The sequence below is a fragment of the Phocoena sinus genome, chromosome 7 (genome assembly GCF_008692025.1).
Source record: "Phocoena sinus isolate mPhoSin1 chromosome 7, mPhoSin1.pri, whole genome shotgun sequence".
Classification (NCBI taxonomy): Eukaryota; Metazoa; Chordata; class Mammalia; order Artiodactyla; family Phocoenidae; genus Phocoena; species Phocoena sinus.
This window is the reverse complement of record NC_045769.1, coordinates 15,796,052-15,940,230: the sequence shown is the minus strand read 5'-3', so window position 1 is coordinate 15,940,230 and position 144,179 is coordinate 15,796,052. Positions and strand designations below refer to the sequence as shown.

Sequence of the window (144,179 nt, the reverse complement as noted above, 5' to 3'; positions counted from 1 at the left end):
ATGTGCCGCAGTTACTGAACCTGCCCTCTAGAGCCCGCGAGCCACAACTACTCAGCCTGTGTGCCACAACTGCTAAAGCTTGCCCGCCTAGAGCTCATGCTCCGCAACAAGAGAAGCCACCGCAGTAAGAAGCCCACGCACCGTAAGGAGGAGTAGCCCCTGCTCGCTGCAACTAGAGAAAGCCCGCGTGCAGCAATGGAAATCCAATGCAGCCAAAAATAAATAAATAAATTTATTTTAAAAACTGAGTAAATAAAAGGAAAGAATCACATATTTTTCTTGTCTTTTCTATACGAACTGTACCATTGGATAGAGGAGGGCAAGCAAGCATCTCTTCACAAAATTATGCTAGCTACTAAATGAAAACAAAATAATAAAATTAGAGTTACCATGATTTTTCAATCCTCAGTGAATTAATGCAACTAGGCATTGCATATCAATATCTCCTAAATCAAGAGAGAAAACTAAATACGATAGCCCTTTTTTGTAAATGAAACACCAACACTTATGCTGTTTTCAAAGGGAAGGAACCTGAGTCTAATCTAGCACCTGCATCCTGCTGCTAATTTTCTGAAAAGACAGAGGACTGATGAACATGTAATCAGCAAAATTCAGATGGAGGAAAAAGCCTACAGGTTAAATACCCTGGGTTCTTCAAAAGATAAATTACAAGCAAAAGAAAGAGTTTAAGGGATTACCTGTAAACAGACTCTGAGACAGAGACTTGCATGCAGAAGGGTTCATTGGGGAGTGAACTAAGGAACAATATCTGTAAGCAGGTGAGGGAAGCAGCATCTGGCAGAGGGGGAAGTTGAGCTACGGGTTAGTCATAACAGACACACAGCTGATGCCACAGCAGAGCACAGGAGCTAGGTGGCCCTTCACAGTTATTCAAATTGACAGAAGAGGACCAAACCAGGCAGGCAGAGTTTCTTTCCACATGAGCTTCCCCAGTAGGGTCACTTACTTCAGCAAACCGGAAAGGAGAATCTCTACAATGGATCTGCTAACAAAAGTCTTCTATGATGTAACAATCACAGAAGTGACACTCCGTCGCCGTTGCCATATTCTATTCATTCGAAGCAAGTCACAGGTGTCCACTGAAGGGGACAGAATTATACAAAGGCATGGACGCAAGGATCCACAGTGCCCCTGGCAGCTGGAGGTGTGAGTGCCTCAGTCCTGAGTAAGGAATGGAGGGGCCACCACAATATCTATTTTAAGGAGCAAACTGTAGATTGGAAGAGACTTCTAGATCTGAGAGGCTTCTACGTTTTTTGGTTTGGTTTGGTTTTGCTTTGTTTTAATGAGCAAGACTAAACCACAGGGTCTAGAATGCACAGTTTAGTAATAAAAGAAGAAAGAAGCTCAAGAAAGTGTTAAATGTAAAAGTCAGGATAGTTATTGGGATTGGACAAATGAAGGGGCTTCAGAGTTGGCTGACAAAGTTCTATTACATGATCTGGAGGGTAGTTATAAAGGTATTTGCCTGATTATAATTCATTAAGCTATGCATTTGCGTTCTTTTTTTTTTTGTATCTGTATTTTATTTTAAAACGTAAAGGTTAAGGGGGACTTCCCTGGTGGCGCAGTGGTTAAGAACTCGCCTGTCAATGCAGGGGACATGGGTTCGAGCCCTGGTCCAGGAAGATCCCACATGCTGCAGAGCAACTAAGCCTATGCGCCACAACTGCTGAGCCCACGTGCCACAACTACCGAAGCCTGCACACCTAGAGCCTGTGCTCCATACGAGAGAAGCCACCGCAATGAGAAGCCAGCTCACCGCAATGAAGAGTAGACCCCGCTCAACGCAATTAGAGAAAGCCTGCGCACAGCAACAAATACCCAATGCAGCCAAAAATTAATACATTCATTCACTAAAAAAAAAAAAAAAAACAAGACTGAAAGGTTAAGGGGAAAAAAATCCCAGGATATAAATATGATTAATCCAGTTGAGACAATTGTCCAGTCTCTTGAGTCAAGTGGTAGCTAAAGAATGTAACAAGATCCTTGAAAAACATGGCCACCCAAGCCCGCCCCTTTTAGCAGGGCTATAGCAAATGGCCAATTTCAATAAAGGATGAGTGAGCAGGAAAAAATGAGCAGGACCTCTTACAACTCCAAGCATTTTATTTTTGGTAGAGGCAAGATGAAAAAAGTGGTGTCCAATGGTATCACTTCCAACTTAGGAGCCCTGTTCATTTAGAGTAATTGAGGTCAAAAACGTGGATATTTCCTAGTATTACCCAAGCAGCCATGTGGATGATGGAATAAAGCTGTGTCAAAAATTTTCAGTACCATGGTAATAAGAGGTTATACCACTGAGAATGTTATTTGGCTATAAGCAACAGAACCAATCTCAAACTGGCTTAAACAAAAAAGAACTTTAATCCCACATAACAGAATGTCTGAAGCTGAATAAAGCTTCAGTGTTGGTTGATTCAGCAGACCGATGATATCAAGAGGAATCCAGGTCCTTTCCTCTCCTCTCTTCTGCCCATATCTGCTGCCTCCCAGAGCTGGATCAAAATGGACAAATTAGCACCAAACAAACATCACACCATGAAACAATGTCAGGAGGAAGAAGATGTGTCTGTCTCTTCCTTTGACTTTTCCTTGGGAGGCAAAACTTTCCTTGGAAGCCAGCTGATAGACTCCCTTTCGCTGAGTCACATGCTTAGTTTTAAATAAATCATCATCAAGGGGCATTAGATTCCCTCTAGACCAATCACACCCACCCTGGAGCTGGTAGGGGGAGGGATCAACATTTCCTGACCACACAGCTGTACGGGGTTGACTAAATACCCAAATGATATCACAGTTCTATTAGGAAGGAAGGAGGAAATGGATGCTGAGGAGGCCATTAACAGTGTAACTAACAAGCAACCAGCAAGTGCACCACATAAATAAATCCTCCATCTGTGAGCTTTGTTCCTTAAAAGGCTCAATTACTGGCCACAAAACCTTAGCAGACATGTAGGGAAAAAAAGTAAATGTTTTACTAACTCCCTATAAGGTCTCTGTCTTTAGAACCTTCCTTCATCCACAACTGGGTCAGCAGACCCCCCCCCCACCCCATCATTCCCATCTCTTCCCATATGTCCATCCCTGCCTCAGCCCCTGGAATCTCTTTCCAGTAATCAGGGAGAATTTAAGGACCATAACACAATGCCCAAGTTTAGTCAGCCCTGATATTCATCTGCCATTCTCTGAACCCTCACAAACTTCCTTTCTTCAGTAAGTCCTAATGAGCCGGGCATAAGGCCTTGCTACTAATGGTAAAAATTATGAGCTTTGGAGTCAAACAAATATGGGTTCAAAATATAGATGACCTTTACTTACCATCTGTGTAACATTGCACAAATTTCTCTTTTATTTTGCTGAATTATAATTACCATATTATATTAGTTTCAGCTGTATAACATAGTGATTCAGTACTCTTATACATTATGAAATGATCACCACGATAAGTCTAGTTGCCATCTGTCAACATACAAGGTTACTACAATATTATTGACTATATTCCCTATGTGTACATTACCAGCTGGTGACTTATTTATTTTATAACTGGAAGCTTGTACCTCTTAATTCATTTCACCTATTTCTCCCATCCTCCACGGCCACCAGTTTGGTCTCTGTATCTATGAGCCTGTTCCTCTTTTGTTTGTCCATTTGTTTTGTTTTTTAGATTCCACACATAAGTGAAATCATGCAGCATTTGTCTTTCTCTGTCTGACTTATTTCACTTAACATAATACCATTCAGGTCCATCCATGTTGTTGCAAATAGCAAGACTGCATTCTTTTTTATGGCTGAGTAATATTCCATTGTATATATAAACTACATCTTTTTATCCATTCGCCTGTTGATGGGCATTTAGGTTGCTTCTATATCTTCGGTATTGTAAATAATAGTGCAACAAGCACAGGGGTGCATATATCTTTTCAAATTAATGTTTTTGTTTCCTTCAGATAAATATCTAGAAGTGGAATTGCGGAACATATGTTAGTTCTATTTTTTAACTTTTTGAGAAAACTCCATGCTGTTTTTTGTAGTGGTTGCACCAATTTACAATTCTACAAACAGTGCACAGGGTTTTTTCTCCACATTCTTGCCAACATTTGTTATTTCTTGACTTTTTTTGTTTGTTTGTTTGTTTTTTGTGGCGGTACGCGGGCCTCTCACTGCTGTGGCCTCTCCCGTTGCGGAGCACAGGCTCCGGACGCGCGGGCTCAGCGGCCATGGCTCACGGACCCAGCCGCTCCGCGGCATGTGGGATCTTCCCGGACCGGGGCACGAACCCGCATCCCCTGCATCGGCAGGCGGACTCTCAACCACTGCGCCACCGGGGAAGCCCTATTTCTTGACTTTTTGATAATAACCATCCTGATAGGTGTGAGGTGATATCTCACTGTGGTTTTAATTTGAATTTCCTTGATGATTAGTGATGTTGAGTATCTTTTCTTGTGCCTGTTGATCATCTGTACATCTTCTTTGGAAAAATGTCTATTCAGGTCCTATGCCCATTTTTGAATTAGGTTTTTTTTTTTTTGATGTTGAGTTTTATGAGTTTTTTATATATTTTAGTTATCAACCCCCTATTGAACATATTGTTTGCAAACATCTCCCATTCAATTGGTTGCCTTTTCCATTTCGTCAATGGTTTCCTTTGTTGTGGAAAGGTTTATAAGTTTGATGTAGTCCCATTTGTTTCCCTTGACTGAAGAGACATATCCAAAAAAATATTGCTAAGACCAGTGTCAAAATGCTTACTACCTATGTAAGAGTTTTATGGTTTCAGGTCATACATTTAAGTCTTTAATCCATTTTGAGTTTGTTTTGGTATATGGTATAAGAAAGTGGTTCAATTTCACTATTTTGCATATAACTGCTCAGTTTTCCAAACACTATATATTGAAAAGAGTTTCTTTTCCCCATTTTATATTCTTGCCATTTTGGTCATAGATTAATTGATCATAAAAGCATGAGTTTATTTCTAGGCTCTCTATTCTGTTCCATTGATCTACGTGTCTGTTTTTGTGCCAGTACCATACTGTTTTGATTACTATAGCTTTGTAGTATAATTTGTATCAAGGTGTTTATACATCCTGCTTTGCTCTTCTTTATCAGGAATTGCTTTGGCTCTTTGCAGTCCTTTTTGGTTCCATACAAATTTTAGGGTTATTTGTTCTAGTTCAGTGAAAAACGCCATTGGTATTTGCATCTAATCAGCAGATTGCTTTAGGTAGTATGGACATTTTAACAAAATTAATTCTTCCAGGGGCTTCCCTGGTGCAGTGGTTGAGGGTCCACCTGCCGATGCAGTGGGACACGGGTTCGTGACCCGGTCCGGGAAGATCCCACATGCTGCGGAGTGGCTGGGCCCGTGAGCCATGGCCGCTGAGCCTGCGCGTCCAGAGCCTGCGCATCCAGAGCCCGTGCTCCGCGACGGGAGAGGCCACAACAGTGAAAGGCCCGTGTACTGTAAAAAAAAAAAAAAAAAAAAGTAATTCTTCCAATCCAAGAGCACTGTGTATCTTTCCTTTTATTTGTGTTATCTTCAATTTCTTTCATCAGCGTCATAGTTTTTGGTGTACAGGTCTTTCACCTCCTTGATTAAATTTATTTCTAGGTATTTTTTATGCAATTGTAAATGAGATTTTTTTTCATTTCTCTTTCTGATAGTTTGTTATTAGTGTAGAGAAATGCAATGGATTACTGTATACTAGTCGTGTACCCTGCAACTTTATTGAATTCATTTCTTAGTCCTAATAGTTTTTTGGTGGAGTCATTAGGGTATTTTATATATTGTATCAAGACACTGAACAAATTTCTTACAATTGGAGGTAATAGTATCTCCTCCTGGAATTGTTGTGATAATTAAATAAAATAAAGCAAGTGACATACTTACCAAAATTTCCATTTGATAAAAGTTAGTTTTCATTATCACTTTTTCCAGGAATTTGATTTGTGCTAATAAAATCATCATGTTGTAAATCACAGCAAGATCCTTTTTGACCCATCTCCTAGAGAAATAGAAATAAAAATAAACAAATGGGACCTAATGAAACTTCAAAGCTTTTGCACAGCAAAGGAAACCATAAACAAGACCAAAAGACATCCCTCAGAATGGAAGAAAATATTTGCAAATGAAGCAACTGACAAAGGATTAATCTCCAAAATTTATAAGCAGCTCATGCACCTCAATAACAAAAAAACAAACAACCCAATCCAAAAATGGGCAGAAGACCTGAACAGACATTTCTCCAAAGAAGATATACAGACTGCTAACAAATACATGAAAGGATGCTCAACATCACTAATATTAGAGAAATGCAAATCAAAACTACAATGAGATATCATCTCACACCGGTCAGAATGGCCATCATCAAAAAATCTAGAAACAATAAATGCTGGAGAGGGTGTGGAGAAAAGGGAACACTCTTGCACTGGTAGACATATATACACTACCAAACGTAAGGTAGATAGCTAGTGGGAAGCAGCCGCATAGCACAGGGAGATCAGCTCGGTGCTTTGTGACCACCTAGAGGGGTGGGATAAGGAAGGTGGGAGGGAGGGAGATGCAACAAGGAAGAGATACGGGAACATATGTATAACTGATTCACTTTGTTACAAAGCAGAAACTAACACACCACTGTAAAGCAATTATACTCCAATAAAGATTAAAAAAAAATCATCATGCTGCTATTTCAAAGTATAACCACCCCTGCACAGATCACTACCTGAACTTTAGGGGATTTTTTTTTTTACAGCACTAGCAATGATTTAATAAATGTATTGGGAATTTTTCTCCTAAATTTGTGTTTGTCTATTTATCCATCACTTCCGATCTTAGTTTTATCCATCTATTTTATTTCTTTCTCCCCTAAATCTGTTTATCCCGTCTGAAAAATGAATATTTAAATTATAAGATGCCGAAGATGCAATCCATTATAGCTTATTGTGCTAAAATAATAAATGATAATTTCATGATCTGAACTGATATTAATGTGGATTATTTCACATCTTAATTGTGTATGGCTGACGTTTGCACTAAGATTAAACAAAACTGAATTTTGAATCATGAACACGTGAACAGAACTGATCCACATGGAAATGCTGGAGTAGAGCTCTGTTTGATAATTCTAGCTTGTGCACAACCTGCACGGCTATATGGGCAGCCATGGGTCCAAGATACTTCATTTCTCTCCTGGACCATGTCAGCAGCCTCCTGCCTCCACTCTTGCCTCCCTCGAGTCTATTCACAGAACAGCCAGATAAATCTTTTAAAAACAGCAATTACAACCTCAGTGTCTTCCCTTCATGCTTAGAATAGAATTCAATATTCCTACTGGGACCAGCAAGGCCTCCCATGATCTGGATCCTTCCAATTCTCCCAGACACATGTCCCCTTCTCTCTCCTCTTTCACTTCTTCCCAGATGAGTTTATCCTCCAACACACCACCTCTTCCCCTTTACATTGCCTTCACACTTTCTGACCCTTTGTCTAGGATCTTCTTCTCCCAGCTCATCGCATAACTAATTCTTTCCTGTCATTCAAATCTCCTCAAATATCACCTGCCCAGACACACTGGGTCTAACCCCTACCTAAAACAGCACCCCCAACGCTAATGTCTTATCTTGCTTTATTTTTCTCCTTACTATTACAACCTGACCTCGCATTTATTTACTGTCTGTCTCCCCTCCTAGAATGTAATCTCCATGAAGGTAAGCATTTTGTTTTGCACCTCTCTACATCCCCAACTCCTAGACATGTGTCTGTCACATAGTAGACACTCAGTTAATGAATTTCTACCACAGTGGCGAAAGCTGGTCACAACACAATCACTGTGACGTTTTGTAGACAGTTGGGGACCATCTTTATTTACTTATGATGTTTGCAATATAATGTTTGTTATATAGATGATGTTGTTATTATTCTTAAAACCCTTTCAAAAGTGCCACTGAAATTTCTGGTGTTCAAAACAAACACAAAGCGTTTCTAAATCAATCTAAAATATCAAAGAAATTATTGAGCAAAAGAGTTAGACAACCTGATACATTGAAAATAAATACATGTTAGATATACTGTGCTTTTACATCAACTTAATCAGTATTAAAAATATACTTTATTTTTTACATTCACGGGAATAGCCTGTGGAAATAAATGACCATTAATGGCCACCAATGAAAGTCAGAGAAGCACTCGTAAGATTTATGAATGTTTTCAAGTCATGAAAAGGAAAAACGTCAGCTTTCAGCTCCTAGCTTTCCAGTGAAAGGATATAAAACAGCAGTGTAATTATGTTCCGCAGATGTTGTGCTAATAAGTTTCCCGTTGCACATTAACTCAACTGGGTGCTGGGGGCAGGGGGCAAGGAGGGAATTGATATATTCCCATATTCAGTGGTATTAGTTCATAAAGAAGGGTAAAACATGTTCTGCTATACTGCATGTACTCCCAGAGTTAATTCCCAATGAAAGCAGAAACCCATGGTCTTTATAACCAGAAATATAATAAGTGACAAATTCCTTCAAACTATTCACCATACCTGATTTGAACGTTTTTTCTTCTTTTTCTGTCCATAACTTAAAAGCACAACCCAAAACATTCCATTACAGATGCCCCAGGATGGATTAGTGACATGTTAATAGTGACTTATAAAAAGAGAGAAAGCCATTATAAGTTATGCTGCTTCTTGGACGTTCTTTTGCAAATAAATCAGCTTTTTAGAAAGTCGGTCTTTTTTCTGCGTTTAGGCAATAATTTGGCTTTTCAGGCTGGAATTAGCTGCATAAGGTGTCTACGTTCCCCCTGCAATAGGAGCCTTCTACAAGTATTTGGCACAGTATCCTTGTTTCAGTGTTCAAAGAAGACTTTCGTCTTCAAAGTAATACTTCTCCGCCATGGAAGGGTCACATTCTTGTTTCAATGCTCACTCTCATTGAACTCCTGGTAAAGATCTTTCTTTGAAATGGCTTTCTTGGAGCAACTATAACCCAAAAAGACAGTTAACGCCAGGAAAGAGTAAAACAACATGACAAAGAAAATGAAGAAATAGGCATTGTCATATGGTTTGGATTTTGGATTTTTTTCTCTTCTGTAGCATTTTTTACTTCGCTTTCCAGTTTTCTTTCCAGTAGTTGAAAAAACACTGAGAGATGCAAGAATCCAGTTCTCTTGATTCATGCTGTAGCTTTTCTCAAAGATGAAAAATGGTAACATCAACTTGAGATCAAACTAGTATCCTGTACGTTTACTCCTTGGAAGGTAGCAACTTCCCTACTTGCTGAACTCTGGCTGATTGACTGTGGATGACTTGCCCTAAAACCCTAAGTACACTGAAAAGAAATCTCAGTTTTAAAACTGAAACTAAAATGCACTTACAGACTGAATACAAATGTAAATATTCATTGCAACTTTAATTAAAACAAGTTTTACCGTTAGGGTAACGTGCAGACTTGACTTCCCTTTTTTTCTCAAGAAAAATAAATTGAAGTGGAAAAGGACACATCGGTTTTCTATATAGTTCTTTCAAACAAAAATCTGAGTCATACTTTTTGTTTCATACATTTGCCCTTGAAAAAAATAAGAGATAGAAAAAGCAAATTCTAAAATCTTCAGGATAGACTCAAAATTTAATATTTTCCCTTCAGTTCCTATACAAACAAGACCATGTTCTAACTTCACTCCCAAGAAAAGGAAATGCTTTCATAAATTTCTAAGAAAATGAAATCCTTAACTGTCCTGAGCAAGGCAACCGCACGGGGACGTTTCAGATGTCTTTTTGGTGTGGTTTGTCCTAGATCAAGTCCCCTTGCTTGATATTAGTGACCTGGGCTTCTGTGGACACTAACTTCCTATTGTGTTTCACCAGCACAGCCACCTAAAGTAAATTGTTGTTTTACAAAGTAGTGAAACCCAATCTCAGCTACAAACATGCTCAAACACACACAAACCTTCCATCTCTGGACAAACGACAATCCCAGCTGTTTCTGCCTGGGATCTAAATTCTCGTGGCCAAGCACGCCCCCTTTGAAGTGGAGAGCACCTCTGCCGACCTGCATTTTGCAAACTTTGCACTGTTTCTCTAAGCCTGACCCCTGAACTGATTGTCTGATGACTAATTCACATGCTAAGCTTGCGGTATATCAGTATCACTGGCCTGCCTGCGTTTGTCATTAAGGGTTTGTAGTGAAAAGAAAGATGAAAGAGAAAGGTGTAATATTAGACCAGCAGCCAAACATCTTATGAGTGTGTTTTGAAAATGTGACTTATAAGAGAAATAGGCAACTCATTTCAAATAAGTCTTTCAAGTTAGGTAGAAGGCCTGTATATTTTAATTTGTAACTTCCCAAACTTTCATTCCTTTCTTTCCAAACTATTGGCTACTGTTAAAAGTATACCTTATACATGAACAACTTCACTGCTCTGTGAGTTTCAAAATTGCGTAAGAAAGTAAAGATTAATTCAACAGTGCTTGCATCTGAAACTAAACTGCCTTTCTGCTACCATCGTTGTCACCAACGTAGTCTAACAGAAATTAAAAATGTATATGGATGCTGCTGACTGAAAAAGCTAAGTGGCTTGTTAAATCAACTACCAATTTTTCTGAGTTGTTAGGATAACCTTTTGTCTTACACGTATGTACAGAAGACGAAAAATCTAAAGCATTTAAATTTTTTGTCACAAAAAATAATTTCACTGAGCATCATTTTGTCCACAAGATGTATGTGCTATTAATATTGTGAAAGATAGTCTGTTGGGACAGCTTGGCAAGTGCTGCAATGAAATTCTTTAGAGAAATAGTAGGGCCTCTAACTGTGGATAATGGTTCTTTGAACACCCTTTAAAGACCCATTTCCATAGACTGGACCAATTCTTTGAAAGGAATACATAACGAGAAGTCAAATAAAAGGGGTGGGGCAAAATGAGAAGATTAAAAAGAGTAAAAGATTAAAAGAGAGAAAGAATATAAGGAAAATTCAAAAGGAAAAAAGATCAAAAAGAGGATTAACCATGTTACTTGTTGTTTTTCAGAAATTAAAAAAGTATGGAGGATAAGGAATTTGTTTCCTTTTGGCCCAAGAAAAATGCCAATTATGGTAGCTAAACTGCCCGGATCACATATCAGCATGCTTTGGAAATGTGAGAAATGGATGGGAAATATAAACACGGAGCAATAGCTTACAGTTATGTTATGAATTAAGCCAGAAAAATATCAAGATTTAGTCACTGAATAAGCTGCCAAGGTTAATTTTCCCTGATGAACTTGAGCCAGATCAGAATAGAAGCGATAGCGCTGTAGTTGCATGTTTTGTGCAACAGCCCCACTGCCTTCTAGATTCAAATTCTCCATTTTTTCATTTAAAAAAAACAAAAACCTCAGGCTAAGAGAACATAGTCAACAATAATGAAGTCATGAAATCCCTTTTCATTTCTTGATTTTTATTTGATCAGTGTCCTAGGCTCTGAGTTGAGATCTCTGATGTAGTGAAACCAGCTAGCCACCACTGCCATGCAGAATCATTTAATAATGGTCTTTGTATATGACGACCTTTTCGCTTTTTTATTACATCATTTTGATATCAGGAATTAATCCTTTAAATTCACTTTAAAATATAGAAAGTGTTTCAGGATGTATATATTAATCAACTCGATAAAATGAATTTGAACATCTTAAAATGCAGTATTTACTTTATCATTGAATATGTGTATGTGTCAGACTATTTAGTTTATTTTAGTCCTGATGAACTTATAGCGCTTTTTTCATTATGTTTTTTTCCGGTTCACATATTTCTTTTGGGTTTGCTTTTTTGGTTGTTGTTGTTGCCTTTACTTCAGTTAACCTAAAACTAAAGTTTTTTTTAACCACAAATTCTTTTAATTGCCAAATATTAATTGCTTGAAAAATACAAAAAAATAAATAACTTAGAAGCTCTAAAAGATAAAGCAGAGAACTAGGAAATCATGAAAAAGAAGCTAGGATGAAGAGAAAAAAATCAAAAACCTGTTCTATTACACTAATGACAAATGAATTCTAATAAAAATACAGATTTAGGGCTTCCCTGGTGGCGCAGTTGTTGAGAGTCCGCCTGCCGATGCAGGGGACACGGGTTCGTGCCCCGGTCCGGGAAGATCCCACGTGCCACGGAGCGGCTGGGCCCGTGAGCCATGGCCGCTGAGCCTGCGCGTCCGGAGCCTGTGCTCCGCAATGGGAGAGGCCCCAACAGTGAGAGGCCCGTGTACTGCAAAAAAAAAAAAAAAAAAAACAGATTTCAATTCTAAACCATGTGGTGAATTTATCTAAAAAACTGTCTATTGCATTAGGTACTCTAATGATACGGTTAATATAGTCTTTCTTAAACTCTCAGGGGTGTATATACCAGCAACACATTAAATGGGACTTTGAATAGCAGCATCATTATCCCCTCCTCTTTTATGAACTATATAAAATTTTTCCAAACTCCCCGATGTGTTTAGCTTCATTCAAAGTCCCCTTAAAGGCAGGTAGTACAGAATACAATCCAGAAAAGGGCATGAATTTTATATTAATTACTCCCTTTGTCAGTGGTCAAAAGGAGCAGACTGCCTGCTTCTGAGGTGGGGGTCACTATAAACAAACAACTTAGGTCAGGAGCCACAACAGCTACTTTACCTCCCGTGGTCGCCATCTTGTGTGCACTTTGGTGGGACGGTTGGGGGTGGGAGTCATGAGCGAGCTAAGGCAAGAAGGGCGCTAGGTTGCTGAAGGCCTGGGAAGTTGACTGAAAATGAAATAGCTTACCACAGCAGTCCCACTTCTGGAAATCCATCCTGTAGAAGCAAAAGTGCCAACATGGAAAGAGATACGAATAGAGAGGTAGAGACAGAGACAGGGACAGAGATAGAGATGTATAAATAAATTTACCCCAGCATATTTACTAGCAGGAAAAATCTGAATGTTGGTCCTTCCATCAGAAAATGGTGTAATGAATTAAGACAGATCCACCCTCTGCACCATTATGTAGCAACACAAAAAAATAAAACACAGTAAAGTGCAAAAATCAAAATAAAAACAACTCCATGTGTGCCAATATAGGTTTATATATTTGTATAAGCATAAAGAATAAATGGCGAGATACTGTTAATTTGGGGAGTTGGAGGGAGATACACAGATTCTTAACTTTTTATATATGTGCCTCATTCTAGTTTGGTTATAAAAAGTATAGAATTTTATATACATATACTAACAAAGGATCTTAAGGAGAAAAAATACATGGGTTTTGCCCCGCATCCGTTTTCTTTGGATCCTTTGCCCTAGAATCTGATTTTTTGAACCAACCTTTAGGCCTCTGAAAGTGACAAAGAAAATGGGGAGAGGGTGTCTAAGTAGGTAAAGCAAACTGAAGTTGTAGAATATCTGGATGATCAATGTTTCAGCACGAATAAATATAAAGCACAGAGGTCCTGAGGTAATGGGTGCTTGGAGTGCTAAGAAACAGCAAGGAAGCCAGTGTGGTTAGGGCTGAATAAACAAAAGGATTACAACAAAGGAAGCTGTAAAGGGATCCAGGAGCCAGATTATAAAATAGGTTTGCAATTTTTTTTTTGCTGCAACTCAAAGTAAGAAAAACACTTTTGCATCACAAACCAGCACATGGTTACATACATGTACACACACAGAGACAGACAGATCACAAACCACAATTGAAAAACATTGATTGAATTTTATTCTAGGTGTGAGAAAACATCACTAGAAGATTTGATCTACGTTTAAAATAATCACTGTGGCTGCTGCATGGAAAACAGACTTGGTGGGGCGGTAAGAGTGGAAACAAAGATCACATTTGGAGAGTACTGAGGTGGTGGTCTAGGTATTGAGAAAGAGCAATGACTACATTAAACTGTTAGCAACAGAAATATTAAGAGGTGATTGGATGTGAGATATATATATATATGTTGGGTTTTTTTTGTTGTTTTTTTTTTTTTTGCGGTACGCGGGCCTCTCACTGTTGTGGCCTCTCCCGTTGCGGAGCACAGGCTCCGGACGCGCAGGCTCAGCGGCCACGGCTCACAGGCCCAGCCGCTCCGCGGCATGTGGGATCTTCCCGGACCGGGGCACGAACCCGTGTCCCCTGTATCGGCAGGCGGACTCCCAACCGCTGCGCCACCAGGGAAGCCCGAGGTATATTTTTAAAGCTACTACAACGTGCTGATAATTTGGATGTGCAGCATGAAAGCAAAAGAAGAGTCAAAATGACTCCCAATTTGGGGGCATGATCACCTGGGTGAATAGTGATGCAACTTACTGAGATGAGGGGCAGCATGACTGAATCAGACTGTGACAGAAGGGGAATGAGGGGTTCTATTTGGGATACGTTAAGTCTGAAGTGAGAAGGACCATGTGGTTTGCTTTGGCTAATGGAATATGAGCAGAAGTGAAGTGCGTCACTCTGTTGAATATGTAAATTTGGGTGGCATCACAATCTAGATCTAGACGACTAGCTAGTAAACAAAACGAAACAAAAGGAGCATTTTGAGGGTAGGATTTTTCAAATTGTTAATCTTGGCCATGAAATTAATGTAGGGATCAAGATCAGAATTATTTTCATGAACTGGAATAAAATGAAATTAATAGAATAGGACAGGACAGGATAAAACAAGATAGAGCGTAGGATAGGATAGAATAGATCAAAGGACACCACGTGTACACTTGGCAAAAAACTGTAGCTATTGTGATGAGCTGTGTAAGAGAGACAGTTTGTAAGAAAAATGTAATGAATGCTTGTATCAGAAAACAGTTTTATCTTTTGCTCACCTGCATCTCATTTAACTTTCCAGTAGGTAATGATTTACCATAACGGGATAGTTAACATTGTACCTATTTTCAGTTAGGACATAGGAAGTCAGTAGAGAAAAATCCTGAGGTCATAACCTAATGCTAGACTTTCCCTCACTGACCCTTTTCTGCCTTGTTCTCTTTCTTTATAGCAGTTTATAAATTATATGAGATACATAATATTAAAAGGACTGAAGGGCCCAGTCACGACCACCCCTTCCATGGTTATTTCTGTGTGTACTCAAGGATCTTGATGATGGTGTCATTTTGCATGTTAGTGTCCAAACCTCTATTTGTACTTGTGTGTCTCGGAAATTTAAGATCTTAAAATTAATAAATTGCAGTTTCCTTTCTGTTCTTAAAAATTCAGGTTTTATACAACAGAATAGAGAAAAAATGAGAGAATCTCCATGGCATCTATACATTTGAGTGCTTACTAACTGTTACCTACTATTATAGTAAGATTCAGTATGAATAATCCCTTCAGTTCAAGCTCAGTGACTTGTAACACTCACCCACAAATTTTTATTGAAAGGCCATTAGGTTACAGGAAAATTACCCCATTTATTTCTCATGACAGTGCCATAAGGGATGTGTTAATATCTCCATTTCATAGCTGAGAAAACCAAGATTTACGAGGCTTGGATGAGTTGCCTATTCAGCTAATCGGTGGGATTTAGGATTACAAACCAGATCTTTCCAAAGCCAAGCCAGGTTGGTTCTTATTACACTATACCACAGCAGCTTCATCGAGGTGTGCTGTTAGCATTGCTGTCAAAGGAGGAGACTGGAAACACCCTACCATCAAAAAGGAAGTGGTTAAGTAAAGTATGGTACGTACAGCCATATGTATTAGTGGTACATAATGGCCACTAATGCAGGAGAGCTATATGATATATAGAGAAAGGTTTCTTTAAAATATATTATGTAGAAATAATCCAACAACCAAGAATAAAAGACAGAAGAGTGTTATTGAATATTCTTATTTGAGTACCAAAAAAGGGATGTATGCATACATCCATATACACACCACATATATTTTCATATGAAGAGAAAATTTTGAGCATGATATACCCGAGCCTGTTAGTAGTGGAGAGGCTGGAGAGAAGGATTGGAAATCTAGGTTAAGAAACAGAATTACTTTTCATCATTTACCAAGTGTGCTAATAACCCACATAGTCATCACAAGAGCTCTAGTTAGAATAATTCTAGATCTCTTTCTAAGCACAAGGTGGGAATGCTTATCCTCCACCTTTTTTGACGTTAGGCTGTGTGGCTTGCTTTGGTCAATAAAATGTGAACAGATATAAAATGTGTCGCGCCTGGGCAGAAGTTTTAAGAGCCAATGTTCAACTCATCTATTCCCTTCTCCTGTCCCAGCCTTGCTGAAAGCATGTGCAAAGATAAAACCTCCATCAGCCAGGGTTCCTGAGTGACCACGATGAGCAGAGCTCATTGGACATGTAGAGAAAGTTAGAAGTAAATCTTCATTGTCTTAAGCCACTAAGATTTGAGGCTGTCTGTTATGGCAGTGTTGTCCTGGCTGACACAATATCAAAAGAAATGCTGATGTAAAGAAAAACATAAACCTAGTAATTACAATAGAACTTTTTAGTATTTTTAGATGTTTAAGAGGGGAAAAAAAGATGTGTTTTAAAATATAAGTCAGTTCATTCATTAAATTAGGCAAATATTTATTGAGGACCAAATATATCCCAGGCCATTAGAGGCACAGGAGGAATACCATTAAGTAGGACAGACAAGATCCCTACTGTCACAATTAACACAAATAAGTGAACAAGAAAATATCAGGTAATGACGTGCCCTCTGATGAAAATAATCTGCATAACGTTATTGAGAGGGAACGGGTGACTAGTTTGAGAGGTCGGAGAGGCCTCTGGGAAGAAATCACGTCAGCTGATGCCTGCCATTGTGATGATAGTTCTAAAACCACAAGGAAGTTTTCTTTTAAACTTCTTTGTAGTCTCCACATTTTTTCTATATTTCATTTCAAATCAGAGTAACACCATAAAATAAATAGATAACAGTGAATAAAAGGATGGGGTGATAGAGCCCTCAGTTAGAAAACCCAGGAAGTCCAGCCTTCCTTGGGAAAGTGAAGGACCATATTCAGTTACACCTGCAGATGGAACTGATAGAGTCCTAAGTGGATGCAGAAGCCAATGTTGGCACCTCTCTAAGTGGAGGAGGCCACCAATTGAAAATTTATCCCATAAAACATCAATCAAGATAGCAGTAAAAGGGATGAAATGTGTATACACGTAAAAACAATTGAAAACATATTTGCCTAATTATATAGACAAAGATATCAAGATGAGTGCTGAAAGGGGATGAAAACCTAGGAGATGCAGAATCTCTGCTCCGATGGTACCCAACTCCAGGGCTAGTAACATGGCCTCAGGGACAAATGCCACCAATTACAAAAACATTAAAGAGTTAATAAAGCCTGTGAAGTGTTTCCAAAGAAAGGAGGATCTGAAAGAAGGAAGCCACAATTCTGCTTTTGTCAGCAATTACTCCTTCATATTTTTGTATCAAGCTAACTTTATTAAATCATTCTGCAAAGGTCAAGTGGGATGTGTCTTTCCTGAACTATTTTCATATTTCATGACACAGACTGAGTAACTGGATAATATACACTGTATTTCCAAAGACTGAAAGACATTTATGCCCAAGTGCTGATTTCCTGTGGCGTGAGATTGGTCACTTAGACAATGGGGATTTATCTGATGCTGTGTGTGTGTAGTAACTTAGCCAATTCCTTTTTTGTGCATGAAAATCTTCCAGTTACCAGCTGTCAGAAATATAATTTAATTGCTTATTATTAGAATAATGAATTAATTCCAATTCATCTCTTCAGCAATAGGGCATTATATCCTCAGGTTGCCATAGTCAACACGTTTTCTTAAATGTAATAAATTACTTACAAGGCATAAAATCCATTTAGCTGCTAGGACAATAATTTATGAGATACCAAAGTTACCTCCCTCAAGATGTCTTCTTTTCCCTAATATTGGGGAAATGCTTGAAGCCCTGAAACGCTGATCAGTCCAAAAGAGGACCCCAATATTTAAATCTTTTTTTAAATTTTTTTTTTGCGGTACGCAGGGCTCTCACTGTTGTGGCCTCTCCCGTTGCGGAGCACAGGCTCCGGACGCGCAGGCTCAGCGGCCATGGCTCACGGGCCCAGCCGCTCCGCAGCATGTGGGATCTTCCTGAACCGGGTCACAAACCCGTGTCCCCTGCATTGGCAGGCGAACTCTCGACCACTGCACCACCAGGGAAGCCCGATATTTAAATCTTTACAATCATCTTGAAAGTGACAATGAAACAACAGTGCACTATATTTATATAGTATCCTTTGTCCAAAATTTTTTAAACTTTTCACGAATAGCTCGTCTTTCTTTCAGCACCGCTACCAAGTAGACATTGTCTGCTGTGTTATCCTCGGTGCAAAGAGGCTAAGAAAACCAAACTATTAACCGTGGTTATGTTTGGGTTGTGTCTCTTTAGATGAGTTTTTGTTTGTTTGTTTTAATCTTTCTAGTTTTCTATGGTTTCTAATTTTTCTTTAATGGACCTTTAGTATTTTTACAATGAAAACAGAATTTTTAATATTGTGAAGTAAATACTAACAGACATCACTACCCTTATAATAGACCCCATAGGGCAAGGATTAACAGCTCTTCTCTGTCTTACTTTCACCAACCCATTGGCCTCTATGCAGCACACACGTCTTCATTAAGAAGTAGAGATCAGGGTTTCCCTGGTGGCGCAGTGGTTAAGAATCCACCTGCCAATGCAGGGGACACGGGTTCGAGCCCTGGTCCGGAAGATCCCACATGCCGCGCAGCAACTAACCCATTACATGCGCCACAGCTACTGAGCCTGCGCTCTAGAGCCCACAAGCCACAGCTACTGAGCCCGTGCACCACAACTACTGAAGCCCGCGCGCCTAGAGCCTGTGCTGCGCAACAAGAGAAGACACCGCAATGAGAAGCCCGCGCACCGCAACGAAGAGTGGACACCGCTCGCGGCAACTAGAAAAAGCCCGCATGCAACAATGAAGACCCAGCACAAACAAAAATAAATATATAATATTTTTTTAATTAAAAAAAAAAAAAAAACAAGGAGAGTATCAGGTCATTTATCTACTCCCAGTGGGGAGGGAAAGAAAAATGAATGTTTCTTGAAGTTCACAATATGCACTGTGTCTGTTAAGACACATAAAATTAACTCAGTTAATCTCACCACCCTATGAATTATTACTCACTTAATTTTGAAAATGGCAGCTCAGAGAAAGCACTGCCTGGAGAGCATAAGTAAATAATCATAGGAGATTGAATGAGGATCCACATCCACATCTGAGTGATTCCACAGCCATCCTCCCTCCAGGAGGACACACGCAGGTCAAGTCTCATCATGTTACTGCCCAGGATTTCCACTCCTGTCTCCCTCCAACACAACGTTCACGGAGGAAGGAAATTAGATAATGTCCCTCCTCTGCTTGAAAGTCCTCAGTCACTTCCCCTTGCATAGAGAATCAAATCCAAGCTCCTTACTGTGGCCTACAGGGGGCCGGGCATGACCCAGCCCAGGCCAGCCTCATCTTATGCCACAGTCCGCCTCTGCAAAACAGATGCAAGGATGTAATTTCAGTACCTCAAACAAGCAAAGCTCTTTCTCAGATCCAGGCCATCACACATTCTATTCCCTCTGCTTAGAAAACTTCTCTGTTCACTTCCCAAGACTCATTTTTTCTCATTCCTTGTCAGACCTTCCTTAAAGACTCAATCTAGGTAGGTCCCATGAATCTCTCTTTGCATCTCATTCTGTTCCTTTCCAACATTCAGCACTATTTCTAATTATACGTTTGCTTCTTTACTCATGTAGATCTATCTTCCCTACATGAGCTTCCAAAGTCAGGAACCAAGTCTATTTGTTGAACAAAACATCAAAGACACTAAAACAATTTCTGGCTAGCAGAAGATTCTCAAAAAGGTGTTTACCAAATAAATGAATAAAAGGGTTGGAACTCAGTTCTCAATGACTCCCAACTCACATTCTAATTGTTAGCATAATATGGAGTATCTGTCTCAGTCTCATCTTCAAGAGGGTGCTGGAACACAGTTCTTCCTTCCCTCCCCATCCACACCCTGGATTTCACTGGTTTCAACTGATCCGAGGACATGACTGCAAGAAAACTGAACGAAGTTGGGGCTCTTTCAGCAAAGAAGACATATAGGAATCACCATTTAGGTAGTCAAACACTAGACCACCTCCTGCCCTGGACCATGAGGTTAAAAGCCCCCGGACTTGTGCCTGCAAAAATCTACTCACACTTTCTCCCCCTACAAATACACATTCCTATAAAATCCAAACCAAAAGGAACTAGAAATGGTTCATACACTGTTAGGAATCAGTCTCGCAGTGAGACATTCCTCTGTGCGTCAGCACAGGGGGTGGGGTGTTGGAGACCACTGCCTCAGACTGACCCTTACTGTACTTCCTTTGCGTCTTAGAAACGTACCTGTTTCCATGACAAAAGTTGCCTTGATAAATAAGCCATCATCAGTAAGGATTCTTTGGAGCAGAGGTCAGGTTATTATTTTGTTTGTGACTTCAATCCCATTATTTTGGGAACTCTCCAGGGTAAGAGAGAATCATTTAAAAACTATGACTATGTATGGCAAAGAAAAAAAGAAACTATGAATATATCTGCTCAATAAATTATATTCACATAGAAGAGCTATTTTTTGACTTCTCCATTCATGGTCATTAAAAATAATTCCTCCATTATTTTAGTAACTGGGGTAGGTTAATATGCAAGTTTAAAAGCCCAGGAGTACATTTTACAGTCTGCATACTATGACCAATGTGATTAAATAATAATATTAATAGCTAAAACTTATTGATTGCCCACCTTTAGCCAGGCATATGCAAGATAACGTTTAACCCTCAATAGAGTCCAATAAGGAAACCATCACCATTTTTCTTTCTTTACAGTATTTCAAATTAGTTTAGAGAAATTAGATGACTTATCAGGTAGTACACATTTTTAAACTGCCCATGGAGAATTTAAAACCTAGGTCTAGAGTCCTTAAAATCTATAGCATTAGGCTACACTGTCTTCAGAAAATTACTTTCAGAGCAATACGTCATTCTTAAGGATGTGACGATGTAAAGTCATGGGAAGAGGGTTGTCTCAGAAGAATATCCCCTACACTTTGTAACCCTGTCAAGTCCAGGAGCTTGGGGTCCATTTTCAACGTCTCTCTTGAATCCCTAGGCAGAGATGATGTCATCTCTTCTCTGGTGTGCAGTGAATCCTACCTCGGTTCTTGTCCCCAGCACCAAACAGCAGCTCTCCAAAATGATCTTTCCAACAATGTACGTCAGGTTGTGTTTCTCCCTCCTTTAAAACCTTAGTCTAGCAGCCTCATAGGTACTTAGGAGGAAACTCTTACAATGGCCTTCAAGGTCCTGCAAGACTCAGCCCCTTCCATCCCCTCCAGTAGCCTTTCCACCACTCACACCTAGCTGGTGATGCTGCAAATCCCCCCAAAAGAATCAATCCAGTCTCCCAGTCCACTCAATCCCTTTGCGTGAGCCACGAAGCACAGCTACAAGAAGTCTTCCTGCCCTCTCCTGGGTGCTCAAGGCTGCTCCACAGCCTCTCCGTGTCCTAAGACAGATCCCTCACTGCTCCCCTGAGGCCATTTTAAATGCTTGTCCCCTTCCGTTGCGCTCAGCTCCAGAGAAAACAGAGGCAGCAGAGGTGGCCTCGTGCAACTTCATGGCCTCCTCACCCACCTGCCAATACGTATGTCTGTGTTCTTCCTTACTTCCCTTACTTATGTAGACAATGTTTTAAAAGCTGCTCATTTTCCTGGATAAAGCCAGTCCCTCCAAATACTTGCTTCGTCTTATTCCCTTCCAACTACAATTCACACACCCTTCAGGTTGAGTTCCTTCTTCAGAAGAGCACGTTAGGACAGTTTGAGTCACTCTTCACTCATTTACTTATTCAACAGGCAGGCACTGAGTACTCATTTTGGGTCACACATGGGACTAGATACTTGGGTTGCAATGGTCAGCAATACCAAAGAGTAGGTCTATGAAAAAGACAGAGCTAACGTATATCACTGGCATTTGGCAACAGCCCTAAATTGCGTCCTTTATTCCTATAGTCTCATGTATCATCTAACACTGATTCCAAATCCACGAATCCTTGTCCAGGGCTGAGGCTCGTCTCTGGATCTCTTTGCATAAATACTGCCACTTGTCACTTGTTCTCCTTCTTGATGTTTGACACCAGCTCTCCTAACCCATAAGTGATTAAACACCAAAACATCATTTACTCAGAAAGGTTGAGGTCCTACTCTTCACCCCCCAAATAGATTTCCTTCTATAGAGATCTCGGTTCTGGTTCCATGTGGCAATTATGTAGTTTGAGGAGGGATTCTTCCATGGCATGTCCACACAAACGGCATTAATTAATCCATCCCTCCCCCATTTAAGTCTCTTTCTAAACTCACAACCATAAGCCAGTGACCTGGTCCATTACACTGGTTCCATACACCAATGCTAATGAAGATCCCTCCTAACATGGAATGTTTCCCCAAGTATCCAAGTGTGTGTGAAAACGCATTTCCAAACTGAGCTCGTTAAAATCCTAAATCAATACGTTTGTTTCCATCACAGATGTAAAATATACCTATTTCTAGGAAAATTGCTGTCAAGGCACGACTCAGCAGCTGACATTCGTACATCCACTATTTAATAATTTTAAGCTCTAATTTTCAGTTTTTACGTTTAAAGTTTTCAAATTAAATTCTATAAGTACACGAACAAAAGGGAAGCCCTTCACACACGATCAGGTTTGAACACAGTTGAATGCCAAAGAGTTCAAAGCCCTGAGGGCTGCCTGTTCCAGGGGATTAGAGTACGGACCCCGACTAAGGTTAGGACTGAGGAAGTCAGATCCCCACTCCCCTGGAGATGGATTAGATACCCAAAAGAAAGTCAGGGGGAAAAAATGATCTACAGAGAGTTTCAACATAAGAAATGTGGGCAGAGCAACAGATCTCAGAGACAGGTAGAAATAAGAGAAGGGCATAAAGAAGTATATCAAAAAGAGGTATGAGCCACACATGGCAAGCTCTGAGATCAGGAGGGGAGGGAAAGTGATACGTAAGATCAGTTTCTGCTGAGTAATCCCACATCCTGGTAGCATTTCTCTTCTGTGTTGAGAGTGAATGACTTTTCTTTTAAATGCCTGCTTTCAACTTGAGTTTGGCGTGAGGACAGGTTGACATAATGAAGTGAGTACCACAAGGAGGATTTGCAGAGGTAAAGTAATGAGCTCCACCGTCAGGCTGAACAGAAGTCAAAGCCTGCTTCTGCTATTTCTGACAGGGTGTGACCTTGCCCAAACTAATGAACAACTCTGGACCTCAGTCTATTTATCTGTAAATTGGGGCTAATAATGTCCAGCTCACAGGATTTTGTGAAGATTAAGCAAGATAACAAGAGTAAAAACTCAGTAAGGATTACCTTCCTTTCCTCTTCTTATTTTTGGAATAGATAATTGTCAGAAAAGGGGCAACATATTTGACTAGAAGGATGAGTGTATTGCTAAAAAGACCTTAAGGCGCTGAAAGAATTTGGACATTTTTATCTACTGCACTCCGAGTCCTTGGAGTTTTTAAAAGATGAGCTTGGGGCTTCCCTGGCGGCACAGTGGTTGAGAGTCCGCCTGCCAATGCAGGGGACGCGGGTTCGTGCCCCGGTCCGGGAAGATACCACATGCCGCAAAGCGGCTGGACCCGTAAGCCGTGGCCGCTGAGCCTGCGCGTCCGGAGCCTGTGCTCCGCAACGGGAGAGGCTACAACAGTGAGAGGCCCGCGTACCGCAAAAAAAAAAAAAAAAAAAGAAGACGAGCTCAGGTGCTTTAGATCAGCGCTGAACAATAGAACTTTCCATGATGATGGGAATGTTCTCTATCACTGCCCAATATGGTAGCTTCTGGCCACATGTGACCCTTGCATACTGGGGATGTGGCTAGTGCAACTAGGATCTGACTTTTAAATTTTATTTACTTTCAATAACTTACTTAAGTAGCCATACATGACTAGTTGCTACAAATTAGATGGAACTCCTTTATTATAAGGTTCTCTCATACCAGTCTGGGAAAGCAGAGAGAGTTCAAGCTCACAGGTTCTGAAATTGGACCCCCTGGGTTCAAATCTCAGCTCTGCCGTTGGGTGACCTCTCGTAAAAGAAGTATGCTAATGACATCACCTGCCTCATATAAGATGTTGGGAGGAATAAACGAGGTAATACAAGAAAGACCTTCAAAGAGTATCATGACCATTTCCCCAGTCAAGTGTCCTCTTGCTTTACTGTAGCCATGTATTTGCTTCTCCGTCTTACCCACTACATTAGAATCACCACTGTAACACCAGGGCCTAGCACCATGCCTGGCACATTTAGACTCTCATTAAATAAGTGTTGAAGGAACAGAGGGAGGGAAAAGAAGAGGAAAGGGAGGAGAGAGGATGGGAGAAAAGGAGGAAGGGAGAGGCGGAAGAAGAACGAATAAAATAGGCTGTAATGCCTTTTCATGAAGCGTAAAGAAAGCTTCTAAAACAAAATAGATAACAAAATATGAGAGCTTCAGTAAAAACCTCAGTGGGTATGACTGTCGGCGCTGAAGATGGAAGTGAGTGCTCTGAGGGAAAACACGCTTCCCAGGGACAGTGAAGAGAGCTGACAGCTCTGAGACAACCAGGGAGAGAGGAAGGTGGGCTTGAGGGGCTTTTCTAGATTCCACATCTATGAAAACACAAGCTTCAATCCTTAAATGTACGTTCAACCGAGCTTCTTCATGAGAACACAAGTGTGGGTTGTGCAACCTTATTCATGCATGGGACAGTCTAATCTAAAAGGCCAATGAAAATTAATTTAAAAAATATGCATATATAGTTGTGAGGCAAATTTCGTTATATGAATATTACTGAGTTATGCAGAGGAACAAGGTGAACATGAGGTTGATTTGGTCATTGGAACATCCTGATAATGGGTGGATGAATTTTGAGATTGTCTTTCCTTCTTATTCCAGAATAACCTTTTGTGATAATGATAAAAGTATATACCAATATTTGATGGAGAATTATTTCTAGGTAAAGAAATAAATTTAATAGTTAAAAAAATAAGTTAAAAAAACAGGGCTTCCCTCGTGGTGCAGTGGTTGAGAGTCCGCCTGCCGATGCAGCGGATGCGGGTTCGTGCCCCGGTCCGGGAAGATCCCCCATGCCGCGGAGCGGCTGAGCCCGTGAGCCGTGGCCGCTGAGCCTGCGCGTCCGGAGCCTGTGCTCCGCAACGGGAGAGGCCGCAACAGTGAGAGGCCCGCATACCGCAAAAAATAAATTAATTAAAAATAAATAAATAAATAAAAGGCATTAGATTAGAAGTGAAGTGTATGCTTTGTTGGTTCCCCATTTCCAAGTTTTTATTAATACTGCGTTCACCAGTTCCCCCAAAAAAGCAGTGTTGGGCAAGTTTTCATAAACTGTTTATTCATTATAATAGTAAATATTTACTGCACTTTTTACAGGAAAGACATTTTTACAACACATTGTTGTTGGCTGAGGCTGCAACACGAAGATAACGCTTCTCTTGATCCACCACCCCCTAACACCAACGTAGGAACTAAACTCAGTACTATGTCTAGTCTCACTAACTCACTACGTCATAGTTCTTAACTCTAAAAGGAATGTAATTGTGCCTACCTCGTTCATGGTTCCAAGAATAGAAAGAAATAAATAAACACTGCATTCCACCTTCCTGTTCCTCTTAACATCTCAAAAAACAAATTTATGACATTCTAAAAGTCACCACACAAACGTATGTAAACCTCAGTTTCCTATCATCTTTCAATTTCCAGGTATTATTGTATAATTTAAAAGTACATGACAGCCACATGGACATTTCTGGTGTTGCCCTGCCTTTTCATAGAAAGAGAAGAATGTAAACGAAGTCATTTTAAAAGCATTATCTCAAACATGGTCTCTAATCAAAAGGAGCGAGCGGGTATTGGTTGTCCAGCAAATGGCAAACATCACTGCATTCTACCACAATGAATCCATGGGCTGCAAAATAAAAGCACCTGCAAAAATATAGTTCTGATCTGTTTTCCATGGCCCTGGCCAATGCCAAAGCACCCGTGAGGTACACAGTATTGCACACTGATAATGAAAAGCAGCTGTGGGAATGCACATCACTCTCCACCACGCCCTCCCCCCGCCCAGGTTGGCTTCCAAATGAAACTAAAATTGGGAAGATGTCACACACCTCTCCCACACTGAGAAAGAAAACAAGCTTTTCTTCTGTTCCCCCATATCCTGTTAGCAAGACGTGTCCATCCAGGACATGTATTGGCAACTGAATTACAGATGAGGATAAGATAACAAATAATTTATTTGGGAGGTCCTTTACATCTAGTCTAACTTCCTAAAAATGGTGGCATTTATTTTTATTATCCATTTCCAGTGTGTAAAAAGGTCAAGGATTCCTCCGTTCCTGCTTCATGGAGCCGAGCAGTTTTAAGGTTGTAGAAGTGTCAGCATTGGACATCGAACTTGTTATACTTTATTCTCCGACTATAATTTCAGAACATTCTGCTTGCCCAAACCAGTCAAGATAAATCACACACACACACACACACACACACACGCACGCACGCGCACGCACACGCACACAAATGGAATGTTTTAGCTCCTTGATCATCAGCACTAAAGAGTTGGGATATTTGATATGTAGCCATGTTAAATCATTTGCCTTAAAATGTTGCATTTGTCTTTTATTGTTCCGGATCTTCCTTTTCTCCCACTGCTTTTGTCCAACACGTTCAAAGAACTTGAAACCAACTACTGGAGAAAGAAAATCAATCATTCTCCCTTGTCTCCTGTCGAGGACTGCCCCCCAAGAGGGTGATTTTTTTTTTCTGAGAAGATTCTTCACGTCTAGGCTGTGGAGACCGGAAACAGGCCAGTTTAAGCTCCAAGTGGACAGTTCACTTATGCGATATCTGGCTTGAGATAATGAAAGGCACCTGTAAGGAAACACATGCAGCTTTTCAGGTCAGGCTGGGGACAATTTCACAGCAAGGGGCAAAATCAGCTACAGGCTGACAATGTCATATTTAATACCGAGGTATCAAAGGATCGAGACGAATATTTTTATTCCTAAGACAAGTTTGACAGAACTCTGTGTCCTTGGGATTATACCCCATATGATCCTTGAGCTGACCTCATTAAGAACATGTGTTTCTAATGCCAGAGGTTATTTCATTTTGGCCAACCCTTGTGTTTTACCTAGTGGCAATCAGCTTTCACGTCTCAGCAATTAATAACCGCAAGATGTTGCTGACATTGGTTAAGAAAATAATTATACTGGGAAGCCCTTGCTGGAACAACCAGCTGGCTTTGCCACAAAATTGATACCAGGATGGAAGGCTTAATCATGCTGGCAGCTCCCCTTTCTCAAGGAAGAGTTAAAGTGTCCACCCTTACAGGAGTAATTACCCCCTAGAAAGTCCAAGGCGTACTTTGTCCATACTGCCCATATTGGTAGCCTGTGACAGGGTCCATACTGTAGCCCGTGGTGCTATAGGTGGGTGGACAATAAGATTGAGAGGTTGGCAGACTGTCCAAGCTCTTCATATGGTCTAGTCTCTGACTGCAGCTGGCCGACACCGTCGTGGTAGGTTCCAGGCCCCCAGTGAGAGGCGAGAGCGCATAGTCGGTCTGGGGCTGATGGGGTACCCCACCGTGGTTGGTCAGGAGTCCCATTACCTAAAATAAACAGGCAGATTAGGAAGAAGTGAGAACGCAGGGAGGACCAGACCCTAGCCTGTAGCTGAAAGGATAACTGAAAAGGGCCAAGTTTCACTTCTTTGGAAATCTGCTGTTAAAGAGCTGTCCCGAAGACGGTGACCTCCATTCACAGTGGCAGAGATATTACATCATGCCCAGTGATAGCATCTGACTGCAGTTTCAGGAAGAAGGAGAGGGGGAAAGGGGAAGGAGGGTAGGGGAAGAAGGGAAAAGAAAAAGAAGGAAGGAGAGAGGGTGGGAGAGAGAGGACACCGTGCCCCTAGTGATAAAATCATACTGGAAATTCAAAGAAGGAGGGACACAGGGACAGAAGGTTGGAAGGAGGAAGAAATTATATCTGTTCGTGTCGAATAATGTTTAACCATGTATTACCAACTGGGAGTCTCACATGTCATTTTAAACAGGCATTTGCTTATATATTTTTTTAAGTTGAATCCAAATCAATTCTTTTTGTGTACTTTGAGATCTCTATGTCTTTTTCATAGAGTTCCCTCTCGCGAAAACTCCACTCTCCATTTTGGCCATCCTTCAGTAATCAGGAATTAGTACACCCTCCCTGATATTCCTTGCGTTTTCCTCATCCCTCTACTGTGTAATTAGTACTGGTCACCTACTTTGAATTATGAGAGCTCTGAGGGGAGTAATCTACCGATTTTCAAATCATCAGCACCTAACAGAGGGCGGGCACATATTAGGTACTGAATGAATGAATGAATGAATGAATGGTAAATGATTCCCCAAATAACTGCCCCCATTACCTAATCCTTTCATTTCTTCTCTAAACTAACATTTTCATAAGAAGCGCTTAAAAAAAAAGCCTGAAGTGCAAAACATGTTATAAAAAGTCTGCTCGGTTTTTTAAATAACCCTGGAGAGCAAGCGAACTTTTAAAAAACCAGAACTGTGATAACAGAACAACTTTCCGATTAGCACGGTGACAAGTTTCACAAACACAGGCTCGATGACCCTTACAACACCTTGTGATGGAAGCAAGTAGATAATTAATTTTGCATCCGGAAAACTGCCACCCAGGAGAGGAAGTGATTTTTCTGAACTTCATGCAAGTCAGTGGCAGGACTCAAAAAGCAATCAGCAGAAGAAATCAACTGCTGAGTGAAGAGCTTCCAGAAAATATCACCTGCTTACAAAGTATCACAATGCAGGGACCCACCACTGCACAGTATTTCCATCCTAGTCCTGTTGTATTTTAAGGACGTTTGAAGCATATGGAGATTAAAGTGTACAAATAAGAGCGAGATGAGAGGGCAGTAATGAAACTCAACCTGATTGTAGGTCTTGGGTATCCACCAAGGTAATGCAGGCCACAGGATCCTGGATGGAGGGGTACCAGCAAGGCAGGAGGGAGGGATGAATCTCGCATTCCAGAAAGCTTCCTAAATTAGATTCCAAAACCAGTGAGGCCACAATCCCCTTTGGGAAGGGTTTGCATAATCCTCAGAGCTAAACAAAATCTTCTTGAAATAAAGCTTTAAAACTGATCCATCTTCAATTAGCCCCAAAGACAAAAAAAAAAAAAGAAAAAGAGAAAACAAAACAGAATCTGTTCCACCTTCTATGGATTACCCTTTCTTCCTCCATTTTAACAAGCCATGATTCTCCTCACCATCCCACCCCCGGCTCCTCACCATCCCACCCCGGCAAGTCTCTATTCTCCCATTTCCTTGTCTCCCTTTCACTTGAGTTCTTCTATGCGTGAGCAGATGGAAGGCGGGCTGGTGTGGGGGAAAGCAACACAGTCTTACCGAAATTTTTTAAAGACAGTCCAAGGGATCAAAATTTTCTTGAGTTTGAGATTTTTCAAATCTCTAAAAATTACTTATATTCAAAAAAAAATCGTATGTTTCAGAGCATACTTTTGTTTTATTGGGCATTAGGGGAAAGTGAGAGTCACAGAGTAAAGTAAGAATAAGAGTCACAGCTAAAGGAGAATGAAAAGTCACCAGAACATGGGGCTCTCATACACTGCCGATTACAGTAAGTTAATTACTTCATTTTCTCATTTAAAAAACCTGAACGTAGCCCCAAATGCATTTATTTCCTGAATGTTCTTCCATCTATATATATATTTTTCTTTTTTGCCTTTCTTTGAGTTCATGTAGATGATTTTGCAGTATATACTTGGAAAATTCATAAATGTCAATTGATATACTAATTTATTAAATATTTTCTTTCAGCCCAAATTACGAACGTCTATTAGAAGAGAAGTCTTTAAAGTACAGGTTGTTCAGTGCCAAACACACTCCTTTCAAATCAGGAGTACCCCTCTGTGTACTGGTCTAATGGGCAAGAATGGACAAGGAAAATTAAAATATTAAAAATGTGATATTTTTAATGAAAGGGGGATTATGGCACAGGGCACAGATATTTTACTGTGTAAATAATCTGTGCTAAGTTTTTTTAAAAAGCACTTAGAAAAATCAACTTTGTAACTGTATAAATTCAAAGAAAAATATGCAGTGGTACTGGATAAAAAGGAAATATATTTTTAGTACTGTCCTTCATGAAGATACTTACTTGAAATTCTGTTAATGGTATATCTCTTTAAGGAAGAAATGGAATACTCTATCAGTCAGAGTTGAAGAGTAATAGAAGAATTTTATTCAAAACATGCACACTCTCCCATGAGCTATATGTACATTTTTGTGATAAACTTTTTTTAATCCTCTGCCATATATTTCTTGTTTGCATAACTTTGAAGGCCGCAATAATTCTGAACATGGGAGGAAAAAAACATGAAGATCCTAAAAGAGAAGAAATGAGTCCTTCCTAGAAGCAAAATTCAGCTGACGATGTTCACGCAGCAACTTTTTGCAGCTGTTGAATTAGAAAATACCTTAGGACAGGAAGACCTTGAAATACATTTGTTGGAGGATGGAGAACATACAGTACCATCTGCCAAGGCTGTATTCTAGGGCAAGAGAAAGACGGCTCCTTAAAGGTGCCAGGGCACAGTGTCCTAAAGACATCCCAGCTCATGATCCAGTCAGGAGGGATGGCTGCTGTGTGAATGGAATAAGAGGGATGCTTGATGGATCTTCGTGTCGCTATTATGACTGTCACACACCGGAAGCTCGTGACAGCTCCTGCTTTAGCAACTGCCCTTAGCTCAGCAGCCCAATACTTGCGGAAGCTAATGTGAGGAAATAAAGAGGACCAGAGACCTGTTATCTTGCTTAGAGACAGATATTCTCCCACGAGTTTTTCTTTCCACTGTGATGGTCACACATTGTAATCATGACTTCTTTCTCAAGAATTGGATGAGGATGGGAAAAGAAGCACTAATACTTCCCTACATTTGCTCTGAAATGGAAATTAATGAATAATGACAACTAACGCAATTTATTTCAATATTTCACACTGAGAAAACTTGAGAAATGTACATCGTTGTAACAGCTTCTTATTTAAAAATTAAAAGGGAAATCTGTGTTGGAAAAGAAAAATAACTATATCAATACAAAATGCATTACTTTCCCCTAACATAATTTAAAACCTCAAATCTCTATGGAAGGGTCCCATTACATTTTTATGTACATTTCTTTAAAAGCAATTTTGCTATTTAATGTGGTTCAAGGGAAACTATGGAAATTTCTTTCTGCTGCACAAAGTTGGTAAACAGACTTCTTAGAACTCCCCCAATATGGTCATGGAATGTCTTCCAGTCATATTTTCTTTTTAAGAATATTGTCAGGATCTCTTTCATATAAGCTTTTCCTACAGCAATTTGTAATTCAAAGCCTAAAATAAAATCTCCATTGGTTGCAAAGTGGGGGATTTTTCCTCATAAGCCATTAATAAGCTATTTCTATTACAGGGATGGCATTTTTGCCTGATTTTATTTTATTTTTTAATTTGAGGTAAGAGAAACACAATTGCCTGGTTTTCACAAACAATTTCACAGGAAGAGAAATAGACTCAGGGTTAATCAGTTCTGTCTACTGAACATCAATCACATTCTTATTAAATGTCAGATGAGAACAGGAACTGCAATGAACAGGAAAAGTTTTCCTTTTATAAAGATCTCTGTTCTGTCTCCTTGGGAATGGAGGTGGGAGGAGGATTTTTTTTTTTTTTTTTTTTTAACTTTTAGTTGAGTACAACTCTTAGGTGAGGCATCTGGAAAAAAATCTATTAAGTATATCAGTAAATTGTTACCTCCGAAACACTTCCCAGACACCGTTTCTAAATTGTTTTATGGCTAACCTTTAAAAACAAATTCAAGCCTTAGAGTCTTGAACTGGGACTTCTGCTGGTTCCTCAGTCATTCCCTTTATTAGAGACTTGGTTGAAGATCTTTTTAAGCTCATTCTCAAGTTTCAGAATTCCAAAGAAGTTGTTTATATCTTGATTGGAAGATTATATGGTTCAGGAAAAACTAACTCTTTACAATTGCTTCATGGCATATTTCTCTTGAATTAATTTTCCTATTGTAAGATTAAATATAAAAGATAAAAAACTATGAGTCAAGCTAAGATTTACATTTAAAACTATGTGTCTGGAAAATATCCATCTTGGCTTAAGTGTTATGATTTTGCCATCAGTTGAAAGTGCTCAGAGCTTATCAGAAATCTAAAATGATTTAGCAAATTATGGTGTACGTCTAGGCGCTTCTTTTTTTCCTTAGCAGGAATCCTGGTTCATGTCTTTATTTACGTTTTTGCTCTTAAGTAATCAGATGCTTTTCTGATTTAACATTTAATAATACACATTTAGTTGCATTTTAGAAAACCACTGTGAATTACAGCTTTGTATGACATAAAGGGTTTTTTTTTATAGCTTCTACACTTTTCTCAAAAGGCTAATGATGATAAACTTTTAAAATTTGGATATAATTTATTCCCACAACCAAACAAAAAATTCAAATGTTTATGCCCGTGTTTTTTTGCCGATACGGATACTACTGGAGTTATGTTATGCTTAAATATCAGTGACTGTATCTTTGAGGCTGTAACTAACCCTAAACTTGAACAGCAGAGACTTCCCTGAAAATGTTGTCTTCAGATTCAAATGCCTTGGGAATTATCCTGCAGTTGATTAGCATCTAAATAATTAGATTTTTTGGCCCTGTCTGTTTGAAAGCTGTAAGAGGGAAGTTGCCCGAAGGCAGAAGTTTCTAGCAAGGTAAGGATGGTGACCTTCTCACCCACCCAGAGTTACGGGAAGGGCATGGCTGACCTTTACCTAACCAGATAGAAAACCAGTGCATGTAAAATGTCCAGCTAAATACACACTTATTTTTTACTTTAATCCTTAGCTAACATTTTAAAGTAGCTATGTTTCACACATGATGCAAAAGTATGCGTGTCAGACAAGTGTGGTTCATATGGTGCGTATATTTCCAAGTTTTATTTGTAAAGACCACAGTGAGTACCTTCTCAGTTAAACTCTGTTATATGTGCTTTAATCTCCAGCTCTGTGACAAGTTACAGAATGACTTTTACTTTATTGATTCTTTAGAATACCTCTTTCTCAATAGACCTAAGCCGTCAAATGGGTAGCAATATTCTTTAGAGACTGATGACTAAAATATAAACCTAGGCAAAAAAATTAGCATAGAAATGGCTTGCCAGAGACACATATACATATACACATACAGAGTTTACTTCTAGACAATGATGAACAGTCATATCGTGTCCATCTATTATCAATAAAATAAAGCCCATTAAGAAAAAGCTCATTTCACCTAAATGAAAAAGTATGGCTCATACAGTTGGTATCTGACTATGTTACACCCACCATGGTCTGTAATAAAATTCTCATATGTTTTAATTCATTTACGCATGCCTGCATTTAATATGCTTTGTGACCATGTCTACAATTAATATGATTTATGAGAAAAGAACATGTGTGATATTGGGGGGGGTAGGGTGTAGCATACATATTTTTTCTTCTATGAATGAAAAATATAGCAAAATGGCTCAAGGAAAATTGTTGGCTGTTAGCATATTAAGATGGACTGACAGAGCCCTGAGTAAACTTGGGGGAGTTAATGATATCCTCTTATCTGACCCTGACACATTTGCAGCATGTAATTTACAGAAGCTCTGTCCAGGGAATCTTGACAAATGCTCCTAAGGATGTCAGGGCAATGTTCCATTCTAATGTAAAACAGATGTGGGTCAGATACCCTCATTCATCACTTAACACAGAGAGTCTCAAACTCTTTCTGAGAGGAATGACATTACCTGCTGTTAACTCTTCTCATTTCAGGAAACAACAGCAGCCTTCTAAAGAGTAAGCACTCATACCTATCACCATTTCAAAAACATGACTGTAGAAAATTAAGCATATATCTTGGTTTAATTTTATGACTACTTCTGGACACGTTTACTAAATATTAATTGACCTCTTGAGACCTAGGATTCCAAATATAGAAAGGGAAAAGCTCTACACTTGGGCATCCCAGGGTACTTCAGTGAGATGGTGTTTAAAACTTTACCTCTAATTGCCCATAAGCTAAGCCTGCATTCAAGAAAATGCAGGGCTGATTCACCTAATAACCATTCCTAAATGCATACCTTGCTGAATCTTAACTGACCAGTTCTGTCTGAGATTCACGCAGAACTTTACAATAACCTAGGTGTCCACGTTACCTTTTCGAAAGAAGGACCTCCACACTGCCCCTCTGAAGCATAGGGGTGCTGGGCTACACTGTATCTTCACTCCCCAAAAACTTCCCCTTCCACCCAATACTACAACTGTGTGTAGGGCAGACATTCCAGCCTACTGAGGGAGGAAAAAATTTGCCCGGCTCAACAGTGAGATTTCTTCTTTCTTCCAGATCATGTGTGATTCAGGCAAATATTTCTGTGGCTGCCTAAAGTCCATGTCATAAGACTCCATCTACTAAACGCCTGAAGATTACAGAAGAGAAACTTCCCTACACTTCTCTTCCCGTGAAGGAAGATAAGTCCTTAGGACAGAGAAAAGAGCCAACTGAAAAGATCAAGTGATACTGATTTAACGAGTAGATATCAGGAAAGTTGTTTCTATTAACTATGGGAAATCAGTGCACAGCCTTGCAAAAGTCTGAGAATGAACTTACCCTTCGGGAAGTGTTTTCTGCCCTGTTTCACAGGTTTTGTGTTAAGGCAGAATAAGCTTTCATTTAAGATGCATGGAAATGTGTAACAACTCTATACATATGGGACAACATCTGAGAATACAGCCTTCTAAGGACCAGAAGCTACTATTCCGGTACGCTAAAGTCCTACCTACTTTAATTCCCCACCTTCCCGACTCCAGGGACACTGGACCAATAAAGATGTTGCAGTGCTTTTCTACCTGAAAACTTACTTGTGTTCTTGATCATAAATTGGGCAGTGGCTATGTCTCCTATTCCCAGGCAACTTGAAGTAGCTGGCAACATCCAGGACCCACAGTGAGGCCATATACATAGTCTGTTGACCTACAGAAATTAAATCTGCTCCTACAGATCTTGACAAAATAGAGTCTCTGTAATTTAGTGATAAAAAGAATACTCCCCATCAATTAAATCAAAATTACTCAGATTGCCCCTTACTTTCTAAAACCTTGCACCTGTTGTTTTAGCTACCTTTCTCTTTTGCTGGTGAGAGAGAAGTATAGCATTCATAAGATTCTCCTGCCTTTGAGGTATCTAGTATCATAAAAGCTAGACTGTAGATTTTTAAAAAATGAGTTCATGTCAATATTATATTTCAAGGGGCTTCCCTGGTGGTACACTGATTAAGAATCTGCCTGTCAATGCAAGGGACATGGGTTCGAGCCCTGGTCCGGGAAGATCCCACATGCTGCGGTGCAACTAAGCCCGTGAGCCACAACTACTGAAGCCTGTGTGCCACACTGCTGAAGCCCGTGCGCCACACTGCTGAAGCCCGTGTGCCTAGAGCCCATGCTCTGCAACAAGAGAAGCCACTGCAGTGAGAAGCCCGTGCACTGCAACGAAGAGTAGCCCCCCGCTCACCACAACTAGAGAAAGCCCGAGTGCAGCAACGAAGACCCAATGCATCCAAAAATAAATAAATAATTTTTAAAAATTACATTTCAATAAATCAAAACAAGAATAAGAATAGGAAACAATAGGACAACCCTGTCCCCTCCCTACTCTTAGCCCCATGGAATGAAGGATGGTTGCCTCTTCTTTTCATTGTAGTGAGTTCTCATGTTATTGTGATCTGAATTACTCAAACAAAACCAGTTTTTGTACATTGTATTTCTGGGGAGTATCATATCCCAGTAGCATTGCAATGACTGCATTCTGAATGGACACCAATATGTGTCCTTAGGTCTTTAAAATGTCTGAGTAGAATACCTTAAAATACTCCAGTCCACCAAGAAACTGCTTTTCCTTTGATGGTATTCAGCTTCCACATTTGTCTTATTCATCAGGGACAAAGAAAAGTATGTTTTTTTGTCAGAGGCCTGCGTGATATTTTTCAGCAAACAATAATGAGAGCTCTGTTGCAACAAACAGTATTATCACTTTATCAAAATGCATTTAATCCTTTTAAGTACTGTGTTTCTCAGCGTAGCTCTATAGGGTGACTCTTTTTCAATATCTCCCAAGTTTAACAGGAGGATGAAACAGAAGCTGAGATAGTTTAAGCAACTTGCCTGAAGACACACAGCTAGTGAGTGGCTGTTAAGTACTGGAATCTAGTGCTTTTGACTTTGGGGGTCCTGCTTAGAGCAATGAGTTATACCCACATGGCCGACAGTTCACCAAACAGGAATTCTCTCTGTTTTTACTCCCTTTTTCTGCCTATCTCAACATTATTAAGCAGTTAATAGCTTCTTCTTTAAAATTACTCTTTTTCCTGCTAAGGTCACTTGCAGAGGGTGACAATGTATTGAAGCAGGAGATCACATCAGACATTAAATAGAAGAAACATTCACTAGTGAAAAAAAATTAAAGAACAATTCTAGAAATGGACAAATCATGAGTCGGGTCTCTACCCATTTTTTTTTCATTCAGCACTTCCTAGGAAATATTCCTCAAAACTTGGTAGTCTGATACTCAACAAAAGGGATCCCCAGTTAAATTAGAGAACACTGAGTTAAACAAACATGTTTCTATACTGCAAGACTCGTCAGAGCCTTTAGTAGGCTAATGTGCACTGGGACTCTGAAAGGTAAAGGGATATAATTTGAAATATTTACCAAATCGTTGACTCAAAATCCTTTTTCCCCAAACCACTATTTCAAAGAGCCCACTTTGGGGAACAAGCCTTTATTATGAGACACTGTTTGGCTTCTGGGTGTTCAAAGATGATTATGACCTAGTATCACGCCTCTAGAAGCTCATGGTCCAAAGGGGGATGGATATGTTATAATACAGTGTGGTATGTATTTTAAAAAGGTATAAACACTCTAATGGGGCATCAACGGAGACTAAAGCAAGAAATTCTGCCTACAAGTGTCATAGAAGGGTTCATACTGAACTAGAAATTTTCCCTTGGAATCTTATATATAGAGGGTCGGCTCTTTAGAGGGTTTTTACACTTGATCTTAGCCAAAAGGCCGAGAAGTGATATAGAGGGCTTTTTTAATCGGCAACTGTTTAATTAGATTTTGTAATGCAAGCTACCCAGAATGAGACATCAGCATTTTGTGGAGGGAAAAGATGGTTATGTCTTTAAATAATGCCTGCATCCTTCATTAGTTCAGCGCTGAGGACAGCCTGCCCAGTCATCTCACAGCTCCAAAATATTCCCCGCAAGGTAGAAACACAACCCTTTGATTCCACAAAATGCACTATCTCAAAGGGTCTCCCAATTTACCATCTTTTCCATTGATCAGTGGAGACAATACAATCACTAATCTCAGAAACTCTAGTTTACTGAACTCTAGCTAAATGTCAAGAGGAATTTTTAAATATGACACTATACATTGAAAAATATACACCTCTGATGAAACCCAGACTGTTTCGCAGAGACAGATTCTTTAAAAAAAAAAAAAAAAATAGTATACAACGAATGACTGAATCCAGTCTTCTGTGTCTGCAGTACAAAGCACACATTCAGCCTCTAATTGAATAAATATGCAAGTATTGAGATTTCTATAGATATTGCCATTTTGCAAATGCAGTAATAAATTAAAAGCTTTACATTGCATTCCAACCACATATAAAGGGTTGATTCAGACCATTGGCCTCACACTAGAATTCAGCACGGCTTTCCTATGTTTTACTGACGAAAAAGAAAACCTTTTTATTCCAGTAGCTTAGTTATGGACCAAGCAATCACACTCAATTTTTTCTCTTCAATGGCTAAAGGAATTCAAATGGGCCTAAATACCTTGGGGTTGTTACATTTTTTGTCCAATGTACAAGAGAAAGTAGCTGATGGAATTTCTACTTAAATCAATTTAATTCACAAAAATTTTAATTCAGCAAGAAAGGTTTTCTTGTGGCTCATTTCAGTGACATGATGTAAGATTCAGTCACTGGTGGCTGCTGCTCCCTTCCTTTCTTTTAAAAAGAGATTTTGGCCAGGTACTTGCTTCTCTCACAATTCTCCAACTAACTCAAGAGGCTGTGGCTAGAGCTGACATAAACCAGGGCTCTCCTCGCGCTCTTTAAGGGTAGCAACCACAGCCTTCGGAGAAAAACCAAAGGCACCAGGTCAATTACAGCCTGCACTGATTCAACAAATGGATTAGCAGCAACATTTTCACCACGAAGCAGAATATGAAAACCTAACATGGCGGAATGGAAACATGCAAATGGCCAGTGGTTACTCTGGTGTAGCTGAAATGGGCTTATATATGATCATAAACATCCTTGAGCCTTCATAAACATGTAAAAGGCTTCTGCAGCCCTGGTTTTGAGCTGATGAATTGCTTTAGAAATGAAACAGAAAGAGGCTGAAGCTTCGGAGAGGCTGCCACTCTTGTACAGAATGTCTCTCTGTCCAAGCTTTGTTTGACACCCAATCAATCTCTTTAATCAAAAGCACTCCTTTTTCTTCCACAGATGAATTTCTGGAAATTGTAAAAAGGTAGTGCCTTTGTTTGGAAATGAGTTGGTGGCAGGCCACCTGTTTGTCCGGTTCTTCACGATGATAAAGGTAGGTTGAGGGCACAGGATCTGCAACCTGTGTGTGAAATGGACAAAACAAATGGCCTGGCATCAAGCAGCTTCTGGATGTGTGCCCAAAATGTCCAGAAAAATAGCTCTCCTGAAACAGGAGCTGGCCCTGCCATGAGGGTAGATCTTACTGCTTTTACATGTATCAACAGTACTAAAGACCAAGGAATTGCTATACCACAGTGAAAAGGATATTCTCTCTATACGAAATGGAAAAGTACCCATCACAACCATTCTTAATGACTATACCCCATTCGCATAACAAACTGATGTGTAGTAAACCGCACACCTTCAATGGACAAAAATCCTTCATCTTGCCTTGCAGCTAAGGAATTTGAAATAATTGTGAACACTGTGGCGCAGGAAACGACAAGCAAAATCAAAAGCAGTCTTGAGTTCTGTGTACACATATTAATGCTTAAATGCTTCTCCCTAGTAAGTTTCAGGAGTAACAAATGTTTGTCAAAAGAAACCGGTGCTGAGCAATTGAAATCTGATTTGAAATGGAACCACGACAGTCTAATGCATATATGCATGAAATGGAGAAGCTGCCTTATAAGCGTAGCTGACACCAAATATGCAATTTACATACATTACACACTGATAATCTCAATTTTAATATTATTCTTTAAAAGTAACTGGATGGGTGGTGGAGTTAAAATTTTTCTTTTATAAAATGTGAATAAGAACAAAAGTTCATCCTGACGTCTTCCACCATTAACCACAACCTCCTTAGTGTAAAGATATATCTGCTCTTTCTTGGGTCTGTTTCAGAGGCAGTATCTCATCCCCACAGAGCTGTGATGATTCAACCAGACTTAACAGATGAATGGTCGATAAACTTGATGAGATCTGCAGACCTACTCTTTGTTCCTGAGGTGCTGAGTGGTGAGCAAACATTCAAGCACGTTTAAGGCTGGTACACAAATCTTTATGAGAATTTTTTCTTTCCTCAGTGCATTATCCATGACATAGGACAGGTGTACTGGTTATTCAATTACATCTTACACAAGACCTGGCCAAAATTTAAAATGAGGCCTCTGAGCATAGATCTTACTGTGGGGATTTATTAATAACAGTTAAAAGTTGTCTATAACAAAACTTTTTTTTTGTAATTTAAGCCTATTTTCTTATTTTATCATTGGTTTCACTCATAAACCAGAAACGAAAATCTGCCCATCTGTTCTAAACATAAAATGTGTTCATAATAATCCAGATTTATACCAAATGTATTTTTAAGTATTGCTGAATTGAGAGAGTACTCAAAATTTATAGCCTCTGAGGTTACAAAGAGGACTTCCTCTTTTTAAGGAGGAAAATGCTTAAAATGAACGTAGGAAAGGCTCAGAAAGCTTCTTGGATATCAAATGGCTCCGTAGGAAAAAAAAAATGTCAATGATATAAGAGTAAATGAATCAAAACCATATGGATCAAATTTTCCCTAAAATACACAGTTTGAAAAATTAAGGAGGAAAAGTGCTTGGCAAAATGTGTTTTAGGTTTTACCAAACCCAAAACATTCAAAGAATCATTTGCAATGGTTGATGAACCCTAAATGCAGCCAACTTGGCCCATTTTTGTACACTACATAACAATAAAAAAAAGCTTCCTAGATAACTTCCTAGTGTAACCCACTGATACTGTATTTCACTCAAGAAATCATTAGAAGCTGTCACCAGAAACCGTGGCGTTTGTAGGAGTAGGGGGGTGCTGAAACGATATAAGTTTGTTCATTTAATTGGCCTTGTTTTGGGGGTTTGGCTCGGCGTGTTTTGGAGGTGGGGGGAGCAGTGAGGGTAATGTTTCTTGCAAAGGAAAGTTAATTAGAAGAACATGGGCCAAACGTTAATTAGTCTCACATCTTGAGCATGAGAATATGATAGTATTTTCCTTGGCACTCTGTATTCCAAGTCGGCATTCCTTTTTTTCTCCTGCACATGCAGGAAGGTGCTGGGAACACACCAGCTGGGTTTGGAGGGGAAGTACGTGGTCTCTATTTCCCTTTGCTCTTTCTGTAGTGTTCCCACACCAAGAACACACAACTTTTCAAAAGAGGGTGCTACGGCAGGGTAGAGGGAGTTGAATGGTTTCCTTCTCAGATCATGTTTTGTCATTCATTATAAAAGCCTCATCTCCTGAAAGGGTTATATAGTTCAAATGGTCTTAGAAATTCAGAGACAGTAGAAAATTTCAAGGGAATTAGCCTATTCCCAACCCACCCATCCCTGAGAATCTCAAGTTCCCTGACAAATCCAGCTTTTGAGGGAGTGTGAAGCCCAGCCCTCCATCTGTGAAGGCTTTTGACGGTTCCTGCAGGAAAATCGAGTTGAATATCAGTGCCGGAGCCCACGGAAAACCTTCTACATTATGCTTCTTCAGCAAATGAAATGTGTAATTTGGTTTATTAAAGAATTAGTAATAACTGCAAGAGAGGTAGACTTGGCTTTTAACTCTGCCAGTGACTCTAACTGTGTTGCACTGGCCTCAGCTTTTGCATAAATAAAATGGGAATATTCCCCAGATACAGTTATGGATTCCCTCAGAACAAGATACACTTTTCCAACGATTCAGTAACACACAGACACTTTTAGCAACTTGAGGCAGGATACGACCAAAGCTTCTAAAAGTTTTCGTCAGGATTCTGAGATTTAGAATGTCATAGATGCCTGTCAGTCTACTACTACTCTAATCCCGCCAGCTGGACAGTGTAACCTTTTCCTGATTCACTGCTTCACACCCATCCCTCCCGAAGCTGAGAATTTCTCTGGGAAAAGCACTGAGGAAATCTAAGAAACACCATTTGACTAATGGCTCTGATTCCAAGCTTTTTTTTTTTTAGGCCGCAGGTCATGAGAGATCTTAGTTTCCTGAACCCGTGGCCCAGGCAGTGAAGCACTGAGTCTTGCCCACTGGACCACCAAGGAAGTCCCTGATTCCAAGCTTTAAAAGAATCTTTGCTCAAGGGAGCAGATATCTTAGAGACCCCAAAGGAAAATCAACTACATCCCTCACACCAACAGAGAAACAGCTGGCTTATCGTAATGGCGTCTATTAATTCTCTGACAAGAAACTAGGAAGCCGATTTCACAATGGTTCACATACATTCTAACTCATGATTTCCAAGTCTGAATGGCAAACAATGCATCAATTTCGATGACACTGAGAAAAGAATCCAACAAAATGCACAAATAAAATAGCATCCACTAAAGAGAGTTACAATGATTTGATCATAACGACTCAAAAAACTTTAGCTCCAATTCAATTTAAATTAACAGGTAGGTAAAGACCTATGATGAAGAGTAAAGGCGGGGAATAGGTAAGATGCAAAGTTACATATTATATAACATAGAACATGCATACTATCTCAATTATATATATATGTGTGTGTGTGTGTGTGTACATATATATATATATTTTTTTTTTAAGCGTAAGACCCAAAAAGAGCTGAAAGGCAATATGCAAGAATATTAATAGTGACTCCCCAGGGGAATTTTTTTCCTACTCTAGAGATACCTTTTTAAATTTTTTTTCCATTCTCTACAATAACCATGAAGTACTTTTTATTATTGGGGGAAGTTAAAAGATTGATAAAAAAATGTGTAAAGCAAAAAAGCATGTAAGGCTTCCCTAGTGGCGCAGTGGTTAAGAAACTGCCTGCCAACGCAGGGGAAAACAGGTTCGAGCCCTGGTCCGGGAAGATCCCACATGCCGTGGAACAACTAAGCCCGTGTGCCACAACTACAGGGCCTGTGCTCTAGAGCCCATGTACCACAACTACTGAAGCCCGAGCGTCTAGAGCCCTTGCTCCACAACAAGAGAAGCCACCGCAATGAGAAGCCTGCACACCACAATCAAGAGTAGCCCCTGCTCGCCACAACTAGAGAAAGCCCGCGAGCAGCAACGAAGACCCAATGTAGCCAAAAATAAATAAATGAAATAAATTTATAAAAATTTTTTTAAAAGCATGTAAAGAGTGCATTAGCAAAAAGAGTGTTAATTAACCCAAATCCAAAGTTTAGAAAACTAGTTTCTATAAAATGATTTTAAAATATGAATAAGACCCCCACCTCTATTTTTTACGAAACCTGTCTCCTCTTCACCCAACTGGGTGCTATCATGAATGAGATTCGAGAGTAGGAGCTGGGAATCCTCTGTCCAGTCCCAGCTCTCTCACTATTAGCGCTGTGACCACAAGCTCTCTGAGCCTCAGTTGATTTGTCTGTATATTAGACGTCCAGCTAGAGACAGAGGAAGTGGAAAAGTTGGAGGAGAAGAGGAGAAATGGCAGTGGCAGGTTTAGTTCTGTTTTTAATGTTATATGATCCAGTATATTAATAAGCACTTCTCTATAGCAAGGAAAAAGACTAAGCCATGACCACCCTTTCTTTACTCTCTTCTTTAGTTAACAGGTAAACCAGCTGTTAGACGTGGACTCTTTTCTTCAAATTTTCTTTACAATATTTTTAATAAAGCCAAACAATCAAAAACAGGGTAGTGCACACCTCCCCACCTTGCTTAAATGGAGGCATTCCTGAGAAATGGTAAATCTTAAAGGCTATAGAAATCTGAGTTTTAATTCCCAACTCTCCTAATGTCCCTATTCCATCTTTCTGTAAATGTGTCTGGCAAAATATTGATTCACTCAGCCTTTCTTCCTCCAACTTTGCCTAAGGAAATAAGGAGCTTCATGTTATTCACTTCTTTTCTAACTCACTGGAGATGCTACAAGAACTAAGACAACATGGGTTCCTAGTGGTGGGTTGAGGAGGAAATATATGGTAGAAATGCAAAATGTCCTGGATATTTGCAATTTAATAAGTGAGGAGTTAACATAATGTGTAAGAGCATAGTAAAGAAATACAGGAGAAGTTGCCTGTGGAATTTTCCATGGCTTGATATTGGAATGATTCCCACTCTACCGCCAACTCTGGAATCATAGCCAGGCTTCTTGAAATCAAGGATTAACAGTTTCAAGGTCAAGTGCTAGTACCTCCACTTATATAACACAGTATAATACACTTATACTTCCTATAACATACAAGAGCAGACATCTATAATACAAGAAACTAGGAGCTTCACTTAGAGAATACATGTTCGTGTCATTATTTTTACTATGCTCGAACACTAAGAAATGCCAGAAGAATCCTGGGTCTCACCTTACAGAAGTGGTTCGAGTTGAAGTTTACTTTTATGCAAACTTTCAACTAAATCATCTTCATAAAAAGCTCTTCTATGGCCCCAAATGACTTATAAAACTGCAGAGATAACTACTTCTGATGTTACTTCTAAACTGTGGAAGAAGCTTCTATGCTATAGATCCAGACATTTAAAGATGAATCTATTAATATAAATCCATGATTTTCATGCAAAATCACATTCACAGAGGCGAGCACTTGGAAATTAAATGTATTAAAGTCCTGTAGGAAGCATGTCCATTGTTTTCATGTTGTTATTTTTCAGCTGAGGCTTAAAGCCACCTCTTATTTTTTATCCCAGGATGTGCTATAGGAATCTATGAAACTTAATTACATTCACTGTTACAAAAAAGGATTTATGAACTTTTGCCTTTAGGCAGAAATGTTTATTTCATTGCCTTTGCTATTCATTCTTTTCAACTCCAACGGCTTTGAACTTTTCAGCTGCTCGGAGTTATCACCGTTGTGCAGAGCCCAGGAACTCCACTCCCAAGACGCAGACCACAAGTTGAAGAAAACGAAGGCGAAGATATATGAGTCGTTATTTTGGCCACCCTTTGTGCCATTAAAATCTCATTTTCTGCCTATTAGAATGCCCTCTTGGTGTTTAGGCAGCAGTGATAGTCAGTGATTAGTGTGTAATTGAGTATAATTGTCTTTTCACTTTTCATTTGTGTCATTCTGAGCTTCTCTCTGTTTTTCTAACCACCAAGAGGAAAAAGGGGGTTAAGAAAAGATAAAGCTGTTAAAACTCTCACTCTCGGCCCTGAAGAGATTCTCGATTGCAATTATAGATTGCAACCCCTTCGTGACATTTCTCCAAATTCAGCGGGCAGCTCTCCTCGCCACCTGGGCCAAGTGCTCTCTAATAAAATCAAGTGATCTGTATTTAAACAACTGCTAATAATGTCAACCTCAGACAGATGCCACATGTAGGAAATTTAACCAACCCTCTGACATGCAATTATCAAGGCAATTTATTAATATAATCTCTCAAGAAAAGCTCATAGTTCAATGCAAATTAGAAAAACAATTACAACATTCAAATATCTATATATTCCCAAAGAGCAGTAATTCTCCTAATTTGTGCGTTTATAACTCATTTATCCTAGAGTTCTGTAGTCATCAGCTGGGTCTCTCTCCACACAACTTGTGAACCTCCTCTCCAAATATTGTATAAAAGCTTTGGTGTTTTCTTGTTAAGTGTTTTTGCTCACAACCCTATCAGCTGACCAAATACCATTAAAAAAAGAAATGTGTGTGAACCTCTTACCCAAAACCCTGAACAAGGAGTGCAGAAGATGAATGCCTTGACAACTAAGTATAACATACAATCTCTGTGATTACATTAAAAGTCACTTGGATTTTAAGTCTAAGCTACAGCTTTTGATACAGCCCGTAGGAAGGGTGGAGAGAAAGGAAACTAGAAAACTGAAATCATGTGGCTTGTATAAAGAATACATTATGGTTTAAATTTGGCAATTCATTATATGACTGCCTCAGGGAATTGACTATTTGGTTCTGGTATACAGCAAATCGTCTGTCTGGAAACACGGGACTGACCTGAGGTGAAAGGCCATTGCCAATGGCGGGGTTCATGGGGTTGGAGGGCCCGGACGGAGGCACAAAGCTGTCTGTATAGCTGGAAAATCCATGCCTGGTGCTGGAGAGGCAGTAGGCAGAGCTGCTGTCCGGGGTGGAAGGAATAGTGCTTTGGTGTACAGTGCTTGGAGGAAGCGGCTGAGGTCTGTGGACCGTGCTGCTGGGATCCGACACGGCTGCAAGGAAGAAGGTCATCGGCCATAAATCTCCTTTGGAGGCCAGCAGAGAAAGTTCAGTACCAAAGTTCACAGTCACCAAGCCATCAGCAGTATATCCTGGTCAGCCACATGTAAATTTCAAACTGTCCTTCTTGACACTCAGGTCTAGAACCACTCTTAACAAATACAGCCACATCTCTGCACGTATATGCAAGTACATAATTTATCTACGTAGTTTCAATGCACACTCACCCAGAACAGAAATTCAGAAATCACATCGACAGTGCGAACAAACCTATTTTGGTAGTGAATGTTATTAGTCAACGTGAGGGTTAACCCACGGAAGAAATGCAAGTCTCAAGCTTCTTATCAAATATGCTTCCAAAGCACCTGAGCATTGGTGTCATAGTATAGTTTCGAATGCCTGCAATGCTATCTTTCATAATGCAAACTAACTTAGTTTTATCATTTATCCCATTCACCTCTATGCACTAAGACAGAGGGACTTTTTATCAAAGCTTACCTTCCCTCTATTCCTACTGCAGTTAGGAGCCATCACAGAACTTCAGTTAATGGCAGACTGGAGTATAAATGTAAAGTTTTAACAAATGAAAAGCAAATTGCATGCTTATTTAGGGATGCTGTTTTGTTTTGTTTTAAAATACTGAAACAGTATTATATTACAACACCGTTTATCTAGAGAGATTCAGACAGGTCACAGGACAAACTATGTTTCTGAAATGTGACAGGTATCAGTACTTTCAGGACAACCTGATGTAATGAACATACAAACAGCCACAAGGACACCGCAGAAGATTTCACTGCATAAATTAAGCAGCAAGGAACAAGATTGGGGGTTGCATCTTAACCCCCGACTCCATTCCTCCATACCTTGTGGAATAGCTGTGGGCTGGTAAGAGGTCTCGGACAGCTGGTATGTTGGCAGAGTCGGCATGGCCGTGGGAGGGAATCCCCCCGGAATGAGATGGTTGAAAGCCATCAGTTGATTGGCCCCAGCCTGCTTCCTCCATCTTGCACGGCGGTTGCTAAACCAGACCTATGGATTTAATTTAAAATTTGAGGATTTCACTGATGAAATAATAGTACAGTCTTAATGAATTTTTCATGCTAAAACAGATTAAAGGCCCCTTACTGACAGGGCAAATAGACACAAGAGCCCTCCACCTTCTGGGTTGTATTGTCAGGGAAGAAAGGAGAGTTAGATGTCAGGGGTCAGTAGAAGGACTTCGAGGGCCTTCAATGGTCCTGCAGAGCCCCCACGAGCCCGGGGGGTGACCATGGGAAGGGATGGCTAAGCAGGGATGGGAACAACGGGAACTCCCTGCCATCACCATAAGCACCCTCCCACCTTCATGTACCGCAGCATAACGGCGAGGATCCAGGAGTCTGTTTGGCCCCCGCGTGACACGTGTCCTAATTTGGTCTTACCTATCACACTAACCCTTGTTTTTTATAGTCTTATCAATGTGTTTGTATTTCTATGGACATTATGTGCACAATTCCTAGAAAGTCATATAAATTAACCAGAAGGATAAATGGAGCTATTCTACCATCCCTTCCAAAGTGTGAGACATTGTGCTGGTCTTCATGGAAATAGATGCTGAAGAGGTAAGTATTTCAAGAAATGAAAGCATTTTATCTATGAAGCTCTTTTAAATAGTGGGTTTATTTATTATTTCTTTCAACAGCAGCTATAAGCACCTATCTTTTCAACAGAGGGCTAAAGGGGTGGATAAGATAGGATCCCTGCGCTCAAGTAAGCTTACTGTCTCCTCCTCTAGGAACTCACAGAGTAATCAAGGTCACCAAAATAACTGCTCACAGGAGGTAGAAACTCCATGTTTGAAAATGCAGAGAAATTAGGAGAAGTTTAGAGTGGAGACAAAGTTTCAACTCCTTTGAAAGCTTGGATATGATTTCGAAAAGTGGTCACGCCAGTTGGAAGAGATACAAGAGACCAGCATGTCTAAGAAAAGTTGAGACTTGATTTCCTTATAGAACAAAGTTAACAATTATACAACTTAAATGTAAATTTCAAGTCACAAAACATTTTTTTATTTTTATTTTTGCGGTATGCGGGCCTCTCACTGTTGTGGCCTCTCCCGTTGTGGAACACAGGCTCCGGATGTGCAGGCTCAGCGGCCATGGCTCACGGGCCCAGCTGCTCCACGGCATGTGGGATCCTCCCAGACCGGGGCACGAACCCATGTCCCCTGCATCGGCAGGCGGACTCTCAACCACTGCGCCACCAGGGAAGCCCTAAAATTTTTAAAAGAGTGGAGAGAGGAATGTCTCCCTTCTGTAGCAAGAAAGCCCAGTTTAACAGATACTTTGCCAAGGTATCTGCTTAAACTTTTGCCAAGCACCCAAGCATTTATCTGGAAAAGAGTTTGGTCATCTCTAACCATGATGCAAGACAGTTGTAAGGAAAGCTATTTGAACTTCCTCAGAACACTAACATTTAATACTCCTTAGGTTTCCAACAGGAAAAGAAGGGAAGTCAATATTTTCCCATGTTGATACATAATTAAATTAGAGTTTTACTTAACTTGAGAAATTACCACCTGGGATAATAGAACCATTGACAGTGCTCAATTTCAGGTCTGCATCAATTGTGTTTTCTCAGTGCAAGTCTAAGCGTCTGTTACCGGGACTCCCAAAGACATCAGGGTAAGGAAACTGTTTTCAGGGAAGCGCTTGGAACAAGCTGGTTAGCCTGAGGAGGCTGGGGGTGAGAAATTAGGGTTGTTTTCATGCCTGAATGCACTGTCCCATACCACTGCACTGTGTCATATTTTATAGTATAAAACCTCCAGATTAATGAGGCACACCTGGCTCAGCTGATGGGTTGTTTTTTTTTTTTCCTCCCCACACTTATCTAGGCCAGCCCATGGGCAGTGCATCTTCAGCTTTATGTACTAGGCCGGGAGGAGAGTTGAATTTCCAAAAGTTCTGATGTGACTTCACTCATTCAGACTTACTGTCTTCAAATCTACTGGTGAGATCCCTTATGAAGAACTCAGAAGCTTGCCACTTCTGACATTATCAGAGCATGTTGCCAATCTCTCTGTGCCAACTTCCTGCTGTAACTTTTAGATAAGTAAACCAAATGTGATTTTTCCAGTGGGTGGGCTCTGCCTGGTTAGTCGATCAGTCTTAACCTACTTTTGATCTACATTCATGCTAACGCCTCCATAATCCAATTTTTTAAATCAAAAATGTCTTTGCTCAGATAATAAATTAGAAGAAACATCATAACTACAAATCCCTTCAAAACATTAAATCCAAAAGGCTAGGGGTAAAGTTTTGGGGGTTTTATTTCCATTTTTCCAAAATGATACAAGTAAATATTGATGACATGGAATAAACCTACCAGGAGTTGGATAAAAATTCTTATAGTTACAATACAGCATATATTATAACTACAATATAAGATGAAGAGAAATAGTTGGGAAGCAAATCTTTACTGAAAAACAAACCTTCAACAGGAGGTTTAAGAGTTTCCCAAAGGAAGGAATTTAAATGTTGTTTAAATTTAGGCTAAATAAATCCAGAGGGCTATTCCTGAGGGAAGCAGGGCTTACTGAAGACTGAGCTGCCTGTCTCTGGCCATTTAACCAGAATTTTCTTTTTTTTCTTTTTTTTTTTTTGCGGTACGCGGGCCTCTCACTGTTGTGGCCTCTCCCGTTGCGGAGCACAGGCTCCGGACGCGTAGGCTCAGCGGCCATGGCTCACGGGCCCAGGCGCTCCGCGGCATGTGGGATCTTCCCAGACCGGGACACGAACCCATGTCCCCTGCATCGGCAGGCGGACTCTCAACCACTGCGCCACCAGGGAAGCCCTTAACCAGATTTTTCTATCATCTTGCCCCTGCCAGCCTCTGCATCTCCTAGAACCAGCTGACACTGCCAAAAGAAGCACTGAAGGAAAAATATACTGAAGTTGCAAAATGAGAAACGGCCCTTGTCTTCTTTATGCTTTGAAACTCATAAACATCTATTTTTAATAGGAAAAAAAAAATGCCCTTGACATCACCTTCATTTTAAGTACCCAAACTGGCTATGCACAGTGATCCTGGGGTACTGTTATTAGCCCATCTTTGACTGAAAGACATTCCCTTGCCCTCAGAAGTCCTACCCAACTCTTCCAATATTGTCTGTCTAATTCCTAACAATCAAGGAATAATCTACTGAATGGCTTGTGTAAGTGCAGAATACTGAATAAGTTCATCTAAAATGGGTGGAAGGCAACTATGATGCAGTTGTTACTATCACGAGAAACTTTGTTTTGAAAAGAGTAGCAGTTGCAACAGAGACAAACTGGCCTTTGATGTTCTGGAGGAGAATATGAGTGTTCCACCAATTTCTTAGCCAGAAGGGCAGGAAGAACAAGTTTTACTAAGCTATCTACCTATTAAATGTCATTCTACAATCTCTAATTCAATGTGATTTCACTCTCCCCACGCAGCATTACCTGGCCTTACACATCACACTTAGCATGGTAAGAAAGTGGGGCGGGAGACATACATTGGTGGATAACTACTACCAGGCGTGGTTAATTGCTTATAATTGCCTGTATAATATCAGAGCCTTCCCTCGCACCAAGTTTTTATTTCATTTGATGAACCGCAGCCTGGTTCATTTTCATCTGCTCCTGGATCTTTCCCTACTTGTACGTCTCTCTTCAGAGCCCTTCTGCAAAGTCATATTCACGCTTTTGGACATGATATTTAGATCCATTCTGGAGTAATATAATATCAAATGATTTTTTGAAGCAAAATTTAAACTATAACATCATGATAACTAGGGAAAAAAGGTAATGAATCACAAAAGAACAGGTCTTTATAAATTTTTCTCTTCACGAGTAAAAAAAGTACCAATTTGTTCTCAACAATGAAAGTTGTAAAAAAAACTTAATATTTTAAGAAATACGGTAATACTTTTCATTCACATGGAAGCAGTGCAGACCAGGCAATAGTTGAATCCCACCTTTCCCCACCCCTCACTACCTCTGTGATCTTGAACAATTTGCATAATATCTGTAGGTCTCTGTTTTCTCATCTGCTAAATGGGAGAAATAAAAAACTCCTTCAGGGCTTCCCTGGTGGCGCAGTGGTTGAGAGTCCGCCTGCCGATGTAGGGGACACGGGTTCGTGCCCCGGTCCGGGAAGATCCCACATGCCGCGGAGTGCTTGGGCCCGTGAGCCATGGCCGCTGAGCCTGCGCGTCCGGGAAAAAAAAAAAAAAAAAAAAAAAGCTCCTTCACAAGATTAAGTGAGACAATATAATCAGTTAAATGAGACAATACAATCAAAGCTTGCAAAACACCTAAGAGATACTGTGTTCAGTAAATGTTAGTTATTAAATACAAACATCACACTGAGAAATCCAAGAATTAGAGACTTGCTTTGTTTTCTAAGCTCTCTGGTCTACAGCCAAAGCCTTTTGTGCCCCTGAGCAAACAGGAAAGTACCCAAATAACACCTCAAATAATTGAACGCCAGTTTGGCTTGAATGGAGACTTAGGTCCAAATTGCTTCCAAGGTTCATGGATTAGTGTTAATTGTCCCATGGTGTAAGCCTAATTTTGCCTGTCAATAAATTACTGGTTCACATTTTCGGCGTGGTCCTCAAAGGCAATCTAACCTACATTGTTCCAGATGGGTTATTTCAAATGCCATTTAAAAAATGGGAAGAGAATGTAATCATTAATCCTTAGAAAGAGAATTCACAACAAGATTATAAAATGTTTCATTAAATACTAGAGCTGAGGGGCTTCCCTGGTGGTGCAGTGGTTGAGAATCTGCCTGCTAATGCAGGGGACACGGGTTCGAGCCCTGGTCTGGGAGGATCCCACGTGCCGCGGAGCAACTAGGCCCGTGAGCCACAGCTACTGAGCCTGCGCGTCTGGAGCCTGTGCTCCGCAACAAGAGAGGCCACGATAGTGAGAGGCCCGCGCACCGCGATGAAGAATGGCCCCCGCTTGCCACAACTAGAGAAATCCCTCGCGTAGAAATGAAGACCCAACACAGCAAAAATTAATTAATAAACTCCTACCCCTAACATCTAAAAAAAAAAAGATTTAAAAAAAATACTAGAGCTGATACTAAAGTGCCAATTACAGTACTTTCCAAGTAGGTAAATTCAGGACAAGCTGCTTGTTCCCTGGACCTTCCCACTCACTCCACTCCCTCTCTCCCATATCGCACATGCCCAGCCCTCTTCCCATTGCTGCTACCCAGCCTTGACTACTGTATGGAGAGCAGGTTGGGGAAAGGATGAGCAAGGCTGATGAGGAGAAATGCCACGCTCCTGTGAATGTCAGAGGATCACGACACACATGAAAGCGTACTTAACTGCATCTTTATGTATCCCAAGGGCAAACTCCTGCAGAGAATTGTAGGATGACCACATTTTTGCTTTATTATGGAGTTCAGGGCCAATATTCTGTACCTATCTTTAAACTATACAGATCTGGGGCTTCCCTGGTGGTGCAGTGGTTGAGAGTCCGCCTGCCGATGCAGGGGACGCGGGTTCGTGCCCCCGTCCGGGAAGATCCCACATGCCGCGGAGCGGCCGCGTCCGTAAGCCATGGCCACTGAGCCTGCGCGTCCGGAGCCTGTGCTCCGCAACGGGAGAGGCCACGACAGTGAGAGGCCCGCGTACCGCAAAAAATAAAATAAAAATAAACTATACAGATCTGTTAGATGGCTTTAAACCACCATTGGGCTTCCCTGAGGATCACAAATTACTGATGCTATAAGGGTCCTGAGAGATCATGCATCCTAGGGGGTTTTAATTAAAGGAAAGAACAGGGGGGGATTTCCCTGGCAGTCCAGTGGTTAGGACTTCGCGCTCTCACCGCTGAGGGCCTAGGTTCAATCCCTGGTCAGGGAACTAAAATCCATAAGCTGTGTGGTGCTGCCAAAAAAGAAAGAAAGAAAGAACAGGAGGTGGCGATTTTTGGGAATATGATGAGAGCTGGGGCCCTCTCCCTATTTAACACTTGTGTGCACGCACACACACACACACACACACACACACACACACACTCACAGGCAAAGGCACATTTGTGCACAAATCTCAAGTTTCCCAGATCTCCTGAAGTCCATCCATGATTATCCTGGTCATCCATGGACCCAGACTAAGATCATCTGATCTAAACCCCATATTTTCAAATCAGTATTTAAATTTTTAAACACCTGAAGTCCAGCAGGATTACAGCAAAATTGTGACTTACTTGCCCAACAAAACATTTTTGGCAAAGCTGAAACCAAAACCCACATCTTCTGACTCCTAGTTAAATGCTTTTCCACAAGCAGCTTCCTCTCCTGTCTTCCATTACCTGGGTGGTAAGAGAACAATGCTTGCCTACTTCTCGGAGTTTTAGATGGAATATTTACTAAAACTTTTACACATCATAAATGTCTGCAAGTCACCCTTCCTTACAAAACTTTAGTGCTCGCCATTATTTGCATAGTAACAGCTACCCAGGAGGTGAATTAGGCAAATTAGTCTTTGCTGTACAATAATTCTTAGATTGTGTACTCAGATTTGACCCTGATAAATATAACACAGCTACTGTCTAAACAAATTTTTATGGAATACTGACATACGTCTAATTTATTAAAGCTTTAGTCTCATTTTTATCCAGAAGGGTTTAGAAGGTGTTTTTTTTTTTCCCCACTCTGGGAGGAAAAAAAAAGGAATGTAGACACATTTGGGTTTTGTGGGGCGGGGGGGGGGGGGGGGGGGGGGGGTGGTGCGGTGTTGGGTTTTCCCAGGTGCCCCAAATTAAAATAACTCACACTCTCTGGCTATCACTCAAACTGAGTTGACTTTGCTACTGCTTTCCCAGATCCTTCTAAAAACTAAAGGATTTTGTTCTGGCATTTTAATCAGTGATTAACTACCCCCTTCTTTTTCCTGCTGGGTTAAGTAAAAGATCCATATGCCGGGTGTTGTAGGGAATTTGTTAGGCTGTAGATCATAGCTGTGGTGCAAGACGTGATGTGTCTCAAGGGAACTAATGAAGCCATAAGGAATGTAAAGAGTCACCGGGTTAAAGCCACATTAGGACAGCTGTTAGGTTAATGAGGGCCCCGCTTTGGAGAGGAGGTCACTGTATAGAAAAATATGAACCACTCTTTATTGGTTTGATCCCATGTCCTCTGGAAGTTAATGGGCCATTCTTATTCTCCTTTGACGTTCACTGAGCCAGATGCGAGTGCCGGGCACTGTACAAGCTGCATGCGGTTGAGATTAACTCTGTTCCCCCATCCTTGTCTTTGGCAAAAGCAACAATGAACGAGGTAGAGCAACACAGCACGCGCTTTTCAATTTTCCATCACTCTCTTTGTTTGATTTCTTTACAGCCAATGTTTATTTTTTGACTCTGAGTTCAGAACTGATCTTCAATCTATCTTAAGGACAGACCCAGTATGTGGGCTTGGCCAGCCAGAGAGGATAAGGACCAGATCCTGGAATACAGTGGGCACTCAGTAAAGGTTTGCCCAAAGAATGGAAGAATGAATGGACCTCACTTTACATTTAAACCAGGTGATCACATAACTATAATAAAAGCAAATAGATTTGATATATGTAATATCTGTAGCATTATTATATATATTATAATACATACACTGTATATATTACCATAAAATAATGTGATATTTATATATACAAATATAAATATCATCATGATTTGTGGTCAGCGGTGGTCATTTCTGGGAAGGAGCGCTATATCACAATGTAACAGGCAGAGGGATCAAATAGCTCCAGCTGTAAAACATTTGTGTCGCAAACCCCTGTGTATCTGTGACTCTTCCCTACACTCACCTTTGCACCCACCTCCAGCTCACACAATCAGTTGCCTACATCCCACCTTTCAAGGCAGTTCTCTCCTTTCCATCCTCACTGCCACTGACCTACTTCAGAAACCACTGAAAAGTTTGCCGTTGTCCATGTACCACCCCTAAACTCCAGAGTGCCTGGTACATAACAAGGATCCCTGAAATGATGAGTGAACAACCTGAGCTGACACACTTCTGTATGTTGTATCTGACATAATCATATTCTCCCCATAGTGATAACCAAAGTTAAGAATGAACATTTTCATAAGTACCAAAAAATAAACACTAAGAATACAAAGAGAGCAGATAGATTTTCAAGCAATCATATTCCTTCCTGCCACCCTAGCACTCCCTACCCTTAACCAAATTGAACTATTCACTGTGTTCTCAACACGACTAGAGTGAAAAATGAAAGGTCATCTGATATGCAACTCATGTGCTTCCGACTCTGTGCTTTTGCTCATTATTCTGTATTACCAAAATACTCTCCCAACCTCCCTGTCCAATGAATATCTATCTAAACTCAAAAGGCCATCTGAACCCTCCCTTCTTCATGATCCCCTCTTGTTTACTCCAATAAAATCTCACCCTTTCCTCTTCTCGACTCTCACTGCACTTCAGCTCTCTCTAACGCACTTATCATCTCGCCTTTGTTTTTAAATTATTCATGCGTTTACTTTATTACCCATTAAATACTAGTTCCTTGAGAAATTTGTCTTAATTCATCTTAGTGTTCCTTGGCCTTCCTAGCACTGTGATGATCAGAAAGAAAGTCAAGTTGAAGAAAACAATCCCTCTGACTTGGCTCTGCAGGCTACGAGAGGCTATTCCAAAATAGTCTGTGATAGGAGAGGTAGTTAGATGCTTATGGGAAAGTGTCGATCAATCTGGAGACCACATCAACTGCCTAGTTTGCTGCTGAGTCCCCAGCCTCACTCTAACTATGAATGTCAAGTATCTGGCAAAAACATGACGTTTCCAGATAAGGTAACTTCACTCCTGGGGCAGTAAGTGGTTCCAGGATACCCTGAGGCATTTGTAATCTTTCCAACCATGCTTTACTACCTTGAGAAGAAAGTTCATTATTCATAATGAAACATTATTCTATCACTCAATAGAAACATATTACACCAAAGTAGCCTTTCCAGAGGGTTCAGAACACTTCTGAGTTGAAAATTTAAAATGTTCTTTAAATAATATAGTTACTTGAAATGCTTCTAGACTTAAAGGAAGGGATTTTACCTTATATAACTTTGCACATCTTCATAATTGAAAGGCCCAAGGGAGGAAGTGTATGGAATCCAATTACCTCGATCACTTACCAGCTACATGACTTTGGGTAGCTACTTAAATAGTCTGAGTCTCAGTTTCCTCATCTATAAATTGGGGATATTAATAGCACCAACCTAGGGTTTTAATGGTGAGTAAATGAATTGATTCTTATAAAGCATTTAGAACAGTGCCTGGCACAGAGTAACCACTCAAAATTTTGCTATTATCTATGTACCACCCCCAAAGTCTATACAGTGCTTGGTACATAACAAGGATTCCTGAAATGATGCATAAATAATGTGAATTGACACCCTTCTCTGTGATATATCTGATATAATTACATTCTCCTCATAATGACAACCAAAGTCTAAAATAAGAATGTATACTTTCATAAATACAAAAAAAAATACTAAGAATACAAAGAAAGCTAATTAAATGGATCACAGTTTTAAATCTATACATATAAAACACTTGTATCAACTAATGTGATAGAAAAGAAGCCAAATATAGCCATCACATCAATAAATTTAATTGGACTTATCAACCTATTAAGAGGAAAAGGAAAACTTTCTGACTGGTTAGCAAAGTAATATGTTGCTGTATACCACAGACACACCTTGGGGGAGATGGCGGGGCAGGGGGCAAGGGGCAAGGGGGGTTGTTGGCAGGAGGTGCTTGGACCAAGCACATGCAATAAAATGGAAGCGGAGGTCACGATGTCGTTATCACGACACGGCGAGATACGAAGGGAAGAAATGAGAGAGAAAGGAAGAACTTTATAAAGTGAGAGGCTGCCATTCACAATGAAGGACTATTCCTGACATATTTATTTTCTTGGTCTGAAATATGCCCTAGAGAAGAAGACACTCTTGTTTCCTGTGTGGGTTTAAGCAGGACGGGGATGTTTGGACGTCAGTACCTGTACTCGGGCCTCGGTGAGCTTTGCCCTCTGGGCCAGTTCCTCCCTAGTGTAAATATCAGGATAGTGAGTTCTTTCAAAAGCCCGTTCCAGTTCTTCAAGCTGCTCTGCTGTGAAAGTGGTTCGGCTCCTGCGCTGTTTCCTCTTGAGCGGTAAATCTGGTTCAGAGTCGATGTCAGAGCCTTCATCTGATTGGGGTGCCGAGGCTAAAAGCACAGGAGAAAAAAAGTGATCAAATGTGAAACAAAAAACAAGTCTGGGGAGTTCACTGGTGGCTGAGCGGTGAGGATTCAGCACTGTCACTGCCATGGCCCGGGTTCGATACCTGGTCAAGGAACTGAGATCCCACAAGCTTCTTGGAGCACCAAAATATGAAAGAAAAAAAAAACCAGTCTGACCAAGCTATAATGATTCAAATCCTAGTATGAAGTACATTCCCAATGTCCTCCCACTGACACAAAGCCCCTCCTTGCAGTATTACATTATTAAATGGTATTTGATCTCTTCCCCTATCCCATCTCCAAGGCCCCCAGGCAGAAATAATTGCTCTCTGCACCTGTCATTCTAAGCCCATTACGAACTCTTAGAAAGCAGAGACAGGCCTTACTCCATTTTTCTGGCCCATGTCCTTAGCCTTTAATGGGTACTCCGTTCTTGTCTAATAAATGAATCACATTTAATTTGGTTCCTGATCAATCTTCACCAGCCTTTAGACCAGGAAAAAATTTGTTAAAAAGTGATTTTTTTAAATTAATATTCCGAAACTGACTTCGTATCTAAAAAGGCAATAATCGTAAACTAGTACAGGACTCCTATTAATTTGTAGACTGTACCGCTCCTATAAGAAACACCGTGTTAAATTTACTCTCTCATTGCCAGATATTAGGAAATGCTTTAAGGAGTGTTTAGATATTGTTAATGCAAATGTCAAGAACAGACTCAGGAAGAAGCAGGCATAGTCTACCAAACTGTTTCTAAACAGAAGTTCAGAGTCTGGGTCTGATAGGCAGCTGCTTAGGACCGCTGCCTAGTTTGAGAAGCGCAGTGCCAAATAAAAACGCAGGACCCCCGTGTTCACAAGTTATCACGAATTTCAAGATGGCAACTACAGAGCATAAAACTAAGCACAGGGCCTTCTGCACATGGGGCCCTGAGCGACTGCATAGGCCACACGTCCCTGAAGCCAGCCTTGCTACAGGCCCCCTCCTCACCAAAGTTCGAATTTGCCTGTAGGAGCACGCATCAAGGAAGGAGACCTTCCAGTTTTAGTATGCAGGCGCCCAAGAAACCGGAGGAGGAGTTGGGAAATTAAGTAGAAATTTGCATTAATAATGCAATTTAGCGTCTGTGAGTTGTGACAGCAGAGTACCTGTTGGCCAATAGCAGGTTCTTCAGCTTGAGGATGCACCAGACATAGGGCTCTCGGTAGGAGAGCAGCCCCCTCCCAGAGGCCTGGACCTCAGGACAGTGGCAGAGGTTGTCAGAGGGCTACCAGGCCACAGACTCTTGAGTGTAGCGTGGGAGCCAGAGCACCCTTGCCCCTGAACACATGCAAATGCGCTCAAAACTTCCCAAATAACTGGAGGATCCTCTGGGGAAGAGGCTGAGGTGTGCTGTCAGCAAATGAGGAGAGAAAGCCAGAAAATTGTGGATGACTAATGTCAACATCAAGGTAACTCATTTGCACCCTCAGGCTGGTAGAACCTGGGGAAATGCCGGAAGTGCTAGAAGCAATCCTAAAATGAAGTATCTCCTATACTACTAATTCTCTTTTCTCTTAAGCTCAAACTTAATTCTGCCCTATAGAAATTTAAAATTTCATTTTACTTCAGTATAAATTATAAGCTGCCCCAAAAGGTACACGTCCAAAATAACCCACAAATATAATTTTAAGTTTTCTAATATTTTAGTACTTCTACATTTTATTCACATTCAAATACTGTGAAATTAAGAGTGAATTAATAATATATATGACAAATCAAAGAAAACTAATACTGGCACATAAAAGCAAAAGGGAATTATAATATGTAATGCTCTACTGTATGTTAGCCATTATGCTTGGTTTTTCAATTGTTATCTAATTTAATGTAAAATGGTCTAATTTAATATAAATCTTATTTTAGGAAATTTTGGTATTAACTGAAAGAAAGAAAAATAGACTTTAAGTATGCTAACACTTTACAGGAGTATTAACATGCTAAGAAATATGTCGTTCATTGCATTATAAACTTCAAAAGCAGCCAATACAACTTACATGTGTATACCTTTAATAAATGTGAACCAAATTAAAAGAACAATAATTTGTGCCTAATTGTAGGGCAGCGGTTCTCAAACCTCTGGAGCATCAGAATCCCCGGAAAAACCTATGAAAAACCAGATGGCTGTCCCCTCTTCTTATTCCATACGTCTGGGGTGGGCTCTGAGAATTCACATTTTTAACACATTCCCTGGGGATTGACGCTGATGTTACTGATCCTGGACAGACACTTTGAGAGCCCTCTCTGCAGAACATTTCAGATTAATTATTCACTTCCCCCTCAAAATTCCCAAGTATATAAAATATTTTCTGCCACAATTTATCCAAAAAATTGCTCCCACCTGTATTTTTTTCAGTTATAAATAATATACTCCCCAAGAAACAGATTACTCATTCCCCTAAGAAGAAAATAAATTTTTATAAAATGTTTTCCTTCCATGCTTCCAGTTTCTGTTGCCCTGACTTTTCTGTCTAAAGTGAATTCAGGTGAAAAACTCAACAGTATTTAAGAACTGACCAAAATCTCTCCTCTGCCTGTGAGAACCTTAAATCTTTGCTTGCACCTTCTCTTACTATGATCCCATTAGGATAATAGTATGTGGAAATTTTCATGTTTCCTTTGGGAGTCTCTGGGGCTAGTAAATCCTCCCAAGTAAATATGATGTGCCATGCACTGTCAGGTCAATTAATCAAAATCATCGCTGGTTTCTGGAGAAAGAGGGCTGCTTAGATGTACAAGTACCAACCAGAGTTAATTCTGAGGGTGAAGACGACTGTTTCACCTTAACAATTAACATCCCCCAGAATAGAAGCTCTATGAGCTCAAGACCCTTCCTTTGCCTTGTTCATTGCTAGAATTACTGCTGGAACATAATAGGTGCTCAATAAATACATGCTGAATGAATAGAAGTACAGGAGAAAAATTAAGTTTTGAACCAAAACTCACTTTTCTGTCACCATTTTACATCTTTAAAATGGAAATTCTGCTCTTTTGAGTCACCCAACTACCATTTATAGATGGGCTTTGGGGCGGGGGTTGTGAGTCCTTGAAAATTACTTGGAAATTCTTGCAAGTACTTGCATGCCTGAATTTTTCTAGGGAATAATTACCAATTTTTTCAAAGAGGACTGTGATTTTTAAAAAAAAGATGAAGAACCACCAACAGTCAGTGATAAACAAGACTCAAGACTATCTGAGTTCAATAGCACAGCCTTTACCACCAAAAATAAATTTTTCTTTAACAAGCTAGCAAATTACTACTTTTATTCCTAGACTGTTTATTCAAAAGCAATCCAAAGGTTCCATCTAACTAGGAAAAACTCCAAATAGCATCATTTTAAAGACACTGAGGAAACGATTTGCCTGATTTTTCTGCTAGAAAATTATCTGAACCAACTGATCATTTTTGACACGATGAAGCCACAACCTTACAAGTCAATTCTAACTTTTCCCCATCTGTAAACTCCAAAAGGATGTGGGCTTTAAAAAATGTTCAGTCAGCAACCCTAGATTAATCTACCAGCTAGGAAATACTAGCTCTTTCTAAAGATGGAAACACTACCATTTTTTATACTACTCAATAGAATTAAAATGTTTTTTGTGGTTTTTTTAAATTTATTTTAATTTTGGCTGCGTTGGGTCTTCATTGCCGCGTGCAGGCTTTCTCTAGTTGCGGTGAGCAGGGTCTAGTCTTTGTTGCAGTGCACAGGCTTCTCATTGCGGTGGCTTCTCTTGTTGCGGAGCACGTGCTCTAGGCAGGTGGGCTTCAGTAGTTGTGGCTCACAGGCTCTAGAGCGCAGGCTCAGTAGTTGTGGCGTACGGGCTTAGTTGCTCTGCGGCATGTGGGATCTTCCCGGACCAGGGCTCGAACCTGTGTTCCCTGCATTGGCAGGTGGATTCTTAACCACTGGACCACCAAGGAAGCCCTAAAATGTATTATTTACACAGAACATGGTTCACAATAATGTCCTAAATTTGAATCATTCAGTTTTTACCAAAAACAAGTCTAAAACTTAAATCCCATTTTAATAGCACAAATTAAATCAATCCGTTGAAGTTCTATTTTACATATTTAACTTTACTCAAGATACTGGAACAAATTCGATACTAGATACCAAGTATCTAATCTTGCTAAATATTTCAGCAAAGTAAAAACAAGGCCTTTCTTTCAGACAGCTTGACAGAAAGAAATTTTTTTTTCCTGTGAATAATATTTAAGCTATGACTTGAAAACTACAAGCAGTGTTAGCAAGACAGTTATTTAAATGTTAATAAATTGCCAGGATATAGCAACTAGATTAAATATAATTTCTTCAGTCTATTTATACTGTCTGGCCTTAATTTTTTTTTTTTTTTTTTTTCGGTACGCGGTCCTCTCACTGTTGTGGCCTCTCCCGCTGTGGAGCACAGTCCCTGGACGCACAGGCTCAGCGGCCATGGCTCACGGGCCCAGCCGCTCCACGGCACGTGGGGTCTTCCCGGACCGGGGCACGAACCCGTGTCTCCTGCATCGGCAGGCGGACTCTCAACCACTGCGCCATCAGGGAAGCCCTGGCCTTAATATTAGAGGGAGACTTTCATACATTTAAGTTGCTCAGTCACATTCTACACCTGCCTTCACAAAGTTTGCTTTACTGTTCTTTAGAGATATTGTCCCCTAATTTGAAATTCCAGAATAGTTCTCATAAGAAAATCCATATCAATACATAATACATGGTCCTTTAAGTGGAGATTTTGTTGTTTTAATTGCATAAAAATTCTCAGATTTTATCCTAATCCCTATTCTTATCAGACTTTGAAAGTTTTGACTCTATTACCAAAACCCCTTCACAATCCATTCTCTGACTTACACATTTGTTTAACTCAATGTCACCAATGAACCTGGAGCAAACCTTCCCGAGAGGTGGAGAATTTCTCTCCTTTCCTTACGTAACCACACAAAAACCCGTGAAGTAAATACTCACCCCAGAAAAAGGAAAGATTCAGAGAGGTTATTCAGGTCACACAACTTGGAAACTGGGATTTGACCCAGGTTTATGGGACTTCAGAGAACTCTCTCTCATCTAGCCTGGAGTGTTCTAAATAGGTGTTGAGTTTCTTTATCACACACACACATACACACACACACACACACACACAAACAGTCCCCTTTTGAAGAGGAATACCGGAAACACACCAAAACAGGAATCCCAATGTAAATCATTTAGCTGATTGCCACTACTATTCTTACTTGTCCCAAATTTTCACAACTTCTTAGAACCAAATGAAATTGACAGAAATACAACAGTTTAATCAACATTATATGCCAAATCAACTTCCCAGTTGAATTTAATTCAACAAATATTTATCGAATTCTTTATATATTCAAAGTATAGATGTTCAACAACAATAAAGCACTAAGAAATGGATCAATTTTCCAAGATATTGAATGAATTTAAGAAATTAAAGCAGTCAGTCTGACCATGTGCAGTCTCCATTAATAATCATCACAGACGCTCAGTTCTAAGATCCAGGGTCAATAGGGAAAATACTACAGTTCACAAGCAGTTGAACTGATCACTCTGTTTATACATCTTTATTAAAGTCTTCTTTTTTGATATTAAAGGCACCTTAGTGAAAGGATATCAAGAGCTCTATAGTAACATCAAATTCTTTTTAGGCAAAAGCGTAGGAATAAAAACTTGAAATCTGTTGGGATATTCACAAGTTATTCAGCAGAAACCTCAGCGTGATCACTGGGAAAATGTCACCTCTCACCCAGGTGCCTGAGTGTTTCAACTCTGTGCTTTAGTCTTAATTTTAAAAGAAGCTCATTTCTTCTTTTTCTATGTTAAGCTAATTCTAGGTCTTAGGAGCAAAATTTTTAGTTATCCCAATCATCTCACATTAACTCCCCAAATCAACCTTGGGAAAATGGACATTTTCTGCTTAAAGAAAAAAAAAAAAAAGATCAAGCATAGGCAACAATCATACCCCATAGGATTACAAATTCTTCTTTCGGAAACAAATCAAACTGGGAGGAGAAGGCAGAAGTATTACCACCAGCGGACCAACCATGAAGTTTAATTAAAGAAGGAATTACAGAATTAGAGAGTATGTCTTTGTCCGTTAACCCCTTGTGACCTCTTCTATAGCCTCAGGAAATATTTCATCCTACTTAATGCTATTATACATGAGATCTTACCTCAATTTTATAGGGATTTAGTCACGTGGAATTCTATAATTATTGGTTTCCAGACCAGTATAATTCAGAGATGGGAGACAGGCAAAAAATGGAGAACCAAAATCATTCACAAGCATGCATTTGGCACACTGTCTTTCTTCTCAGCAAGACTTTTCATTTGAATAATTAAAGAATCAAAACATGACAACCATTTAAACTCTGTGTTTTCCCCAGATATAACACAATGCAATTTACAGACGCGGGAGGAGGTGGGGGGAATCTCTCTCTGCAGGTTTTGAGGCTGAACTTCCTTGGTCAACTGTCATTTATTCTAAGACAGCCTCAGACCAAATCAGATGGTCGTCCCATCTGTACTAACCTTTCCGAGCAAAACCTGTCAGCGTCGGCACTCAAAGCTATGTTTCACCGATGAAAGAACAAGATAAAAATAAAAATCGTGCCTAAGAGCCCCACGAGGTGGTTTCACCCTGTGTCAGACAGCATGAAGGTATTTCAGAAGTATATCCCATGAGGTCTTTAACGGGTCAACTTGAAGTTGGATGTACTTACTTGGCTAATTGTAGAATGTCTCCTGTGTTTGTGAGTTTTACCATTCAACACGAAGGGGACAATGGGACAACTAACTGTTTTCTGATCTGAAATAGCCCTTTTACACTGAGAGAGATGTGAATGACCTCTCTCGTGTTTACTCGGGTGAAAATCAGGAAGAGTCTGATATTCCCTCACAGACCCAGAGTAAATGACAAATGACACTTTCCCTTTGTGATCTTTGGGATTTTTGTTGACTTATTTGGAGGCTTTTGTTGGATCCCAAGAAATGGCCTGTGGCCGAGGCCTATTCTACCGATTTCCACGCTCCATCTGTGGAATCCATCAATGGAGCGTTTACCCTCATTCAGGGCTCTGACACCTGCCTGGCAGGGAGCAGCAGACACAAAGAAAGCTGGAGTGGATGAGAAAGGGGAGGTTGGGTGTTTTTTTTTTTCCAGAGGAGGGAGGAGGGGGAGGTTGAAATGGAAGCACAGTAGGGGTTTAGGGGTTAATCCAAGCCAGTTGAGAGACTTCAGCACCTGGAAGCTTCTCTGCCACATTAATTCACAAGCTAAGAAGTAATCGGCAACATTATTTTTTTTAATGTTTTTAAATTGTATATACGTCAAGAGAAGGAAAAAAGAAGAGACCCCGCTGAAAGGAACAAACCAAAGATTTACAACAAAATCCTAAAGTAGATCTAGAAAGCGTGTGTGACCTAACAAACTCAAGCTATCTAATGAACTTTCCAGAATTCCTAACTCAGAACTAGGTTTTGAGTAATTGTGACCATGATCGTTGATAAACTAGGAGAGATAGTTTATAACCTGATCAGTGGCCTCTTGGCGGGTGTGGGGGGGGGGGGGGGTGGGTGGTGGTCAGGGGGGTCTTGTTTTGCTTTTATTGCCTCTACAACTTCTCCCCCAATTTGCCAGCCCAAAAATCTTCAGCAAGTGCAAAAAAAAAAAAAAAAAAAGCAGGACAGTGTATGGCAAGAATATTCTGAGCTCTCTCTCGGAAAGGTTCTTTTAAGAACTCTAAATCTAATTAAGACCCTCCAGCCATTCACCTACTCTCGTTCCCGCCCAGCAGTCCCCATCTGGGGGCTGCAGAAATGTAACGCCGGTCCCCTCCCCTCTGACCCAAGCCCTTCCCTCGGAAGCCGCCTTCTCACAGCACGGGGTCATTAGAAGGAAAATAAGCTCCTGCCAGGTTGGTGCTAATCAAAATAGCGCAAATAAACCCTGACACTCAACAACTCCCTGAGTCCCTGCTGCCCTGGGAGGAGAGTACAGATTGGTTATGAATATGGCCGGCCGCGGGGGCAGTCCAGGAGGGCCGCGTGTGCTCCAGGGCCCTAGAGTGACTTGAAATGCACAACATGGACCATTGGGTGTTTATTTAAGATAAGGGCTGACAAGCAGAGGCTGGCTGAACGGCCAAGCTGCCTCCGAGGCAATGAGCTGCGTGGCCCTAAAGACCCCGGATCTTGCGGTTCTAATAACATTGAATTTCAGGTGCGTGTTGGATCTCTATCCACGTTACACTGAGGAAATGTAATCCGGTGGAGTTCCCTCCTAACAGCCACTACCTGACCATTAGTCACTTAAAAGGCCTCCTTTGTAACAACACAGCTAGAAAGAAAGGCTATTTCTCCTTCACTTATTGCAGCCCCACTAGTGATTATTTTTAGTAGCTGTATTCGTTGATGTGTTTAAGTAAAAACATGTTTGTGCCCTTTCTTTTCCCCGACACAAGCAACATGTTGCTTAAAGGAGCCACAAAATCCCAACCAAACTGCTGTTTCAGCACCTCCTTCCAAAGGCATAAAGTGAAGAAGGAATCATTACTACTTTGGGGGACCCTGACAGTGACCCAGATTAACCCAGTGGCTTCTTAAACCCTTTATTTTGAGATTTACGTGTGTGTAACAAGAATCCTTTTAACGAAATGAATCTCATCAAGCAAAGATGAAGCCACACTTCCCTACCTGACCCCTGCAAATGATTTCTACTCACAAATACTGGTTTTAAATGGCTTTTTGAAACTTCGTGGTAACCACCACCAGCGTGTTTCAAAGAGAAAAAAAGAGGAAAGCCCCAAGAAAATGTGTTGCTATTCAATTAGGAAAGCTGATCAGTTAACTAATTAGTCAGCTAACAGCATTCTAAGAATAGTCTCCCCTGATAAGAACTTTCCTCCCTCAAGAGCTTAAAAGTCAGTCATAATTAAAATGAAGAGCCAGAGCTCTCTCTGTGCTAAAGTCTCCATGTCTCTAAAAGCAGTAAGCTAGGTTTTGGTTTACTGGGATTGGATTGCAGGGAGCAAAGAAAGGTAATTTGCACACTGAAGGGGAACAGGAAAACAGTAGTTCTTGTGAAAGGAAAAGGGCCAAGTGACTTTTATTTACAATTGCCAAGAGAGAGGCCATTATTGACCATATGTGCTACAATTGCCCTCTTATCACGGGCTGGCCATCATGTCCTTTGGGAGCTGTTAATGAACTGGGTAATTGAGCTGCTGACATGTGTTACCAAAACAAAACAATAGGAAGAAGAGACAAATGAACATTTTATTTGCCAATCAGAGTAGGTTCAGCTTTTCAGGGAGCTGCAGCTAAGTAACTGACTGAATACATAAAACAGTGCATTGAAAGCAAGCAGATGCAGACACAATAATAGTTAACTGACAGCTTATGGCCCATCTGTGCTTAACATTTTGTTAGAGAAATTACTTGACTTGCTAAAGAGACAAGTCATACATCTGCCCCAAGTGCTGCATTATAAGAGATAAATCATCAGCTAAACTGTTTCATGACAATGAAAATGACAATGCTTATTAACAGTTATGCTGGGATATTTTGTCAGCACAGCTTGACACAGTTATTACTTACTAAAAATGTGACAACTCATAGATATTCAATGGAATTGAGTTAGGAAAGAAAATCAGGACACAGCAAACAATTTGAAAGAACAATAGGCATTTTTAATCTCTCAGGATTAAATATGCATTTCTAAGATGTTATGAATGAAAAGAACAAATCCATGAAATAGAACATAAGATCATGTTCCATATAGTAATTATATATCTTTCTTCCATTTACACCTTATTTATGCACAACTGTAGAATATTGGAAATGCTCTCGCTCTGGGTTGCTTACCACTAATATCACCAATGATATCAGTCTAAGAAATAATTGTGGCTAGCCATTTTACTTTCCCAAACATACCTTCTTTTCCTCCTTTGGGAAAATATTTCTCTAACAGGGAAAGAAAAACCATGTTGCAAAACACCCACTTTATGAGGAGATTTAGCTTATGTTTTTGTTACTGCATCTGAATTGATACCATATTTTTTGGTCCAAGTGTTGTTCATCCACTGCCATGTAGAACAACTTAATTTTGAAATCATTTTTATGTAAACTGGTTAACTAGAGGCAGAACATGGATCTCTCAAAGCCCTTCTTGTGATAGTTCCTTCAACGTTCTGGCAAAATCACCTCCATAATAGTAATAATGATATAAGAAAAGCTGCTCTTCACTGATTTACTGACAGCTTACTATAGCCAACCACTGCTTCCAGCGTTCTTTATGTGCATTTTCTTTCATCGTTACCAAAACCCTATTGGAGCATTGTCATCCCCATTTTACAGATGAGAAAAAATGAGGTCTCAAGAGTAATGTAACCTACCTGATCAATGAAAACTAAGAGAGGCTACCCAAATATAAGATCAATGAGTAACATTGTTATTTGAGGAACAGGTCGGTTAAACCATTGATGTGGGTTTAAAAAAAAGGTCAGTATCGTCACATTTTTCTTCCAAGTCACAGTCAACCCTATAAATCCGTTGCGAAAACATGACCATAAAAGGTGAGTGATATTTTCCATGGTGGTTGGTGTATGTGAAATTATGTTACATACAGTTACTAAGAAAGAATTCTGGCTATGAAACTCAAACCTTAACTATATTTACAGAGCTTTAAATAAGACACAGTTGACAAAGAACCACCCTGCCTTTATTTTCCACTATCGAATATTTTTGCTATTGTGTGAATCAGTCATTTAAAAGTCAACAAATAAACTAAGGCCGAATATATAAAAGAGGTGACCAGTTACACAAAGAGCCTTTCAGCAGGTAGAAAACAAAAGATGCTTTTGCCACCCTTATGAAGACAAGATAACCCAAGACACACAAAACCTAAACAACTAAACTTTGTCAGGATTAGCATGACTTGGAGATGTTTGGAAAGGAGAAGAAAGGCAGATTAAAGAAGAAAGTTAAATACTACACTTTTTGTGCCAGAAACCAACCAAAGGAGTTAAGAAGATAAATGACTAAGAGACCTGAAATACCAAAGCAAAACATTTACAGAATTTCAGAATCAAAGGAAGCAACTTTTGGCCAGTCCCTTCATTTTGCAGTTGAAGGTCAGAAAGAGCAAGTAGGGTTGCCCCAAATCACACATCTTTCAGTAAACATTTACTGAGTGCCTACGATTTGGCTGGTATTTTCCTTGGCACCAGGCATGCAAATATGAATAATGTATGGCGCTTAAACTAAGAAAGTAAAACTCAAATCACCTAACTCCCTCTCCAGTGCTCTTCCCAGTGAATCAAAGTAAAGTATCACTATATACGGAAGATAATCCAGCCATGCCCTGCAGCAACAGGAAGATTAAGTGGTCTCTCAAGGCTGAAAAACCTAGATACATTATTTACTAAGTAACAGAGCCATAGATTCTGTGCGCCTGTGATCTTTAATACAGAGATCAAATTAATACATAAATGCTTTAACTGACACCTCCCATATGGTATTTCAAGATTGTTTCTTTGCTTTTCATTTTCTATTGGGTTCCAAAAGGAAGAAAAGAGGCAGTACGGGAAGCTTGTTTTGAAAATCCAAATCTTATCTGGGTCAATTATTGCTTGTTGGAAGATAGAAAGAGGTAATAACTGAACATAAATGAAAGAGGAAACTTTACCTGGAGGCAAAAGAGAAGGCTGAGCTTAATTCTCCCTGGCAAACGAATTAGTAGCAACATCAAGGTCATCATCAGAAATCACTCATGGGAGACCTACTGTGCAAGTAGTACTTTGCTAGAGGCCGGGAGGAAGGGGATAATGAAGAAGAGAGTGGGATTTCTCTCCTTCATCCTGCAGAGGTATGATGCTCAGACTTGGAAGGTTGGCTTCCAAATTAGTGTCATATCCCACCAGAGGACCCCAGGAGGAACTGGCAAACCAGTCGAGATGACTAAGCAGATAATGATAAATGATACGTCACTGTCCTTAGTTAGATAGGGATGGCTGATTTTTGAAATTTTGTTTTCTTCTCTTTGCATCTAAGCAACAGTCACCGTTGAATTCGGAAGAGATGATACCAAAGGTTTGGACAAACAAAGCAGTAAGCCATGGTAGAAGACCCCCAGCTCTAGAGACAAGCCGGTCTACTTCAAATGCCCACCTGGCCACTTCCTCTCTGATTTGGGGCAAGCTGCTTAACCCTCTGACTCAGTTCTTTCATTAGTAAAATGTGGTTTAAAACATATGCTTCAAAGACTGGTTTTAAGGAAAGAAGTGTTTGTGAAGCACAGAACAGCTCCTGATGTACAATATATCCTCCGAAAATGTAGCCCTCTGCATCCCTTCACCTTCATATTATCCAACCCCACCGGGCATGAAAAAAAAAAAAAAATACCATGATAAAAATGCTCTCTAAGTTCTAAGACTCAGAGAGAAAAACAACCACCAAAACTGAAGATGTATGTAGAATTTCCGGATTTTGCGAAATAAGAGCATTTTCCTGTCTCTCATCTGCTTCCTCTTCTGAAGATCCTGCCCATCATCAGCCAGTATATACATATCCACTTACAAAGGATATTCAGTTCTTGCTCCATTTCCAATCCCTTAAAAATCTAAAACGTAGCCCAGGATACTCTACTCCTCCTGGCCCAGGGCACGTGTCTGTGCTGTGGGATCAATGGTTATGGTAGCTATGAAAGTAAATAAATCCTGTGCTCCCAAATACCTCAAGACTTAAACGAGAAGGCTGAGCTTAACAAAAGTCAGGCAAACAGCCTAAAAGAATTTAAGTATACTTGACCTCTCCTTTATGCCAACATTCACTTCGATTTCCATGGGGAAGAACTTTGAGTATGTTTGCTTGGAGGCAAATTCTCATCTTCAATTTTGTCTACTGATATGAATCTATATAGGCAAAATGAAGCATAGTTTTGACCAATTCACTATCTTCTCATTTTGACTAGTGGCCACAACCAATGTGAATAGGTCAGGTACCCAACTCTAGAAAAAAAAAAAAAAAAAAAAAATCAAGAACTCCTTCAAAAGCAGGCTTCTATGTGAATTGTTGGGCAATTGCCTTTCCTCTCCACATTAGCTTTCCAGGAACTATCTTGCAGAGCTGGAAGGAAATGAATAAGGAAGTTTTAGGTAGGAGAGAGTAAGGGAGGGGAGGACAGAAGAGGAAAGAGCAGAAGAGAAGAGGGTCAACTTTCCTTCCTCATGAAGAAGAGTAATAACACAATAAGTGATTTCAGAGTTAGTGGGTTGACCCCAGGCACTCCTTTCTCTAAAAGGCTCTGATGACAATCTTGTTGAGTTAGGAATGCCTGCTCGGACAGAATGAGGAGGGCAGAGGGTAAGGGTCTGAAAATGTGTCCTGATCTTCGGCAGCTTTGAATAAATTAAGGACCCTCCTGGATGCTGACCAAATGTAGTCCTACTCATCCTTCCCACCCACACCAGCCAGTAATTTTAACTGGAAATCACCCCATCAATATGTAAGGATAATGCCAGCATTTAAAGACTATGTTGCCAATTTAGTTCAAAGTGAAGCCCTACTCTTCGTCACCCAATTGTAAGTTTATTCCTAAGAAGAGTTTCTTGGACAAAATACATTTCTTATTTTGTTGTGGATTTTTAATTTTACATTATAAAGGTAAATTACATTATAAAATAAAATTGGAGCAGTGTCTAAAATTAGAGATCAGATTGTATAAACGGATGGGTGGACGGATGCATAGATGGATGGATAGATGGATGCATGAATGTGTAGATGGATCAAGAGAGAGATATAGATTGGCCAATCTCCTTTACCGTTTTTCTTTCCATTCTTTTGTTCCATGTATATTATTAACGAAATATAAGTTTTTAATAAAAACCCTCTCTTGGGCTTCCCTGGTGGTGCAGTGGTTGAGAGTCCGGCTGCCAATGCAGGGGACACGGGTTCGTGCCCCGGTCCGGGAAGATCCCACGTGCCGCGGAGCAGTTGGCCCGTGAGCCATGGCCGCTGAACCTGCGTGTCCGGAGCCTGTACTCCGCAACGGGAGAGGCCACAACAGTGAGAGGCCCGTGTACCGGAAAAAAAACAACAACAAAAAAAACCCCTCTCTTGATTAGCTACACAATCAAAAAGTAAATAAATTTTTTTCCTCCAGCAAGTATTCAAATGAATTTGTTGTTTTAAGAATAACAACAAAATTGTTTGGTTGGTAGTATTGTTGATATGTAAAAATTTCACTTGAGTTCTGAGGTTATGTAGGGTGCTTCCAATTTGCTCATCGAAACTTGTAGATACATTTGAATGTACAAATATAAGCATTTGCCCATGAGGACCGAGATAAATGACGTGTAGTCACACTGCGTTCACATGTGAATGCAGTTATTCAATTCATTCAAACAAGCACTGAAGCCACTGTCATACCTCTCTCTCTCCACTCTCACAGTAAATAAGCCACAGTTTTAAGAAAGCTTGTCAAAGGCCTGAGTCATCAGAGGTGGTTGTCCTTGCTGACCGCTCCTCCCAAATCCTCATCCCCATTTCCAACCATGATGCAATTGAGTAAGAGGGGGCCCTTAAAATGCTGTCTTCTTCCTGGTAGAAGAAGCCAGAGCAGGATCAGTGTGTGAATGTCTGAGCATAAGATGGGCATAAAGAGAGACAGTGGCTAGAAAAGAAAACCAACAGGAGAAAACCAACTGAAACAGGAAGATGAGGTTCCAGGTAACTAACAATGTAAATTGCAGGGGAAAAATTAGGAATATTGTTTAAAATATTTTTTCCACTATTTGCTAGAGATGTTCATGTTTTGTATTAAATGCGCTGCTTAGCACAGAATTTTAAAAGCTGGAAATTACTTTAAAAATCATCATGATTTACCTTACTGATAAAAAAATAATAACTGAGTCTCAAATGAATGAAATGGTACCTCTATCATCATCTGGCTTGTTAGTGACAGAGTTAAATCTCAAACCTAGGTCTTCAAATTCTAAATTATGGTTCCTTTCTCTGTATCACACTATCAACTCATAATTTTCTGTGGATCTGTGGGTGAAGTGACTTCTATTTTCTGATCAACTATGGTAGGTAGAAAACTTCTCCCAGATGCACTGAATCCAAAAATTAATGAAATGAGATGAAGCACTTTGGGCTCAAACTGGGCTCAGATGGAAAAAAACATCTAGCATCTCAACAATTATATGTACATTTAACCATTATATGATTCTGCTTTTTTCTGATTATTAAAGTTCTTTACCTCATTATATCTTTGTAACAATTCTGTGAGTTAGAAATTAGTATCCTTGTTTTTCAAATGAAGTTGATACTCAGAGGGTTTAAAAGGACTTGCCCAAAGTCTCAGCAAGCCAATAAGCTTCCAGAATTAAGGAGATAATCACCAATCTTCACTCTAAAATGCATTGGAATGATTTCTAGATCATCTATTTCTTAGTATCATTCACAAATTTCTTTGCTCAAGTAACATGTATATTCAAATACCAAGCACTAACAACCAATTTTTATAAGAAACAATGGCTAATATATTCCTGAATAAATCAGCTTCAAAATGTAGAAAACTATTAATGAACATGTACACGAATATCTACAAAGAGTTCACCAAGTGGAGTTTAAAGTTTTCATTGGACTGAAACAAATCCACTTCCCAGAATCCCTTGTGCTTACCAAAATGGACCAAGGATTGGTCATATCTTGACTTTGCCACCTTAACCACTGTCTGTTCTACCACCTTTCTGCCCATCTTTACACAATGTCAGGTCTCAAAACCCAGTTCCACAAAACCTTCCCTGAACCTCCCAATCCTAAATACCCCTCCTTTCTCTGTACTGCAGGAGCACTTCATCTTTTCCATTCCATCGACACTTTTCCTTCCTAACTGAACTATTGACTAAACTTTCAGGTCAACTCTTTACCACACATTTCTCTGACCACTTCCTCGAATGTGTATAAATTTAGTTGTATGTCCCAGTGGTGCCTTTTCATTTAAAGGGTCAAGCAGTCAGAGGTCAGCAAACCAACTAGTAAGTTTATACAGACAAATCTAACAAATGCAAACACCGCCTTACGAAGAGCAGGTTTTGAGGGAACTCGGTTCTTTGCTTGCCAGTTGAGTAGTTGTGCAAGTGAGAAATGAGAGGCCATTTGAAGGGAAACTGCTTTGTGTGTCAAAGTTCAATGGTTATTTAGACTGCCCTGATGCTGAGGAATTCACAAAAGAAGAGAAATTGACAGATGGTGTCATGGCTTTATCACAAAATAAGGAAAGAATAATTAAGAGAAGCATGGAGACCACTCTATCTCAATTGTTCACAGAATTCCAGTTAATTTTGGAGGCATCCAAAGGCCAGAAATAAAGAGACTCTTTCTTGGCTTCAGTGGTTACCAGTGAGAGAAAGTATATGAACGTGTTTTGTAAACTGTAACATTCATGTAACATATGTATTTTTGTCTTCGTCATTACCACCATATCATCGTTATTATTGTAATAGATAACACAGCACCAAACTTTATTAGCCAACATTAAATTAAAGAGGCATTATATTAAGCCTTTCACTTTCTACAGAAAATAAAAAATATGAGTGTATGAGGTTCTTTTCTGATAGCTTACGACATCTGCCCTTCTTTTTCTCAAATATCCTGATTTTTTTTAATACAGGAAGACAACAGCAATGTCATTCCTGTCTCAGCTTCATGCCCCTTTCCCTGACAAAAATCTTTCCTTTCACAATGTCTTCTTCAGTCTTAGGCCTTAGGGAAGATTTCCTCTCAAATCCCAGAATTCGACATATCTCCCAACAAAGGTGTTTTTCTTTTCCCCTTCCGAAAAGGTTTAAGTAAGTCCCAGCCCGCAAATACAGAGCCAGAAACAGATCCAGGCTTTGTGGGGTGTGAAGCTTTTACAATTTGGGGGGGACAGAGTTCTTTAAAAATAACCCACAAAACTAGCTTATTTTTGCCTATTTTACAAAATCACATGACCATGTGACACATTTTGAGGGCCCTTTGCAAGGATTTGGAAGGACTCCTCGCCACTAAGGGCTCTGAAGTTAGCTTCACTGTAAATCCACTTTTGCTCATAAACCTCTGGTAAAAGCAGAGAGGCCCTAAGTGCAGTGCACAAGAGAAGGACACTTTTTCTACATCCACACTTCTTGCCATGAACATAGTGTAAACATCCCTAAACAACAGCAATGAAGCCCAGTTTACCCCCCAAATAGCAGGGACAGACAAGTCAATCAATACTCATGATTGTAAACTTCTTTCATGGGGACATGGGGTTTCTTCCTCAATTCCAGTGAAATCAGCCTTCAGGGGCAGCCACTTCATCAGCCTGTGAGCAAAGCCCATTCTATAAACTATAACAGAGCCATACGGTCATGGATATTACAGAGAACCTCATGATAAGTACAGAAAGCCATTTTGCTTTGTTTTCAAACCTTAAAGAAACGTCTTGGGAATCTGGGGCATGTCCTGGGTAGGGATCTCATGAGGCTGCTGATACCCTCATGAAATCACCACCATGAGTGCGGTTCTTCCGTGTGCTTATTCCTTACACTCATTAGCCTCAAAGGGAATGCAATTCAAATGACTCGTGAATTATTATTTAAATATTTTTTCTGCAATGAATATGTGTTACTTTTATAGTAATGGAAATAGTTCCAGTATCATTGAGAGGTAACCCAAAAAAACTTGGGTATTTTTATGAGAATTTGCAAACAACCTTGAGCCAATTCAATATTTTAACCAGCACGTGAAATCTTTTGGTACCTAAAAGGTGACACTACTAGCACCCTCTTAAACTTGAAAAAACTCAGAAAAATAATCATAAACACAACTAAAAATTCTATGCATGTTAATTAATATTGTCACATCTTGCATGGGAAATGTTGGCACCACAGAAACTGGAAAAAATTATTATGATAAGAAAGAGGGAGGACTTCCCTACTGGTTCAGTGGTTAAGACTACACGCTTCCACTGCAGGGGGTGTGGGTCTGATCCCTGCTTGGGGAACTAAGATCCCACATGCTGCACGGTGCGGTCCAAAAATAGAAAAAATTTAAAATTTTTTTTAAAAAGAAAGAGGTACTTGCACCAGATTTAGGCCAGATATAATACTCTAGAAATTGAAGTGGAAGAAATGAGGCTATTACAAAGTTACAAGGAAAAAAGCTGGTTGGCTGTTTCAGACACAAGTGCCTTATAATTTCACTTAAATATTACCTTGCATTCTTCTTTAATTGCATCTGAAGATATGGCTTCATTCTCACCTGAGGTTTCTGAATTCTTAATATGTTATAGGACCTCACACAGTTTTACCCCAAATAACTCATTCAAGACTAAATTTCTTTATATTTCTTCACTTTAGATCAAGCACTAATTTTCACTGACCTCAGTAGTTCTAATACATTACCATCTGAGAAAGATTTCTTAAAGATGAAATTTTGCCAAGACTCCACGAAATTGAAAATGCACTTTGCATTTAAAGGACCATCTATCCCATCACTTCAGTTGTCTACTAGAAGTGTTCCACTTTGAGGGTATAACCAGTCTCGGATGAATGAGGAAGGACTGTCAACACCCCATCACATGCTTTGCAACAGAACCAGATGTTGCCAACAGAACTCTAATAATGGGAATCTCCACAAACATAGATGTGGCAATAGGAGATAAAATAATACTTCCAAATTGGAGATGTAATGGTCTATAGCAGGGGTCAGCCAAACACGACCTACTACCTTACCTGTCTTTGCATGCCCTGTGATCTAAGGATGGTTTTTACATCCTTAAAGAGTTGAAAAAAATTAAAAGGAGAAAAACATCAATGCATGAAAACTAAATGAAATATTGGTGTCCATAAATAAAGTTTATTGGAACATAGCCATGCCTATTCATTTATCTATGGCCACAGGCTACAAAGGAGTAGTTGTGACAGAGACCAGTGGTCCACAAAACCAAAAATATTCACTATACAGTCCTTTATAGAAAAAGGTCTATACGATAGTACCTGGTCTATACAATAACCAACATCTTATGGGTACTTATTACGCACCAGGTACCATGTCAAACATTTTTACTTGCTTCTGTTCATCTAATCTGCAAATTAACACTATTCCCCATTTTATGGATGAAAAAACTGAGGCACAGAAAGAGTTACTTAACTAGTACGAAGTGGAAGTAGATTTGACATAATAACTTTCTCAGGTAGATGCTTGTGTTTATGAATTCTGTGCCAAATTTCATCCTCACATTCCCTGTCACCCCCAAAGCCCACCACCACTTGCATCACCCAGGGGTAGGCAAAATATAAAACACAAACTCTCATCTTTCCCTAGCATGATGCAAGTCCCAATCCCTCTGCAGTATGCATGGAGGGATGCCTTATCCTATCTCCAGGGATGAATGAAGCCAGAGTTGTGGGGGATTTTTTCCCGCGAGGACCCATGTCCCTGTAATGTTACTCAGCTTTACAGAACAAGTGCCAAACTTCATTCATGAATTAATCACACCCAAGAACCAAAGTTATTACTCAGTTCACAAGCAGATAGAGAACCAGGAAACTCTTTTAATTGATCAACTTTCCCAGATGGTTTGAAGTCTTGCACCTATGGTTACTTTAGCTTAATGTTGACCTTGGCTTTGACTTCAGACTATTGGATTGTCTTGGATCTCCACATGAACTCAGTGACCTCTGACGCAAGCCACTAGCTACACCCACAGAAATGCTAGAACCATAGTTGTCACCTGACTCCCCACTCCTATGTCCCGATGCCCCATACACAACTGGCATCCTTTTTATCTAAGTGGCCACCACCGGGGCAGCAAATTTACCTATTTGGTAAACAAGGAAGCTAGAGGCAGCACACACACACACACAAAAGAACTGGTATTTTACTCCCAGGATTCTATTCTCAACCCAGCCCTTCAGCTGGGCAAACAGTTGCCTACATTGTATTCACCATCTGTTAAGGGGTAATAAGAATCTATAGGCGGGGCTTCCCTGGTGGCGCAGTGGTTGAGAGTCCGCCTGCCGATGCAGGGGACGCGGGTTCGTGCCCCGGTCCGGGAAGATCCCACATGCCGCGGAGCGGCTAGGCCCGTGAGCCATGGCCGCTGAGCCTGCGCGTCCGGAGCCTGTGCTCCGCAACGGGAGAGGCCACGGCAGCGAGAGGCCCGCGTACGGCCAAAAAAAAAAAAAAAAAAGTATCCATAGGTGATGGTAAGGAACAGATTTACAGGAGCACGAATAGACTTTGAAAAATGTGGAGAACTGCAGAAACGTAAAATAAAAGTAAGTTATAGTTTTGAAGTATAAAATATGTATCCTCATTTGACATTAGTATGCTAACTTTCTCAAACACTGAAGACATTCTAGGGTGTGACTCAGAATCCAAAACTTCATGCCAGCCAAGACCCTATTTATACGAGTAACCCTAGATGATGCACCACCAGAAACAGCAATAAAACAAGTTGTCAAAGATATAACCAGAGTCCAGATAACAGGACATAACCTATACCATACATATGTTTAGAAATACGTTTTCTTTTCCAGGAAAAAAAAAAAGGGATCAAAGTTTTTAATAACCGCATCACAAAATTTTTCTCTAATTCCTCATTTATTTCTTCACCAAATGTTTATTTAGTGCCTACTCTACGTCCAGGTCTGTGCAAAGCAGTACACGCAAAAGGGTGAACAGAACAGAGCTCACACTTTAACAAATATCAAATTAAAAAAACATCTGACATCCAGTCTCCAGGAAATGCCAATTGCAAAGGTTTTTTTTCTTAATGCATAGTTTCACTTTAAGTTTTCAGTCAGACATATTAGATGGTTTACCAGATAATAGTTGGACTTCTAATCCCATTTTGTGTTCAGTGGATATATTATTTGCCTGCGGGGCGGGTAGTGGTGGGGAGCTGTCACAGTCTTTTTTCACTTTACATGTTGTCAGTGTTTTCTCACCTTACATTTAGATTGTCTTTGTTGTACTGAAATATGTTTGTCTGCTCTGACATGCTTCCTCCTGCCATAAGCATTGTCCAATGCTTCAGACACATATGGTTGCTCTGAAGGTCTGAAAGTCAGGGTCTCTTAGATACCCAGAAAAACCTTTGGAAATCTGGGTTTCCCAGAGTCTCTGAGTATTATTTTATCACAAAGTCATCTCTGAGACCCATCTCAGGGTCTGCCCCTAAACTGATGTCTCCATCAAGGCCATGATTATTTAGGATGCAAGAAAGTATCATCGCTGCCTGAGACCACTTGAAGATCTCTGAGATTTTTTTTCATATTATTTTCATATCACTTTACAGTGCAAGCATGTCAAACATCTCAGTTAATATCAACCTGCATTTATCATAAACCCTCATGTACTTAAGATTTACTATTAAACTTTCTATTCTCAACTCAGTCAGTTGGACGAGTTGCAACTCATCCAACTGAAGAGAAATAGAGATTTTGTTTTGTTCAGTAGCCAAACTCATTTACAGATTTCACTGGGGAAAGAGGGAATGTGTAGTCTTCAAAAACATGAGTCATGGGATCTGATTTTAATACTGAAAATGAGTGAGGCAGTCCCACTCTTGAGGTTTTGTGATAGGAAATGTCTGCCCTGCCTAAATATGGTCACAGTCTCAAGGAGATGGGGGGAGGAGCAGCAGGACCTCCTAGCTGGAGAGGCCTCATCAGGTGGTGAAGTTAGCGCCACTATTACACGGGGATATCATGCAAATCATCCACCAGCATCCACATCAGAATCACCTGCGGTGTTTGTTAAAAATGATGATTGCTGAGCTCCACTCCAGATCTGCAAAGTCGAAATCACTTGAAGATGATCCCAGAAACATTCTCTTATGCAAGAAGCCCAGAAATTAATGGTAGTAATACCTACACTTATCTAGCACTTACCATGTCAGTCAAAGTTCTGAGAATTTTTTGCATACTAATTCAGGTTCTCTATGTATGACTCTTAGGTTCTGTGAAGTTGGACCACTGGGCTAGATTTCGGAGTAAGATGCACGCGGAGTCAAATCCTAGATCTGCCGTTTTTTCAGCAGTGTGGCTGCCGGCGGGTTATTAAACCTCCCCCAACCCCAGGGAACTCATGTTCAAAACAGGGATAATAATTCCTATTTTGCATGGTGTTGTGACGATGGCATTTCTTATACACATAAAGCACCCCACAGAAGCGCTCTAGAACTCTCCGCCGAGAGGTGACGCAGGGCGCACTGTCTTCCAGGGGGCGCTCAAGTGCCCTTAAGGAAAAGTCCACCCTTGAGCACTAATGACAAACCCGGTAGCATTCTTTACTCGCAGTTGTGAGATCCTCCCTTGAGAATGAGGAGCTCCTTCCCTATGGCTTGTGCCGGACCCTGTCCTTGGAAGCCTCAGAGCCCCTGGACTCTTTTCTTTCTTCCGGGATCGGGAGTGTGCGGTAATCAATCACATTCCAGGGGGGCAAACAGAGTGGAGACAGAGCTCTTAAGCGTTTTCAGAGTTTCCACGAAGGACTTTCTCTGCTCACAGAAAACCATTCTTTCCCTCCGACCAGCCCCGAGGACCCGAGGACTGTGCTCACCATCGCCTGGAAGATGCCTTGATCCGAGCAGGACCTCCTCTCGGCCGCTAATACCATCCCTCCCTCTCAGAGCCCCCTGCGGTCCCTCCTTGATCCCTCGGGCTCACACCGAGGCAGGCACTTCCTGATCTTTACCTCCCCCTCTCCACTCCCACCGAGACAATCCCCCAGGTACAAAGACCCCCTAACCTCCTCCAGGCCCTCGGCCCGGGAGACTCGGAAACTGCGCTTTGATTTCTCTACTGCAAGGAATTAGCTTTTCTTTACTAGTAGCCTGGAAGTCTCATTTTCTCATGAATACAAAATTAAATATTGTATGTAACGGCGATGTTTAAACGAATCATCTTTTAAATTTTCTTTTCCAAAAATTCAGAAAGTGAATACCAATACGGTATCCTTAATGTTATGCCTCAACTACGCAACTTGTTTCAGGGAACGGTAACCTGACTCCATCTCGGAAAGCAGGCGTCGAATTTGATGTATTGGTTCTCCTCTCCATTTTGAAATTTTACGCTGTCCCTAGACCGACACTACTTCTAAAGGTATTAAACTTCAGCTCAGCCTGCATCAGGGAAGTGGACCCTGCAATTCTGAGACAGTTTTGCTTAATAAGGCAAATTGGAGACAGTAAATATAACTATTAATAGTTATAATATGCTGTAGAGCCTGCTGGTAAAATCAGGAAAATATTCACAGAATGGGCACACACAGACACACCATGCCATAGGCTCTTTTTTTGTGAGGAAAAACTACTAAATGAGAAAAAAAAAAAAAAACCCAAACTGTCTACATTTTGCTTCAATGTCTCCGCGTGCCGTCCATTAACAGGGACACAAAAAATATTTGCTGACTAAAGGGCTCAGCACTTTTAGGCCTCAGATAATATCTAATTCCTCACACTCTTTGCCTGACTATTGAAGTTATGACGTCATGGTAATTCAAGGTGTATATTGTTTTCCTTTGCTTTTAACTTATACAGCTAAACAGCCGATTAATAATAGACTTTCACGTTTTAAGCATTAGCAATATGCTCGAACAAGTATTTTTCCGCAGGTACCAGAAAAATTAAAACCAGCACAGCTTGTGAATTTTTTTAAATTATTATTGGAGGTTTTATCACCCTAATTATAGAGACTTCTTAACGACTTCCCCTGGGAAACTGTTTTCCAGACATTGTTTCAAAAACATCCTTCCATTTGTGTAGAAAAAATATTAACTACCGGTCTCGGTTCATCTTTTTGAATGCTGATCAGAATGCCTGCAGTCACTGGTCCAAATGCCCTCCCGCAATATTTTCCTAAAACAAACAACGAGGGATGCTGGAGAGTGGAGGGCCATTTGCATCTGAGAGCAGCGCAGACTTCGGGGCCTGCTGAGGCTTTTGTGTCCACGGGGTCTCCCCGCGTCGCCCGACCGCCGCTGCTGACCGCGTCCCCGTCCGGTCCTGGCTCGGAGTCCCCGCACCACCACCACCACGGCCGGCCGGGCAACGTCCAGGCGGGCCGGGCAACGTCCAGGCGGGGGACAGAAGGGGCTTTGTAACGGTATGGACGGCAAACCCTTCTGGGGAAAAGGGAAGAAAAAAAGAACCGCTTCAAGGAAGAGGAATATTCGAGAGACAACCTTCCATCCTAAAACCAACGTGATTTTCTGGAGTGCTCTCAAGAACATTTCTATTTCATGCTGAATCAAATTAGGACTAATTCATATCACACCATCCAATTTGCGGGGGGACGGGGGCCGGTTGAGGGGATGGGGGCGGGGGAGGGCGAGGGGAGAACTATAGTGGTGGAAAGAACAGTATATCTATCTGCCCCTTACTCTGAACTTAGAAAAGGCGTCTGTGTATCTAAGCTTCAATTATTTCATCTGCAAAGTGGGAATAATAATATATAATATAATAATAATATATATCTCACAGCATTGTTTTAAGGATTAAATTATATACTGTATGTGAGGCTTTATTATTATCATTATTATTTCATATTAATTATAAGTGAGAACAATTTTCTGATTTCATTATTAAATAATATTTAATAAACCTAATAGGGTAATTTTTTTAAAAAAAACTGAATACCTTGCCACAACTTTATTTAAATACAAAGCTTATATTCAGAACCTGAATGATGACCCTCCCCCCACCCTTTTCATTGACCTAGAGATAAACTTTGACCTGTTGTTTGATAATCACACTTTTTCTGAAGATGCCTTGTTCCTTTTAGGCACAACAGCTTGACCCCAGAATCTGGAAACTGACATGCATCAATATACCTCTTTCCTCCCTCTTTCACTTGCCAGCAAGAACCTTTAACCTTTGGACTTGATTCCTAACCCTTGCATATTGTTTGCAATTAGTGAATATTTGGGGCAGATGGAGGATTCTTTTTAATCTGAGTTTTATTGGATGCTGACTATATCTTTCTAAAATGTGGATCTGAAATTTAGTTCTTAAAAAAAGAGAGAGAGGAATTCTTATTGGTAATGCTGAGATTATTTTTCTCTGAGTCTTATTCTCTTGGGTCACATCTGGGATTGACTGCATGGCACTGATTTTATACACACTATAAAAATCTCAAACCCTGAGGCATACTGTGAAGTGAGCCGCTAAAATGGCCTTGACCAGGGAACTAGAATAAGAAAACTTCTTCCTGCAGATTTCCACCTCTGTGGCTTCCTTTAAAAAAAAATAATCATCATCATCATCTTAAAATTTAAATTTTCCTAAACCAAATTTATTTATCTTTTACCTCATCTACAGCTGCTGAGATCTACCTTCCAAGAGTGGTTTGTTGGGAGAGGAAAAACCTACTGTTACTGCTTTTCAATGAACATGCATACATGCGCGCACACACACACACACACACACACACACACACACACACACACTGAAGCAACCGAACACAATGTATCCAACAGAACATCACTGCTGAATAAGCCCACTCCCCGCCTCCTGATACATTCTGAAATGGAAATTCCTAATTCCTGAAACCATATTACATTAAAGGCAGGAATCACATTGCTTCTGCCTGTTTTATATCTAGATCAAAAGGTAAGACCAAAAAAAAAAAAAGGTAAGACCAAAAGATTGTACAAAGCAAATAAGCGCTTTGCAGGTACTCTATGATATATCAAATACAAAGACTAGGCATAGCATTATACCAATCAGCATCTATTAAGAACATCAGAATACAAGGGTTTATAACTACTAGTCCAAACAGAGAAATTACTCTGGGAAATAACACTGATTGTGTTTAGAGAAAGAAAAATACAAACGCCTATGTTTTTTGAAATATTCCAAAGCCAGAGCTGGTGCTACAGAATTCAGCATTTTTGTCTTTTTTCTTTTTGTTTTAATGGAAAAAATAAAAAAATATCAAATAACTTTTGCCACAGAATCCGCGATTCAGTACTTTGGAGTCATCCTTTACCTTTTTTCACAGATACACGGTAGGAGTTCATTTTATCTAAAAGTAAAACGCTCTCAGGAGAATGAGGTTCTCACGCTGATTCTGCTGTTTATTACCAGCTCAGTGGCCTTGGGTCGGCCACTTAACTTCTCTGAGGCTTGCTTTCATCTCTGAGGTGAGGAAAGCCGTGCCAATCTGCAGCACATCACAACATGAAGTAGCAAATAAAAACTACATATAAAAGAACCACGGAAAAATAAAGCATTATAATTATCATTTACTGAATTGTGTTAGCTTTACTGGACTATATTTGTATCTGTTCTTGAACTAAGAAATCAGAGAACTTACTTTCATTTACACGTGGCTATGTTTCAACACCATAAGGTCTTGGTTGAGGAATGAAAAAAGTATTTCTGAAAACACAAAATTTTAAAAATAATGCTCTCCTTGTAACCATATAACCTAGGGCCATCTAGACTTCGTATAATTAAAATGAATTCAAGTAGCCACAACCGTTCAGCATCACATCCTTCAGTGCAGTGCAGTCTCAATGCAAAATTCCTAAAATTACTTAACTGACAAACTTTAACCTTGGATATTCATCTCAATATACAGTTTTTAAAGAATAACCTGAGATAAGCTGACTTTATTTAACCCAAAGTTTCCAAAGTTTAGATCAACAAACTGAACTATTCTGGCAGACCTGGTATGCACATAACAAGGTGCCAAGAGGTCCAAGATGACCAATTTTCACAGCATCCTTCAAAAAACTAAGAGTTTCATAGGCAACCTCTGCCAAATTTGAGATTTACTTGTTGCATCCTTAATTATAGTTTAAGCTCATTTTCATAATGCTCACATTGACTTTGTAAGTGTTAAATGTTTATTCTATTCTAAATGTTAGAAAATGGGTAGGAAAAACATGCTAAATACCTGGTATACGTGTCAATTTGTATAAAACATTAGAACATGGCAGTCAAAGTTCATTGGAACTTTGCAATGAAATTTTAGGCTCAGAGGAGAAGGTACCAAGAAGATTGTAACATCTTTCTAAGATCCTCTTCTGAAGCAGAGCAGGGGATGAATTTCTTTCTTCCCACAAAGCAGAAAAAGAAAGCAAAGCTTCCTACTTTCTATTTTCCTCCCTGAGTTCCTGAGGTTCTAGTTTTTAATTCATGGGACAGAACATTGGTCTGGAAACCCTATAATACTGCACATTTGCAAATGTTTCTGAAAGGACCCAAAGGCCTAAATCTGTATAAATTAAATAAATTATACACAAGTCAAGGACAGGTTGACCTGTTTTTCATGAATATACATTAAATATTTTATGTATGCCTTCCTTGTTCTCTGAGACTGATGTGACCAATTCAGAAAGCAGGTTAAACGTGTGGTGATTCAAAGTTTACCTCTGGTGTAGACATGAATTTGCTCAATCTCTCTGACTTATTGCCAACCATTTCACTAAAACGGAGTACTTATATAGAGGAAGAATTTGTAATAGAATGGCATCCCCAGTTTGGTAGATGATTTCATTAATTTTGTACGTAATAGAAATAGATTCATCTTATTACCACTCTCTGATTTCCAAAACTCTTCAAAACCAAAACAAAACATCTTTGAAAATAAACTGTTCCCAGCAGGAATTTTTGTAGATATAGGCCAATTCTAAAATGTATGTGGAAAACCATTAGAATAGCCAAAAACAATTTTGAAAAAGAAGTTCGGAGGAATCACATTACTGGATTTTAAGAATTACCACAAAACTCTGGTGATGGAGATGTGGTATTGGCAAAGGAATTGGCTTATAAATCAATGGAACAGAATAGGGAGTTCAGAAACAGACCCACACAAACACCACCAGTTGATTTTGACAAAAGTGCAAATGTTTTTCAACAGAGAAAGGATAACCTTTTCAACAAATGGTGCTGAAACAACTGGACATCCATACGCAAAAATAAATAAACCTTGCCCTAAACGTAAACCCAGGTACAAAAATTAACTGAAAACTGACCACAGACCTAAATGTAAAATCTATCTTTTATAGGAGAAAATCCTCATGACTGGGGCTATGCACAAAGTTCTTAGACATGATACTAAAAAGCACAACCATAAAATAACAAATCAATAAATTGGACTTCATTGAAATCAAAATCTTTTGTTCTGCAAGAGACACTGTTAGAAGAATGAAAAGACAAGCTAATGATTGAGAGCAAATATTTGCAAATCACATATTTGACAAAGGAGTTGAATCCAGAATATAAAAAGAACTCTCAAAATTCAACAATAAGAAAACAATATAAATAATTTAAAAATGAGCAAAACAACTGAACAGATATTTCAGTTATATATGGATATGTGGAGGATATATGGATGATAAACACATAAGAAGATGTTCGATATCATTAGTCATTAGGGAAATGTGAATTAAACCATGATTAGATATCTCTACACATCTATTAAGAATAGGAAAAATTTTTAAATACTGACAATATCAAGGCTAGCACCAATGCGGAGCAACCAGAGCTCTCATCCATCGCTGGTGGAATGCAGAATGGTATAGCCATTACGGAAAATAGTTTGGCAGTCTCTTATAAAGTTAAACATACATTTAACATATGACCTAGCAATCCCACTCCCAGGCGTTTACTCTAGAGAAATGAAATTTTGTGTTGGAACAAAATTTTTACACAAATGTCTACACCAGCTCTATTCACAATGAACAAAAACTAGATATAACCTAAATGTTCCTCAGCAGGTGAATGAGTATACAAACTGCAGCACATCCATTCGATAGAACAGTATTCATCAATATGGCTTGAAATGATACACGCACCCCAGTGTTCACTGCAGCGCTGTTTATGATAGCCAACACGTGGAAGCAACCTAAATGTCCATTGACAGATGAACAAATAAAGAAGATGTGGTACATCTATACGGTGGAATATTACTCAGCCATAAAAAAGACTGAAATAATGCCATTTGCAGCAACATGGATGAACCTGGAGATTATCACACTAAGTGAAGTAAGCCACACAGAGAAAGACAAATACCCTATGATATTGCTTATACACAGAACCTTAAAAAAATGACACAAATGAACTTATTTATAAAACATAAACAGACGAACTTATAGTTACCGGGGAGAAGGTGAGGGGAGGGATAGATTGGGAATTTGGGATTGACGTGTACACACTACTATATTTAAAATAGATAACCGGGGCTTCCCTGGTGGCGCAGTGGTTGAGAGTCCGCCTGCCGATGCAGGGGACATGGGTTCGTGCCCCGGTCCGGGAGGATCCCACATGCCGCGGAGCGGCTAGGCCCCTAAGCCATGGCCGCTGAGCCTGCTTATCCGGAGCCTGTGCTCCACAACGGGAGAGGCCACAACAGTGAGAGGCCCACGTACCACAAAAAAAAAAAAAAAAAAAGATAACCAACAAGGACCCACTGTATAGCACAGGGAACTCTGCTCAGTATTCTGTAATAACCTAAACGGGAAAATAATTTGAAAAAACTAGATACAGGCATAGGTATAACTGTATCACTTTGCTGTACACCTGAAACTAACACAACATTGTTAATCAACTATGCTCCAATATAAAATTTAAATTAAAATAAATAAATACATCCATTTTTTAAAAAGGAATGAAATATTGACACGTTCAATGGCTTGGACGAATCTCAGAGTAACTATACGGGGTAAATGAAGCCAGTCTCAAAGCGTTACATACCGTATGATTCAATTTATACAATATTCTTTTTTTTTTTTTTTTTTTTTGCAGTATGCGGTACACGGGCCTCTCACTGTTGTGGCCTCTCCCTTTGCGGAGCACAGGCTCCAGACGCGCAGGCTCAGCAGCCATGGCTCACGGGCCCAGCCGCTCTGCGGCATGTGGGATCTTCCCTGACCAGGACACGAACCCGCGTCCCCTGCATCAGCAGGCGGACTCTCAACCACTGCGCCACCAGGGAAGCCCTATACGATATTCTTAAAAGAACAAAACTGGAGAACATATCAGTGGCTGCCAGGAGCTGGGAGTGGGAGGAGGGTGTCAGTTCAAAGGAGCAGCATGAAGAGATCTGGGGGGCGGGGGGGGTGATGGAACTGTACTGTATCCTGATTGTGATGGTCGTTACATGAACCCATACTCATGTTAACAGCACTATTCGTAATAGCCAAAAGGTGGAAACTTCCCAAAGGTCCACCAGTGGATGAACAGATAAACAAACAGTGGGTATACAGTGGAGTATTATACAGTTGTAAAAAGGAATGAAGTTCTGATACATGTTACAACGCGAATGAACCTCTAAAACATTATGCTAAGTGACAGAGACAAACAGAAAAGGTCACATATTGTATGATTCTATTTATATGAAATGACCAGAATATTTAAATCTATAGAGACAGAACACAGATTGGTGGTTGCTTAATCGGTACAGGGTTTCCCTTCAGGGTAATGAAATAGTTCTAAATACCTTAGAACTAGGTAGAGCTGGTGGTTGCATCACCTTGAGAATGTACTAAATGCCGCTGAATTGTTCACTTCAAAGTGGTTCGTATGAACTGCACCTCAATACACAAAACAAAAATTAAGTCTATTTTACTATATGATAATTTCAAGATACAAATTTAAGTCACAAAATGAAGGAATCTAGAAAAAAATAGTAAGAGTCTGTAACTGCATGCTCAGATCATCTCCTTGAACACAGCATAAAGGAAGAGTTAGAGTTAGGTTGTTACATTCCCAAGAGCTTCCCACTTCCGTGTATCAGGCTCTGTTCTTCCCCAAAATGCTCCTGCAAAATGGTCACTCATAGTGGGAGAATTTTTGTCCCATTTAAAAAAAGAACTCAAGTGTATGGAATCCGATTTCTTTTCAAACAACAATTACTTAATAACAAATATTAAAGAGACCTATTTTGACATGGATGGAGGCTTGAAAGGATTATGCTGAGTGAGATAGAGAAAGCAGATACTGTATGATCTCCCTTATATGTGGAATCTAAAAAAAGCCAAACTCATACAAACAGACACCCAAATGGTAGTTACCAGGAGCTGTAGGGGAGTGGGGCGGGGGAAAGGGGAGATCTTGGTCAAAGGGTACAAACTTCCATTTATAAGAAAAATAAGTTCTGGAGATCTAATGTACAGCACAGTGATTATAGTTAATAATACTGTATTATATACTTGAAAGTTGCTAAGAGAGTAGATCTTCAATGTTCTCACCACAAAAAAGAAATATTCATTATGTGATGTGACGCAGGTGTTAGCTAACGCTTTGGTGGTAATTACTTTGCCATATACAAGTGTATCAAATCAACACATTGAACACCTTAAACTCACATCGTGTTATATGGGAATTATATCTCAATAAAGCTGGGGGCGGGGGAAAGCAGCCTACCTAGCCTTTTGAAAATATGATTATGTTGTAGAGTATATCGCTTGTTCATTTACAACAGAAGAAAGATGAAAAGGGAGTGCTTATTCTTCCTTTAAAGACTGAGGTGACAGGATCCCTGGTTGTCCTCAGCTGCTTGGCAATCCCCACATACAACATGTGTTTGATTGTTCCATGCCTTTGCTGCTCGTGCTGTTCCCTCTACCTGTAATGCCTTTCCTCTAGCCCTTCTTGTGCTGATCAACTCCTAGTCACCCTCTAACGCTTAGCTCTGAGATCTTCTCCTCCAGGAAGCACCTCTGAACCTGGAGATGGCCAGACGAACTTCCCTGCATTCCTTCGGTGCCCTGGACTTTAAAAGCACTTCGACATCTTAGATTGGCATGATCTGCTCATGCGACTGTCTTCCCTTCCAGGCTATAAGCTCGTGGAGAGGCGAGGGGCATCTTATTAATCATTATTCTCTCCACTAACTTAGCATATAGTAAGCATTTGATGAGTGTAGCTGATTTGTTGGTTGTTGTCTGTTTCTCACAAAATAGTCTGAATTGGTTTCTGAGCAAGTGCTGGTCTCCCCTTATTCATACAGGTTCTGTCATCCTTGTTCTAAAATGAATTATAATTCCCTACGTTGTAACTTTCCCAGTTGTTCTAAGTTAGCCTCCTGTGGATTCTTCATACTTGGAGCAAGATTTTTCCTCCAACCCTCTCAGGATACTGGCAATTACAACGTTAAGCAAACCAGATTTCAAACAATACCAGAATAGGACGGTGGTTTTGACTTCTCTAGTTCATGCACATAGAATCTGAAGGATCAGGTAGAATTCTCAGTTAATGCCTATGAATGAATCAAACTCTCAACTAACCAATCAGTAAAGCAACCATCTCCTACCTTGCGCCAGAACCCAGATCACCAGTGCCTGGAGAGGGTATCTCTCCAAGGGCTTTAAAGCAGAGCCAACCCAATAGTGTGGCAGCAGTCAGTAGCTGGTCCAGGTTTGGGGGGACCTTCTTAAGAAGAATATAAATTTACAATTACAAAAGCCAGGTACAAAGTGAATATTTGTTTAGAATGGGGAAAAAGTACAGTAAGTTACTGGAGCTACCTTTTGTGTTTATCTCTCAAGGCAATTTAGTAGGAATTCGTACGCGGAAACACATCCTGATTTCCTCTGCTCACCCAGAACACTCTACAGCACCCAGCAAAGTCCCAAGGGTTCATGCATGAAAAAGTCCTAAAGTTGAAGCTTTATCACCTTCCTGGGAAATCCACCACTGAGTCACGCCCCAAAAATAAGATTAACAAAGACAATACTTGATGTTTATTGAGGGTCACTTGTGCCCCTGTGTATTCTCTCATATAATTTTTACAATTTTATAAGGCAAATACTATTTTTGGCCCCATTTCATAGACCTACTAGCTGCAGAGTTGCCTGGCACAGTCCCTGAGAACAGACTCCCTTCTCAATACTTTCTTAATGTCACTTGCCTTTCCAGAAGCCACAAGCCAGTTACATAGTGTGGCAGTTACAAGTGCATGTTCTGGAATCCAACAAACCCGGATTCCAAGCCCAGCTCTGCCTTTACAAGCTGTGTTACTCCTGCGTCCTTAGATAGAAAATAGGAAGTACATTATATTGTTGCTTTGTTGTAATCTGTCTGGCCCTTGAAGGACTGATTGTTGATCCAAGGATACATTCTGATTTGGGGGAATCACTAAAACCCTAAGATCCCAAAGATCATACAGATTCCAGGAATTCTTTGTGTACCTCCAAGAAGCAGCTGAGGGGATGATAGAATGGGGTCCTTCGCATTGTAAGTCTATGAAAGGATATGGCATTGAACCTGAATACAGCAGGAGCTACAAGTGTAATAACTGCAACACTGCTCTAGATTCAGCCATTTGGATTCAAATTCTCCAAGGTACAGGCAGAGCAAATGATAAAATGTATCTTGACTTCAGAACCAGTCTCCCCTAGAGATTGCACACGATTCTGAGTTCAGGAAGGGGGGCAAAGTTAACACAGGAGACAAAAGGGAACCCAAATTGTTCTTCCCCTCCACTGTTCCACAGCCTTCATTTCTGGCAGCAAAAATCAGGGGTTTGTGTGGGGAAAAAGAGGCTAAAAAGGTAAAAGTTGGTGGAAGCTTGCAAAATCACCCAGGACTAGGAAAAACACAAAGAATAACGAAAACGCTCCCAGTCTTTCTTTCGACTTCGAGCTGATTTTGATCGGAAAGTTATGTCAATGTGTCCGTATTCTAAGACCATGGACATTTCCTAATATTTCCAGATACTATGATTTTTAGTCATCCTGAAAAAGAACATAAAAATGAGCTCTGTAATTTTAAAACTAAAATAAAACAAGTTTTCAAAAATAGTCTGAAAAAAAGTCCTCTTTCTAAAAGTGGTTAACGTTTCCATAGTTATTATTGATGAAAATGTCCTAGATTATTCTATTTCTTTTCCCTGAGTTTCCCCTTATTTGACAATTACTATTTAACTATGTTTTTATTATTATTTAGGGTATTTCATGGTACTTTTCTCCCAGGACACCTAAGGAAATTTGTAAATTTCACAGAATTCCAGTTCCTTAAGCAGCTACTACTCTCTGATAACTTTGTTTCCAAGTGGAAATGCCTCCTAGTCCCTCAAACATTGTTCTGTCATATGTAGCATTAAACAGGACAGGAGAGAATTTACCCGTTGGCTCTACTAAATAGCTGAAGTGATTTATATGTTCAAAAATTAACCGTAGGGCTTCCCTGGTGGCGCAGTGGTTGAGAGTCCGCCTGCCGATGCAGGGGACACGGGTTCGTGCCCCGGTCCGGGGAAGGTCCCACATGCTGCGGAGCAGCTGGGTCCGTGAGCCACGGCCGCTGAGCCTGCGCGTCCGGAGCCTGTGCTCCGCAACGGGAGAGGCCACAACAGTGAGAGGCCCGCGTACCAAAAAAAAAAAAAAAAAATTAACCATATAATTTGTTTTCCTAGCTTTGTATACAATTCACCCTGGGTGACCCTCAATTCAAGTTTGGTTGTTTTTTCAAGTGCCAGTGAATGATTGGTGTGTTAAATGCAGAGCAATTGAGTACTTAGTTCAATAATGGACTTCTTACAAAGGCAAAAACTTTTAAATTAATAGATACATTCTATTCTAACAGTACGTCCAAAAGCTGCATAACAGATCCTTCACCTCCATTACTGTCCCTCCAAACAAAACCCATTATGCACAAACCCAACATCAAACAACGATCTGCAACAGCCCATGTTGCAAATGATCTATACAGAGTCCTCAGGGGCCCTTTAAAAGGCGGCCACGTTTTGCAATTCAGAGACAAGTTCGACCTATCTGCAGACATTCCAACGGGTGCTTGGGGTTTCCTCCTCTCTTACCCATACACCCCTGAGAGAGTTAGAAATCTTTTTAAAATCAGTTTGCTCAGCGTTCAAAGAAGCGTGTGGTTGACGCTGTTCTTTTGTTTTTTATAATGACCGATAAAAGTGGAATCCAAAACTATCCGTCCTAACCGCAAGAATAAAAACCCATCCTGCCTCCAATCAGTCTCCCAGTCCTTCCTCCTTCCCTCGCTGTTGAGGATTTTCTGGCCACCTCCCCGCAAGGGTGTGTCAACAGCCGGGCGCGAGGGGGAAAGCTAGGATCCGAGTGCCGGCTTCACTCAATTTCCACGGAGGCAGCAGGGACTCTTAGCCCAATCCGTCATATTATTTGAGCACAGCTTTTGCAGGTTAATTTTTTTTTTCCGGAAAAAGAACTTTCTTGGATGGCTAAACGTGTTTGTCTTTAAGGGTTGTTAAAGGAGAAATCGTGCACCTTTCAGCCAGCTCCAGATGAAACGTGTTAAGTGATTCTCCAGCATGTAATGTTTGAAAATGCTGTATTTGTGCCCTATTTGGGCCTTTTACCGGGAACAGCAACTTCAGTCAGCCTCCGCCCCCATCCAGCTCCCTCCCACCCCTTCCTACTCCTTTATGTATATATGTTGCATAATTATGGAGCAGTGAGTATTTATCACCTTTTTCTGGGCAGTAAGCAGAAAGAAATACAATACCATTACTTCCAGTTACTGCCTTTCCCAAGATAATTAGGTAACACAGTGGAGGGAGCTTCGCGAGCCTAATGCTGTTCAAGTTAAGTGATTGACATGGCTCTGTCTGGCTGCTCTATTAACTGTTTCATTTTGTTGCTATTTGCAGTTTGCTTGGCTAATACTCCGAACAAATACAGACTGTTTCTTTAGCCCTTTTTTTCTCTTTGACCTTCTCCTGCCCATTTTCTTTGACTCACTTCAAACTGTCTTGAAAAGGCCTGTTGAATACACACAGTCCATCAGAGGCCCAGGTTCATCCCTACCCTTGCCCTGAATGCCTTACTTCAAAGATGGGCCGCATTCTTTAATTGCCCTTTGAATTAATATCAAAGGGTCACAATGCGAGTGCCAAAAGAGAAAGGGGCTTTAATGAAGCAAAGAGCTACCATTCATTTGCAGATAGGCACGTTTTTATGCCTGAACGGTCACCTCGGCTACAGGCTTCGGGAAGAGGGGGGCCGTCCGGGAGAGGACTTTTCCTTAAGTAGTGATTAGTTCAAACAAACAAGAGTAAACAAATAAAAGAAAAAGTCTACAGACAGGGACAACGTACAATAAATAATAAGACGAAAATCGGGAGCTGCACATCCCCATCCCCACATACTTCCCTTTAAAAAAAAAAGGAAAGAAAGAAAAGCTGCACCTAATTAGCAAATTCATTCACCATTTTTAATCCCATATTTCAACACTGAAATTCCAAGGATGGGGTTCAGCAACACGCCTGAGATAAAGTATTTTCAGTCTGAAATGCCGTACCGTGGGTAACACCGAGGGACAATATTATGACTTTAAAATGCAGGAAAGAAATGGAACTTTCAAAATAAATGTCCCAGTGCTCAGGACATAATTACTTTTGATATGAACATTTGTGCTTAAATTATTGTCTTCACTAACTCTCTCAGTACAGAGAATGTCGTTTGAATCTAAAATAGTAAAACATGTCTGTGTATCTTTTTATTCACCGAAGCCATATTTTCCATTTCTCCCAGAGAAGTCACTGTTTAGTGCCCAATATCTTCGTGGTAGCTGCAAGTATAGAATGATACACTCACAGCACCAGAGGTCATTGTAAGGTAAAATACAGCTCAAATCACAAATGACTGCAGAGTGAAACAGTAAGCCATGCTTCCCCTCTGCATCATTCTCCTTTCCGAGAGGTTGGTGATTAGGGGAGGATTTCAGTCCTGGTGAATTACCATCTTAGCTAAAGCTCAGACAACATTCTTGGTGCACAGCTACAAAGTAGATGGTTGGCTTCTGGTAGACATAATATTTGGACCAGCGCCTGGACGTTTCTCTTCAGTGGATGCCTTGGTAAACAGAGTTTATGTTACTCTCAGTGACGTAACAAGGAAAGTCCTTGTTCAAATGTTTTAATCAGTCACCAAAAGTGACTTGCCAGTTTTGAATTTGTGCACAAAAAAATTGCCACTGCTGTGTTAAAAGAAAGAGGGAAAGAAAGCGTTCTCCCTTATCTTTGAAGAAACCAAAAGCATCTTCTCTTCACTGGCCTTGTTTTCCATGAGCTTGTCCATCTGGTTCAGAGTTGCCAAAACAGAGTGAGAAAAGGGCAGCAAATAAATGTCAGAGAGGCAGCCAATCTGCATAAATCTCCAACTCCTTCCAGAGAAACTCCTTCCTGGCCCGCTGGGCCTTCCGATTTTGTGACATGAGCCAACAGGCACTGGAACAATGTGGAAATCAAAAGACCTATTTTGCACAAATCCAAACCCTTAAAAGCAGTTTCTCCCAAACCACTTTTCCACTAGATGTGCACCAATGTGCTGCTCTGTAATAAAGCAATGTTATTCCAGCAACCAAGTCCCGTATGTCCTGGATACAGAGTTATTTCAGGGTATTCTGAGCTGACCACAGGAAGACGCACTTAATTCTTGTTAAACTGTACTCTAGGAAAGCATTATGGCAAATCAGCTACCAAATCTTATTTCACTGAGTACAAAAGCAGTGGGCAGATTATAAGTAAATGATACTTTAGACTCGTTCAGAACTTCAGATGTGTTCAGGGCCACTAATGCATCACAGCAATTCTTTGAGATAGTGGAACACGTTATTGTCGCCCCCGCTTTGGAGGAATCCGGCTCACACAGCTAGCTAGACGTTGAACTGGGACCAAAAGCAAAATCTTTCACCAAAACACCCTTCCTAAGTCCACAGTTACATCTGGTGCAGAGCTAGATCAGCAGTCCAGTGTGCTGTGGGGTTGGTTTTGTTTCCTTGGGTGTTTTTAACCAAAACACTCAAGTGAAATAACCTTCAAGATGCTGCAGATCCAGCTTAATGAGCCACAGGAAAATTGTTCGGACCATACATATTTCAGTGCTTCCCCAGGATGCTACAGTCATATAAATACAACCATTGATAAGCTCCATTCAGAGATAGCAATCGTGCTGGTACTGATGATAATGGTACTGCTGATGATTAACGATTATATCTTGCATGTCTCTAGGGCGTTACTCTTCTCAGAGTGTTTTTCATAGCCACTAACTGATGGAATTAAATGATTCCTTCAGATGAGAAAAGAATTTTTTTCACTTTAATTTCAAGTGCCAAGGAATGCAGCAATGTAAGTCTCTAACATGCCTTGATGCCAGGTGAGGTAAAGCAATGTGAATTTTTAAAATCTAAACAGCTAGTCACTGAAGCTACCCAAGTAATAGGTTTCTTACTGCCTGTGTAACTCTCAATGAAACTAAGGGGCACTTGATACCCAAGTAAAATTTGTATTCCCAAGGGACAAATCTTTCATGCTAGCATCCTCTTTTCTAGACACCTTCTGAAATTCAGGCCCCTGTGAAAAACCCCTATCTGAAGCTTAATTTGCAAGCTGAAAAAATGCAACAGGAAAAGTATTGCAACTTTACAAATAGCTGTTTTATTAAGGGGCTTTCTAGACTTAAAAGAAAGCTTTGTCCAGATGCTGGCTAAATCTCTCTCCTGTAGGTTTTCACTTTCTCTGTGTCACCTAGTCATAACCAGCAACGCAGCCGGCGTTGCATGCAACCCTTCAAGCAGACAACATTGACCTGGGATCTGATGATTATTTAGTTTAGGAAACACTGCCTAGTAGCCTCCACTGTTTATCCCCGTTAGGAATCGAAAGCACACTTGCAAGAATCTCTCACCTTCCATGAAGAGAAAAGCAGAACAAGCCGTCCTGAAATTCGTAGACTTACAAAAGCGGTAATAGCTTGACTTCTTTAAAAGTGTCAGTCTACCTCTTCTGTTCTTGCTGCCACTTCTCCCAAGAACCAGCACGGTGCCCAAGCACGGCGTAAGTGTTATGTCAACTAAAGAGGCTTAAAGGGGAAGAAAATGTGATCTAAACAAACCTCCCTGAGCAGACATCCTGCTGTAGGCTTCAATGGGAAACATTTGTTATGAAGTAATAAGAATTTGCATAATTTTGGGGAAGACTTTGTTTTCAAAGTAATTCTATTTTTCACCTGCTTAGCCCTTTGCCGTGTATGGCTTTGGTTAAGTTTTGTTGATGGAGGCTCATGTTTAACCAACTGTTTTTAATTTACAAATTAAACTTGTCAGAAGTAGAAATCCTTCCCTTGGAACTCTTCCAATATGTCAAGAATTAATTCTAATGAAAACGGCATTGCCTAAATGCGGGATGGCCAGTCACTTATTTTATTTACACAAAGTCCCTCTCAGTTTCTTTGATAAAAGCAGCTAAATCTTTTTCCTCTTTCATGTTTTGTCAGCACTTGATTCCTTTTGTCCCTTGGCTATTTGCCTAGCTGTGGACAATAAGGCAGGAAGAATAGAAGCAGATTGTTGGAATGGCCCTCAATAAACCTAATTATGACATGTTGACTGCCCTCACCATGACACAGTCAAGGGACCCAGGCTTATTCAATTACCCTTGCCAGGTTTCTCTTTCAGACCTAAAGTTATCCTTTGACTGTTTGTATTTCTGAACAGTATTCATGTTCATTGTGAAAGAAAATCCCCTGGACTTTGAGGGGTTTTTAAGTTGATGCTGTTATTGTAGCTAATTTTTATTAACTGAATGATAACATGATAAAGAAATAGACTTTTGTTATGTAATAAGAACAAATCAGTGTGTGCTTAAAAGTTACACCTCTCTTTCCTTTCTCTTCCAGCCAGCCTGGCAGGACATGTAACCTGAATTAATAAACAAAATAATTTCTTCAACCTGCATGTCCCTTTCAACATGATACTGAGTCTAGCTCCACAGAACGGGACTGTTGCTTCGATGTGATTCTTCTTAACTTAAAAAATAATAATCACGTGATTGGGGGTATTTTGGAGGGTTTTTTTTTTTAACCACCAAGAAGGTTCCTTGCCCTATTAACACCAGAGAACATAAGTTCACTGGTACCTTTACGCCAACAGCTATTTCTTCAGCTGTTTGAGATAGACAGGATGCACAGTATTTAATTAAATCCCTGGCTGCTGGTTGGAGGAGCCCTTTCCTCCTCCAACAGATTGTTCAGAGATCACGCCAGTGGTTCCTGCAAAGCCAGTGTATAAAAGCTGTGTGTCAAGTGAACAAAAGAGTGGAAAAATGAATGAATGCCAAAAATCAGCTACTGATCCATCCTAGCTTTTAAATCAACTAGGTCTGATAGAATTAACATTCAATTGTATTTAAAACTGCACGAAGCCTACCAGGAAAGATTGTTTTGTAAGTTGCAGCATCTCTGGGTAATTTCTTTTTCCTTCTTTTTTTTTTTTTTTCTGTTCAGAAACTCATTGTTCCCTTTAGGTAATTTGACAGCTCTTGGGACTATAATAGAATAAAAATCCAACCACAGTATAACAAAGTAGGTGCTGTAATTTCTTGAATCTGTTCCTCAGTTCAACTTCCTTCATTAGAAAATTCCCATCATTCTAACAAAAGCACGTCTAAATTGCAATGTGCTCTGCAAGTGAATCTGGAGTTTGGTGGGGTTTGCTTTGGTTTGCTTTCCAGGGAAATTACCTTTGTAATCTTAATGTGAGAAAGAGACGTCACAAAGGACTTATGAAATAAAATATACAGAATCCTTAGCGTTTGAAGAATGTTTGGAATAAGTACTCTCTAGAACATGTTCTGCTCTGCTGGTCCCTCTCCTGGCAAAGAGCAACAGTTTCAATTTCTCCAGATTCTAAAGGGATATTTTTAATCTCAAACATCCAAACTGGATTGTACAACAAAGTCTTTAAGTATTATTAATATACTTTTGGTGGAATGTATATTTACTTTATATTATAGAATGTCATTCTACAGTTTAGTTTTAGCATTTGTTGATTTCATTTTCTTTAATTTGTATAAATTTACATTAACACTGATTTTTTAGAAACAATTACAAAACTGTTTTGTAACTGAACAATTACAAAAATAATCATAATGGTACTCTACCTATAAATAAAAAAACGCTTCTTTTAATAGTAGCATGGAAAACAGTAAATGTCTTACCACTAGAAAGTTAGTGCCCTTCCAAAGTGTTCATATTACTTTAATGAGCAAATGTAATCTCATGAATAAAGTTTTAAAAAGTCTACTTTTGCTACGCTATAGTGGAAATGTTATTAAAATATCCAAGATGTCTCACTATTTTAACCTGAAGCATATGTATTTTTGCATTCCCTAAAATATTTTAATGTTTTTATATAGTTAAACAGAATAACAACTCTTCTTCAAATCTCAACTAGCACTTCCCTAAGAAAACATGAAAAAAAAAAAATAAGCAAAGGAAATCAAATACTCAGATCGACTACTGCTCACCACCCCAAACTTGGCAAAGCATTATAAATGCCTGCCATTTTAAAAGTTATACTGTTATCTTGCTATTCAAACTATATTAAACAAATGAATGCCATAACTCTCACAAATTCGACTTCTTCATACCTGTTGGAACCCAATTCATGTGAAGTATAAGTCAGACGTCTGCTTATGGATACGGAAAGGGAGTCAATAACTTAAATTGTTTTGATTTGTGTGGAGTTACTCAACAAAAATTCTAATGTTGACCAAAAGTAGCCGAGATCAGATTTCTTCTTTAATCTATAGGTCAAGTAGTGACTTTCTCAATCTTATCAAATAAAAATTTTAATTTGCCATTCAAAGTTCAAAATTGCAATACATTTGATCTGAGTACAGGATAATCACTAAAAAAGTAGAAACAAACTCTTTCATATGGTAAACAGTAGTACTTATTATTCTGAATATATAAAGGGGTATAGTTTCTCTTCCTGATGTTCTCATTTTATAATGTTCTGCTTCTATTTTTAAAGATTGGTAGATATTTTTTCAGAATTTGCTTACAAAATCTGTTTGTTTAAGATAAAGAAAACTACAACAAATTTAAGCCACAGATATCAGATACATAAGAAAAATTATGCATGCATATATTAGATTGGGTATTTTAGATGCTCTAAAAATTCCTCAAACAAAAAATGACTTTTCACAATACATTTTACATTGTTAATTTTATCATTTAGCCTTTGTAATTAAGGACTGTAGCATTTGAAACCACTCTCTATTCTCAGAATATATATTAAAAACTTGATATGTAGTAGATGTTGACTTCTGAAATAATTTTCTACCACAAAACTAAATAAGCAAGGGGAAAACTTTATTAAAATCTTCCCTTGTTAGGCTACGACATCTTGCTTTGAGTTGTTTTTCAATGTAACGAAAAATATTTCTTACATTCTCCTCGAGTTCCTAAAATGCTTCATAAAAAAGTCCTTGAAAAAACAATAAAAGTTTTCAGATTTGAAATTATCTCCCATTTAATCTTTACAAGTTTTCTCACAAACTCTGTTTCGAGTGGAAATTTTTGATTGATTCAAATATGATTTTTTTTATTTGTAAGTGTATATTGCATGTATTTAACTCAAAGGCAAAAAAAAAAGCAAATCTTGTTTATCCAATTGGGTTTCTGAGAACTACTAGTGAGGGAGCTAATTTAAGTTTAAGATATGACAGCAGAATCCGATTAAGTGAATGCACCATTGTCTGATTCTCTCTCTCCTCAAGCCCAGACAGTTCCTAGATTTGACTTCATCAGTTGCCAGAAATCTCGTGTGTTCCTCTCTAGGCACAGGAAAAAATGTCTAGGCACAGATGATTTGAAAGAAGGAATGTTACCGTCCTGCTTAAGCAACTCTAACTTAAGGAGAAGTTCTCTAACCAATACCCCCAGGCCTTTCCAGCCTCATCTGGAAGCCACAGCTATGACAAGAGGTACAAAAAAGCATGCATTTCCCTGTGTGGATGGGGAAAAGCCAGGGTGTCTACCTGCTCAATGGCGCAGCAAGACCCCACCCTCACTCTTCCGGCACCTAAGGGCATCCTTCCCCCCAGAGATAAGACAAGTAGGAGTTGCTCACCTCCTGACACATCGAGGGGCCACCAGGGGCCTCTCCATTCTTGCCCCGATTCCCCAACTGCCTGGAGGCCCCACTGTTTCCTCAAACAGCTGCCTGGGCTTCCCAATGTCTACCAAGAGCTGGACTTGGCCGAAGCTGCCACAACCTGCCAGAGCTGGGAGAGACTGTTGCCTTCACACTGGCCAACACTTCCATTTTTCAAAGGAAGAGAGAATGAGGTCCGGAGAGGGAAAGCAACCTGGTCACAATCATAGTTTCAGAGACCTACAAGAAACATCTAAAAATTGCCTAATACAACCTTTACAGCTGAGGGGACAAAGGCCCCCCAGAATTAGGGTCTTACCCACCTGCCTGTAACCAGTGAGTGGATGGAGCTTCCTCAGCTTCTTGTGAGGAGTTGGCCCATGATCCATCTAAGGGGCTCCTTGCAAGGACTGAGGATGCTGTGTAGCCTAAGGGTCACGTGGGTAAATTCTCAGCAGCTCTGGATTGCCAGACCCAGACTTTGGCTCCATAAGTAAACAAGATAAGGCATAAGAAATGAGGAGGTATCCTGGAAGCTCTAAAGTCCAAGATACAAGTGGAGGGTAACTGAGTATCAGTATTATTATTATTATCTTTATGCTGTCACACACAGCTGTGCCAGGCCCATACTCCATGCACAGGGAGCCCATGTGTCTTAGCTTCTACCTTCCCCACCCTAAACTGAATGAGGACAAGGGTAGATGCATTTTTGTGGGACCTGAAGCTTTTATCATTTAGGGGTCCCCTGGAAGGGATACACACAGGTGAGGGGCCCTGGAACTGAAGGTTCCTCAGCTCTATGGTAAACCCACCTCTGCCCAGGACTCCTCTTTCAACCTCCACTTGAGAGGGCCTGGGGGAGATGTGGGCTGTTTCTAGATACTTGTATCTGCTATCATTACCTAATACTTACAAAACATCAATCAAGTCTAAATGCCAGCTATGGGGGCTCAGCAGGAATCCAAGATCATGAGAGTCCACAAACACAGCGGGCTGTTTCTGAACCCCATATATCACAGGTGGGATAAATGCCAGCTGTCCCTCTGGGACCCTCGTGGCTTACATTCTCCAAAGCAATGTGTTTCTGAGGCTCTCCAGGACCCTAGCGCTGAGAGTCCAGGAGCCTCTGGCCTTCCAGAAGCTCTCCTAGCCAGTAGATCCATCATGGATGCCCCTTGGGCCCTACTCTTGCTGAAGAGGAGAACCTCACTTCTTCTGACTTCTGACAATGGTCCAGGCACCATTAGAAGCATGAATATTCAGATCAGATATCTACTCCTTAGAATCAGAGGCAAGATGGGCCCCAAAGTGCCCTCCCTGTCTATGGCTCTAAGCCAGAACAGACGCTGTATGTCCTTCCTCTGGCCCTGCTTTTTGCCAAGAAACCCAAAGGACACAAGCCAAGTCCCTTCCCTGGCATCCAGGAAGTGTGGAAAATACACCTACAGGAGAAGTGCTCTTGGTGCCCACCTGCCTCTGCCTCCCCCAGATAGCTCAATGGGGTACCACGCCCTGGAAGGCCGTGCTCACCAACAAAGAGCTTCCTCATAGCAGAACTAGTCCTGCCCATTCACAGCGAAGTTGGGATCTGCTGGAGTACGATTTGCGGGGCAACAGAAACCTATACCTTGCCCCAACCAAAAAGCTTTCCTACATGGGTACCTGGAATTCTGCCGTTGGGGAGTCATTCCTCCATGCCAGGCAATTGCTCCCAGGGCCCTTTTGGAAAACTGCATCCTTAGGAAGGGCAATCGGTCAAGTCAATGTGAATGAGGTAGAGCTCGGTGGAAGCAATGGTATGTGTGTGTGGAGCTGGAGTGCACAAGGGGAGGGTAAGCCAGGTAGAAGCAGGACAGGGGTTGGGGAGACAGGAAAGAAGAGAGAACAGCAGCTGAGACTGCCCTCTTTTCACCCAAGGTCAGCCCATTGAGTCCTTTGTGAAAAGAAAGTGAGAGAAACATTTTCACAGGGTTTGGGAACGGAAGATTGGGGGCAGGGAGATTATCAAACATCCCTGTACAAAACCCAAACTTGTTCCGGTAACATCATTTCCTATAAACTACAGTCTGAGTGACCGTCTCCTAAAGTTTTTCCAAAAGGATTTTCCAAGTACCAGAAATATCAATGTGAAAGAAAATCATTGTCTTCCCTAATTAATTTAATTTGAGCTTTCAATTTTAAAAATAAATAAGTAAAAAGGATTCATTTCAGGGGAAAAATCATTACTTTAAACAAGTAACGTTAAATTATAGTAATTCAATAAAACGATGAAAGTTCGCCAGCCAGCAAAGATTCAGACCAAATTCGGCTCTCTATGTCATTTGTATTTTGTAGTAAGGAGAGTGTTGCTCTCCTTATCTGCCCCAGGTATGTGCGAGTACTCCACTGGGAAGGCAAGCCTGTATAGTGGCCCTTGGTTTCAATTTGTCTAAAAAGGACAAACCACATGACACAAAGCTGGGCCAGGGAATGAGTACTTGACCTACACAAGATCTGTTTGTCTCCACACCCACTTCTTGAGCCTCTGATGAAAACGAGATGAGGTGGCCTTCCCAGCCCCCAGCTGGCTTTGTACTCAGGACGCCCCGAGAAACCGTAGCTGACACTTTCCACAGGCAGGAAGAAGACAGACAGAAGTTGAGACCCAAAAAGTTCACTGACAAAAGCCCGGAAGCTAATTCAAAACAAGCCAGGCCTTGAGTTTGCACCGTGGCCTTCTACCTGGAGCTGATTCCCTGTAGAATGGGGGACATTCCACTACCCAGGCACCCCTCTTGTCCCTGCACTCTTAAGCCAGGCTCCTTGTAGTTTCTAACCTGTTGCTAAATGGGAATTTAGTGCTCCGTTTGCCTTCTTCTTTCAGACAAAAATTCAGCAGTATTCAGAGCTTGGCAGGGCCACTGACCACAAGCAGACTTTGGCTTCTGGTAAGAAGCTATAGAAGTTGCCTTTCTACTGCCCTCTGATAAATGTGTCTTGCATGCGTACGAGTGCCGGATGTGTCCCATCTGCGTAAAAGTCAAGCAAATCGACCACCTGGAAAGTTTCCACCCTGGAGAGCTTCCCAAATCGTATTCTGCCCTGGCATATTGCAGGTTCCCTGGATGCTCTGTGAGGAGACCCAATTTATTCACTCGACCTCCTGAAATGGACTCCCAGCCCCCTTTAGAAATGGTCTGAGAGGATTTTATGTCTTAAAAATTTCCAACATATAACCAATAATTCCAGACACTGAGATCCCATTCACTTGGGAATCATACAACGGAAAGTTGAAGTGTTTCCCCAGATGAATTCATGGGTCTCTTTTTATTTTAAAAAGTTACAAATCTAAAAATCAGAAGCGAAGGGGCAGCTCTCCCACCGGAACCCCTGCTCCCTGACGCTGAGCCAGTTCCCCAGAGAACGCCTCAGCCTGCTTCCTCCTTCACCTGTGTGATGAGAACAATGTGAGGATGTGTTGAGAATCTAAAGAGTAGTTGTTCTGCTGATGTGGACCTGAAAACCACTGATTTTATGCGGTCGAAATTTCTGTTGAGCACCTCACAGCAACCTGACAAATCACAATTTTCCTCATTGGGATTAATCCTCCCAAGACCCTTCTTCCTACATGGAGAGCTGCATACTTTTGCAGGTAGTAATCAGATGTCACAAATTATGGGCCCGATTCAATCCAAATTATGCACAGAGCCAGGAGAGGGGGAAAAAAAAGCTGCTTTTCATTCTTCTCAGCTCTTTGCAGATGCTCTAAATGCCAGGCCTGTTTCCATCCCCACTGACTCCTCTGGAGTTCCGTAAGGCAGTCAGAGGGGAAACAGAAAGAGAACCAGGGTTCCCAGCTGGCTGTTTCTATCGAAGCACAGACAAAAGTTCTAGCATTAGGAAAACACACCTTCCTGCCTTGTGTCTGGCTGAATAGTGCTACATGCTGTGGGGCTGGCTGCAGGAACAGTGAAGAAAGAAGACTTGTTTTTGTTTTCCTGTTATTTTGAAAAAACAGAATAAAGATTTTGATTTTCAAAACTAAATCCTTAGCCCCTAACTTGTTCTCCTGTTTCCAAAAGGCCCAGTCCTAAGAAGGAATGACTTGAAATATTGACTTTAAAATATGTATTGGTGGGCTGCCCTGGTGGCGCAGTGGTTGAGAGTCCACCTGCTGATGCAGGGGACACGGGTTCGTGCCCCGGTCCGGGAAGATCCCACGTGCCGCGGAGCGGCTGGGCCTGTGAGCCATGGCTGCCGGGCCTGCGCGTCTGGAGCCTGTGCTCCACAACGGGAGAGGCCACAACAGTGAGAGGCCTGCATACCGCAAAAAAAATATATATGTGTGTGTGTGTGTGTGTGTGTATGTGTATTGGTGTTCACATCTCCAGTTTTCTCAGGAGGCTTTGGAGAGTGTTGTTTTCTCATATAGTTGGAGCCCAGTTCTTTCTGGTTCATTCCACAGACTTGAACTTCCAGCTTAGGTAAGCCAGGTACTCAGCAGCATCAACAACTGCATTCCTGAGCATCAGATTTAAGGGAAAATGCGCTGAAATGATTTGAGGGAGGCAAGCTATGTGCAAAAACATAAAATGTCTTCTGTGCCTAGAAGGGAATGGATACATACCCCTTAAAAGTTCATAAAATCAAAAACTAACCTTTACCAAACTCAAGAAACCCCTAGAGAATCAGGCCAGCACTTTTCAAATATTAGAAATACAAGACCATGTTTTATTAGACATAATCTGCTTTCTTACTAGTTCAAACCTAATTTGGTAACCCTGAAAGACAATTTGTCTTTTGTAACTAAACAATCAGAATAAGCTGTCTCTGAATTGTTCTAAAAACTATCCATAATTTTTCCATCGCAGAAAGAAAAATAAGAATGCGTAACATAAGTGTACCATTTTTGATGGAGGCGAAGTGACATAAATAGTAGATAAGAAAAAAAGAATAAAAAGGGGAACCAATAAGTCAAAGCAAAAAGCTTTCCTTGGATTTAGAGAATGTTACATTTGGAGAAATATCAAAATATTGGAGGAATTTCCTAAGCAGAAATTTCAAAACCTATGCTCCTACCTACGTACAGTGGTAGAAGGAAGTGTCTCTTTTTTCTTGTACAAGTGGCCACAGGCAAACACACACACACTCCATGTTTAGTGAGCATTCCTTCACCATTTGTTCTCAATGCAGAACCCAAATTCCACCAAAGCTATCAAAATCACAAATGCCGTTCCCTTTGTCTCTACCACAGAGGAATTATTTTACAAATAAAGTCACACATGTGCCAAATGGTGCTGTTTGATTGGAAACACTCTAAATGCTGTTAAGTAAATCATCACTTGCCAATAGGATGGAATACTATGCAGCTATATAAACAGGCTGAGGAGACCCTCAGTCTGATGAGGAGTGATTGCAGAGATATATTCTAAGGTGGAAAAAAAAAAGCAAAGAGCAGAACAGTTTCTACAGTGTGCTTACCATTTGTGCAAACAAAGAGGAGAGAATATGTTTAAGAGAGAAACACAATTGCTTGTTTATGCAGACTCTCTAGAAGACAGCCAAGATTCTGAGGGTCCTGATGTGGGAAGAAGGACTTGTCACTGTACGCCCTTATTCTATATTTGAATTATGTACAGAGTGTAGGTTTTACCTGGTCAAAATAAATATGGATTTAAAAATACAATCTGACAGCACATGTATTTTTCACTTGAGGGGTGGCCATGAGGGCAATCCTCGGAATAAAGAACGCTTTCGTTTTTTTAGGCCTGAGAGTTGGCCCCCATAATCCAGGAGTCCCCCTCCTCTAAAAGCTTCAGAGGGCTAGCACAGTCCAGAAGGAAGGCCCAGGGCTCACAGCGAATTTTTATCAATTCACTGGGGGTCGACCGGCCAAGGAGCCGGGCTGCCCGCTGAGACGCCTAAGCCGTGACAGCTGCGTAAACTGGCGGTGCCCCAGCCTGACCTATTTCAGAGACAGGTCAGCCCAGTGCATGCAGGGATAAGAAAACAACCTTCCTTCTCTCCAGTGGCTGCACTGGCAAGCTGCCTCCAGCAGGAGAACCACAGAGCAGGAGCTCTCCAGCCCCTCCAGCCCCCCGCAAGTCTTACAAGCCAGGCTACTTTCTTTTTACCCTCACATTGCACCCTACTCGTACAGAAGTCCCAAGCTTTGGGGGCTGGATAGAGAGGGAAACTGAATAGAGAGGTCACTGAAATGTATCCTCCAGCTTAACAAATGCTATTTTGGAAAGTTTCCTTAATATTTCTGAACTCCAATTTTAAAGGAGAGGGATTAAGAAGAATCATGCAGAAAGAAAGAAGAATGCACACTATCTCACGTGTGGAGCCATAAAGACATTTAAGAACAAGGAAGCAGGCTGGAGAAGGGACGCAATGAGAAATTACACAAACACAATTCCACAAAATGAAGGATTGCACCAGGATTTCAGGAATAAGAACGCATGTGTGAGATCCATTTTCAAAAAGCAGTATTTGTCAGGCCAGTGGAGGAAAAAAGACTTGTGCAAATACACAAACAAAACAAAGTTTGATTTGGAAGAGTTTTAAACAGCCAAGTTAGTCTAAGAGAGAAAAGTAAACTACAGAACGGGAGAAAAAGTAATTAAGAGATATCTTTTGACATCTCGGCAAATGGTTTTCAAATTTTATTATTTTTCAAACTATTAAATCAATATAGTCTATTACATTAAAGAGTTTCTTATAAACTCAATTTTCTGGAATCAGTGAAAGTGAATTTTTTGGTGAGTGTGTGCATGCTTGTATGTGTGCTGGTCTTCATTGTTGCTCCTAAAGCCCGAGTTAAGCTTTTATTTGCCCTTGGGCAGAGCCCATCTGCCAGTAGGCTAGTCACTTTCTGCATGTCCAGAGGGCCTTCCCCCCACCCCACAAGATTCTGAGTTTTCCTGTGAGATAGGTGTAACTCGCACATAACTTGCATCTTCTCATTTTATTCTCATGTCACCCTGGGAAATTGGTATAATGTGCCCCCATCTTACCAGACATCAGAACTCAAGGGGCTCACACCCAAAATGTGCTGTTCTCAATTTTAGAGCAAAATCAGTGGTGCAAGACAGACTACTTTTACCTTGGGTGCTATGCTCTTATAAGGCAAGCAAAGACATGAAAAAGGACTTTGGGGTGTGTTTAAGTCAGACAAGAAACATTCATTTGTATTAGTGAACTTCAGTCAGGAAACCAGCCAAGTGGGGATTCATAAAGAAGGAAACTGTTGCTTTTCTTATAATAAAATGAATTGGGCCAATTAATTTTCTTTAGTTCAGGTTAAGCTCAACCACGGTAATTGGGAGACACACACACACACACACACACACACACACACACACACACACACACCCTGTGGCCAAGATTTTCTTAATCATGATAATATGTTTGAATACTGGAAGAATTTTAAAATATGTGTTTGAAGACAGACTCTATGGGTCTATAATTGTTTAAAAACAAGATTTTTTTCAAAAAGAAGATAGACCCTATAAAGGAAACAAAAATGATGTTAATACCCCCAGACAATGCCGAAGTAAGTTAATGCCTATATTAGGGTTTGCCAAAAAAAAAAAAAAAAAAAGATAAAAGATATGAGGGGTATGGTGGCTGTACTCTTAGTTTATCTGTGTACCTATAAAACTCACAAGCCTACAAATGCAGGCTTTCTGTTAAAAATGTAAATTTGTATGTGACCATACAAGTATTGACTATGAAAGTATAGAAAAACCAATTCCATGTTGCTAGATAAATTCCACACAGCCATTAACTTTCCTTTCTTAGCTATTCTACCCTAACTTACTTATTGTTTGCATGTAATGACATAAAGCCAAGTACATTTAATTCTGTAGTTGTTTCCAGAAATATGCCTACCATCTGATTATAAATTTTTTTTAAATTTACATTTAAGCCTCCTTAAAACTATACTATTTGAATTCTCAATATGATCCTGGAAATTTTTAATGCTGAAAAATCAGTGGTATTTCCTCTCCCTCAATCCTATGTTCGTCAGCCAAGAAGAGTCTCCCATCCTTGTCACAAAGCATTTTGATCAGCTATTTTAAAATAGAATCCAATGGAATTGGATCCAGGATGAGTGGGAAATTGCTCCTCGAATCAAGAGTTTATATTAATATGCTATTGTAGATACAGTAAAGCTGGCCAAATAAAAATACATAAAAATCAAATCACTAAATGGGTTTAAGGAGACAAATATATGGCTAGTTTGTTATTGCCTGTCATGAGTTCTAGTTTGTATTACTGGGGAAGATTCATTTCCCAATCACTGCAGTAAGAAGGCGGACATAAAAACTCAGACTACTTACTTTGATTGAGTTGCTTCACTGCAAAGAGAAGGGGTTCTTTGTTGTTTGGGATTTTTTCAACTTAAAATCCTGCAGCTAAAATTTAAATGCTACGAACTTTGTTATATGCAATGTGCAAGGTAAAACTCTTTCTCAGGATTTTTTTTTGCAGGAGAAATGTGCACCAAATCAAATTCGAAATGTTACACCATTGTTCTTTATTAAAATACAACTACTTCTTTAAAGAAAAGTGGACATTTCCAGGGCAGAAATTATCTGTTAGTCTCTTCTCAGTTTTTATCAGGAAGGAAGGAAAACAGACATTGAAGATATGAATTCATAAGGCCTTTTACTGCTCAAGTGTCTTCAACAACTATTTTCCATGGTTTTCATAGCTCCCTTTGACAATGGTGAAGCTTCTAACTCATCTCTCTTAAATAAACGTTTTATAACGTTAACGGCCATTTCGATAACTGCTCATTTTCCAGTTACAAACTGGAAAGTACATATGTTCTATTCCTTTGAGACCATCACAGAAATGTGGGGGAAGCTTTCTAAAAGGAGAGACATCCCGATTCCAGCAAAAATTCAACACTGTTGGAGCTCAGCATTTGTCCCAACACTGCAAGATAGAGCTGAAAGCTGAGCTGTGCCACTCTCTACCCAAGACTGGCATGAACGGGGCGAGAAAACCTTTCCCAACGGAGCAGAGGATGGTCCTCTGTTCTCACTTTGGTGTGCATCTTCCAAGAGAGTGGCAACTTCTGAAACTCCTTTTCACTTTCTCTGATCACAGTTCCCCACTGAGGCAGCCAGTGCTTTTTTTTTTTTTTTAACAATAATATCAAATATTTATTTTTTCCAGCCTTATTGAGATATAATTGACATAGCCCGTTATTGAGTCAGTAATTCTGCCTTGGTACTGACATCAGACCCCACTCAGAGTATGACTCTGCTGTCCCCCTGGCAGTCTATGAACACATAGCCTGATATCTAAGGGGGGAAAGTCACTTTAACTCCACATGTAAGTGAAACATGAAATACACATATACATGGAAAATGCAGCAAAGAACTCTCTAGCACTGCATCTGGACCCAGGGCAAGGTAGTCATAATAGATCTGCACTGACTCACACTTCCAGCTTAATCTGTTTCAGGCAGTTGTCCCACACTGCAATGACTCTGACTATTTCAAAGGACATTTGAGCACAGATAGATTATTAACTAATTGGGAGATTATAATACAAAATGTTAGAAAATACCCACTAATGATTCTGACTCTGTATGTCAAGATTCATCTTGTTCAAGAGTGAATAAGGGGACTTGCCTGGTGGCGCAGGGGTTAAGAATCCGCCTGCCAATGCAGGGGACACGGGTTCAAACCCTGGTCCGGGAAGATCCCACATGCCGCGGAGCAACTAAGCCCATGCGCCACAACTACTGAGCCTGCGCTCTAGAGCCCGCGAGCCACAACTACTGAGCCCACGTGCCGCAACTACTGAAGTCCACGTGCCTAGAGCCCGTGCTCTGCAACAAGAGAAACCACGGCAGTGAGAAGCCCGCGCACCGCGACGAAGAGTAGCCCCCGCTCGCCGCAACTAGAGAAAGCCCGTGCACAGCAGAGAAGACCCAATGCAGCCAAAAATAAATACATAAAATAAATAAATTTATATTTAAAAAGAGTGAATAAGAGTAAAATAAAATAAATGAAATAAAAATAAAACCCCAAGCACAGTTATTTAGTAGTGAAATGAACACAGAGAAAGGGATTCAGAAAATCCCGCACACAGGCAGATCTATGGTGCTCAGTTGAATATTCAAAACTGAATCTGGCATAAATTTCACAACCTCAGAGTGACTTGTTGGAATTTGCAAATTAAGCACAGAGATGGTATTTCCAAAAGAGTCTTTGCATGCATTTTAGCTCTCATAATAAAAGAAAAATCTATCCAAATATATTGAACTCTTAAACAAAACAAAAAAAGCCTAACAGTTCATCGAAAAATCAACAGCCAAAAAGTCATAAAATTATTCAAAGAAATATTTTTCTTAGCATTCAACAGCAGTGCTGAATATGAATTGGTAAGCTGTGCTGTTACCTCAAATTCTCATGACTCTAGAAAGTGTAACCTACAGGAGAAATAAATCCTTGTGTGTGTGTGCAACTGGGTATAGTTTACTGCCAACATAACTCATAGTGACCGACTTATAAATAAACTTTAACTATACACACAAACAAACACATATCTGCTCCTACATTGTAGGAGGTTTAAAAATATACATGGGACTCATCTAACCATCCATAAACACAAAAATCGTGAAAACATATGTAGAGAAATGCAATCAATCTAACTCCCAGTTTCCTGTGTTTTTAATTGTTCTCCAGCTAGTTTTACACAAAACTCTGACATCTTGCCTTTACGTCATTCCAGCTTGGCAGGTAACTTCAGTAAAACTTCCATATTTAGAAATTTAGTGACATTCAGGATCTTAGCTTCCATGCCTCTCGTCACCTCCCCCAAACGAGAACTTATTTGATGATAAGTTCACCATCTTAGCCTAAGTTCTAAACAAGAAATCACCATAGGATAATTAAAAACACCCCATGAATCTCTTCTCGGCAAACCTAGGACACGTAACTGGTTTCGGTTCCTATTTCTTAAAGAGAATTCAGTCAATCCTCCTTAGAGGTTTCAGAGGAAAAGAAGGATTTTCCAAGACAGATAAGTTGAAATGATCCCGCTTTGATCTCAGTGGTTAAGAATCCCTCACAATGGAAGATGGCCACTGAGAGGCCGGGATCCCGGCCTTTTAATGCGTAACAATGGTATCAACAAACAGCTACTTAATCAATATTTGGCCAGAGCTGCTGAAAACTTCCTTTTCAGATTTTAATTCCTAGTTGTAAAACAACCCCAGAGCAGCCAGTGAGATAAGGCATTAAACTGACTGCTTAATTGCCTTTTACTGTCTTGTTAGTTATATATGTACATTCTTAATGGTTCTTTAATCTTTATTTACCCACATAAATAAGTTACCTGCCATAGGACTCCACTGACCTGAACCAACCTTCTCTGCCCCATCCCTGGCCAAACTCTCACCGTTTATTGCTGCTGTTGAGGCTTTTAATATTCATTGGCTACTTATTTACGTACGATGTGAGCATATAACCTCATAGTTAGGAAGGAATTTTTTTCCCCTTAAAATATATGTATTCATGAATGTTGAACCTGAGTTCGGTGGCAACGCTCGTATTCACCTGATTAATTTCCGCATATTCCACTCCCTGAACTGACGCGCACTTACTGGTTCCACCTCACCGCGCCGATGGCTTTTACTGCACAGCCCTGGGGACTCTTAAATGACCCTTCAGTAATTATTACCCACGTGAAGCCCCTACGTCCCCGTTCCGGTGCTATCAACAAGCAAATCAAACTTCAAAATAAACATACAATTTCAAGCATTAGTTAGAAAATCTGCATGTTTTCAATAAGGCTAGAAAGTGAGCCTATAGCAGTCAACCAAACAGAACAAACCCTCGAAAAATAAAACCACGATCCGAACTCGGGTCTTTCCTTTCAAATCGGGCCAACAGGAAAGTCGTTACCGTTATCTCCTTGAAAAGAACACAGCGAGGTGTTTTAATTCAAGTTTTGATATTTCCAATACATTTCCAAACGGGTGATATTTCCTTGTTGAGTATTGTAAGGGCTTCAGAAAACATGAAATTTACCCCAAAGACCAGAGACGACATTGGGGTCAAATTCATGATTCTGACAAATGGACTCGGAGAGTGGGCCGTCCACTTTAATAAAGGTTCCGATGCCACAAACCTAAGATCTTATAGCCCGTGATTTTAATCTGTGGGAAAGTTCCTCCCTCCCCCGCCCCCGCCTGTTCCCCGACCCCCCCCCCACCCGCCCTTTGCCTCGCGCCAAAATGTCCTTCCCTGCTAAATTGAAGGCTGGGGGGGGCCCGGGGGGCGGGTGAGGGAAGAAACGGCCTTCCGCTCCCCTCGATGTCAGTAGCACTCCAGTTAATGATAAAATGTTCTTTTCATGATTCCACTGGGAACGAAATAGTTCCAGGACTTTTAAAACTTCTGTACGTTTTTAATTGCTTTATCTTATGTCCCGCTGAAAAGTTGATGTCGTCCTCGTTAATTTTAGAAAAGCTCCTAAGTTTACAAACTCAAGCAAAACTTTTGTCACCTTTACTTTCTCAAATTAAAAAAAGAAAAAAAGCACTTTTTCAAAAACATCAAATTGAAAGGGAGCGTTAAAAAAAAAAAAACGGAGGGTAAGCTCCAACCTACCTATGCTTGGGGTCTCTTGGCTCAATCTTTGAAATTGTTGCAAAGCTCCCACGCTCACTGGTGATTCTTAAAAGGGGTAAAGTCCTATGAAAGTGTATCTCCAGCCCCAATCAAAACATCAATTTGGCAATCTGGCCTCTCTCACCCTGCACTCCCGAGCTGCCACTTCAAAGCCGCAGCAACAAGTCAGTAATTGTAACTTTGCATCTAAATATTTAAGCGAGAGTCTTGCAGTCGCGTGTCCATTTACAGTCCTCATCTGTGCTCTAATTCCATTACGGCACAAAGCAAAAATGTTTCCCAAAACTCACAAACAGGAAAAGCGTCACCCTGCTGCTGCTGCCGCTGGAGGAGGAGTTGATGAAGGAGCAGTTTCCATTGATTAGTCACTGCTTTTGTGTTAAGGGCTTTCTTTAAAATAAGAAAAAAATGGGGAGGTTGCAGAAATTTCACTAATGTGAGCCTCAGGCAAGGAAGGGGGAAAAAAGAGGAGAAGAAGAGGGCGGGGGAGGCGGGCTGTGTCTAGATGAAAGTGAGAAGGACATAAAGGAGGCAATTGAGTCGGCTGCAGCCCGGCGAGCTAAGCTTCGAGCCGGCCGGAGCTCAGGGGAGGGGGCGGCGCGGCGCTTTGGCGCAGGGCGCAGGAGTGGGGGCCGGCCCATTGTGGCGGCGCCCGCGGGCCAGCTCCGCAGCGCCGGGGGAGGAACAGAGACGCCTATTGAGTGGCCGCAGCGCGGGCAGTGCCCACAGCCCCAGTTGCTGCGACCGGGGTTAGGTTCCTACCGCTGCGCCTGCTCGACTCTTGGGGAGAGGAATGGTGTGTGGGGAGGGGGGTGGGGGTGTGGGGAGATGAGGAGGGTGCTGGGGGATGTTCCTGGCTGCCCTACCCTCTCCTTCCACCCTGGCAAAAGAGCTGGAAGCAAAGATCCAGAAGTGGCGCACAGCGTCTATTGCGCGCCTAGGGCGCGCACGAGCCTGAGCGCCCCGCGTCGGCCCGAAGCGCTGCTCTTGCATTGGGCGAGGGACACGGCAAAGTTGGGAAGGTGAAAGAGGCCATCCAGAAGAAAGGACGAGACCCTGGAGAGAAAAACGAGGGGGCGGGCCGTTCTGACCTCTTTCAGGGTACCTCTTTCCCTGTGTCCCAGTCTCTGACAAGTAGAGAGAGGTACTCGGGAAAGCCAGTCTCAGAAACATCCGGCAGGCCGGAAAGGAAGCTGGAACCTCCAGAGAGAGCGAGCCGCCCTGATCATGACACCTAAACGTCCCTCCTCAGCCGGGCTCCTCCTGCCCGGTCTGGGAGCTCAGAGCCGTTTATCAACATTCAGTCTATTTTCCAAACGGGGCAGCCTGGGACTTTTGCGGCCCAAAGGATAGAGGGAATTTTTTTTTTTTTTTTTGAGGTTTCTAAACTTCCCTTCAAACTACACTCCACTCTGTCCTTTCTCTGGGCCCCTCTTGTCCTCCAGGGCTCATCTGGAAAGGGAGCTAGAGACACTGAAGAGACTGACACTGCATCTTCCCTGACAACCCCAAATTAAATTAGACTTCAGCCTCCCGAGTTGTGTGTATCTGTGTATTTTCAACGGTTCAGCCCCCTCTGGGGAGAATACTCTGATTTTGAAAATGCCCTTTAGCAATTGCCCTTGAATGGCAGCGGGCCCAGCTAGACGGCCCAAAAGACTAGAAACATTTTGTAGGTGAAATGGCCACTTTTTCCACGCTGGAAAGTCCATAAAACTTCCTGGCGCAGCAGCTATTGGGGCTCATTGAATAATTCATCCCTCATTGCAAGCCCATAATGTCTATTCTCGGGCCTTTGTGGGGCTGTTTTCTCTTCTTTTCTCCTTGAATTATAAAAAGGTTGCCTTCCTTTGTTCACATCAAGCTGCTGCGAGCTGGAGCTTTGTCTGGGCTGAGCTAAAGTGTGAGTTTCAATGGACTCTCCAGGCTTTGTCTCCCAAGTTCATCTCCAAGTGTAGATTGTGTAGAAAAGGCCTTCTTTGTAAAAGCTGGAAAAGTTGTACAAATGTTTGACCAGCTCATTTGGGGCGTTTTGTCTCCTGGGCCTCGGTTGCCGGTGCTGTGAGGGAGCTGGCGAGCTGCGGAGAAGGCGCCTCCAGCAACAAGTAGCAAAGCCTTGCCACCCTTCACCACCCCCCCTTCCCAAGTCTCTCCTACCCTCTGGGCTCATTGCCCCGCTGCCTGCAGGGGCCCGTTAGGTTTGGGGTTGGCTGGTTTCTCGCCTTCCTCCCTCCCAGCACCTCCGTGATGCATCTAGACCGAGAATAAAAGCTGGGGTCTCTTCTCAGAGACCAGGGCAGAAACGCACCCCTCCAAAAGGAAGGGCTTAAACCGAGTCCATGTGAGGCCCCTGCTTTAGAAGGAGGGAAGCAACAGCACAGGTATCTCCCCTGCCCAACCTGTCTTGGGTTTTGGTGTCTTTTCTTGATTGCCTGTGTGTGCCGGGGCATCTAGGCACCTGTTTATCGCTGAAATCTGTGGTTCAGATATATAACATTGAAATCTGGGTCCCTTCGAGGTTGTGTACAGAGTTTGCATTGATTTGTAAAGCTGCCGCTCCGGAGGGCCAGCGGTCCGCCCCGGAGTTGAGCAATGAAGGTAAAAGAAGCGACCACTTTCCTGACCCTACCCTGGATGCCACCGGCTGAGGGTTCAGACCCAGCCGGTCGAAGTGGGTGACCGCTCCAAGCCCACCTGGAGAGCCGCCTGCCCTTCTAGGGCAACTCAAAAGTCAACTCAGCCCAACGAAGTCCCGGCCCCGGGCGAGGGAAGGCCACGCATGGGGGAGAGGGGCACCTGGCAACTCCCAGCCCTTTGCGCTTTGGAGGAGGTGCAACCATCCCCAAGGCCAAAAGTGCTGAGACGCAAAACGGCTGAGACTCTCTTGCTGCCGTGAACCCTTCCAGGTTCAACTCCCACGGGGTTGGCTTTCTTTTGTGGGAGTGCGCATACCTTTAGAGTCTGAAGACAACCCGCCGGCTGCACTTATGACTCCGCGGGGGAGATTTCCTCTTGAGGCTGACAGATCGCAGCCAACAAGAAGATGATGGTCCGCACCCCTGGGCGGAGAAAGGGTGCCGGCACTGCGAGCCCAAGAACCCAGACCCCCTCGGTTTGTAACCCAGAGCTTAGGCTTGTTTTACTTCCCAGACACGCACAGCTCAAACCCTACCGCATTTGAAAACCGATTTAAAACAAACAAAAAAACAGCCAACTTACAGATATACATTTATAAAGCAATCAGTGTGGTGGGACCCCACTGCCTTAAAGAGTTTTGAGTCTCTCTCTCTCTCTCTTGTCCTCGTTCCCGTCCCTCTTCCTCTCTCCCTCTCTGCGCCCCCCTCCTCCGATGTGGAAACCCCTTTGGAGACCCGGGCCTTTCCTAAGGGCGGAAAAAGTTCCTTTAACCTCCGGAGGCTCACGGACTGCCCCTTGCCTCACAACAGCTCAGAGACGCCCAGTCCCGTACCCCAGAGGGCAGCAGGGTGGCCCCGCACCCAGACTGCAATTTGCAGTTCTGCCTTCCGTGGGGCTGCGAGTGGTGTGGAGGAAAGGTTTAAAAATAGAAGAAAAAAAGAAAAGATTTTTGTGTTCACTGTAAGTGCGTCTCTGGTCTTTCACTTGAACGCTCTTACCCGGGTGCAGGGGATAGGAGCGAGAAGGGGCCTTGACACGAGCGGGGCCGCGCCGCCCTCAGGACCCCAACGTCAGAGCGCGGAGTCCGGGGAGGCGCCGGCCCCCAGGGCGCAGCCCAGCGCGCCGCCGCTTACCTCGTTCGCTCAGGATGCCGTCGATGCTGTGTTTCGCCTTCTTCTCACTCTCCTCCGCCTCCTTCCTTTCCAGGTCGGCCTCCTCCTCCTCGCCTTTCCCGAATTTACTCCTCAGGATGCGGCTGATGGAACTCACTGGGGGCGGAAGGAGGAAGGGGGCACTTACGACTGAGACGTGCAGGGCCGCGCTGCAAGGGGCCCCCCGGCCCCCAGTCGGGGTACGGGTGGGGGGGCCTAGAAGGCCTGCCCTAAACAGCTTGCTTCTGCCTCCTCCAGCGTCTTTGGGCATCCTCGTCCTTCTACACCCCCTCTCACCCTCCCACTCATACCCCCCATCGCATAATCGGCCTCTAGGAACACCGAGCCGGGAGCCTGGAAAGCTCGCACCTCCAGGTTAGGGCCGGGAACCGCGGTCTCGGTCCGCTCTCCCCAGTAGGAAGTTTCCCTCCCTAGACTCCACAGACGGGTCTCTAGATCTCCAATCTAAGAGATTTCTCCCGCCAGCCACACTGCACCGCCTCAACCTGAAGGCATTGCGCCCCGCGGTTCGCGGTAAAGGCAGGAAGAACCAGAGCGGACCCGTCCCCTGCAATTCAACTTTTTTCTTTTTTCTTTTTCTTTTTTTTTTTTTTGAGGCCATAAAGGGTTTAAATTTCAACTGCAGGATCGTTTCCTATTGTAAAAGTCAAAGAAAATGCACTCTCTCCCATTTATTTTTTCCAGATTCCAGTCTGGTAAACAAATCCATGCTCCGAAATATCTCGTTCTCGCAGGGGGGAAAAGGGAGTTTCCTTTTAATTAAAAACAAACCCGCGCGCCCTCGCCCTCGCCTGCGCTCGCCCCTCTTCTCCCTCCGCCTCCCCCTGGCCGCCGGGGGCGCCGGATGGGCCCTGGGACTCTCGGGAAAAAATCCCGGCCGTTGCCGAAGCCTCCCTCCTTGGCGCGCACGGTGAAGTCTCGGTTGGCGCGGCCCCATCTCCCTTCGGTTAGGATTACCAAAACATTTGTTTCTCTTTAAAAGGGAACATCAATATTAATAAACGCTTGGCCTCCGCCTCGCGTTTCCTGCCCTGCCTCTACGACAGAAATCCTCTTTGGGGAGCCCTCAGCGGCGGTCTCTCAACCCCAGGACAAGCAGCTCATCACTCCCTCCATAAAACGCCAAAAACGTCTAGCTAGTAAATATTTCAGAGCCCTGGGAGGGGCCGTCTTCCGATCGCCCAGATCGATCATTGGGGTGATGATGGTTCAGATGGCCTGCCCGGATAATAGCGACTGACGCCTCGCCCCAGGAAGACGTTAATGAGCCTGGTACCTGAGGGTACGGTGTTTCGGTCACAGACCGCGTCCTTGAGTAATTTGTCTCGAATTTCCCAGCTGAACATGCCTGGGTTCTCTCTTTTGTATTCCTCAATTTTCTTCTCCACGTCAGGCGTTGTCACCTGCTTTAAGAGAACAGGCAGGCAGGCGTTGGTACCCAGTCCTCTGGGCCAGATGTGGCGGCCGCACCGCCTCGGGCCTGGAGGGGCGCTCCTTCTTGCACCCCCTGGGAAGGTCCCTCTGCTTAGCAAAAGGGCCCTTGCTCTCTGAGGCTGTGTACTTTAGAAAGGGGCAGAGAGGAAACCATCCCACCCGGAAGCAGCCTGTGTACTCTTCTCCCCAGATCAGCCCCTCAATCGGCTTAAAATAAGAAGAGCTATGACATATTGGAAGGGGTGTACTTTCTGATCCATGGAAATAAAGAAAGGCAACCCCTTACACTGAATCAACACGAAAACGAAACTAAAAAAGGAATGCTTGAAAGAGTAGCAGAAAACTCAAGTTAGATCTGTGACTTGGGCCTTTCCAAAGGAGCACAAGATTTTAGCTAAGGTGAAGACCAAAATGAAATGCAAAAGGTGAGTATCCAGGTTTTTTAAAAATTAAAGAGGATAGCAAATATGGATAATTTTAGAGACTGACTCTTTTTTTCCCAATAAAAAGAATTTCCAGAGATTCTTAGAGAGGTTGCAAAGGGGGCTGGCATAGCAGGAGGAGAAGCGGTTGTCTGGAAGTCTTCAGTTTACCAGAACCCTCCTTTGGGTTTTGCCCTGTGGCAACTAGAAAATTATATTGGATTTTCCCCACATCCAGAAGAAAAGGCAGACCGTATACAATCCCCTCCCACTCAGCCACAGCCAGTGTGATTCTCTTTCCTTTTTTAAGGAGAACCAAAATAATTTGAGGATAGCACCAAAGTACCTTTTAAAAGCCAAGTCATTGGCTCATTACAAAGAAAACAAATCACCCTGGCTTTTGACTCCTTGAAGACAATTTGGACTGGAGGCGACTGGGGATGGGAGTTGGGAGAGAAACCATTAAAAGCCAAAAGTGGCTCCTTGGATTAGTTTTGGAAAAGGCAGTGCAGTGGCTGGGAGCTGGGATGATACTTGGGGAATAAACCAGCAACAGGTGGGCACATACAGCTTTCACACTTTGGGTGTTTGCCTATTAAAATAATTTGATGGGGATTCCAGGACTCTGAGGCATAAAAAACAAATGCCTTATCACCTTTGCAAAAAGGCTGGAGTTTTTCCTTAGCATTCATCAAGGAGAGCCAGCTAAGACAGCACTCTAGCCACTTCCCTTCAACCCCCAATACACACACACACACACACACACACACACACACACACACACACACCTTCTCAGATTTGGAAAAACTCCTCAGAAAGCCCCAGATGGCAGTCCTTGCCCCCTGCCCATTCTTCCCTAACTCGGGACACTGCAGGCAGGAGGCCTCCAGGGCCAGGACCACGTGCTCACCTTGGGCTTGCTGCCACCGATGGCGCCGGGACGGATGGAGCCCGTCTCCTGATATCTGCACAGGATCTTAGAGACGCAGCCGTGGGACACACGCAGCTGGCGGGAGATGACACAGGGCCGGATGCCGTGGTGGGCCATCTCCACGATCTTGTGACGGATGTGGTTGGGTAGTGGCCTGCCGTTGATAAATACACCGCCAAGTTGGTTGACCCGGCCCTGGCCGAGGGGGGTGGACACTGAGAGCAGAAGGCGAAGAGAGAGACGCACAGAACGTCATTTCGGGAGAGCAGAGAGCAGCCCAAAAGATGAACCCACCTAATTTCTCACTCTTCTGGCCAATCGCCATGTTACAGCCTCAACACTGAAACTGCTCCATTCAGGCTCCCAGCCCCAGACCCTGTTTCAACTACACTTGTTCAAATTATTAAGCAATTCAGGGGCACATAATCTTGTGTGAAGGGAACAACCAGGGCAAACTAACTCGCTCCAGTGAAACTGTCTTCCCTTTGGGCCCAGGAAAGGGGACAACTTGTGGGGGAGACTCTGAGGCTGGAACAGCCCCTGACAGAAAGATGTTCACCCAGGCCTTCTCGAAGTCACACTAAACACTGTCTAACTGGGGCAGCTTTCTTTCTAAGGCACTTGGAGGAGCTGACAGCCCTTCAGGTTTCTGGCTAAGAGGGCCGCAGCCAAAGGTCAAAGAGGGTCCTGGAAGCAAGCCGCAGGTGTCAGTGCGTGTCACCTGTTACACCTCGGGACAGAGGCGACAGACGGGTCTGCTCGCAGGTCCCCTCGCCTCCCCTGGTGCCCTGGATATTACATCCTACTCTGGACTGAGGGCCAAGGCTAGGCACCACCCGGTCAGCATCCCGGCTCGGGCGCCTCAACCTCGCAAATTGCCTAGAAAGTTTCGGGCTTGCAAATCCTCTTGCCTCCCTGGGATTCCAGAACCTTCAGGCTAACTGAAAGGCAGTTCCCCAAACAGGTTGTGGAAACTTCGAGATGCCGCTGGAGATGAATGGAATTCTAATTAATAAATCAATTAATACTAAATTTTCCAAACTCCACAACTTTGCAGCGGCAAGAAATCCCTTCCGGAATTAACAGAAGTTTAGCAAACACGGGAGCAACCGGGATAGTTTTGAGATGCCTTCGGGTGGACAAAATGCTGGTGGACAAAATGCTGAGAAGTCGCTTTCTGGTGCTCAGAAGCCGCCTGATCCTCTCCCCACCACGGCATTTCCAAAACAACAGAGGCAAGCGCAATGGCCCAGGAGCAGGCCTGACGGCCAAGCTCCGCGAGGACTTGAGAGAAGGGCGCTTCGTTTGCCCAGAGAAAATCGAGTCGGGATCTCGCCCGACTGTTCCCTCCTGGGGGGGGGTACCCCGGGAATGGGCTCCTGGACGCGCCTGTGGAGACCCGGGGCTGGGTGGAGCAGCCTCGCCGCGGCCCCGGGGTTTTCGGCGGCGCTGAGGCCCTTTCTTACCTTCCAGCGGGAATCCGCTGCGCGGGTAGTTCTGCCCCGGGCCCGGCCGCATCATCCTGGGCACAGCTCCGGCCAGTGTGGTCATCCTGGGGACAGCGCCGCTTGGAAATTATATCCAGGTGAAGGCGAAACAGAAGGACGAGAGAGGCGCTGGTGACCCTCGGCAACTCCCCCGAACGTGGAGAGCCCCTCCCCAAAAAGACTGGAGCGAGAGGAGGGACACGGGGAGGGGGTTGCTCGCTCCTAGTCCAAAGAGAGGCTCGAGGTTGAACCAGGGAAAGGGGCGGGCAGGGAGGGCCCAGAGTCCAGGATCCCGAGCCCAGGGCGGAAAAGTTTGGTGCGAAGCTGGGCGAGCGGCCCCGCGGCTGGGAGCGCTGGGGCGGGGGCTCTGAGCGCCGCGACGAGCCGAGGCGGGGGGGCCGGGGGCGGTGCGCGGCCGGCCTGAGTCTCCTCCCGTCGTGACACCGAGTGCGGGGATCCGGGCTCGGGAGCATTTATTAGTTCTTTCACCCAAAGCTTGGTCAGGAGCCCTGAGCTGCGATTGGCCGACGGGGAGACCGTCCCGGGTGGCGGAGGCACGCGCTGATTGGGCGACAGCAGCCACTTTCTCTTCCCATCCCCGGCGGCGCCGAAGCCTCGGCAGGCCCGGAGAGGAACCTGCGCTGCGCCTCTTCCCCGGGAAGAGAAGGGTACACCCACGGAAACAGGCACAGTCCGAGGGAGATGGCAGCTGCTGAGACTGGAGAGGGGTCCGTGTCTGTCTGTCTGTCATTCTATGTGTGTCTCTCTCCTTGAGTTTCTATTTCTCCGTCTCCTTATCTCTCGGTGTGTATCTCTGTGTGTCTTTCTCTGTCTCTGACTCTTCCTCTCATTCTGTCTCTCTGTGTGTCTCTATGTCTCTGTTCTTCTCCCTGCGGCTCTGCCTCGCGCCCACTTTTCTTGGCTTCCTTGTCAATGAAGGGGGTGCAATTACAATAAGAAGGCATTGGAGCCCCCAGACATCTTTAGTCTTCCTTCCTCTGGTCCATGCCCCTTGGCATAAGGCTTATTATGAGGGTCTTCCCTATGGGGTTCCTCTTAGAGTCCAGAGTGCGCTGATAAGTTCTTTTGTCTTCACAGTCTGGGGGCAGGGATAGTGTGAAGCTTAGGTAGTGGCTGGAGGCCACAGTACCGGTTGGTTGAAGGCTCGGGAAGGGAGGAGAAAGAAAAAGGTCTCCTCTTCTTGATTAAAAAACCGTCTCTAGGAAGCCCCAGCTCTAAATCTGGAGGTATAGATTCCCCAATGCTTTGGCAGAGATGCATCTATAGGTTAAAGTTTTGCCCGGCTGCAGCATTTGTTCTCAGGAATTTATTATGGTATTCAGACTAAAGTGCTGGAAAAATAAAAGGAGCAAAGTCTTGGCTAGGAGCTGAAGTGTCCCCAGCAGGATATGACGCCAGGAGTGTTGTAAAGACTGTCTGTCCTTAGAGAAGGTGCTATTGTACATAGTCTTTTATTTATAACTTGGTAAGTGCCAGCGAACGCGCCTCCTTTACACCCCCGAGTGCCAGCCCCGCGCTCAGCACTGCGCTTTATTCGCTCGAGTCTATTCAAGGACTGTCACTCGGGGCCTGCGAGGTATTCAGGGCCTTAATCAATCAAAAGGATGAGAATCAGGCAGGTTTTTCCCTTTGAAATAAAGGAAACAATGACTTCTGGGCTTCAAGTTCCCCCTTTTCCTTTTACGATTTTTGAATTTTTTTCTGCACTGGAGTTCTCCACCCTCTCTCTCCTTCCCCTTTCCCTTAACTCACTTGACAGTTTTTACATGAACTCGGGCCCCCAAACCCAACTCCCCACCCCCTAATTAAGGCAAACTAAGAAGGCAAGATGGAGGGGGGAGTATAGCTGCTCAACCGACTGCGAGTGGGCTCTTCAAAAATCCACTCGCAAGTGGGAAAAGCAGGCAGCTTTCGGCTCTGCCCAAAGTCAAAAGGTTTGGTTGACCCTCTGAGCAGGGGGAGACCAGCCTCTGGAGACACCAGAAAAAGTCTGGACATGCCCTCACCCACCCAAGTGGGGAGGGCCCCACGTGCATTCATAGTACACAGGAGGGACGCTGCTTAGAATGCAGCCCTGTTTAACCTGGTTTTACATAAAATGATTCACTTTGTCAACGGAACAACTTCCTTTTTGCACACTTGGGGGCCACAAAAGCCTGTGTCCTGTTTCCTAAGCTACTTCTCGAGCTAGACTTTTTCCAAGTTTTCTGTCTCCAAAGGCTGAGTGGAGCGGCCAGAGCACTTTCTAGGGTCACCCGTCCGTGTTGGAGGAGGGAGACCCGAAAGTGTGTTTCCAGAGGGCAAACGCAGACTCAACTCACAGTTCAAAGGAACCCTGGGACCCGCGGCAACCAGGGCTTAAAGAACGTCCAGGACTGAGTCTCATTTGTTTGGAAGCCGAGGGCTACGTCTTCAAGCCCTCGCCGTGGACCCGGTGCTCTCCCGCGGGGCGTTCTCTCTCTCTCGAGAGCCCGCGGATCCGGGAAGGGATGCGCTTGCCGCAGACTCGCTCTCCCGGGTTTCGCGTCCTCCCAGTTGTAGAGCCGGGAGGACCTTTGAATGGAGGTGCTGCAGGTTGAAATGGATTTCTTTCGAGGGCCCATAAGTGCCCGTCCAGTAGGCGCATCCATAAACCGACCACCACTTGCTATAAAAATGTACAAATGGAGACGGGGTGGGGGGCGGGGAGGAGGGACTGGCGGCCTGCAGCCCGGGAGTCTCTTTGCTGGCCTCTCCCCTGCCAGACCGCTCTGAGGTATATATGTAGCCAGAAGATTAACTCAGCTCTTCCTCAGCCTGGCAGCAGCCGGAGGACCCGGGAGACCCAGAGACGGGTGGGAGGGCATCCTCAGGCTCCTGGCAGCTGGGCCGGTCGGGCTGCAGGGTCACTTCCGAATTCCCCAAATTCCCTGAGGTTGGTATCCCCGAGGTCTGGCTTGGGAGGGCCAGGACAGCGATGCTGGCTGAGACTCCCTGGCTGGTGGTGCCCACTCGTAGTCAGGCCAGACCAGGCGGGATGGGGAGGGGGAGGCGGGGCGGGGAGGGGAGGCGGGGTGACCAACAGGTCACCGGAGGGCGGGGTAGTTCCCGGTTTCCCAGACTGGTTTCTAAAGAAAGCACCCGATTCTACACTCCAGCCACTCCTTCCCTATCTCGGAAGCTTGGGCCTCCCCTTACTTCTTTTCCAAAGTCTCTCTGGAAGCCGAAGTTACACCCACACCTGAGTCCCCGGAGCAGGAAGGGGATCTCCACCAGGGCACCTCCCCTGCTAGGAACCTGTGGGCCCCCGAGTCCCCATTCCACTCGCGGGCAAAGGAGTAACCCTGCAGTGGGGTTTGGAAGGCGGACGCCTGGCCCTGCAGCCCTGAGCCCAGGTTTGGGAGGCAGTATCACTTCCTCAGACTGACAAGTTACCCAGAGAGCAGACAGGAGAGTCTCCAGCACAGTTCTGTGAAGGAACGGTGGTGTCTTCCCACACGTGCACGTGCAAAATGAAACTGGAGCCCTGAGGACGATAGTAGGATAATTCGACCCCAAAAGGAAAGTAACTTGCAGCTGCTTCCTCTGCCCCCAGTTACAGAGGCACTTTAGGTGAAATAGATAGCAGCTGCCCCTCCAAGCCTGTGGGGAGAATGCCCGCTTCACTAGAAGTCCCTCCGTCCCGGCCAGCTTGGATGCGTGGATCTGCAGTCCAGTCAGGTTAAGTGGAATCTGCTTTGGGCCAAGTGACACCCTTCAGCCCACAGCCCCGCACTTGTGGACCCCAGGCCACAAGAGTTTCATGGCCCACGGACTTCTTGGGCCTCCGAGAGGAGAGAGACCACTTCATTCTAGCCGGACACAGGCCTTAGGAGGAAATTATGAGCTGTGTAAAATAATGTCCCTGAACTGGAGGCGGGGGTGCCTTATCTGGAGGGTGTAGCCTCGCGGGGACGCGTCCCAGGGTTGCAGGCATCACTCAGGATGGAGTCCGAGGTTCGAGCAAACGCAACGGGAAACCCTCAACTCCGCGGAAAGGTTTTCCCGCGTTCACCGGGAGGAAATCAAAACGCCAGACCCTGACCACGTGCTTCTTGGCCGGATACCAGATTGGTGATTGCTGGGGTTAAACCCGTGGCCCATCACAGCGCCTGGCTTAGCGACCGTGATCAGGCCCCCAGCTGTTGTTTGTCAAAAGCTTTGGCGCCTCTATTCTCCCCCACTGGAAAATTAGTCGGGATGGGGTCGGATTTAGGGACTGGATGGGGATCTGCGCATCGCACTGAAATGTGGTGTGGGCCAGCAGCAGTGGTTTTGTCCCCGCGGTGCCCCTGTAGCTAGGGAAGCGGCCCCAGAACGTATGAGTGGGTTCTCAATAAAGAACATATGGTTTGTGAGAAAAGAAGGAAGAAGGAAAAAGAGGAAAGGAAACAGAAGGGAGAGGAAGAAGTGAGGTGTAAAAATATATTTTTTGAAAGGCAGTGAGGGAGGGAGAGAATGAATCTCACAGCAGCTTGTCTCCTACAAGATGTTCATTTGGTTCTGCAAAAATTATTTTTATGCAAATAAGGAAGACAAGATGCCAGAATCTGGGAGAGGGGGGAGAGGTGTCTCATAAAAAATAGAATACATACTCTCTAACCTTCAAAAAGTGTTTTGCCCAACTCGGAAAGAGAGTGCGTGTGTGTGTGTGTGTGTGTGTGTGTTCGGGGGTGGGTGTTGAAGTTTACAAGAGAAATTTGGTAACTGCTCTGCTGGTGTGTGTATGAGATGCCAGCACACAGGGCCGCGTTTGAAGGGATCCTGGGTGGGAGAGGGGAGGTAAAGATTTAGGGGTCTTGGAAAGGGGGTACTGGCTGGCACTGGGGGCTGTCTGGGCCTTGAGGAGGAGAGGAAGTGCACGGCCAGATCTGAAGTGGGGTGGAAGCAGAGCTGGGGACGTGGATGTGAGGGCTGGGGAAGCGGGAGGTCTTCCGGGTTTCCTTGACGTCTGGAGCAGAACGAAGAGCAAGTGACCACGCCAGGAACTCCTGCCCCAGGGTGCCTGGGGGCGCTTCTGGACACGAAGTGCCCGGACTGTGTGTTCCGCTGGTGTGGGGCGGGAGAGACGTGGAGGGGGCGGAAGGGGAAGCAGTGGCCTTTCGCTTTGATCAGGCCAGGTCTCTCTCGGACTCTGCCGCGGCCCCGGTGACGGAGCCAGCGCCATGAGCCGCCATCGCCTCTCAGCCTGAATCCCTTCAACCCCCGCAGCAAGTTTCTCTGCCAGGTGGATTTTAGAGGGAGAAACGGGAGGCGGGTGACACAAGGAGCAAGAAAGATCTGGGAGGCTGTTCAAACTCAGGGTATCAAGCTGAGCCACAGTGAGGTCCCGGGAGCCTAAGGCGGCAGAGCTGTGAATGAGTCCCTGACCTGCGGTTCCCAGGTTTTAAAAGCGGGTCGGGAGCGGGGACTGTACAGCCAACTCGGAGGAATAAACGTAACAGGTGCGGGGAGCTGGAAGAGACCAGGTTTCCGTGAGCGGAGTCCGGGTGCGATTTGGCTAAAGCCTGAGGAGGACTGGCAGGGACGGAAAAAGACGATTAGGAAGTGTTCTGCGCAGTCCGCCTCCCGGCCACGCCCACCCACTTCGGGGCGGCCCCTGGGAGCTCACCTGGTACGAGGAGAGGAGGGGTCCCTTGTCCTGGGATACGTCTTTCCTGACCCCCTCCACCCTTTCAAAGGTGGAGGGGAGGAGGAAAGGAGGAGGGAGAAAGAAGGAAGGAAGGAAGGAAGGGAAAGAAAGAAAGGAGGGAAGGAAGGAAGGAAGGAAGGAAGAAAAAAAGAAAGAAAGTCACCACAACCAAAATAGGCTGCCTCAGCCCTTCCAGTCTCTAGATAGGACTTACACTAAGTTCCTTCCTAGGTCTTAAACTTTTTCTCCATCTCCCTTCTCCCAGGAAAACACCTATTACCTCATCTAAACAAATTTTCTCTTTTGGGGGATGAACCTTTAATCCAACCTTGGGTTTGCGGACGAGGAGTGGGAGAAAACTTTTGATTTAGAAATTTAGAGTAAGGAGAACCCTAAGGGAAAAACCCTGAAACGACGAAAACTGACCATCTCAAACTCAAAGTGATGGGAAGGGGTGGCCAGGAGAAGTCTGAGCTGGAGCGAGCGTTAGACAGAAGTGCAGACCCGGCCCTAACTGGCTGCCCAGAGCCCTGCCACAGAAAGCTGTCCCGGGTCCCCTCGGTGGTCCCAGGTGCAGGTCACCCTTGTGGCCTTTCTTTTTTTTCCGCCCAGAAAACCCCGCGAGAGGCATGCTGGTCCTCAGACCCCCAACGCCCAGCCCCGGCCAAGAGTTAAGACAAGTAGCCCCGAGAGGAATGAGCTTCAGAAAGCCTTTCTTCTTCTTTTCATTTCTAAACGAAATCTAATACTATCTGGCTGCAAAAATATATGTCACTGGACCAGAGTCTGAAAGATTAACATTTGGATGTGCAGGAAATGTAATCTGCATGGCTAATTGATTCCCAGTGTATCAGTTTAAAGGATAAAGATCAATATCTACATGATGGATATTGTATTAATAGGGGCATAAATAAAGGCCGAAGAGTCGTTACGAAAACCTTTGAAGCCGCTTCCCGGCTCCTGGGCCCTCCACGCTGCCGGCCACTCGCGGCGTCCCCCACCCGCCCGCCCCCAGCCCCTGCTGGGTGGGAAGCACTCGGTCCCCACACCCGGAGGAAATGTTTCCGGCTAAAGCGGGAGTGTTTTAATGCAGCGAAGCTCAAGAGAGAGCCGGCCCTTTTTTCCTAGGCTGTAGCAGGTGGACAGTAAGGCGGGAGAGAGGGTGGTATTTTAGCAAACCGCACCGCTAAGATGCTTAGAAACAGACACAGAAGACCCACACGGGGACATACACAGTCACACACGTTCACACACGTGTTCGCACACGCACAGGCACATAGAAATCCACGCACAGGCATACATAGCCATACAGACACACAAACATCCATCCCGAGATGGGTTCACACACGCACATGCCCACGCGGGGGGTGGCTTCCCAGCCTTTCCTGCGCGCCTTTGGCCTTAGGGATGTGGAGCTGGCCTCTTCTTCCCGCAGGCCCCTCCCTGAGAGCACCGACGGGAGCCCCGGCCGAGCCCTGGATCAGTGATCCCTGCCCAAGGAAGCCCCCTCTGGACGGGAGGGGGAGCGGTAAGGAGGTGCAGAGGGGAGCGAGCCGGGAGGAGCGAGAGAGGGGAGTGCCCGCCAGGTCTCCCAGCGTCCTTTGAGGAAAGGGAGGGCCACCCCGAGCTAGAGTGATGGCAGACTGGGGGGAGGGGGTGTTGAGTGCCAGGGAGTAGGTCCCCGAGACAACGAGGCTAGGGGAACAGGATGGGGGAACACCTCGATCCGGAACGAGAACGCCTCAGTCCGGTGGTGGCCTGGGTCCCAGCGGCCGCCTCCACAGGGCAAAGCCCCGCACCGCAGAGCGAATTTTCCACATGCAAATAAATCACCCTTCGCGTCCTCCTCTCCATTAATTAAGAGGGACGTTTCGACAAAACGGGCGTAATCTTTATTAATTACGCAGCCCTCAGTGCGCGGGGCGCATCAATCAGGCCCAAAGCGAAAGTACAGCGGGCGCCTAATCCCTTCCCGGAGCGCCTTTGGGGAAGGAGCCGAGAAGCCAGAGGTGTCCGCATCGTGTCCACCCTTCCCGGCTGGCGCTGTAGTGGCGGCCGGGGGAGACGCGGCCCTCCGGGCCACGCCAGGCCTCTCCCCGAGCCTAGAGCCTGCTGCGCGCGCGCCCGACGGTTCCCGGAGCCCCGACAGAGCCCGGTGTCCCCCACTCAGGTCCCTCCTTAATCTGGGCACTCGCTCGTTTACTCACACAGCAACTCACAAGCAGACTCGTTCGAACACACCCCACGGCCAGTTTCTTCGGCCCCCTGCCCCCCAGCCAGCTCCCCACCCTCCTCTTCCCTCGGATGCTCTTAGAAGGAGCCGGACAAAACTCGATTCTGCGGGGCCCGAATCCGGGCTGAGCAGCGTTCCTGGGAGGGGCTCATTTACTCCTGGAGCGAGGCGACAGGGGTGGAGAGAAGAAAACCCAGTCCTGTCGCCCCGAGGACGCCCCTGAGAGCTGCTCTGGGGGGCGGGGCGGGGAGGACCTTAGAAGCTGTCCAGGAGGCCAAACCCTCCCAGGCGCTGGGGGGTGCAAGAGACGCCTGCATTGGGCAGGAGAGCGTGGGAGGGGTGGGGTTCTAGTTCTTGGCAGAGAAACCCAGGAAAAGCTCGAAGCCTCCAGGTTCCGTGTGGAAAGCTGGCTGGAGATGGGGGCCGCCAAATTCAGCTTCCTTCCAGGCAGCCCCACTGCACTCTGTCCGCTGAGGGCAGGGGACCCTTGAGCTCACCTCCGGAAAGCGTCCTGCGGTAGGGTGTCTGTGAGACCACCCTTCTCAACCTGGCCAGCATTATTCCATCGGCCTGAGCTCCTTCTCACCCTCCCCCCACCCCACCTACGCCATCCTAGCAGGTCCCGTCCTCTCTGCACCTGGAACCTGGAACATCGGAGCTGAGATGCTTCCGCTGGAGCCCCATAAAGAGATTCTGCCGGATTTAAAAAAAAGGGGGGGGGGGCAATTCAGGGCACAAACTAATGGGGTAATTATTTCCGAGGCCATAGCGGAAGAGGTGGGTGCTGCGCAAGCCCTCTTCGTGGCCTCTCTGAGATCGGACAGCGAGGATCCGACCCCGAAGCACGTAGGGTGCGCTCCTAGGTGCCTCTCTTGGTTTTGCAACCTCCAGCCTGGCGTCGGAGGTAGGCCTTCAGCCTACTGTACCCTAAAGGACTGGTCTGCCAGCCCTTGCATCCTTCCGCGTCCTTGGCGGGCGGGCTTTCGTAGCCTTCCCAGGAGGCGGAAAGTCTCAACGCGCAATCTGAGCTTCTCTCATGAGCGCGGTGCCCGGAGCAGCCTGCTTTGACGCACGCCCTGGGGACCCGATGGCCCGAGGAGAAGCGGGGACCTGCTGTCCTGCTTTGGGTCGCGCTGGCGGAGGCCCAGAGGTGAGCGAGGCGGTGGCCGGCTAGCACCATCCTCCTGGCTTTAGCAGCACCTGGAGCGTCGCCCTCTTTCCTGGGGCTTCCTCCGTGTGGGGGCTGGGCATACTCCCGTGTCCGACACTCTCTCAATCATTCATTCCCCCTCCGAAATTTTTCATTAAATGTCCAGGCTCCTTTACTCACTGGTCATCTCCAGGGCCTGAGAGCCTGGCCTTTGAAGCTTTTCCCTGGGGCAGTTTTGATTACCTTACTCTCCTCCTGCCCCCCCGCATTGGTCGGCCTGTCTTCTGGCTGTGTTCCCAGAGCTGTCTCAGAGCTTCGCATTTATTCCACATATACTTCTTGAGCGTCTACTACGTGCTTTTCCGAGGGCTGGGGCTACCCTTGTGATGAAAACAAACCACAGTCCTCAACCTGGCAGAGCCGATGTTCCAGAAAATAACCAAAGAGAATATAAACGTAACTTGTCAGCAGATTGATTGTAAGGGTGCAGCTCAGCTCTGGCGAAGCTCGCAGGACCCTAGGGGGAGAAGGGGTATTCAACCTTGGAGTGGGGTGGGGTGGGGGGGGGGCATTGCTATTTCAGCAGAAAAGGCCTGGGCAGGTTCAGTAGAGGTAGATTCCTGCAGAGAAGGGAAGTAGGAAGGAGTGATTGCTGAAGGAAGGAAAAGGGTGAAGGGAGAAAGTGAAAAACACGTGTAGATAGAGAACACCTTAGGGAGTTATTACTGCCAGTGGGTGGAGCATTCTGAAGTCCTGGCATACTCGGGGCCGGGCCTGGGCAGCCAAACCTGCAGAGGTGCTCTGCCTGGAAAGAGGCAGCTGTGGGTGCTCTTGGGCTTGAAGTCCTCTCCAGATGTTTCCCACTGTTCTCTTTCTGAAGACACTTCATTCAGGCTCCTAAAGGAGTGACAGGGGACTGAATCTTCCCAGCAACAGACAGAGGCTTCCTTGGAGCCATCCCTCACCCCCACCTATGGGAGTAATGTCACCTTTGAGGGTCAGGAGATCGAGATTTCCCTGTCGCCTCCCTTCCCACGTCTGTGGCTCAAAAATGCAGCAGGAGCTTGGGAGTCTTCCTCTCAGTGCCCATTGTCTGAAAATTGCATTATTATTTGAGAAAAAATGAAGGCCCAACTTCTTGGTATCCAGACCCCCCAGTCACCGGGACCTGTCATTCCCATTCCCCAAACTGGAGAAAAGTCCTTCCAGGCAGGAGAAAAGTTGGGCAGACTAGAAATGCGCTGCTCCACAGGGTGGGGCTGATGTGCGTGTCCCTCCTGAATGATTCCTAGCAGCTGCCACCACTCTGAGCGGAAGGGAAAGGAAGGACTCCTCCAGAGGAGCCCTAGACCCTAGTGAAACCAATCATCCTTCCCCAGCTAACGGCCTTGTGAGGTAAACGCGAAAGAAACAAGCAGGACCATTCAGGAGAGAATGTCTTCACAAGGCTTCACACGTTATTTAATAGGAAGGCTTGGAAAACACCTTTCCCTGTGAAAGTCTGGGATCAAGGGAACCAGCAGATAAAGTAGAGACAACAGCATGCAGCCCTGCAGTGGGGGCTTGAAAGGAGGCCGTGGCTTTCTCAGAATGGTAGCAGAAATACTACTCAGCAAAAGGGAGCAGTTCTTACTTGTCAGAAAACTACTGATAAAGTCTTACTAGATTTTGGAGCTACTTAGTAAGGGAGAAAAAGAGAAACAGTGTGTACCTGCAGCAGAGGTAAGAAGGTGCACGTGGAAAGGGAATCCCTGTAGCACCTCAGACCTATGTTTTCTATCTCCAAAGCAGGCTGAAGAGGTTCTCAGAAAGCCCAGGCTGTCCTGTTACAATGAGATCATAAGAGTCATCCCTGTAATAGAAAGGATAATCAAAGGTCCCCCCAAACAAGGTCACATTTCCAAGTAGGGGAGGAGGCATGCACTCGCCTTCTCTGATTGGTGAGGTAGCCCCAGGTTCAGAAAGGAGCAAATGGCGTGGCTTCATTTGGGCAGGAAGATCCAGGAAGGCAGGAGCTAGATCCTGGAGCATGGTGAACTCTGTGGAGAGATTGGCAAGTCACTCCAGGAGGGAGAAATCAAAGAAGATTCCTGAGCTCAAAAAGCAGGAAAGTACCCTAAAAATAGAAGTTTTCAGAGACAGACAAAAAGAGAAGAAAGTGAAAAGTCCTGGAAGAAAAGAGGATTTTGCTTGAAGACTGAAAAGGGGAGGGGGAGAGAGAATAACGAAATACTGAAGAACATTAGGACTAAGATATTGCTGATTAAAAAAATCCTAATTGATGTTAGTCAAGGTGGGTTCATTGTAGACAACAAGAAATGACTTTTTCTAATTTGAAGGACACATTTGCACTGGGAAAAGTGGTCTGAATCTCCAATTTCACTGTTCCAGGATATGTGGTCATGGGGGAGATACTTGTATACTAGGGGCTACCAGGATACAGAGAGTTGACTTAAGAATAAGTCATTTAGTTTGCTCCCAGGTTTTAGAATTCATTTATGTTAAAAACAAGAAATAGGGATAGGACTTTGCCCACTCACACATTACAGAAGTGCAGGGTGATGGGAGAAAGCATGGATAAAATCAACACTTGGAACAAACGCTTTTAAGGTACCACTTATCAAAGTACCAGCGTAGGGAGGTCAGGCTTTTCTGGTGCCACCAACCTCTCCCCACCACTACAGGCTGCTAAGGCATCTCTCTATCACCTGTCCCAGGCTCCCTCCCAGGAATCAGACCACACTTTCCAGGAAACTTCTCAGAACATGCCTGGTGTCCTGGGGTTGGCAGCATGAGTGCTCAGAAAGCCTGGCACTCCTTGGTCTAGAGGCTTGGGTTCCCCATCTTGGGAGAACTGGCGAAATTGTGTTGCAACAACAGCACTTAATCATACTGGCACATTATCATTGTATAATAATAGTAATAAATCATTATATAAGAGTAATAGCATATATGTATTGAGCACTTCATAGGTACTGGAATTATCCTCAAACATTTACAAAGATTAATTTACTTACTGCTTAAAAAAACCTAGATTGTACCCAATTAAAATGAGAAAAAACAAAGAACCAGAGACATTACTTAACTTGCTCTAGGTTACACAGCTAGGAAGCAACAAAACTAAGATTTAAACCCCCCACAATGTGGTGTTGCCACTCCTGTTCAGTTAGAAAGCCTACAGGTTTCTAACACTGGCATCGAACCCCAAAGGGATGGAATCTGGGAGCTGGTGAAATATTTTACCTCTCACTGTTTGCCCTGTTCTGGTTGTAAATAAATGTCAACAAAAGTTACCTTTAATGCCTCCGGGAGGCACTGATCTATCTTATCTCGATTGAAAATAATTTGGAAATTTACTCCCTTTCAGTTCCCTTTTTAAAAGCTTCCAATGAAACAATCCCACTTTAAAATGTTTGCTTATTTTAAACACCCCGTTTTCTTACTCCCAGAGTTTATTAGCCTGTATTTCCGTGCGGAGAAGAACCTGAGACACAGCATCATTCAGCCGCCCCTGCTTCGGGCCGGGCACGTGGCAGGCAGCTGGTGAGTATTGGCAGAAAGAATCCAAATCTTCCTGCCCCCTGCGGATCAGCGCTATATTTGGAACGTGGCGTGGGCCGGGCTTCTTGAAGTCCTCCTAGGCCCCTAGCCGTGTGGCGAACCTCTCCTCCTTGCGGACCGCCTCGTGGTGGTGGAAGGTCTGGGGTCGGATGCCAGCGCCGCCCCCGCGGGGAACTGAGAGGAATTTCCAAGAGGAAACCCGAAGATGCCTAAGGTATTTCCAAGCCCTCAACCCTTCGCGTCCACGTCCCGCTGACCCGCCCGCCCGACAATGGGAAGGTTTGTCAGGACACCTTTTGCGTCTTTGAAAGCCGTGGGGACAATGCGGAAGGCGGCGGGAGGCGGGAGAGGGTTTCGGAGCCCCGCGGGGCTGGGATTCGGGGAGAAGCCGGCTTGCGGACCAAAAAGCAGCAGAGATATGACGGGACAGACAAGCGACTCCGCGCCCCGCAGCCACCGCACTCGGTGTCTCTTTCTTCTTAACCTACATATTTGGGGCTTCTCTGCTCTTTTTAAGAATAGATGCGGGAAATTCCCTGGCGGTCCAGTGGTTAGGACTCCGCGCTTTCACTGCGGGGTCGGGTTGAGTCCCCAGTGGGGGAACTAAGATCCCTCAAGCCCCGCAGCGGGGCCAAGAGGAAGGGAGGGAGGGAGGAAGGAAGATAGATGCGAACCGAGAGCTATGGGGCGGGCGCTGGGAGGGCCCGTGGACATCCAAAGATGGTAAGGACACCACTGGATCATAGACCTTCAGACCCTGAAATCGTGACGTCACAGAATCCGGAGACTTAGGGGCTGAAGACCAGTTTCCATACGAAGACAAAACAATTAACAAGCTAAGCAGCGATGTCGAGTGGCTGAGTTTGCAAGGCACCGTGCCAGCTGGTTCCCCCGCGCGCGACGAATGCGCCGGTGACGGCGTCCTTGTGTCTTCGACTTCTCCCCTGCCTGCACTTCGGGATCGCAAGCTTGAAGATTACTGGGCTGGGGTTTGGGGTCGGGGGCTGCGAAAGGGACACGCTTAAGTCGTTGTCGTTGGCCCAGTTGTGCGGGGACTAGCCTGTCGCCCCGGGCGTCCTCGAGTTCTCTCCAGCCCGGGAGACTGCGCGGGAGCGGGCACAGGCCAGCCCCAGGATGCGGATTCCACCCCACCCGCCCGAGGAGCCTCCCCGGGGACCTGTCGCGGTGGCTGCCCTCGGCGGTCCCCGCGCCCGCACTTTCCCCCCGATGGTCCTTGAGCTCAGCTACGAGCTACCTCGGGCGTCCGCGTTAAAACGCACAGAAATCGAGGTGATCCCCCTCCTCCCATCGCTGGCCGCTGGGTCTCAGCGCAAATCCCTTTACACCTGGATCCAAGAGTGTGGAATTAATTTGTACGCTGAACGGCTACTCGGAAGGGTCTTTTGAAAGAATGTAATAACTCTCCTAGCGAATATCTTAAAACACTACTCTCTGCTCTGGATCTGCTCGCATGTCCACACCTGTTGGTGACCAGCAGCTTCCCCTTCAGTTGTCACGGGCGATGACACCCACAGCTGTCAACTGGCGAGGTTTTGTTAATTTAACCTCTAGACTTTCTTGGTTAGCCATATAATCCACCCTCAAATCCCCACGTTGTCACTGAATTTTGACTTGGAAAGCACACCCCTGTTTTGAGGGACCGAGGGGAGCCCACGGAAAAGCCCTGTAATGTGCGGAGGCGCAGCCGTCATCCCCGCCACGTTAGGAAAGATCACGAGCGCCCGCAATTAGGAGGCAAATATTTACCTAACTTTCCTGGGAATACAAAGTCAACAGTCTGAGTGTGCGTGTTTGTGTGTGTGTTTAGAGACAGAGGGAACAGTCAGAGCAACAAATAGTTATCCAAATTATGGCCGTTTCCAAAATCCAAGCATTAGTCCACAATCTCCCATTTTCTAAGAAACCTGGCGGCGTTTAGTTCATTAACGTGGGATTGGGGAGAACGTAGCATTTCAATAAACAACGTTGTGAAGTATAATGGCTTTCAAATCTTGCTGCTCAGTAGAATCACCTGGGGCGTCTTTTAAAAATTGCTGCTGCACCTCCCCTCCCCACCCCCACCCCTACTCCCAGACCAATTAAATAAATGTCTCGACCCGGGGGCGGGACGGGTGCTTCCGCGTTTTGTTTTGTTTTGTTTCTTAAGCGCTCCAGGTAATTCTAAACTGCAGCCAGAGTTGAGAACCTCTGCTAAGGCTCCAATCAGGAAATAAGTTTGCTGTGTGTGAATTTAATAAGAAATTGACTCTAGGGACAAATCTTTTCCTTGCAGAGTTCAGTCTCAAATTTTCTTCCAAGCAAAAACTGTCTGCTTGACAACTTGAAGTTAATCCTTCCCCTCCCCACCCCACCCCACCCACCTCCCCAGCCCCAAGCTGCAAGTCAGGTGCAATTGCTCTCCACCTCCCAAGTTTGACTAGAAACTAGTTTTAAATGCACACACAGTAGACATATAAATCTTATCAAAGTATCATTTCCATGTGATAGAGAGTACTGTCATTGTGGTAAGAGATAGCTGAGCCACTCAATTATTACCATGGTTCTTGAAATAACTGCTGAAATAAAAGTGTTCTCTTCTTGCAGCGATTAAACACTTTCTCTCCCGTTTATTTCGGAATGTGTGTTTGTAATACTAGGGGTTAGGAGAACTTTTTTGCACATCTTCTCTACCTTCTTTCTTCCTACTTCAGCACTACCCCCTCTTCCACCCCATGGAGATGTGGTATTTCTAAGCCAAAGATAATCCAATTTTACATGCAAAGACAATTTTTTCTAAAGGAAGTGTGCACATTCTTCCTGAGCTCCTAGGAATATTCTTGGAGATTGAACACTCTTACTTCCCTGAATGTATTTTATAATCAAGCATGATGGTGAATTTATCACCGAAGCAAACTTGCCTCTCTTTGGCATGTTTTAGTTTTGTGTAAGAGAAAGGAAGCTGCAAGTTTGATCAATGGATAGAAACAATGCTAATGGTATGTATTACAAAGCTTTTCTTAAATGCACGATGAAAAGAGATCTAGCAAAAGATAGATAAAATCTCTCTCGTAATTTCTTCATTCACATAACTTGGAACCAAGCTCCGGCTAAGGTCATTTCTAATACTCATTTCATAAATATTTACTGTAGTAAATATTTGATATTCCACAAACTTACGCTATAACATATACAATAAAAACGTATTGTTTCAAAGGAAGAAGTATGCTATTTATCTTTAACAGGGATGCAGTTCAATGCCCACGGCATGAAGGTGATCATCTTTGTATCATAACAGAAATTTAAAATACGAATATTAGCTAATGGGAATTAAATGATTAAAGAGGATGAGTTGGATCACAGATTAATAGCGGATTACTCAGCTACTGAGATGATACATTTAGCAAGTCTATGAAGGATAATTTATTTAAAGTGGCAAAGATTGAAGAATTAGTAAAACAGGGAGTAACACATAATGAGAAATTTAATAGCTCCTGCTCTCACTGTTGTGGGGAAATTTCACTGCATTGTAAGCTTATCCCAACTATGTAGGTGCTGCCAGCTTTGGAGGGGATGGGGCAGATGCGCTTATAAAGAAGGTAGCCAAAAGGATTCATACCTTGAAATCTTAAAATGCAGAAAATGATCGGAAATGGAGGCCAAATGTCTTTTAGTCTCTCCACTGTCTCCTGTCACTGACTACACTGCCGTTCGAGTTTTGCTGTAATAGAACTGATTTTTCTCATAACTCAAGGTGCTTTTTGGTATATTTTTTCACCTTTCAAAATTCCTTATGAAGTCGGGGGAAAGCAGTTGTTTACCTAAGTCCCCCAGGGTCTCAGGGGTTATTGAGGGGAAGTGTGAGAAAAGGGAGCCAAGTCACTTAACATTCAGTCCAGGGTTTCCCATTAAGCCAAGCCAACAGACTTGTTATCTGCCACTTAGCGTATGCCAAGAACTGGCTAAGGCTTTGTGGATAGAGTGGGTGACCAGACAAGGTTTCTGCCCTTGTTTTTACATTCTGGTTGCAAGAGATTGAGGTAAAGCATATGACAAATAAATAAGACCACTGCAGATACTAGTGTTAAGAAGAAAATAAAACTTCAGTAGATATTCCCTTGCGGATAGAGTGGTGAGGGCAAACCTCTCTGAGGAGGTGATATTAGACCCTTGCAAACCTGAATGAAAACAAAACTAAATATTCACATGGGGCTTGTTTCCAAAGCATTTTCACCCATATACCCTCCTATGTATACAAATCCTTATGCCTGCCAACCCCAAAAGGAAAGCAGGGCTGATTCCTTTTGTTCCCATTTTGCAGATGAGAAGCCCGAGGCTCAAAGAGGTTAAATAACTTGCCAAGGTCCTTCCAAGAAAGGAGAGAGCCATTATTCAGACTCATATCTCGTGGGTGAGATTACTGGTCTTTAGAACCCAAACCAAGGTTCTTTATGGATGTGGACACTGTTCACCAAAACATATTACATTTAGAGGCCAAGTATTTAATCTATCAATCACCGACAAGATGAGTTTCTTTCACTGGAAATTTAGATTCTACAGAAGCCTCAAGATAATTCTAACCAGCAGTCTCAGAACCCAAGCAGAATCTGGGCCATGGAAACCACGAGTTCTTGAGCAGGTATTCAGGCCAGACAAGGTCGGGCTTTTTGCAGTGATTTTACTAGTGATTCATACTCAAGAGCTGGAGATGTGCCCAGGGTTGAGTCAAGCTCTTCCCAGAAGATGAGAATTTCCATGAGAAGAGAGAAAAGCACTCCACTGTCACAGGAGCCCTCCAGACAGTTCACTGGTCATTTAAACAGTGTCTGCTAAATTCACGCTCTAAGATGCTGGTATACCAGGACTTTCCACGCGATGCAGGAATGGTGAAATCACATCTGCAAAATGGGGGAACAGCTGAATGCCAGAAAACCACTAGAAATCGGAAAAATGTTTTCCATCGCCTCATCCTGATATTCAATTCCTGATAAAGAAGTCAGAAATTAGCAATAAAACAAAGTTAGCCAAGAAAAAATAATCTCTCCATGGTCAGGTACTGAGCTACTAATTATATATATTTGATTTTGAACTATTCAAATTTCTCATTACAAGAGATTTACACCTGCAACCTATGAAAGAAGCAAAATGTGGCCTGTGTTGTGACTCAGGCAATTCAAAAGATCTCTTTCTCATTTATGAGGAATAATTCAGTTTATGTCATTGTTGTACCTTCCTCTGTGGAACATAAATAAACTCTATAAGAAGCAAGCTGGTCCCCAGGTAACTTTAGACAAACTTCTAGGTTGCCAATTTAAGGGAATGAAATAGCAAACACGTGTGTGTGCCCACATGTACACATGGTTACATCCACAAAGCCAAGTTCTGTTACTAGCATGTACATTCTGGTAACTACACATATATATGTGTAACTGCACTTGTACAACTAAACAGTTGTGAATACTAGCAGAATCTCGGCACTGGAGGTAAACAAAGGATACAAGATTAAAATGAATACAGAAATAAAAATAACACAAGTTATTTGTTGGAGGTAAAAGTAAATTAAAACCAATCTCTGAAGTGTGAGTCTTAGTATAAGGAAACTGAAAGCATTTTGCAGAAACTGAGAACAAAATCTGACAACAGAGTTTACTTTTAGGGGAACGTTATAGTAGTGGATTGGGTAAGTCTTTAAAATACAACAGATCTCCCTTGGCCTTCAGGAGTTCCGTTAAACCCTAGAAGTAATTCCATGAAATGCCTTTGCAGGGTACTCCCACATGTGAGTTATTGCTCTCTCAGGCCTATTCAAAATGTGAAATTATTGATAGAATTTGGATAAGGATGTGTATTTCAGGAAAAGAAGTCCCACCAAAATAACTCAGAGCAATTTCCCCATGAAATAAGTTTCATGAAAACAGATTTTTTCTATAAATGCTTCTTGTTTTTATTGTCAGTGCAGACACAAAACATACCATATTGCAATTCTTAAATTGCAGTCATACCACTTATCAGTGGCCCATAAATTACTTCACTCTATGATAGATACAAATGCTCCATTCAAGTTTGGTTAATAGTGTCAAGATATCATGCAGACAGCTTGCATAAATACATGAGGAATAACAGCATACCCTCAGTAGCTTCTGTGATTTTTAGGCATGAAAACTTTGTCTTATTCCAAATTTCAAAAGATGGAATAAAGAATGTTTTCATATAAAATACATTTGGAACAATTCAGGGTTTTTTTCTTTATAAAACATCTAATCCACCTGCAACATACACTCTCAATTCGTCTTTTTAGTTACAAAATCGGATAGGTACGTATTCTTTTTCATCTAATGTGATCAGATGTGAACATTTCAGTGATTTCTAATAATATCAAACAGGTGAATTCAAAATAATATTTTTCTGATAAGCATAATATATATTTGTAATCAAAGGATGAAAGACCTGTCAGTTGATTTGTCAGTTTCATTTTTTGAGCAGTATTTTCTATTTGATCAGATAATTGAAAGTCAGTTGTTTCACAGTATAAAATCTTGAATCAATTACCAACACGCCTTTACTGTCGCCCCTACTTTTGAAATGTATTTGGACTAGAGGTACGGGAGAAATATTACTGCTTATCAAACAACTTTTCCAGAAATCTTAATGCACAAAATTTCCAGATTTATATATTCTAAAATAAATTATTTTAAAAATGAAATTAAGAAAAAAGGCAGGGGAAGCCTACAGTTTCTATTCCGCGTGAATAGCTTTCAGTATCTTCCAGGTGGGGGCAACAGTAAGTCAGCTTTGAGAAGAGAAGAGAGAACGGGCTCGTTAAGCTCCCTGAGCCCAGTCACAGAAGATGAAATGACTTCCTGGTAGCAACACCGTGAATAAAACAATCACAAGTTTCCAGGAGATGGAACTTCTGGACTCTGTCGGGCCGCTAGCAGACGGATCCACCGCCATGTGCGCGCCACCCTTCCTGTGCTCCGAAGACTCCAGCGGCAGATGTGAACGCGCACGCGCGTTGAGCACCTGCCCAATCACGCACTTATGCGGACTGTTGGTCGGTGCAGCCTCCCAACTCCGGCCAGCGCCGTGCCCCCGGGGGTTGAACGTCACTCTCAGCGCTCCGGCTCACTCACTCGCCATGGCCTCCAGGAAGCAGAGAAACCGTTCACGTTTACATCTCATTCATGCTTCCTCTGGACAATTCAGGTCCATTCACAACTGCTGCAGACGTGAGCTAGCACCTATACCCTTAAAGAAACTCTCAAGTCACAGCAGCCAGAAAACCATCTTCCAGGCGGGGCAGCGGGCATCCCACTGCTCCTTCCTCCTCTTCTTGCAAATCCTCGGACCCCAGGAAGGGATGGCTGTGCACTCTGGCGAGGGTGAGGGTGGTGCATGAAGCGGAAGTTGACCTTGCACAGTCCAGGGAGATGGGACTGCCACCAGCATCCCCGCCTCCTCGGTTTCCTTCTCTGGCCCAGCGCGGAAGCGTGGACTTGAAAGGCCAGAGACGCGGAAAACCAAAGCTCTGCCGTGACCGGGCGGTGAGGGGGTGAGCGGCCGGGGGCCGCCCTCCGCAGAGGGCGGAGAAGCTCAAGCGCACCGGGCCAGAGGCCCCCTTACTCTCGGACCGCGCTGGAGATATGGGAGGGAGGCCAGGCGTGTGGCCCCACTACGTGTCGCTCCTCCGCGCGCCGCCCGCCTCCGCCGCCGCCCGCGCCCTCGGGCCGCCGCCGCCGCCGCCCCCAGCCGAGCCCGTGGCCGCGCCCTCGGGCCGGTACTTGAGCCAGCAGATAACCCAAGTGACGACGACCGAGAAGAGCGCCAGGATGCTGGCCACCGACAGGCAGATGGGCCCCACGGGCGAAGGCAAGGGCAAACCGGCTGCCGGGGCCGCATCAGGGGACGTCCCGCCCCCCGGGGGGGGCCCGCCGCCCCCGTAGTGGTTGACGAAGATGAGGCCGGTGAAGAGCAGCACCACCATGGAGAGGAAGGAGAAGACGACGCACACGCAGCCCGCGGTGAGCGCGGCGCGCTTGCAGTTCTGGCAGCTCTCGTAGGAGCCCGGGGCGCGCAGGCCGGCGCTGGAGCTTGGTCCTCGGGCCGCGTCCTCGGCGGCCGCCGGCGGCCGCGGCGGGGCCGGGGCGGGCGACGGGGCCGCGGCGGGCGCTGGGTGGCGTGCGGGCAGCGGCAGGAGGCGGTCCTGGGGCAGCGGGTCGTGCGCGGCGCGTAGGGCCAGCGGGAAGGCCTCGGCGAGCTTGGTGTTATTGGGAAGGCCGTACACGCGGCTGTCCGGCAGCGGCGTGCGGTGGCGGCACACGGGGCAAGCGATGGCGCTGGGCGGCCCGTGCCAGGGCGGCGGGCGCAGCGGGCGCTCGGGCGCGATGGTGGCGGCGGCGGCGGCGCGGAGCTGCAGCCGGCTCAGGCACTCCTGGCAGAAGGTGTGCAGGCACGCCAGCAGCTTGGGCGCGCGCCGGTCTGCGTCGAAGTAGTTGTAGCAGATTTTGCACTCGTAGTCCTCAAGCGGAGGGAGGCCGGGGACCGTCACCGATGCGCTCCTGGCTCCCACGTCCCGGGCTCCCGCCGTGGCGTCCCGGGCCACTGTCGAGCTCCGGGGGCTGCTGGTTGGGCTCCGCTCGCCGCCGCCGCTGTGGCTCGCCGGCGCTGCCATGGCACGACCCGCCCCTCATCGGGGGTAAGGAGAGGCGCCTTCCTCCCCCTGCGCCGCCGTCTCGGCTCCTGGCACGGAGGAGGCGCTTCTGCCTCCCGCCTCTGGCCGCTGTTGCCTGGCGGGGGAGGCACCGCTGGCTGGGCCGGGCGGGGGCGCAGCGGCGACCGCCTTCCCCCCACTCCCCCAAGGAGGCGCGGGCGTCGTGGTCCCTCCCAGTCCCCGGGAGCCTCTCTGCCGTCCCCCTTGGGCCTCTTAAGGCGACTTCCCAGGCCGCTTTGGATGTCGGTTTTTGTTGGACTTGGGAGTTGAAGGAGGGTGGGGTGTGCGATGCGGGAACGGAATTTGGGGTGCGGCTGCTTTAAGGAGTCGGTGCCCGTGCAACACCCCACCCCACACACACGTTCAGGGTCGTGGTAGGAAACCTGGTCCTGCTTTTTCCTTCTCCTTCTCCCTTCCCACCCCCCCCCACCCCCCCGCCCCGTATCCTTGTTAGTCCGTGTTTATCCTCCTTGGTCTGGGGCTGAGTCCCTGGCAAAGCCTTCTCTCCCCCCACCCGCAGGAGCTCACCGGTGATGTAATGCGGGACCCGCGCAGGGAGGGGAAGCAGCAGCCCCAGCGGTGGCGGCAGCGGCGGTTCTTGTCCTTTGTGAAAATCGTGATCTCATTTCTCCGGCCAGGGGCTAAAGCCAGTCACCACCAAGCCATTTACACTTTCCGCTTTTATTAGCAAAGCCCAGGCAGCCCTGCCTCGTTCTTCTCGGGGTGGAAGCCGACGGATGGCATTTTCCTTTCACCATCTAGAGGAAATTTTCGAGCTGAACAGTGTGTTTGCCCCCACCCCCCGAAATATTGCTTCCTGAGTCTTAAGGAGGCATGAAAACGCAAACTCATAGCCAGATCTTGCTGATTTCCCGACGCTGACTGTACGGGATGGTGGTAGCTATCAGTACTTCGTGGGTGTGCATGCGGTTCCAGAGCCAGAGAGGGGAAATGTTATTGTCAAAGCGGTTCACAGAATTTCAGTCCAGCTTACATCTAGTCCCTGGCATCACTCACCCCCTTGGTCCACTTAAACTTTTAATACACAAATGTAGAGAGCTGGAAGCTCCATGAGTAACATGAGACAGATCTTCTTGATTTTATTAAAACCAAGAGAAGCCATGTGAGTAGCTTAGCAAGAAGTAACACTTCTTGAAGGAACACTCAGTAGGGTACAGGAGTGGTGTGTTTGGGGACTATCTGAGAGGTGATGTTTAGATATTCCTAGTAAGAAAGTTCTGTTCCCCTGTTTCTCCAGGTTGGTCCTCACCCTAGGAAGAGATGAGCCTCCCCAGCCCCAAAAAGGAAGAGAAAGAGGACGGCTTTCTGGGGCCCCATGAGATGGGAATGTTCCCACTTTCTATCTGGATTCTCTGCAGAAGACAGCAAGATAACCCAGGGGATATTGGTGGAAAGGGTGAATGAATGGGAATCAAGCTGAAGGAAGAGAAAGAAGGAAAGAAAGATACCAGTAAACCACCAATGTACAGACCAGAGGAGGAATTGTCATAAATAACTATTAGGTTTCTATGACATTTGAAAATAAATGTACTTTTTACTGTATGTGAACAGTGAATGTGATTGATGTCTTAAGTTTGAGAGACCTTAGGTGAAGCTCGTTAAAAACCACGAGCTTTCCATTTCCTTGTTTCACATCTTATAAATGTGGTTTAGGGTGATACTTTTTGTTTAAAGTATATCATTTTGTGCGGAGACTGTGATGAGTAGAGGGCAGGGTGATGGGACATCAGAAGAAGGCCCTAGTCTGGCCTTGGAGTATTACAAAGTTTCACAAACCAAACTAACCTGGAGGGAGTTAAGTTCCTTTCCTTCTCTTCCTGTCCTCCCTTCTCTTTCCCTCCTTTAGCTGTTTGATTGTGAAGAGCTTGGAACTGCATTTTAGGCAAAATTTGAAACTGGTTCTTCTACTTTAAGTCCTGAGTAACTCTGTGCTGAGAAGAGAGATAATGCTGATATAGGAAAAAATTTTAAGCAGGGCATGGAGAGGAGAGAAGTTCAGAGACAGGAAGGACTGGTGTGCATTCATGTCCCACCCACCCAGTTCCTAGGACATGTGCAACCTCCATGCCAAAGAGGACTGAAAGTGTT

General features: G+C 43.0%; 2 protein-coding genes across 5 annotated transcripts; one reads left to right on the top strand and one right to left on the bottom strand.

Moving 5' to 3' along the window:
* Positions 1-25,402: 25,402 nt before the first annotated feature.
* Positions 25,403-121,199, bottom strand: PAX3 (paired box 3). Of its 4 annotated transcripts, XM_032637548.1 has the most exons (10): positions 120,728-120,812; positions 119,241-119,476; positions 117,751-117,880; positions 116,436-116,570; positions 56,847-57,052; positions 46,675-46,840; positions 45,587-45,801; positions 27,454-27,700; positions 26,928-26,958; positions 26,755-26,773 (listed from the first exon to the last, which is right to left on the bottom strand). In XM_032637548.1, the coding sequence occupies exons 1-10, from the start codon at positions 120,810-120,812 to the stop codon at positions 26,755-26,757; spliced, it is 1,470 nt and encodes a 489-aa protein (XP_032493439.1). The 4 variants fall into 4 exon arrangements, with proteins under 4 accessions (XP_032493440.1, XP_032493441.1, XP_032493442.1 ...); XM_032637549.1 differs by having other exon boundaries at positions 25,403-26,958; positions 120,728-121,199; XM_032637550.1 differs by having other exon boundaries at positions 25,403-26,958; positions 117,751-117,877; positions 120,728-121,199.
* Positions 121,200-133,634: 12,435 nt separating this feature from the next.
* On the top strand, positions 133,635-141,593 carry LOC116756819. The gene is given in 8 exon segments (XM_032637789.1): positions 133,635-133,821; positions 134,141-134,352; positions 134,423-134,653; positions 139,659-139,674; positions 140,510-140,591; positions 140,593-140,677; positions 140,680-140,977; positions 140,980-141,593. Coding segments are annotated over 8 exon segments (1,725 nt in total).
* Positions 141,594-144,179: the final 2,586 nt, after the last annotated feature.

Coding starts and splice junctions, on each gene's coding strand:
- PAX3 (XM_032637548.1), bottom strand. CDS start 120,812: ATGACCACACTGGCCGGAGCTGTGCCCAGGATGATGCGGCCGGGCCCG. Junction 57,053..116,435: donor CGGCATCCTGAGCGAACGAG/GTAAGCGGCGGC, acceptor CTGTGCTTTTAG/CCTCGGCACCCCAATCAGAT. Junction 26,959..27,453: donor ATATGGGCAGTATGGACAAA/GTACGCCTTGGA, acceptor GTTTCCTTACAG/GTGCCTTTCATTATCTCAAG.